Genomic DNA, 144,179 nt, shown 5'->3' on the forward strand with positions numbered 1-144,179 from the left:
AATTCCTTTTAATTTGCATTACTGAAATAAATGGACTTTTGCACGATATTCTAATTTTTTGAGTTTCACCTGTATATAGTGGCTGATAACAGAGAACAGCAGTGATGTGACTAGGATAATAATACAGCCTGACTTTGAGTGTCGGTATACTAATGACTAAAGAGGAGTGTTAGGCCTGGAGCAACACTGCTGGGAGTTGCAAGGGGGGGGATGCTGAGAAGAGCAGCCTACGTCACTAGTAACACTACCACAACCAGGAAGTGTAGAAGCTGGAAGACATTAGACTGCTTCCAAACATCGATCAAGGTACTCATTTAGCTTTAGTCTATCATATAATAAGCAACTGCATTGTGTGTTTTTTAATTTTCATAGACTCGGAAAACCGCTTTAAGAGGACTTTGGTGGCTGGTGCTGTTATTACGGATGATCCTAGATCTGAAGTCACTTAGGCTACTTTCACACTAGCGTTCGGGTGTCCGCTCGTGCGCTCCGTTTGAAGGGGCTCACGAGCGGCCCCGAACGCATCCGTCTGGCCCTAATGCATTCTCAGTGGAGGCGGATCCACTGAGAATGCATCCGCCTGCCAGCGCTCAGCCTCCGCTCCGCTCAGTGAGCGGACACCTGAACGCTGCTTGCAGCGTTCGGGTGTCGGCCTGGCCGTGCGGAGGCGAGCGGATCCGTCCAGACTTATAATGGAAGTCAATGGGGACGGATCTGCTTGAAGATGACACTATATGGCTCAATCTTCAAGCGGATCCGTTCCCCATTGACTTTCAATGTAAAGTCTGAACGGATCCGCTCAGGCTACTTTCAGACTTAGAAAATTTTCTAAGTAATAATGCAGACGGATCCGTTCTGAACGGATGCAAACGTCTGCATTATCGGAGCGGATCCGTCTGATGAAACATCAGACGGATCCGCTCCGAACGCTAGTGTGAAAGTAGCCTAAGCTCAAAACTTAGTTTTAATTTAATGCTGTACGAAGATCTGTCTCTGTACAGTATTAAAATGTATGTGCCAGCTGAAATGCGTTATCACCGTAGTTTCGCAAAACTTCGGTAAATAACTTCGGGATTTGATTATTAAACTTGAAAAACATTTTAAAACAGGTATCCAAAGTCGGATTTGGTTCCGACTATTACCTCGGTACCAAAGCGGACTTCGGAATCAAGTTTTAAAATGGTTTTCAAGTTGAAAAATCAAATTCTGAAGTTATTCACTGAAGTCTTGTGAGACTTCGGTGATAATGAATTTTCCTCGCCGGAGCTCATACATTGTAATGCTGTACAGAGACGGATCTCCATACAGCATTAAAACGAAGTTTAGAGTGAAGCGACTTCGGATCTAGCTGTTATGATGGGGCTTTATACAGTAGTTGGTATAGCAGCCATCAGGGCAGTACTGTCACCTGGGGCATGGTGGGCAGGTTCATCTGGGGGGTCCGGCACATATCCTCTTCTGCTGCTATTTGGTGCTGGGGCCCGGCGGAGTCGCTGTTCTTTATCACAGCGGGCCCCAGTCAGAGCATCATGTCTGGAACATCTCAAGGCTATTTAATTCAGGCCCCAGCTGGTAGCCGCCCTGGCAGTGGAGCTGCTTCACTAAAAACTAACCAATAGCAGTATTCACTATCGAAGCAGCTGGCCAGCGGGGTCTGATTGATGTCATTTAGTCACACTCCTCCCACATGTCAGTCAGATGCTGCTGGCCAGGTCCACTGCTTCCACAGTGAATACAGAATGGCATCCATTTGATGGCTGTTAAAATAGGCGCCTGGGCGATCATATGACCATCATGTGGGTGTTTTCAGGGGATTGGGGAAAAAAAGCCAATGAAATTTATCACTGTTATTTAACGGCCGTTAAAACGGATAGTGAACAACCATTAAAAAATGATTCGATGGCTGGGAAATGGCTACAAAAAATTGTGACACATGGATGGAAAAATAACCATGAAAAAGTGATATTTTAACAGGCAATTTTTTTTCTTCACTGTTGTGTGAATGTAGCTTAACCACCTCCCGACCGCCTAACGCACGGATGCGTCCTGGAGGCGGTCGATTCATTCCTCCTGGACGCATCCGTGCGTCATCTCACGAGACGCGAGATTTCCTGTGAACGCGCGCACACAGGCGCGCACGTTCACAGGATCGGAAGGTAAGCAAGTGGATCTGCAGCCTGCCAGCGGCGATCGTTCGCTGGCAGGCTGGAGATGCGATTTTTTTAACCCCTAACAGGTATATTAGACGCTGTTTTGATAACAGCGTCTAATATACCTGCTACCTGGTCCTCTGGTGGTCCCTTTTGCTTGGATCGACCACCAGAGGACACAGGCAGCTCAGTAATAAGTAGCACCAAACACCACTACACTACACCCCCCCTGTCACTTATTTAACCCCTTATTAACCCCTGATCACCCCATATAGACTCCCTGATCACTCCCCTGTCATTGATCACCCCCCTGTCAATGATCACCCCCCTGTAAGGCTCCATTCAGACATCCGTATGTTTTTTATGGATCCACGGATACATGGATCGGATCCGCAAAACACATACAGACGTCTGAATGGAGCCTTACAGGGGGGTGATCAATGACAGGGGGGTGATCACCCCATATAGACTCCCTGATCACCCCCCTGTCATTGATCACCCCCCTGTAAGGCTCCATTCAGACGTCCGTATGTTTTTTACAGATCCACGGATACATGGATCGGATCCGCAAAACACATACGGACATCTGAATGGAGCCTTACAGGGGACGAATCACCCCATATAGACTCCCTGATCACCCCCCTGTCATTGATCACCCCCCTGTCATTTATCACCCCCCTGTAAGGCTCCATTCAGACATTTTTTTGGCCCAAGTTAGCGGAATTTTTTTTTGCTTTTTTTTTTCTTACAAAGTCTCATATTCCACTAACTTGTGTCAAAAAATAAAATCTCACATGAACTCACCATACCTCTCACGGAATCCAAATGCGGATTTTTTTTTTGACATTTATATTCCAGACTTCTTCTCACTCTTTAGGGCCCCTAAAATGCCAGGGCAGTATAAATACCCCACATGTGACCCCATTTCAGAAAGTAGACACCCCAAGGTATTCGCTGAGGGGCATATTGAGTCCATGAAAGATTGAAATTTTTGTCCCAAGTTAGCGGAAAGGGAGACTTTGTGAGAAAAAAAATAAATAAATCAATTTCCGCTAACTTGTGCCAAATTTTTTTTTTTTCTATGAACTCGCCATGCCTCTCATTGAATACCTTGGGGTGTCTTCTTTCCAAAATGGGGTCACATGTGGGGTATTTATACTGCTCCGGCATTTTAGGGGCCCTAAAGCGTGAGAAGAAGTCTGGGATCCAAATGTCTAAAAATGCCCTCATAAAAGGAATTTGGGCCCCTTTGCGCATCTAGGCTGCAAAAAAGTGTCACACATCTGGTATCGCCGTACTCAGGAGAAGTTGGGCAATGTGTTTTGGGGTGTCATTTTACATATACCCATGCTGGGTGAGAGAAATATCTTGGTCAAATGCCAACTTTGTATAAAAAAATGGGAAAAGTTGTCTTTTGCCGAGATATTTCTCTCACCCAGCATGGGTATATGTAAAAAGACACCCCAAAACACATTGCCCTACTTCTTCTGAGTACAGCGATACCAGATATGTGACACTTTTCTGCAGTCTAGGTGGGCAAAGGGGCCCACATTCCAAAGAGCACCTTTTGGATTTCACAGGGCATTTTTTACAGATTTTGATTTCAAACTACTTACCATACATTAGGGCCCCTAAAATGCCGGGGCAGTATAAATACCCCAAAAGTGACCCAATTTTGGAAAGAAGACACCCCAAGGTATTTTGTGATGGGCATAGTGAGTTCATGGAAGTTTTTATTTTTTGTCACAAGTTAGTGGAATATGAGACTTTGTAAGAAAAAATAAATTAAAAAAATCACCATTTTCCGCTAACTTGTGCCAAAAAATAAAAAATTCTAGGAACTCGCCATGCCCCTCACGGAATACCTTGGGGTGTCTTCTTTCCAAAATGGGGTCACTTGTGGGGTAGTTATACTGCCCTGGCAATTTAGGGGCCCTAATGTGTGGGAAGTATTTTGAAATCAAAATGTGTAAAAAAATGACCTGTGAAATCCTAAAGGTGCTCTTTGGAATGTGGGCCCCTTTGCCCACCTAGGCTGCAAAAAAGTGTCACACATCTGGTATCACCGTACTCAGGAGAAGTTGGGCAATGTGTTTTGGGGTGTCATTTTACATATACCCATGCTGGGTGAGAGAAATATCTCGGTCAAATGCCAACTTTGTATAAAAAAATGGGAAAAGTTGTCTTTTGCCGAGATATTTCTCTCACCCAGCATGGGTATATGTAAAATGACACCCCAAAACACATTGCCCAACTTCTCCTGAGTATGGCGATACCAGATGTGTGACACTTTTTTGCAGCCTAGGTGGGCAAAGGGGCCCACATTCCAAAGAGCACCTTTAGGATTTCACAGGTCATTTTTTACACATTTTGATTTCAAACTACTTACCACACATTAGGGCCCCTAGAATGCCAGGGCAGTATAACTACCCCAAAAGTGACCCCATTTTGGAAAGAAGACACCCCAAGGTATTTCGTGATGGGCATAGTGAGTTCATGAAAGTTTTTATTTTTTGTCACAAGTTAGTGGAATATGAGACTTTGTAAGGAAAAAATAAATAAAAAAAAAATCATAATTTTCCGCTAACTTGTGACAAAAAATAAAAAGTTCTATGAACTCACTATGCCCATCAGCGAATACCTTAGGGTGTCTACTTTCCATTGTAGAACCTCAGGAAACATGACAGGTGCTCAGAAAGTCAGAGCTGCTTCAAAAAGCGGAAATTCACATTTTTGTACCATAGTTTGTAAACGCTATAACTTTTACCCAAACATTTTTTTTTTATCAAAGACATGTAGAACAATAAATTTAGAGCTAAATTTATATACGGATGTCGTTTTTTAAAAAAAAATTTACAACTGAAAGTGAAAAATGTCATTTTTTTGCAAAAATTTAGTTAAATTTCGATTAATAACAAAAAATGTCAGCAGCAATGAAATACCACCAAATGAAAGCTCTATTAGTGAGAAGAAAAGGAGGTAAAATTCATTTGGGTGGTAAGTTGCATGACCGAGCAATAAACGGTGAAAGTAGTGTAGTGCAGAAGTGTAAAAAATGGCCTGGTCATTAAGGGGGTTTAAGCTAGGGGAGCTGAGGTGGTTAAAGGCTATGTACACCTTTGGAGTCAATTTTTTTTTATGATTGCATTTAACTTATTTTTGGCTAAAAATCATATTTTCAATTGGCCTTTATTAAAAATATTGAGCTGTTTAGTCACAAAGAGTTAACTGTTTTTCTAAGGGCTCATTTACGCATTTCGCATCACGGATGTGGACCCATTCACTTGAATGGGTCCGGAGATGCGGTAATTAACGGAAGCATGGAACGGAACCCTACGGAAGCACTACGGAGTGCTTCTGTGGGGTTCCGTTTCGTGCCTCTGCACCGCAAAAAGATAGAACTTTCTCTATCTTTTTGCGGAACGGACGGATCGCAGACCCCATTCAAGTGAATGGGTCCGCAATCCGCATGCGGCTGGCCCACAGTCGGTGCCCGTGCAAATTGCGGTCCACAGCACGGGCACAGAGCCCTTACGTTCGTGTGAACAAGGCCTAACTGTGTGACTGGTACTGTCACTTTCACTTTGTGCCAGTCATCTAATTACCCTTATTTCTAAACTACTGAGAGGTCATAAACACTTACTTAAGCTACATTCTTATCAGTAAGATAAGGATTGAGCTTTAATGAGTGTTTATGATGTGAGAGAGCACAGATAAGGAGTCCATCTGCTCCTCAGATGACGGAAAGGACAAAGGATACACAGGCAGCTAGTAGAGCATGTCAGCTTTGTACAGAAAAAAGGATTCCATATTGTTAAGGCTAGTTTTACACTAGCGGCAGGGGAGTCCAACAGGCTGTTTCGGCAGGTGAACAGCCTGTCAAATCCGTCCTGCCGCTAGTTCACGTGTGCCCCCAGACTGACTCTCCGCCCCCATTGACTATAATAGGGTCGGAGTTGCGGCGGTAGCATGGCAGCGCACGGTGAGAGGCAGCCGGACTAAAAGTACGACATGCAGTACTTTTAGTCCGGCTGCCTCTCGCCGTGCGCTGCCATGCTGCCGCCGGAACTCCGCTCCCGCCCCTATTATAGTCAATGGGGATGGAGTGGCAGTCCGGGGGCACACGTGAACTAGCGGCAGGACGGATCCAACAGGCTGTTCACCCGCCGGAACAGCCTGCCGGACTCCCCTGCTGCTAATGTGAAAGTTCCCTAATAAAGACCAATTGCAAAAATTATTTTTAGCTCAAAATAAGTAATAAAAAAAATTGCCCCCAAAGGTGTACATACAATAAGGCTACAGTACATTCACATGACAGTGGAGAAAAACTGCCATTAAAAAGGCCAAGCGGTTCATTTTTAACATTTTTAACCTCAGTTTTTTCGCTGATGCCTTTCTGAAAAACGTCCCCCTTCAAATGTATGGGGGCTGTAAAAACGGACAAAATGGGAAATGTCCTATTTTTTGACTTGCATTATTCACTGGCCGTTAAAAAAACGGCCATGTAAATACAACCCTAAACAGCAATGATTCTTTAAAAAAAGTTAATGTTTTTCACCGTCGTGTGGATGTGGCCTTATGCTTTAAACTTGATAAAGAAGAAAGGACAGAACTCTGGACTTCCAAACGACATGATGATAACATAGATTGGATTCACTTTAAGGATATTAGAAGTCACCTCGAAATTCCCTTGAAGTTGTTGGGGCACTTTATTCCATATAGGATTAGTATCATGTGATCACTTTCTCTCCGTTATACTAAATATATACCATGGAGCAGCAGAACCCGGAGATTCGGTTCATCATGCAGAATTACTACAAACCCTGCAATTTAGGGATCAGCTTTTTAGTGTAACTGCAGTTTCCTGCTTTCAAGCGTGAAAAAGCTGGGATGTGACGCTCCACCTCCAGCCTTTATATCCAGCCCCGGTCCTATTGCCTTTTGCATCTGCTGCCATTCACTTCCCTGTAGACAAACAGCATCCCAAACAGGTTTGTATTCTAAGGGGAGCATCTTGCGGTAGGTAAAAATCTTTGAGTAACGTCTCCTTTTAATGTGGCCACCATTGATAACATAACTTTACAAGATGCTGCAGTCTCTGCCGACAGTGGCACATCAAGCTTTCTCTCTCTAACCTGCACTGCCACCCACTGCTAGGCTGGTGCTATCGTGGTGGGCAGACAGGCCAAGCTGACCTTTATGAGGATGCAAAGTGTATGGAGATGTAGCAGAGCTGAGTTTGTCACTCGGTACATGGCATCCTCATACCACAATGTGTCATCTGTGGTCCTACATAGTAAAACTAGCATACCAAAATCAGACTGCTACATCTGTGTGTTACTCACACCTCATCCTGAGTTTTTAGTGTACTGGCAGAGCTCTTACATAGGACTGCAGGAGCTACACCCACTGTATTATATTAATGTGGATACATTTCATGCTGATGGCTCCAAAACGTTACCTTAACCAATTCAGTCCTGCTACATTTGCATATTACTGCCTTATCTCATCCTGATATTGAAATAGGTTGTCTGTAGCCTTACATAGGACTGCAGGAGAGGAGCCTACTATACTACAATAACTTTGATAAATGGCAAAATGCTAACACAATGTAGATCCGAATGACTCATGTAAATGACTCATTCAGTTCTGCTATATTTCTATGTTACTGCCATATCTTAGTAATACAGTTTATTAACTTTTATCTTACACAGGACTGCCGGAGGTAAATCTACTGTGTTATATTAACTTATAGATATGATGCAAAAACAATGCGACTGAAAAATTCAGTTCTGCTACATCTGCTGTATATATTATTAGCATACACCATCCAAATATTGCAATGTCTTACCAATGGTCTTATTTTAAAGAAGTTTTCTGGGACTTACTGTAGACATTGATGTCTTATGCAAACAGTATCATCAATATGCAAGACAAATTCAGATCTGCATTTACAGGCACATCATACAGATATATCAGTATTGCTATAGGACTGCAGGTTATTCTGTTGCATTATATTAACTTGGAAACACCAAATTCCAAAACAAAGATTTACGTGACATATTCAGCTCTGCTACATTTCAGTCAAGCAATAGGGGAGGGAAGGAATGCCAATGAGCTCTTAACAAGCTCTGCCTCTAATGCCACCAGATGTAAGGCAGCTATCCTATAAGTCAATGTTTGACCCTTTATATAGGCCTTGAGACATGACTTGGATATTAAATAAGCCAGCACCTCATCTGCAGACAGCTGTTTCGGGGTGACTGCCCCTCACAATTGTAGAGCAGAGAGTACTGGCTTAGCTGGGTGAGAGGCCTGTGTCCGGGTCAGGGGGAAGTCAAGCATTATTCACATGATACTGTATGTTGGCATTGCTCACAGCATCTCTATTTTCTCCTCCTTGTCATCTGACTTACTGATTATCATACAGTTTTACTTTACTATGCTGGTTTGTGTGTTTGGTTCTCCCAGACATACACTTGCACAGTGCTACTGCTTTTCTTCTACCCATTTTAGTAATCTGATACGATTTTTGTCATCTGCTTGTAATTTTTTGCATTCATGTGCATTGAACTGCATGATCACTAGATGCTGTGTCTGGTATTGTAGTTCAGCTTCAGCTTCGCAATAACTTCGGCGCATCGGAGCTAATACATTCTAATACTGTACGGAGCTCCTGCTCTGTACGGTATTGGAACAAAGTTTTATGCTTATCTCTATTTATAACTGATGACCTATCCTCACGATAGGTCATCAGTAGAGATGAGCGAATCGAAGCTGACGAAGTGGAATTCGTTCCGAATTTCAGGAAAAATTTGGTTCGCAACGAATGCGAATTTTCCTCGCGCTTCGTGCTGACGAATAGCATTTTTCCTAAAATGGCAGCTACACATGTAAGGACTGAGGACATGGGGAAAGGAACTCTGGGAAGGTGGGACCCCAGATTGACATGCATGCATGCAGCCAATCAGCAGCCAGCCAGCCCTGTGATGTCACAGCCCTGTAAATACTGCGGCCATCTTGGATTCAGACATTTTCCAGCGTTCAGAATGCAGGGACAGACGTGAGAAGGCGCTAGGGACAGCAATTGGAAAAACCTTATAGTGGAAAAAAAGACAGAAAAAACTATTTATAAGTGCAGGGAAAGGATAGGGAGGAATCATTTCACAGCATCTTAGTGCAGGGAGAGACGTCAGAAGGCGCTAGGGACAGTGATAGGAAAACGATTTGCAAGTGCAGGGAAAGATTATTTGGGGATCCAAATAGCTATTAGACAGCTCTGTCCTTCCAGCTATTTGTTGTTAGGGTGCAAGTGCTATGTTGAAAAGCCTTTAGTGGCTTGTATCTGTGGAAAAACTAAAATATACACGCACTTGACTGCTGCAGGTTTTTCTGGTGAAAGCGTATATGGGTGTATTTCAGTAAAAAAAGATAAAAATATATGCACTGCACTGTTGCAGTGATTTCTGTTGAAAGCGCATAGGGGCGTATTTCAGTCCTACAAGAAAAATATATACGCACTGCACTGTTGCAGGTCTTTCTGGTGAAAGCACATAGGGGCATATTTCAGTCCTAAAAGAAAACTATATACGCACTGTACTGTTGCAGGTCTTTCTGGTGAAATGGTAAAGGGTCATATTTCATTAACCACAAGAAAAATATATCCGCTCCTCACTGCTTAATTTTTACCTGGTGAAAGCGTTTGCTGCCCTATTCAGTAACAGAAAGAAAAATCTATACGCAGTTCACTGCTTAATTTTTACCTGCTAAAAGCGTATAGGGGCATTTTTCAGTAACAAAAAGATAAATCTATACACACACTTCACTGCTTAATTTTTCCTGGTGAAATCATATAGGGGCATGTTTCATTAACCACAAGAAAAATATATACGCACCTCAGTGCTACATTTAAACGTGTTGAAAGCGTTTGCTGGCCTATTTCACTAACAGAAAGAAAAATCTATACACACTTCACTGCTTAATTTTTCCTGGAGAAATCGTATGAGGGCATTTTTCTTTAACCAAACAAAAGATCTATACACACTTCACTGCTTAATTTTTTCCTGGTGAAAGCTTATAGGGGCCTATTTCATTAAAGGGAACCTGTCACCTCCTAAAAACATCCCAAGCTGGCAGCAGTACCTTAGAGTAGCCAGCAGCATGTTTGTAACGATCCTTTTCTTCCTGCAGGCAGATGAAGCAAAAGCTGTAAAAACGATCTTTAATCCCCTGCCGGCGCGCTTCTCTAGTCAAACCTCCTTGCTTCAAGTCACAGTAACCACACCCCCTTGCCTGCCCCTTCGCTGTGATTGACAGTGCTTTGCTGAACTGCCGGCTGTCAGTCACAGCGAAGGGGCAGGAAAGGGGGTGTGGTTACCGTGACTTGAAGCAAGGAGGTCTGACTAGAGAAGCGCGCCGGCAGGGGATTAAAGATCGTTTTTACAGCTTCTGCTTCTCTGCCTGCAAGAAGAAAATGATCGTTACAAACGTGCTGCTAGCTACTCGAAGGTACTGCTGCCAGCTTGGGATGTTTTTTGGAGGTATCAGGTTCCCTTTAACAACAAGAAAAATATATTCTAAGTTCTGTTCTGCAATTATTTTTGGGTGAAAGTGTATAGTGCCCTATTTCAGTACAACAAGAAAAATATATTCGTCACTTTTAGGGGTGTTTTGTGGTTAATTTATTTAGTTCAGCTAAAAGTATGTCAGGCAGAGAAGTGCCAGGCCATGCACAGAGTGGCAGAGGCCTAAATGTTTCTGGCGCAGGCAGAGGTGGCAGCAGAGTAAGGGGTCGTGGCAGCAGGAGTCGCAGCGAGAGGCCTGAGCCCCCGGTGTCATCTAGCGGGCGTGTCTTAACCAGCGGCCCAGCGGTTCTTGATTGGTTAACTCAGTCATCCACGTCATCCCAAGTGACACCCCCAGCCAACAGTCGGTGGGTTTGTCAGACACAACCCTTAGTTGGCATGGCGTGGGAGCAGGCCCTGTGCCTATCACCTATCCTCAACCTGCCTCTGTCCTTTTCTGTTCCCTCAGCCAGAGAAGTATTATATGTTGTTGGCTCAGCTCCACTATACAGCGAGGACGAGCTAATAGAGGGCGGTCAGCAGCTACTGCCCAGCCAAGATCTGGAGGAGACATCCGCCGCTTCCTCCGCTAGGCGGGCAAGTAGTGATGAGGAGAGTGGCGTGGGAGGTGGTGTTGAGATCATTGAGGAGGACATCAGTGATGTGCAGACACTACTCGACGATGATGAAGCTGATCGCACTTGGGAGCCGGGTGCAGAAGGGGCTTCATCATCATCAGGAGAAGAGGGTGGCAGCTTGCCTGTGAGCCAGCGGCGGAGACAGCAAGTCGATAGGGTGGCCGGGAGTCACCAGGGTGGCAGCCAGGGGCGGACATACCGCATGGGCAGCCGGTTCGGTTGCACAGGGGACCAGAGCAGGAGGGGGCCCCTTCTTACCGGTGGCAGGGGGAGATGTTCGCTTACATTGTGGAAGCGCTCATCTCTATTCATCTGTATCGCTGTCCTTAGGACGGCGATACAGATGGATGCTGCGGCGGGGCAGGGGAGAGGTGTCTCCCTTCCCCAGTCCTCTCATAGGTTGCAGGCCTAGTGCCTATAGCCTATCAGAGGCCAGCGCAGGCGGCGCAATGACATCATCGCGCTGTCTGAGCCGTACAGCGCGGGACACAGGCCAGAAGAGGCCTGCATTGCATCCCTGAAAGGAGCAAGGAGGTAAGTAATAAGTATACAGGTAAAACTCGAAAAATTAGAATATTGTGCAAAAGTCCATTTATTTCAGTAATGCAAATTAAAAGGAATTGCATTAATGCAACTTAAAATTAGAATTTTGTGAAAAGGTTCAATATTCTACGCTCAAAGTGTCACACTCTAGTCAGCTAATTAATCCATACCCCCTGAGCAAAGGGTACCTCAAAATTGTGACTTTGGGGTTTCATAAGCTATAAGCCATAATCATCCAAATAAAGGCTTGAAATATCTCACTTTGCATGTAATGAGTCTATCTCATATATTAGTTTCACCTTTTAAGTTGCATTACTGAAATAAATGAACTTTGTACGATATTCTAGTTTTTTGAGTTTCACCTGTATGTGTTTATTTATTTATTTATTTATTTATTTATTTACGCTTTGCTAGGGACCCTATCTGGCACTCATGGAGCATCTACTGGGGCCCTATCGTATGTACTGGCACACATGGGGGGCACTATGGAGGAGGAGGAGCACTATGGGAGCCCTATTTTAAATACTGACACACATGGGGGGCACCATGGAGGGGGGAGTACTATTGGGGCCCTATTTTATATACTGTTAAATTTGGAGTACCGCACACCGTTATTGCTGGTGCCAGCAAGGACTTGTTAGTCGTAATCAAGTAATAGAAAATTGCAGCACACAGTATTTTTCTTTGCCGTTAGGTTATGTTTTAATCTTGTATCATCATCATATGATCATCATGATCCAGTGCAGTTACAAGGTATATAAGGCAGGCATAAGGCAGGCATATACAAATCAATATGGCGACCGGACGTTTCGGCCTGTCAGGGCCTTCTTCAGCGGTCTATAATCTGTAGCTGGCTCCCTGTAGTAAGTAGCGCTGGATGCTGGCTTATATACCCTGTAACTGCACTGGATCATGATGATCATATGATGATACAAGATTAAAACATAACCTAACGGCAAAGAAAAATACTGTGTGCTGCAATTTTCTACTACTATTTTATATACTGGCACACATGGGGGGCACTATGGAGGGGAGGAGCACTATGGGGGGCCCTATCTTATTTACTGGCACACATGGGGGGCACTATGGAGGGGGAGGAGCAATATGGGGTCTCTATCTTATATACTGGCATACAAAGGGGCACTATATAGGGGGGGAGGAGCAATATGGGGTCTCTATCTTATATACTGGCACACATGGGGGCCACTATGGAGAATGGAGGAAAAGGAGAACTATTGGGGGTCATTATATAGGGGCATTATACTGGCACATTGTCAGTCACCATAGGGACAAGGGGAGGTGCACTTTTGGTGCACAATATAGGAGTATTTTATACTGGCGCAAATTATAGGGCACTATGGGGACTTTGGCTCAACTGGGGGCACTAAGAGAGTTTTTAGGCACACAGTAGGGGGCATTGGCACACATTATGAGGGTTCTATGGGGACATTGGCTCTACAGGGGCACTAAGAGGAGGTATATTTTATACTGCCACACAGGGCACTTTTATGTACTGGCGCACATTATAAGGGGGCATTTTTCTACTGTTACACAAAGAGTTATAAAGAGAATTATTACTACCGGGGGCATTATGGTGGGCTTTATTACAGTTGAGGGACTATGAGGAACTTGAATACTAGTATGAGCAATATAGGAGAATTATTACTTCTGGGAAACAGTGGGGACATTATTACTGTAGGGGCACTATTACTACTAAGTGTTGCCTGGTAGATAATTATTTCTATTGGTGGGATTTTAGGGAGCATTGTTACTTTGGTGGGCACCCTGGCACGGTATCAGCTTAGCACAATTATTTTTGGGGAACATTATGTTTACACTATTAGTGTCAGGGACACTGTTTCCTGGGTGCAGTTATTTTTTAGGACACTGTGTGCCAATAATTATTGAAGGGGAACTATCTGTGTGTAACTATTATATGGAGCACAGCAGGCACAATATTAGAGGGGTGTTGATTACTGTAGGTGGGAGGATGATGGAAAACTAGGAAACTAAGATGTCTGTCTGTCAAACCCTGCAGAGAGAGGAGATGACTGAAAAAAAATCATTATGGCGGTGTGGTCTGAAAGGAGAAGATGAGGACAGAGAACATCTACATCAAAGAAGACGTCACTGGATGTAAGAGGTATGTGGACCTGTATTAGACTACCTTCACATCTGAGTTAGTGATTCTGGAATTCTCCAGCACTGCTGAATGCAGACTATAATGGGGTCTGGCAGAGATCCGGCTACAATCTGGCAAAAATGCAGAGAATCAGCGGGACACAAACTGCTGCATGCCTGAGTTTGTGTCCGGCCAATTCCTTGCATTCTTTGTCGGATCAGGTGGCCGGAGCGTAGTGCTGCAGGTGTTAAAGTAACCTTAACCTGTATGTTTTGTATTGCTATAAGTAATGTTAGGACGGAATTGGTTATATTGAGAACTTGGCTTGGAGGGGAGGGGGCCCAGGCACATTCTTTGCACAGGAGCCCTCTGCTGTCTGTGTCCGCCCCTGCAGCAGTGTGAGGTTGGGCGCCAAATGGGCACGGGGTAGACCACCTGATTTGCAGCAGCCTACCTGCCCAGGAAGTAGTGGTGTAGGGGTTCATGTTGGCAGCGTCTGTAGCAGTCGATCAGTGAGGACTGTTGGGGGAAAAAATCACCTACTCGGCGGTGTGGCAGTTTTTTATGAAGCCGCTGGAGGAGGTGAACGTGGCCATATGTAGAATCTGTGGGCAGAAAGTGAAGCACGGCCAGGGGACCAATGTTGGCACTATGGCCCTGCGTCAACATATGCAACATTGCTATACTGTGGCCTGGGAGAACCGTGGCTCCGATGTGGTGGTCCAGTCTGCCGCAGCAACCGCTGCATCACCCACTAGCACGCACCTGGTTTCAGCCAGTCAAGGCTTCACCACCTCAGCCGAAGGGAGATGTCTGTCATTCCCATCTTCTGCTGGTTCAGATGCTCCTGCTCCTCTTACTCCTCGTAACGCATTCTGTCAGCAATCGATGACCGACGCGATTGCCAAGAGACAGCAGTATGCGCAGGGCCGGCCTTAGGTGTTCAGGCGCCCTGTGCGAGCTAATCTCGTGGCGCCCCCCCCCCCCCCCCCCCCCGTTCACCTAAACATACACAAAGAGGAAAACAATCTTTGTAACAAACAGTTTTCTTTAATTACAGATAATTTAAGTGCAAGTACAAACAAGTACAATCATACCCAATGTCGCCCATAGCCAGTCTCCTGCCCCCCTTAATCATACCCTGTCACCTTTGCCCAGTCCCCTGCCCCCCTTAATCATACCCAGTGTCACCCAGAGCCAGTCCCCTGCCCCCCTTAATCATACCCTGTCACCTTTACCCAGTCCCCTGCCCTTCTTAATCATACCCAGTGTCACCCTTACCCAGTCCCCTGCCCCCTTAATTAGACCCTGTCCCCCTTAAATTAAGGGTGACAGACACTGGGTATGATTAAGGGGGAAGGGCACTGGATAAGGGTGACACTGGGTATGACAAAGGGGCAGGGGACTGGCTTTAGTTGACACTGGGTATGATTAAGGGGGGCAGGGGACTGGGTAAAGGTGAAAGTGTATGATTAAGGGGGGCAGGGGACTGGCTATGGGTGACACTGGGTATGATTAAGGGGGGCAGGGTCTAATTGAGGGGGCAGGAGACTGGGCAAAGGTGACACTGGGTGTGATTAAAAAGGGCAGGGGACTGTGTAAAGGTGACAGGGTATGATTAAGGGGGGCAGGGGACTGGGTAAGGGTGACAGGGTATGATTAAAGGGGGCAGTGGACTGGGTAAGGGTGACAGGGTATGATTAAGGGGGGCAGTGGACTGGCTCTGGGTGACACTGGGTATGATTAAGGGCCTTAATCATACCTAGTGTCACCCATAGCCAGTCCCCTGCCCCCCTTAATCATACCCTGTAACCTTTACCCAGTCCCCTGCCCTTCTTAATCATACCCAGTGTCACCCTTACACAGTCCGCTGCCCCCCTTAATCATACCCAGTGACTGTCATGGTGTCACCCACCTTATCCAGTCCTCTGCCCCCTTAATCATACCCAGTGTCTGTCACCCTTATCCTTATCCAGTCCCCTGCCCCCAGGCCCCATTTAAAGAAAGATATTTGGTAAAAAAAAAAAAAAAAAAAAAGAGTACCGCACCATACCTGTTACATCCAGTGACCTCTCCTGTGATGTAGACTTTCCTCAGCGTCTTCATTCGGAGATAGGACCGTCATGATAACTTCTTTCAGCCGCGTCTCATCTCTGTAGAGTTTCACAGAAAATTTTGGGGATTTCTCACTTTACTATCATCCTCAGATAACAGACCTCCCCTCCCCCGTAGTGCCCATAACTATAATGCCCTCTGTATAATTATAATATATACTGGCCCCTCTGTATTATTATTATTATTATTATTATTATTATTATTATTATTAATATTATAATGGCCCCCTCTGTAGTATTATAGTAATAATTATGCCCCCCCCCCCCTCAGCCCCTCCAGCATACAGTCCCATGTAAGATACAACCTTCCCCCCTGCCTTCAGCCCCTCTAGCATACAGTCCCATGTAAGACACATTACTTCCCTGCCTTCAGCCCCTCCAGCATACAGTCCCAAGTAAGGTACATCACTCTCCTGCCTTCAGCCCCTCCAGCATACAGTCTCATGTAAAATACATCACTCCCCGCCTTCAGCCCCTCCAACATACAGTCCTATGTAAATAATATCACACTCCCTCTCTTCGCTGCCTGCCTTCAGCCCCTCCAGCATACAGTCCCATGTAAGATACATCACACCCCTGCCTTCCAGTCCTTCTTGCACAGTCCCATGTAAAATACATCACTCATCCTGCCTTCAGCCCCTCCAGCATACAGTCCAATGTAAAATATATCACTCCCCCTGCCTTCAGCTCCTCCAGCATACAGTCCCATGTAAGATACAAGGCCCCTCCAGCATACAGTCCCATCTAAGACACATCACTTCCCTGCCTTAGCCCCTCCAGCATACAGCCCTATGTAAAATAATATCACCCCCTTGCCTTCAGCCTCTCCAGCAGACAGTCCCATGTAAATAATATCACCCCAACTACCCTCTCTTCAGACCCCTCTAACATACAGTCTCCAGTACAAAGATGATTCCTTCTCCCTTCAGCCCCTGCAAAAAGCCCCCCAAGTAAAAATAACAGTCACTATTCTCCTCCACATACTTACCTGCAGACTTTGCTCCTGCTCTGTAGAATCTCCTGCACATCGTTAGGCCCCGCCCCCTGGATGACGAGACTCCGCCTCTTTCTCTGACATCATACCTCCTAGGATCAACTACATTCTAGACACTACGCTCGCTCTACTGCCTCATAGGCTTCAGGCGCTGAAGCCTATGAGGAAGAACGGAGGGGACTGGAGCCATAGGCTCCCATGATCCTCATTTTAGTGTTTGCTGCCTGGCGCCCCCTGCAATTTTGCGCCCAATCTCGGCTCAGGTCGGGCCGGCTGCTGTAGCCTGTAGAGACCGACTGCGAGCTGTGTTGGCCGCCGGGCGCCCCTGTTGCCATGGCGCCCTGTGCGGCCGCACAGCTCGCACACCCCAAAGGCCGGCCCTGAGTATGCGTGCACTCATCCAAAGGCGCAGAAGCTGAACATGCCCCTGTCCAAGTTGCTGGTGCTGCAGTCTGTCGCTTTCCAAGTGGTGGACTCTGCACCTTTCAGAGAACTGATGGCTTGTGCCGAGCTGAGGTGGAGAGTCCCAAGCCGTCATTTCTTTGCCAAAAGGCAGTTTCAGCCCTGCACAAACATGTAGAACAGAAGGTGGGCCAGTCCTTGACCCTGTCGGTGTCTGCCAAAGTGCATGGCAGCGCCGACGTGTGGATCTGTAACTACGGTCAGGGACAGTACATGTCCTTTACGGTCCACTGGGTGAATGTGGCTACTGCACAGCCACACCACTAACTTGGACAGGTCACGCCGCTGCTGCCTCCATGTTCTCATGCCTTTGGTCCTGTGACAATGTCCGCCTCTGCCTCCTCATCCTCCACCATGTCCTCAGCCTCCACTGCCGGGACAAGTCACAGTGCCCGACCAGCATACCACATGTGCAGGGCACGACCGTGTCACGCTGTTCTGCACCTGGTTTGCCTTGCCGAAGGGAGTCACACAGGGCTCCATGTTTTTCATCAAGAAATCGAGTTTTGGCTTTCTCTGCGACAACTTAAAATCGGAACCATGTAGACCATCAATGGGAAGAACATGGTGTCGGCGCTGTGTCAAGGAAGGCTGAGCCATGCGCCCTGCAAGACATCCTAAAAATGGCTTGGAAACTTTGCAGGCACTTCAGTCACTTCAGTCACTGCAGAACAGCATCCCCCAACATAGGCTGATATGCGACGTTTCCCCCATTGGAATTCCACCCTCCATATGTTGGACCGACTGTACGAACAGAGAAAGGCCATCAACGATTTCTTGATGATCCTAGTGGATAGAAGTACTCCCCTGTGTAACTTCAATGTTAGCCAGTGGCAGCTTATGCGTGACACCTGCCGTTTGCTCTGGCCCTTCGAGGACGCTACGTTATTTGTCAGTCGTCAGGACTACAGGATGAACAATGCTATTCCACTGCTTCATGTTTTGGAACAGATGCTGGTAATAATGGCTGGTCAGGGGACTGGAGATGTGGCGCCTAGATCTCACTCCACATGAGCCCTGTGGGGGCTAAACTGGAAGAGGAGGAGGAGGAGGAAGACATTGAAGCACATGCAATGTTTAGCGAAATGGGTGTTTTTTCTACTCAGGTGACAGGAGAGGAGGAGCAGGAGCAGCCAGAGGAGCTACAGGGCAATGAGGAAGACGAGACAGAGGACCCAGACACACTGTGGCAGTATGCAGTGGAGATGGAGGCAGGGAGTCCCCCCGAGTTACTAGCACAAATGGCCCGATGCATGCTCACTTGCTTGCGTAGTGACAGCCGAATTGTCACCATTCGGCAGAGGGATGACTTCTGACTCTCCACCTTGCTGGACCCTCACTACTGGTCCAGAATGGGTGCCTTTTTTACACCCACTGAGAGAGAGAACAAACTAAACTACTACAGAGACATCCATCCTATGTAATCAGTTGGCCGCTGCCTATCTGCGCCATCGTCCATCCTCTCGCAGGTCTGACCGGGGGGGGCCCCTCTGCGCTCAAGTTTCACTGCCATGGCTGCTGGGGAGTGTTGTGGTGGAAGGAGCAGTACCAGCTCCATCAGCAGCAGCCTGAGTCTACAGTCGCTGATGAGTAGCTTTCTTCACCCGCATAGTGAGGAAACTACTCACCAGCAGCAGCAGGTAGACCTGGAGCAGGACCTGAACCAGCAGGTGGTGGCATACTTGGACAGCACCCTGCTAACGCACATTGAAGATCAGCTGGACTACTGGGCAGCCAAACTGGATTTGTGGCCGCAACTAGCAGAGTTTGCCCTTGAAAAGACTTGGTCATTGGGCCACTCTGTGGTCTCATTATTCTGCTACCACCTTCATACTCTGTCATTGTGCCACTCGGTAGCCTTCTCCTGATGCTGCTGCCACCTCCGGACTCGGTCATTATGCCACTCTGTGGTCTAATCATGCTGCTACCAACTCCGTACTCGGTCATTGTGCCACTCGGCCTCATACTGCTGCCAACTCCATACTCTGTCGTTGTGCCACTTGGTGGCCTTCTGCTGATGCTGCTGCTGCCGCCGCCACCTCCGAACTTGGTCATTGTGCCTAATGGTGGCCTCCTCATACTGCTGACCAAGTGAAGGCGTATGCTCCACAGACAGGATCTTTTTTTTGTGGGTTATTGTTCTGACGGATCAGAGGAAGAGCAAATTAATCAGTGACATCAACACAAACTTACTGCTGACATCCTCTCCACTATGTCAGGGGGGCTCTACTTGTATAAGCGTGTAATAGAACAGGTTCTGTAGACATCTATGTGGAATCAGCTGACGAGGGTGTAAAAGGATTGCGTTTCTTCTTTACGATAACAACTACCTGTAAGGCCTCATGCACACGGCCGTTGGGCACCACGCATCACGGATGCGGACCAATTCACTTGAATGGGTCTGCAATTCCGGAGATGCGGAATGGAGTCACTGAACGGAACACCAGAAGCACTATGGAGTGCTTCCGTGGTGTTTCTTTCCGTTGTTCCGCGCCGCAAATAAATATGACATGTCATATTTTTTTGCGGTGCGGACAGACCACGGACCCATTCAAGTTGAATGGGTCCGGCCCGCTGCACGGATGTTGCCTGTGCATTGGGGACCGCAGTTGGGGCCCCCAATGCACGGAACAGCCGCACAACAGCCGTGTGCATGAGGCCTAAGGCTGAGTTGATACTTCCGTTTTTTGGTCAGTTTTGGCCCTGTGACTAGCCAAATAAGTGATGTGTGCAGTGATTCTAAGAGCGACGCCTGTCATCTGCATGTCATACTGACTCACAGTATTGTTTCACTACCACAGCAGACTCTCTATGCATGTTACTGCAAGGCACAGTGTTCTACACCATTATAAAGGCTCTCTGCAGCCCGGAAATAGCATTTTTTAACAAAATTCACCGCGAATAAATTCGTATCAAAGAAATTTTTCTGAAATATTCGGCTAACCGGCCGAATCGAATTTTTTAAAAATTCACTCATCTCTAGTCATCAGTATCTGATCGGTAGGGGTTCAACACCTGGGACCCCAGCTGTGTGAGAATGCACCTGCGCCACAGCCTTCTGACCAGCGACAACATGTTCATCGGTCACATGCCCTAGGAGCAGCTGAACTCCATAAGAGTGAATGGGGCTGAACTGCGATACCAAGTACAGACGCTATACAATGTATGGCACTGTGCTTGGTAATCAGGGAGAAGGCCGCAGCACTCACGGGAGCACCGGTGTCTTCTCAAACAGCTGATCAGCAGAGGTCCCGGGTGTTGGACCCCCCACTGATCAGACACTGATAACCTATCTAGAGTCATGGAAACCCTTTTAAACTGATCATTTATGAGCAGCTCAGTGACACAGACAAAGAATAAGGAACAGAACAAACAGCAGGTGGCGATATACACATCCATTTTATTGAATAACTCACTGGCTGTACTACATTTTTAGTTGCAAGCAATTATAAAAGAATTCAGATCTAGGTGCTGATTTAAAAAAGTAGAATATGTTTTGTGACACAATTCCTTTAAATGATTTAGAATTAAGTGAAAATTAAAGGCTGGCTGGACAGTGTTTCAAAAACAGCATTCACCTTTTTGCAGTCCCGCCGTTCCAGCATGGCAGATCCCTTATTTTTTATTTTATTTTATTTTTTAAACATCATCCAGCCGACCTCTAATTTTTAACTGCTGTTAAACAACCCCTTTAAAACTCATCCTCCATTCTTTGTAAAACTAATCCTGATTCTGTCTCTCAGCATAGCTAAAGATACTCGCAAGGATGAAGGGGGATCATGTGTGATACAATTTGACCACATACACTGTGGATCAAAGTGATCGGACATTGATCGTTTAACCTACTGATATCCAATCCATTCATTAAATGAGGGAAAACCCTTTTCGACCATGAGACACAGCCAGCCACTTACATACCGTAACTTTATAACATGCTCAGGAAGATGGTAGATTATAACATTATTTTGATATCTGTAAAGAATAAATCGAGGCAACTGGACTTACTGTAGATTTCTTGAAAACGTTTCACTCGTTCTTCCAACAAGCTTTCTCAATTCTGAGTGACTGTACAAGAATTGTCTGGGAATAAATATGTAACTGAATCAATAACTGGTAATTATACCCAGCATGGGGTCAGAGGTCATTATACCCAGCATGGGGTCAAAGGTGTTGATTCCATTATCCTAATTGGAGTCAGTAGGTGATAATGACCTCCCAGAAAAAGGTGTCAAGACAGCATTGTATGTGGCAGACAATAGATGTCTAACCCCCCCCCCCCCCCCCGCCTCTATTCAAGCTTGGCTTCTCCATTTTTTTTTTACATAGATGGCCTCCTTCACACCTCGTTTGTACCAATCGGCCTCCTTATCCAAAACACGTACTTGACTGTCTTCAAAGGTGTGACCTGTTTCTTTTAGGTGTAAGTACACGGCTGAATCTTGACCAGATGTTTTGGCTCTTCTATGCTGAGCCATACGCTGATGTAGTTGTTGTTTTGTTTTGCCGATATACAGTTCTACAATTCCTCATTGCACTGGACTGCGTACACAATGTTGTCCACCTTGTGTTTAGGCGTTGGGTCTTTTGGGTGTTTTTGGTTAGACATCTATTGTCTGCCACATACAATGCTGTCTTGACACCTTTTTCTGGGAGGTCATTATCACCTACTGACTCCAATTAGGATAATGGAATCAACACCTTTGACCCCATGCTGGGTATAATGACCTCTGACCCCATGCTGGGTATAATTTCCAGATGTTGATTCAGTTACATATTTATTCCAAGAGAATTCTTGTACAGTCACTCAGAATTTAGAAAGCTTGTTGGAAGAACGAGTGAAACGTTTTCAAGAATTCTACAGTAAGTCCAGTTGCCTTGATTTATTCTTTACAGATATAACATGACCTGGATAAATGAGAACCTTCACAGACATTATTTTGATAATTTTTGTAACTTTATTGCTCTTCCAGTTTCTGCAAAGTTCTATTGCTTCCTACAATTAAGGGCTCATTCAGACGGCCGTATGCTGTCCGCAAAAATACTGAATGCTATCCGTTTTTTTGCGGATCCGCAAAAAAAATGAAACATGTCCTATACTTGTCCGTGAAAATCAGGACATGGCCCCATTGAAGTCTATGGGTCCGCAAAAATACTGAATGCTATCCGTTTTTTTGCAGATCCGTTTTTTTGCGGATCTGCAAAAAAACGGATAGCATTCAGTATTTTTGCGGACAGCATACGGCCGTCTGAATGAGCCCTAACTCTTTGCTTCCCTCTTCTGACCGATACTACAACTACATTGGTCACTTAACCCCCGGATGCTATTTCCAGACAAACTGGGTATAAGATGTGCCACCCACATTCACCCTGGTAGACAGTTTGGTGTCCTTAAAGGGGTTGTCTGTTTTCCCATATTGACAAACTATCCTCAGGATAGGTCATCAATATCAAATCGGTGAGGGTCCTACTCCCGGCACCCCTGCTGATCAACTGTTTGTTGGTCTCTTCAAACAGCTGATCGTAGGGGGTAATGGGAGTCAGATCCCCAGCAATCTAATATTGATGAACGATCCTGAGTACAACCCCTTTAATTTTCCTTAAATTTCTTTGATTGGACCTTTGCTCATATGGTCGTCAAGGACAGTCATTAGCTTTATCCCCAAAAAAGTTCTAGTGGTCTGTATGTTTGGGTGACCACCTATATCCTTAGTTGGGGTGTAACACCATTATTACCTGCTGTACTGTTAACATGTCCAATTAATTTATTTAACCTTTAGTCTAAAATTCCTCAATGTGTGTCTATTCAGTTCTCAGTATGTCTGAAGGAAATTCACAGATAATCTCGAAGCCGATAAAGCTGATTGCTGCTGCTTGTAACAATATGGGAATCGGATGGAAAGGCAACTTACCGTGGAATTTACCGTAAGTACTATTTTACATATCCAAAAATGTCCCTTTTGTTACAGACTAGTGATGATCGAGCACCCCGTTGCTCGGGTGCTCTGCCCGAACACACCGGGATGCTCGGTTGCTCTACCGAGCACCCGAGCCCTATAGAAGTCAATAGGAGGACCTGAGCATTAAACCAGGCACCCCCTTCTCTGAAGAGGGGAGGGTGCCTGGTTCATAGGAAAAGGTCAGAAATTGATGGAAACACCACCGAAATGGGTCGGGGACAGCATGGGGAGGATGTCTGGATGCATTGTGGACTACAATGTCGCTGCTGTACTCGGTGCCCGAGTTGTACGCCACTTTTACAGACTGACCATAAAACTCACAAAACCGAAGATAAAAGCGATTTTAGATAGAAGCATTCTTTCCTGTATATTTACTTTTATATAAAGATCAAGTTCAGACGAAAATTTGCATGATTTTCGGAACTGGGGCCATGACTAAGAGGGACGGCCGGTGGTTTCGATTGTGTTGACCGGACTCTTGGTTGATCAAACTGTACTCATTGGAAGAGGGACGGCCGGTGGCATCCGTATTGTACCTGTAGAGGTGAAATTCTTGTACCGGCGCAAGCCGAACCACAGCCGAAACCTTTGTTGCCACGAACGTTTTCATTAATCAACAACTTAAGTTGGAGATTCGAAGACGATCCCCGGCAGCGTTATTCCCATTTCCCGCCGAGCATTTTCTGGGAAACTAAAGTCTTTGGGTTCCGGGGGGAGTATGGTTGCAAAGCTGAAACTTAAACTAATTGATGGAAGGGCACCAGCAGGAGTGGAGCCTGCCACCTTATTTGACTACACACGGGAAGCCTCACCCGGCCCGGACACAGAAAGGATTGACAGATTGATACCTATTTCGCGATTCTGTGGGTGGTGGTGCATAGCCGTTTTGAGCGTGTGGATCGAGTCGATTTGTGTGGTTCATTCCGATAACCAAAGACACTCCTCCGTGCTAATTGGTTACGTGACCCACGGTGATTACGATTGTGTTGACCAGACTATCATCTGATGATAATGAACTTGGAAGAGGAACGGACGTTGAGCTGACGTGTAAAAAATTGGAGGTGAGGGCCTGCTGCCGCTTTGTTAACTCTAGATAACTTCTAAGCTGATCGCATGTCCCCGTGATGTTGACGATCTATTCGGATGTCTGCTCTAACTATCAACTTTCTATGTTTTTTTTTGTGCCTACCATGGTGACCACGGGTAATGGGGAATCAGGGTTCGCTTCCGGAGAGGGAGCCTGAGGGATGGCCACGGCTACCACTTCCAAGAAAGGCAGGCGGGGGCGCGCCAATTTCCTAGTACCGACTCAGGGAGGTAGTGACGATAAATAACAATACAGGACTAGTGTTGAGCAAACTTCTGTTTTAAGTTCTGCGTCCAAAGTTCGGCTTCCGGTTAGCGGAGAATCCCGATATGGATTCCGAATTCCGTTGTGGTCCGTGGTAGCGGAATCAATAATCGGCCATTATTGATTCCGCTTCCACGGACCACAACGGAATTCGGAATCCATATCGGGATTCTTCGCTAACCGGAAGCCGAACTTTAGACACCGAACTTAAAACAGAAGTTCGCTCAACACTATACAGGACTCTTAAGAGAGCCTGTCATTGGAATGAGTACAAAAAAATTACAGGGAATGTCATAGGTATTTAGGATGAGGAAACGTTATACAGGAGAGGTAAAGTATGATTGATGGCCTGCTGGTGACCCACTAAAACATTAGGGGTGAGGGTCTTCAGCTGAGCTGACCATCTAAAACATTATGGGTGAGGGCCTGCTGGTGAGCTGACCATCTAAAACATTATGGGTGAGGGCCTGCTGGTGAGCTGACCCACTAAAACATTAGGGGTGAGGGTATTCAGCTGAGCTGACCATCTAAAACATTACGGGTGAGGGCCTGCTGGTGAGCTGACCATCTAAAACATTATGGGTGAGGGCCTGCTGGTGAGCTGACCATCTAAAACATTATAGGTGAGGGCCTGCTGGTGAGCTGACCATCTAAAACATTATGGGCGAGGGGTTGCTGGTGAGCTGACCATCTAAAACATTATGGGTGAGGGCCTGCTGGTGAGCTGACCATCTAAAACATTATGGGTGAGGGCCTGCTGGTGAGCTGACCATCTAAAACATTATGGGTGAGGGCCTGCTGGTGAGCTGACCATCCGAAAAATTATATGAGAAGGCATATACGTGATGACGAGGAGGAGGAGGATGAGAAAAGAAAGATTCAACCATATATTCTTTTTTGTGGCGGACGGGGTGCATGGAAATACAGAGTATTCAGTACATTCTAAACAACACATTTAAAGTGCCTTTATGTTCAGTCGTGGCTTTCCTCTGGTGGAGTGGAGAAGTCAGGGGCAATCCAGGCCTTGTTCATTTTTATAAGAGTCAACCTGTCAGCATTTTCAGTTGACAGCCGGATACGCTTATCTGTTATAATGCCACCAGCAGCACTAAATACCCGCTCAGACAAAACGCTGGTGGCAGGGTAGGCCAGCACCTCCTAGGTGTAGAGCGCCAGTTCATGCCACGTGTCCAGCTTGGACACCCAGTAGTTGTAAGGCACTGAGGGATCACTGAGGATGCTGACACGGTCTGCTACGTACTCCTTTACATCTTCCAAAACTTTTCCCTCCTTGTGACACCAGGACGTGCATCATGTTGAGGGTGCTGGCGGGGTGTCATAAAACTGTCCCAGGCCTTGGAGAGTGTTGCCTTGCCTTTGCTGGAAGTGCTGTGTGTTCCCCTTGTCTCCCCACCTCGGTTGCCCAAGGAAGTACAGACTCTGCTGCCAGCGCTGTCAGATGGAAATTTTTGCAGCAATCTGTCAACAAGGAACTTCTGGTATAGCACCATTTTGCTCGTCCTCTCCACCGGAGGAATGAGAGATGAGAAGTTCTCTTTGTAGCGGGGGTCCAGAAGGGTGAACACCCAGTAATCCCTGTTATCTAAAATGCGTATAACACGGGGGTCACGGGAAAGGCAGCCTAACATGAAGTCAGCCATGTGTGCCAGAGTACCAGTAGGCAAGACTTCGCTGTCGTCATCAGGAGGATGACTGTCCATCTCCTCATCCTCTTCCTCCTCTTCTGTCCACCCACGCTGAACAGATGGAATTAAAGTTCCATGGCTACTACCCTATGTAGCGGAGGCAACCGTCTTCTGCTCCTCCTCCTCCTCCTCCAATACGCGCTGAGAAGACAAACTGAGGGTGTTCTGGCTATCTCCCAGGGTCATGTCTTCTTCCCCCATTTCCAACTCTTCCCCACGAACAGCGTCGGCCTTAATTGTGAGCAGCGAGCGTTTGAGTAGACACAGAAGTGGGATGGTTACACTGACAATAGCGTTATCGCCGCTCACCATCTGTGTCGATTCCTCAAAGTTTCTTAACACCTCACAGAGGTCAGACATCCATGCCCACTCCTCGCTTGTGAAGAGCGGAAGCTGACTGGAAAGGCGACGACCGTGCTGCAGCTGGTATTCCATTACTGCCCTTTGCTGCTCACAAAGCCTGTCCAACATGTGTAACGTGGAGTTCCAGCACATGCTCACGTCGCACAACAGCCGGTGGGCTGGCAATTTCAAGCACTGCTGCAGCGTCAACAGACCGGCTGAAGCTGTTGATGACTTGGGGAAATGTGCACACACGCGGTGCATATTCGCCAGTAGCTCGGGCAAATTGGGGTAGGTTTTCAGAAACCGCTGAACCACAGTCTGGTCTCTTATCCCCTGCCACAGCTCTGCGGCGGTGTGCTGTTTATCCCCTAAGCATATCATCTTCAGCACGGCCTGTTGACGCATCCCCACAGCAGTGCTACACTGCTTTCAGCTACCTGCTGGTGGCTGACTGGTGCTGCACGCGGAGAATTCGGAGGTGAAAGTGGAGGAGGAGCCACTTACATAGGTGCTGGCGGTAACCCTGAAGTAGGTCCCGCAATCCTGGGCGTCGGTAGCACCTGTGCCATCCCAGGGTACAAGTCGCTCCCAGCCTCCACTACGTTCACCCAGTGTGCCGTCAGGGAAATCTAGTCCATGTGTCAGTCGTTAGGTGGACCTTAGCAGTAACTGCGTTGGTCAGGGCACAGGTGATACTAGCAGACACATGCTGGTGTAAGGCGGGGACGGCACACCGGGAAAAATAGTGGCGGCTGGGGACTGAGTACCGAGGAACAGCCGCCGACATCAGGCCTCGGTGTCCACAAGCCTAAATGGCAACATTTCAACCGCCAGTAACTTAGAAAGTTGGGCGGTTAGTGCCATGGCCTGTGGGTGGGTGGGTGGCTGGCTGGGTATTTGCGCTTGCGTTCAAATGCCTGGGGTAAAGACATTTGGACGCTGCGCTGGGACAGGGAAGTGGATGTGGTCGCTGATAGTGCTTGCGACGGTACAGGTGCAGCGTGGGAGGCATCCGGGCCTGCGCCTTCGACAGACGATTGGTCGTCACCCAACATAGGGGAAGAGGAGGCAGTGGTGTGACCCGCGGACACAGATTGTGGACCCAGGCGTTCCTCCCACTTATTGTGGTACTTGGCTGCCATGTGGCGGATCAGGCTGGTGGTGGTGAGGTTGCTACTGTTCATACCTCGGCTCATTTTGGTGTGGCACAGGTTGCAAACTACTATTCTTTTGTCGTCTGCACTTTTCCTCATTTGCTGACGCCAACACAACTTCAGTGATTGACAACGGTATATCATCCTCTTCATCAACCTCTGCAGACAGTAATTGTGGTTGACTTGATGGCAACTGTGTCTCGTCATCATCCACCTCCTTAAACACATCATTTTGTGAGTGTGATGGCTCTAGAGGTTGAGAATCAGGGCACAAGATCTCATGTCCCTCTTCAAGAGTGCTTGGGGGGAGGGCCAAATTAAGTGATGGGGGTGAAAATAGCTCCTCAGAACATCCAAGTACCGGATCGCTTGTTTGGCCAGACTCTACATGGTGGGAGGAAGGATGATCAGGGTGAGAATTGTGTTGTTGACCAGACTGTTGGCTACTGAGACTGGACTTGGTGGAAGACAGGGTGGTGCTTAACCCAGTAGAAGCATTATCTGCTGCAATCCAACCACCACCTGGTCACACTGGTCTGACTTCAAGAGTGTTGTCTTGTGACGCCCTGCAAACTGGGACATGAAGCTAGGTATCGTGGATGACTGTTTTCCTTGTGCTCTGGCAGCAGGCACAGTTGCAACGCGCCCTGAGCCACTTCCACTTCCCCGTCCCTTAATACTCGCCTTCTTCATATTGACACTGGATGTCACTGATATTTGGATTAAATATAGGCGTCACACACGGCCTACAAATCAGTGCTGATTTGCTTCTCACTGGTCACAGCAAGCAGAGTTTGTATAATACAGAAACTGACTGTAACTGCAATTTGGATTAAATATAGGCGTCACACACGGCCTAGATATCAGTGCTGATTTGCTTCTCACTGGTCACAGCAAGCAGAGTTTGTTAAATACAGAAACTGACTGTAACTGCAATTTGGATTAAATATAGGCGTCACACACGGCCTAGGTATCAGTGCTGATTTGCTTCTCACTGGTCACAGCAAGCAGAGTTTGTTAAATACAGAAACTGACTGTAACTGCAATTTGGATTAAATATAGGCGTCACACACGGCCTAGGTATCAGTGCTGATTTGCTTCTCACTGGTCACAGCAAGCAGAGTTTGAACAATACAGAAACTGACTGTAACTGCAATTTGGATTAAATATAGGCGTAAACACAGAAATATAGTGGAAATTCTGGGGGAGCTGCTCAACCCCTAACACTGTAGCGTGTTTTACATTGGGGGAGCAGCCCCACCGCATGTGGACCGCAGCAAACGACTATCCCCACCAAAAAATGCATACAATGGAGGATGTCGGTGCGGTCCACATGCACCACAAAGGCATCCTACACAAAACGGAGCATTGTGCGGATGAAAAAATGCACCAAACGGATATGCCACTGACTATACTGGCTAGTCATAAATGCAGATATTAAAAGCTGAGACTTTTGCCAATATATTCCTGTCAGGAACATATCGGAGCCCATCATGCACCACGTCACGGTCTCTCAGCATGGCAAGGGGTCATACCACTACTCTAACTATGGTGTGAACAAGGTCTGAAGGTGATGAAATCCAGCTCCCAGCCAGGCTTCCACACAAACGCCTAGCAGGACAACTAGTGCAATGTGAACAAAGCCAGACTGTAAGCCACACCAATATCAGACCGTGTGATGGAGGTTACCAGGTGCACAAGAGTGTTAGAATGCCAGGTAAAGGCACATACACTACATATAAAACAAGACAAAAACACAGAAATATAGTGGCAATTCTGGGGGAGCTGCTCAACCCCTAACACTGTAGCGTGTTTTTCATCGGGGGAGCAGCCCCACCGCATGTGGACCGCAGCAAACGACTATCCCCAGCAAAAAATGCGTACAATGGAGGATGTCGGCGCGGTCCACATGCACCACAAAGGCATCCTACACAAAACGGAGCATTGTGCGGATGTAAATACAATCATATAAATCACAGAAAAAATGCACCAAACGGATATGCCACTGACTATACTGGCTAGTCAGAAATATAGGCGTCACACACGGCCTAGATATCAGTGCTGATTTGCTTCTCACTGGTCACAGCAAGCAGAGTTTGTATAATACAGAAACTGACTGTAACTGCAATTTGGATTAAATATAGGCGTCACACACGGCCTAGGTATCAGTGCCGATTTGCTTCTCACTGGTCACAGCAAGCAGCATTTGTAGAATGCAGAAAATGAATGTCACTAACGGTCGTCCTGACACAAAAAGATTATTCCCCCAAAATAAATTTTGCTGCCACCTCTAACAATAGTCCTTAAAAGGACTTTTGGGTCTCTGAAAGGTTCAAATTCGCTCTACACTCGCTCTGTCCCTTCCTAAAAGCAGCTCTCCCTGACTCGCAATGAGCCGAACCCGCGTGACCGGGTGCTATATAGCACCCGATGACGTGTCCGGCCAGCCAATCACTGTAATGCCAATAGAAAACATGTCTAATGGCATTACAGTGATGCCAATACTTACCAGCATGTTTATTGGCTGCTTAGAAGGCGCCAAATGTCCGGGGAGGAGACTCGAGCATGGCGCTCGAGCACATGTGGTACTCGGCAGAGCGCTCGGATCTGCCGAGCATAGCAATGCTCGAGCCAAACCGGTACTCGGCCGAGCATGCTCGATCATCACTAATACAGACCTAAGCCTTAGGGCAGTAATCTCCAAACTGTATCCAGATGTTGAAAACTACAACATCCAGTGCAGCTCAAATATGCAAACCAGAAAATTTTAAGGGGTATTCCCATCTTAGACAATGGGGGCATATCGCTAGGATATGCCCCCATTGTCTGGTAGGTGTGGGTCCCACCGCTGGGACCCACACCTATATCGAGAACGGAGAGTGCTTTGGCTGGAGGATCCCAGATTTCCCGGGGTCTGTCCACCACCAAGCGCTAATCCCCACCTCTCCCATAGAAGTGAATGGGAGCGTGCCGCGCATGGGCGGCCCATGCTCCTATTCATTTCTATGGGCCAGTTGGCAATAGCCGAGCCAGCGCTCGGCTATTTTCAGCGGCCCCATAGAAATGAATGGAGGGCGGCTGCTCGTGCGCAGTGCGCTCTCCTTCTCTTTTGGGGCTCCGTTCTCAATAACGGTGGGACCCACACCTATAAGACAATGGGGGCATATGCTAGCGATATGCCCCCATTGTCTGAGATGAGAAAACCCCTTTAGGCTACTTTCACACTAGCGTTCTGCTGTCCGCTCGTGAGCTGGACGCTTCCGTCCAGCCCTGATGCAGTCTGAATGGATGCGGATCCGCTCAGACTGCATCAGTTTGGCGGCGTTCAGCCTCCGCTCCGCTCGCCTCCGCACGGCCAGGCGGACAGCTGAACGCTGCTTGCAGCGTTCGGGTGTCCGCCTGGCCGTGCGGAGGCGTGCGGATCCGTCCAGACTTACAATGTAAGTCAATGGGAACGGATCCGCTTGAAGATGACACCATATGGCTCAATCTTCAAGCGGATCCGTCCCCCATTGACTTTACATTGAAAGTCTGAACGGATCCGCTCAGGCTACTTTCGCACTTAGAAATTTTTCTAAGTTATTAATGCAGACGGATCCGTACTGAACGGAGCCTCCGTCTGCATTAATATGATCGGATCCGTTCAGAACGGATCCGATCAAGCGCAAGTGTGAAAGTAGCCTTAAATGGTTATAAAACTGGCTGTTTTGGGTAATAACACCTCTGCTTATTTCTGCACTCGTTTTCATAACTAAGATCATTGTTTTACTGTTCTCTCACTTTTGCATTCCATTAGCATTTTAGCTCAGCAGTTGTGCAGTATTTCATAATGGACAAAAACGAGATGTTGATGATGCTGCTGCCACCTGCTGGCTGTAATAATTATGTCCCCTGCAACATTACTGATTTCAGCAGTGCCAACTGTTAGGTCAGCTGTCTATGCTCTCCTTGGTGGGCATGATACCTGCACTACTCACCTTGCTGATGCCTCCATGCTTCTGCTTTGTGCTCCAGCGTCTGTCTACTTAGGGCTCTTTCACACTTGCGTTCTTGTCTTCCGGCATAGAGTTCCGTCGTCGGGGCTCTATGCCGGAAGAATCCTGATCAGGATTATCCTAATGCATTCTGAATGGAGAGAAATCCGTTCAGGATGCATCAGGATGTCTTCAGTTCCGGAACGGAACTTTTTTGGCCGGAGAAAATACCGCAGCATGCTGCGCTTTTTGCTCCGGCCAAAAATCCGGAACACTTGCCGCAAGGCGGGATCCGGAATTAATGCCCATTGAAAGGCATTGATCCGGATCCGGCCTTAAGCTAAACGTCGTTTCGGCGCATTGCCGGAGCCGACATTTAGCTTTTTCAGAGTGGTTACCATGGCTGCCGGGACGCTAAATTCCTGGCAGCCATGGTAAAGTGTAGCGGGGAGCGGGGGAGCAGTGTACTTACCGTCCGTGCGGCTCCCCGGGCGCTCCAGAGTGACGTCAGGGCGCCCCAAGCGCATGGATCATGTGATCACATGGATCACGTCATCCATGCGCATGGGGCGCTCTGACGTCATTCTGGAGCGCCCCGGGAGCCGCACGGACTGTAAGTATACCGCTCCCCCGCTCCCCGCTCCTACTATGGCAACCAGGACTTTAATAGCGTCCTGGGTGCCATAGTAACACTGAACGCATTTGGAAGACGGTTCCATCTTCAAATGCTTTCAGTACACTTGCGTTTTTCCGGATCCGGCGTGTAATTCCGGCAAGTGGAGTACACGCCGGATCCGGACAACGCAAGTGTGAAAGAGGCCTAAGTTATTTGGAAGCGTGTGCACTGACCCTTTAAGAGGACGGAAGTGAGCACACGTGTATCCAAATCCTTAACCAGTCAATGGTACCTGAGCTTTAGGTTCCCTGGTGACCATCAAAGATGTTCATGTACTATTGTTATTTGTCCTGCATTATTTCCTGTCTGTTCTCCAGCTTGTACCTGCCCTGCCTGTGTGTTCCAGCACTTCCAGTTTCAGTTCTGTCTGTGTTTTAAGTTAACCCTGTCCGTCTGCCTCATTTGTACCTTCACTATCACCTTGCCTGCTTGTCTACCCTGTGCCTCCCACCATGTACACTTCAAGTGTGCTATCTGGATATCAGAAACCTGCATTCAAGTCGTACTGACTTTTCAGAATATACCTGCAGTTTTCCTGCGTGTTTGGTGTCCTGACCCCTGTGGTTCAGTTGCCAATAACATGGGGACTATCCCAGGAGGTAGCAGTGTGCTTGCCTCCTTGCAGCGAAGGCCAGATCCCTGGATAGAGGTTAAAGGGTGAATACTAGGGAATCACCAGAAAAATGCCTTTAGGGTTTAGCCCAAAGCCAAACTGGTTAATTGGCATAGTGGGTCCAAACCCGCAGATAAATTAATAGTATGCTCAGGCTTATAAACTGAAAAGTCTCCAATACGTTGCCTGTCAATTTTGCGATGTAGGTCCTGTAGTGAAGTGGGTACAGTTCAGACAACAAGTCTTCGTAAGTATCAGACCGCATTTAGTTTAGATAACACGTCTCAGAAAAAATGTGTGTTAACTCTACTACATCTGTATATGCACTTATTCATCCTTGTGATTTGATTCCTGGTCCCATTTGCAAATAGTCCTAGATTTTTATTCGGAAAGAAGAAGAACATTAAAGTCGATGTCCTATGAAGAGCCTTTTATTTTTCTGTCCAGGAGAAGAAACCTCAATAGGCCAGTGATCCTGCCAAAATGGTGACTGTGGCTCCAGTCAGTTCTAAGCATGCCTGTGAGGTCCAGAGTGTTCCTGGTGTGAAGAGAGTACACTCTTGGGTACCAAAGGAGAACTTCTTATAAAGAAATTTCTGCTTAGAGCCAGCCGGAAGAAGATTGGGCATAAGCCAGGGGGAACTACTGTCTATGTCTGCCACTGCCCTTCTCTCCCCTGGGGGCATGATACGTACGCTACTCACCATGCTGCTACCTCCATGCTTCTAGCTTGTGCGCCAGCCTCTGTCTCCTTAGGGCCTGCACCCACTCACTTTTGGCCTCTTAAAAGGCCAGTGCACATGCTTCCAAATCCTTCCCCAACCAATAGCTGGGGGTCCTAGGTATGTAAGACATCCTCTCCAGTCAGAGGATGCCTTAGCTGTAGATTCCCTGATTATAAGCAAAGGTGTTCTGATAGTCTTGTGCTACTGCAATTTACTTGCATTTATCCTGGGTCACTCTTAGGGTAAGGCCAAAAGGGTCAGCACTAATGCAGTTGTGGTGTGGCAGAAACTGCAGTGGCATGTGGCTGCTGCGGTTTTGAAGTTGCTTTTGTTTTCTGGAAAACAGAAGATTGTAATGGGCACATGGTTTAGCGGGTAAGAAACCTGTTTCGTGGCTGAGGCATCTACCGTATTTTTCGCCCCATAAGACACACTTTTTATGCATCTTATGGGGCGAATACTAATGAGCGCTTCCATTATTGAAGCGCTCATTAGTACAGGAGGACGGGGAAGCGGTGAAGGCTCTGTACTCACTGTTTCCTGGTCCTCGGCTGTTGGCTGTGCGCACCAGTTCACAGCACAGCTGATGGCAGGATGAATTGGATCGCAATGTAGATGAGGAGCCGCGGCGTCTGGAGCACGAGAGGTAAATGTTTTTTTTTATTTTGTGATCTGAGGGTGGGGTCTGCTGAATTATGGTTGGGGGCTGATCACATATGGCTGGGGGTTGCTGAATTATGGCTGGGGGCTGAGTACATATGGTTGGGGCGGAGTACATATGGCTGGGGGCTGATTACATATGGCTGGGGGCTGATTACATATGGCTGGGGGCTGATTACATATGGCTGGGGGCTGATTACATATGGCTGGGGGCTGATTACATATGGCTGGGGGCTGATTACATATGGCTGGGGGCTGATCACATATGGATGGGGGCTGATATAAGGCATGGGGTCTCATATGAGGTCTGATTAGGGGTCTTCTTTTTATTGGGCTTTGATCTGAGGTCTGATTGGGGGTCATTCACATTGGGGTCTGAGCTGAGGTCTGATCTGAGCTCTTATTAACATTGGGGATCTGATTGGGGCTGTGAGCTGAGGTCTGATCTGATCTGAGGTCTAATGAAAAATATTTTTTTGTTATTGTCCTCCTCTAAAACCTAGGTTCCTCTTATGGGCCAGTGCGTCTTATAGGGCAAAAAATACGGTACTTAACATTCAATTTGTAAACCTTAGCACCGTGGTCAAATCATGGCTTTATCAGCACTGCTCCATTTGGCCTTACATTTATTTTATAATAGCAGAGTGATGGAGCCGATGGACCCTACGACAGATATTTGGTAGGGTGGTCATTTGGCCTTGCATTTAGAACTGCACACATGTAGAGAGGATGTGGAGTGTATAACATTAATAAAAATGCTAAGGATTGTGGAGAAGTCAGGAGAAAGGGAAAGAGGGGGCAATTAAATGAATGACTGTCAGGTCCAGAGCTATCATGCTAAAATTCAAGAATCAAGGGACTATGATGCATACTGAAAGAGCTTCTCTCAACCTTGTGTACTTGTAGAACCACTGTTGTCCCTATAACTTCTATCAGAACAAGTATTTATAAAGTAATCTGTTTAACCAGAATAATCTTTTCTGTTTTTATTAATGCAGAAAGGAATTCCAGTATTTTTTAGACACGATAACGACAGTAAAACAGCCAGGTAAGTTGTACAACCATGTACTTATAGTGATGAGGTTATCAAAACTAGGATCCTCCCAGTAGTTCTGGTATTTCTAGAGTACCTTATTTCTGGGCTCTCAGTAGGAAGAAATATGGCACATTGTGGGACTTAGCTCCGTTCTCGTTTTATACTTGGTAATAGTAAGATGTATGTTTGTTTGTAGTACATAGAAAACTTAAAGGGGTTGTCTCATGTCAACAAATGGCATTTATCATGTAGTGAAAGGTTATACAAGGCATTTACTAATGTATTGTGAGTCTCTATATTGCCTCCTTTGCTGGCTTGATTGATTTTTTGCATTACACACTGCTCGAATCCAGGGGTTACGACCTCCCTGCAATCCAACAGTGGTGGTCGTGCTTGCACACTATAGGAAAAGGCTTTTTCCTACAGTGTGCAAACACTGCCACCGATGCTGGATTGCAGGATGGTCGTAACCTATGGATTCGAGCAGTCTATAATGTGATGGAAAAATGACTCAAGCCAACAAAGGAGGCAATATGGACAATCACAATACATTAGTAAATGTCTTGTATTAACTTTATGTCCATGATAAATAGAGAAGGTGAGGCAACCCGTTTAAGCTGTCCATAGTTAGCAATCTATTGTTTAAGGGCTCATTCAGACGGTTGTATGAATGAGTCTCCATCCGTTCCGCAATTTTGCAGAACGGGTGCGGACCCATTCATTTCAATGGGGCCGCAAAAGATGCGGACAGCACACAGTGTGCTGTCCACATCCGTGATTCCATTCCGCGGCTCCGCAGAAAAGATAGAACATGTCCTGTTCTTGTCCACAATCGCTGACAAGAATAGGCATTTTCTATTATGGTTGCGGCCATGTGCGGTCTGCAAATTGCGGAACGCACACAGCCGGTATCCACGTTTTGAGGATCCGCAAAGCACTACGTCTGTCTGAATGGGTCCTAAGGAGATTAGACAACCTTCATCCAAATGCTACCATCCAGGCCATGACATTCACAGAAGAGAGGAGATGCCATATCAAATATATAACTAGGGCCCTGTTATGTTGCCATGTTGCGCTTCTAATAGCAGATGTGCTGGTGTTTGTACTCATACTTTCCTTCACTCCCCAATACCACAAGCCATTGCTAACAAGTCACTTGCTCTGGAGAAGGGAGTCCTACACAGGTTCCCAACACCGAGCAGCAAAAGGAATGGGAGAAACTAGAGCTAGGCCTAGTCTCCAAGAGCCCCACATAGTTATATAGTTGTATAGTCTGCTTGTACAACATGTACATTGTGGAATCTTGGGTAGGATATATTGGACTTTACCTTTAGTTTTTGGAAGAAAGGCAAGAAAGAATATTGCCATAACATCCATTTAGTATATTATATAGTGTTAAATAATACTACCATATAATGCCCAATACTACCAGCAATATGACATTGCATTATACCGTATTTTGGTATGTAATAGAGGTAAACTGAATGTCCCATTTGCAGCTAATGAACTGCTCATGAATCCTTTGTAAATACAGTAGTTGTCTGTTTCAAATGTACTTCTTTTTTGTGTATATGTATTTCTCTTTTGTATATACCGTATATAGTGGTTATTGTAAGTTTATGAACCCTTCAGAATTTTCTGTATTTCTGCATAAATAGGATCTAAAACTACATCAGACTTTTATACAAATTCTAAAGTAGATAAAGATAACCAAATCAAACCAAGTCAAAAATATTGGACTTGGTCATTTATTTATTGAGGAAAATGATCCAATATAACTGGTCTGTGAGTGGCAAAAGTATGTGAACCTCTGCTTTCAGTATCTCGTGTTATCCCCTTGATGGTAGCAGTAGGAACGCCTGGAGTAGGGTTCTCAGAGTGATTAGTCATCTGGAACACTGCCGCTCAAACAGTATCATCAGCTTGTTTGGTTAGCTCCTGGGGAATCCACAGGGGTTGTGGGAATAGTCATTCCAGTAAGGGGCCAGTGTTAGAGGCAAGTGGTATTGTGCTCAAATCAGGTGGCAGCTATGATCAGAAAATTGGGATTTGGATGGATCCCTGTTAGTGAATTTATGAATATACTGCAGGCCTGAGATGTGGTCTGGTGGTGTAGGCTTGGACTAGACTGGTCTGGGTGGACTTGACAGTGGAAGCTGTGGTGTAATGGGAGTCTCTGAATAAGTCAGAACTTATTTAAGCAGCTCCATTGCCTTTGTCAAAGTGAGCGTGATCAAGGTGGAGACCTTAAGTGTGGTCTTGAGTTCTACTGGGGTGACATGGCCTACTGGACGTGATTGAGCAGGAGGGTATGGAAGACAGAACCCTTGAGACATAGAGAACTTTGAGCAGGAGCCAGGGCCCATGAGAGTCAGGCCTGACAGAGAGAGTGATTGACACCTGACATTTTGGGGGTTGTGATGTAACAGTCTGGTCATGGTCTCTGTGAGACAGAGACCTGACAAAAGTTCTGATGCTGTTGTACTGTATGCTCAATTCTTTAGTTTGAAGCATTTAAGAAATTGAGCCACCTTGTGTTCTGTAACCACCAAGAAGTATTGTGCCTCTCAAACATGTAACCAACATGCTTGTGTGCTTTTGTATTTTAAATTGCATTAGTAAAGATCAACAGTTACGATATTATTTGGTCTGCATGCAGTTGTCTTTTTTCTGAAAGAGGAACCTTGGAAGCGAAGATGCCATCGCTCATGTTACAGGAGCTTTATAAATAAAAGAAAAATAATAATAGGGAGCTTAGATATGCAGCTAGTCTACACAGTACTGATCCCACACTCGCCATCTCCTGTTGACTAGAAGTGCCCTCCTCCTTTGCTATGTGTCTGTCTTAAAGGGGTTGTTTTGGCTTTTAATATTGATAACCTATCCACAGAGGTCATGAATATCAGATCGGCGGGGGTCCTACACCCGACACGCCCACCGATCAGCTGTTTGAGGAGAAGGCGCGTGCAGTGTGCATGTGAAGTCTCCCTTCTCTCTTCCTGTCTGCTTCTGCTGTCCCATAGAAATACAGCAGCAAGCAGGAAGAGAGAAGGAAGATGGCACGCGTCGTCGCCTCCAACAGCTGATCAGATCGACGGGGGTCCGACACCTGGCACCCCCGCCGATCTGATATTGATTACCTATCCTGTGGATAGGTCATCAATATTAAATATTATAATAATATTTGTTAAAAAATAAATAAAAATAATAATATTAAGTCCCATTCTGTGTCTAGGGGGGGGGGGGGGAATTGCTCATGAAAGGTCTATGGGTCTGGAGCCATTTTAATTTCTCCTTGTGGTCTATGCCCTTAAATCTGGATAGTTGTCTAGAAAATCTATGCTGACAGGGTAGTGGAAAAACCCTTCAGCCCCTCCTATAACTAGAGGTCATTTTAAAAGTTTGGTCCCAGTTGAAGGGAATGTGTCATCAACAAATGACCTATTGTTTTTATGTTTAACTTATTTTTAAAGAACTGATGATGTTATTTTTAAAATTTTATGTCAATATCTATATTTAAACAAAACCCCCTTTAAGGGGATTTTCAAAGAGGTTACTATTGATGACCTAACGTCACGGCTTCAGGCTGATCAGCTGGTTTTAGGAGCTACTGTGGCCAGAACTGTGTGTATGCCTGGCTACTGCAGCGCTGCTCTCATTCACTGCTGCTTCTGCCCCCACCAATCTGATATTGATGACCTATCCTAAAGATCAATATCTATAATCCTGAAAGCCCTTTTAATACCTGTTAACTATGGTAGAATTTGCGACATCCACAACTCATCTTTCTCATGACCTACTTTTTTTTTTCTTTTTTTTTACAGGAAAGAAAAATCTTATTATTTGGGGGCGACGGTCATTTGAGACATTCGATGAAAAACTATTACCTCTGGCAAACACTATTATTGTGATTCTTACCAGGCAGCTGAGGTATGTGGAGGTCTATGATCACATGAAGCTGAGGAGCTGCCTTCTCAGACTGTCTGCTTTGCAAAAATAATAAGATTTTCTGCATGAATGTAGTAAAAATGAATTTACTTAAAGAGGACCTGTCACCTTTCCTGACATGTCTGTTTCAGTGGCTGCTTGAATCCCCCATACAATTATGATTCTGGAGAATTGTTTCCTATGACTCTATATTGTTCCGCTCTTCTCCTATTTCTGCTATGAATTTACAGATAAAGGTACAAATGGGTGTTACCAGTTGGGGGGGGGGGGGGGTGTCCCTGCACAGCATTGATTGGGCAATGACAGTCTGTGCAGGGACACATCCCCAACTGGTAACACCTATCTGTGTCTTTATCCATAAATTTCGAGCAAGAATAGAAGAAGAATGGCAAAAAATAGTCATAAGATTAAATCTTCCAGAATTGTAATTTCATGTGTAATACAATTATTTACTAAAACACGTCAGGAGTGGTGACAGGTCCTCTTTAAACTGGGCAATTGCATTGGCATAATACATCCAAATGTAATAGTGTAATAGGCCTAGAATCTACAGTTGGGAAAATTCACACAACCGTATGCTTTTTCCGTCTGAAAATTACGGATCTGCAAAACACTACGCATTTTGCCGACCAGCACTTCCTGCCCTTTCTTAGAAATGCCTATTCTTGTCTGAAAAAGGCACAAGAATAGGACACGTTCTATATTTTTGCAGGTCCGCGGTACAGATTTACGGATGTGGACAGCACACAGTTGTGCTGTCTGCATGTTTTGTGACCTCATTGAAAAGAATGGGTTTGCATCAGATCTGCAAAAAAAGCAGAATGGATACAGACCGAAACTGTGGTCGTGTGAATGCCCCCGAAGGGTACCTGCAAATATGTGGATTGGTATGCAGAAAATTAGCAACATGAAAAATTTGATAAAAAACACACAAAATCACACTATTTTATTTATTTTTTTCTCCAGATTTTCTGAGTATTTAAACAACCTTATTGAAGTGTGTGGTTAAAACCCCAATATATCAGTCCACACATACAAAATACACACCATGTACATAAGATTTGGAAAATCTCTGTAACTTTGCTGGTACCATATTACGGAAACAATGTGTGTAAGCCGCACCGTTTGCAGGTACCCTATTAGTTGTGACTAAATACTATGCAACTTTTATTTCTTATATCCTCATGTTCTCTGTAACTGTGCAATTTACATGCTTATATGTGAATGACCTATTCATGTGGCAGTCATGTTTTTCTTTTATATGTTTTATGTCTACTAGTGAATTGCCGAAATATGCTGATTACATTTGCTGTGATGAAGAAGAAGTTGTGAATCTTGCTTCAAGTTCAACTCTCTGTAATGAAATAGAAACTATATGGGTACTAGGAGGAGTGGAGAGTTATTCAGTAAGTGCAGTGAAACACTGATTGGAAATGGACACTAGGGGGCGCAGCTGTCTAATATAAAAATGGTGAATACATACAGTGGTCAGCAACCTTCGATGCTTTATAACCTGCGTAGAGCTAGAATAGGGGTCAGCATTGTCAGACAACAGGGTTGCTGTTTGACTCCTGGGTCCCGCCGCCTACTAGGGCAGTGACGCTTCGATACTCCAGCATTTTGAATGGGGTTCAGCAACCTTTGATTTTCCTGCATCTAGCATAAGGGTTAGTAACATTTGGTGCTCCAACTGTTTAAAAACTACAGTACAGACCAAAAGTTTGGACACACCTTCTCATTCAAAGAGTTTTCTTTATTTTCATGACTATGAAAATTGTAGATTCACACTGAAGGCATCAAAACTATGAATTAACACATGTGGAATTATATACCTAACAAGCAAGTGTGAAACAACTGAAAATATGTCATATTCTAGGTTCTTCAAAGTAGCCACCTTTTGCTTTGATTACTGCTTTGCACACTCTTGGCATTCTCTTGATGAGCTTCAAGAGGTAGTCCCCTGAAATTATTTTCACTTCATAGGTGTGCCCTGTCAGGTTTAATAAGTGGGATTTCTTGCCTTATAAATGGGGTTGGGACTATCAGTTGTGTTGAGGAGAAGTCAGGTGGATACACAGCTGATAGTCCTACTGAATAGACTGTTAGAATTTGTATTATGGCAAGAAAAAAGCAGTAAAGAAAAACGAGTGGCCATCATTACTTTAAGAAATGAAGGTCAGTCAGTCAGCCGAAAAATTGGGAAAACTTTGAAAGTAAGGGCTATTTGACCATGAAGGAGAGTGATGGGGTGCTGCGCCAGATGACCTGGCCTCCATAGTCACCGGACCTGAACACAATCGAGATGGTTTGGGGTGAGCTGGACTGCAGAGTGAAGGCAAAAGGGCCAACAAGTGCTAAGCATCTCTGGGAACTCCTTCAAGACTGTTGGAAGACCATTTTAGGGGACTACCTCTTGAAGCTCATCAAGAGAATGCCAAGAGTGTGCAAAGCAGTAATTAAAGCAAAAGGTGGCTACTTTGAAGAACCTAGAATATGACATATTTTCAGTTGTTTCACACTTGTTTGTTATGTATATAATTCCACATATGTTAATACATAGTTTTGATGCCTTCATAGTCATGAAAATAAAGAAAACTCTTTGAATGAGAAGGTGTGTCCAAACTTTTGGTCTGTACTGTATATCTCCCAGCATGCACTCTTGCTCTGCTATTTTCAGGACTCCCACAGAAGTGAATGGAGCATGCTAGGAGTTGTAGTTTTACAACACCTCTATTGCCAGAGGCTACTGACCCCTAATCTAGAATCTTTTCACTTTTGCTTAGAGTGGGGTTCTAAATGGAGACACCCACTATCATTGTTATACTTCGTAATAGACAGGACAATCTCTTTAATATAGTTCCTAGTATTCATTTCTTCTCTTTCCTTCATTTTTTTTAAAAATGTTTATTTAAGTAATAGCATGATATTAAAATAAGATTTATTTTATGTTTAATGGAAGCTTCTTCACCACATCATATATCATCATATATCATCATATACCATTACCACTTCTCTTTACAGAACATGATGAAACACCCTTGGTGTAACCATATCTACTTCACACACATTATGGCAGATTTTGAATGTGATACCTTCTTTCCAGAGTTTGACAAGAACATCTTCAAATTAAAAGAAGAGTAAGTAAAGGCATATTATGCCGTACTGTCTATGATTTACAACCTAAAAGTAGACGTGCCAAATGAAACGATCAATATCATCTGGGCCAGAAGGTCGCCTACTTTACACATATTAAACTGTCACCATTGCACTGTAGGTTCCCTTCTGTTTTCTGTGAATTTGATGTTGAAAAACTTTCAAAGTTTAATAATACACTGAGCAAAAATATAAACGCAACACTTTCGGTTTTGCTCCCTTTGCTGAACTCAAAGATCTGAAACATTTTCTACATACACAAAATACCCATTACTCTCAAATATTGTTCACAAATCTGTCTAAATCTGTGTTAGTGAGCACTTCTCCTTTGCCGAGATAATCCATCCCACCTCACAGCTGTGGCATATCAAGGTGCTGATTAGATAGCATGAATATTGCACAGATGTGCCTTAGACTGCCCACAATAAAAGGACACTCTGAAATGTGCAGTTTGATCACACAGCACAATGCCACAGATGTCGCAGCGTTTGAGGGAGCGTGCAATTGGCATGCTAACTGCAGGAATGTCTACCCGAGCTGTTGCCCATGCAATGAATGTTAATTTTTTTAAATCAGATAATTTTTATTGAAATAAAATCAAAAAACAAAAACAAATGTTTTCATTAAATACAATAACAAAATCCCCCATAACACAAACATTGAATGAGATGAGCAGCAAATATAACATATCATCCAGATACATTTAGAATATATGCAATACAAAGATTACAATAGTTTTTCTCCCATTTTGCATGAGCTGAACTCAAAAGATCTGAAACATTTTCTACATACACAAAAGACCCATTACTCTCAAATATTGATCACAAATCTGTCTTAATCTGTGTTAGTGAGCACTTCTCCTTTGCCGAGATAATCCATCCCACCTCACAGGTGTGGCATATCAAGGTACTGATTAGATAGCATGAATATTGCACAGGTGTGCCTTAGACTGCCCACAATAAAAGGACACTCTGAAATGTGCACAGTTTTGCCTTACTGGGGGGGGGGGGGGGGGGTTAGAAAACCAGTCAGTATCTGGATTGGCCACCATTTGCCTCACGCATTGCAACACATCTCCGTCGCATAGAGTTGATCAGGTTGTTGATTGTGTCCTGTGGAATGCTGGTCCACTCATCTTCAATAGCTGTGTGAAGTTGCAGAATATTGGCAGGAACTGGAACACGCTGTCGTATATGCCGATCCAGAGCATCCCAAACATGCTCAATAGGTTACATGTCCGGTGAGTATGCTGGCCATGCAAGAACTGGGATGTTTTCAGCTTCCAGGAATTGTGTACAGATCCTTGCAATATGGGGCCTGCATTATCATGCTGCAGCATGAGGTGATTGTCGTGGATGAATGGCACAACAATGGGCCTCAGGATCTCATCACGGTATTTCTGTGCATTCAAAATGCCATCAATAAAATGCACCTGTGTTCGTTGTCCATAACATATGCCTGCCCATACCATAACCCCACCGCCACCATGGGCCACTCGATCCACAGCGTTGACGCCAGCAAACCGCTCACCCAGACGACGCCACACATGCTGTCTGCCATCTGCCATGAACTGTGAACACCGTGACTCATCCGTGAACAGAACGCCTCTCCAACGTGCCAGACGCCATCGAATGTGAGCATTTTCCCACTCAATTCGGTTACGACTAAGAACTGCAGTCAGGTCCAGACCCCAATGAGGACAACGATGCAGATGAGCTTCCCTGAGACGGTTTCTGACAGTTTGTGCAGAAATTCTTTGGTTATGCAAACCAATTGTTGCTGCAGCTGTCCGGGTGGCTGGTCTCAGATGATCATGGAGGTGAACATGCTGGATGTGGAGGTCCTGGGCTGGTGTGGTTACACGTGGTCTGCGGTTGTGAGGCCGGTTGGATGTACTGCCACATTCTCTGAAGCGCCTTTGGAGACGGCTTATGGTAGATAAATGAACATTCATTGCTGAAGATGATAGGGTGTCGCCCTGACTCCTTATGTCCGAAATGCAGGACAGATGACGCCGGGTTGTTCCACATGATCTGGCAATGCAGCACTCTGCATAGGTATTGGTCTAAGATAATAACCCTGATTAATAAAATATACTGTGCTAAATATACATTAGACGCAAAAATGTGCATACTCGGATTGTTCGACTCTGAGTCCCTGCAACCTCCCATTAAGACAGGTATTAATAGAATCTTATATTAGGCTAGAAAAACCATTGCTGCTAAATGGATTGAGCCGACTCCTCCTAGCTTTGCTGAATTTGTGGCTAGGATGAATGTGGTCATAAGGCTGGAGAGGGGAACGAACTTGAAGCGAAACTGTTTATCGAAATTTGATTCCGTATGGGGAACGTGGATAGATAGATCTGGGGTGTGCAGCCAGTGGCTGTCCTTGCACCATGGTAGCTGGATTATTCCAGGTCGTCCTTAGTGCAATGGTGGCGCATGTGCGATTGCAACTGACAATGTATGACTATTAGCCAAAGGAATGTGTACTGGGGGTGTGCCACTGTCTCCTTATCCCTGAATACAGGGGTTATATTTACCATCCTTACCTGTCAGTCAGCGTAATTGGTGGGGGGAGTCTGCCGTTGTCTCCCTTACCTTCGCTATTGAAACCATACTTACCATCTTTGCTCGTTGACCCATGGAATTGGTATCACGGGTCTGCCGATGTCTCCATTGTCTCCATTGTTGAGTTCACTATTGTAATCTTTGTATTGCATATATTCTAAATGTATCTGGATGATATGTTATATTTGCTGCTCATCTCATTCAATGTTTGTGTTATGGGGGATTTTGTTATTGTATTTAATGAAAACATTTGTTTTTGTTTTTTGATTTTATTTCAATAAAAATTATCTGATTTAAAAAAATTAACATTCATTGCATGGGCAACAGCTCGGGTAGACATTCCTGCAGTTAGCATGCCAATTGCACGCTCCCTCAAACGCTGCGACATCTGTGGCATTGTGCTGTGTGATCAAACTGCACATTTCAGAGTGTCCTTTTATTGTGGGCAGTCTAAGGCACATCTGTGCAATATTCATGCTATCTAATCAGCACCTTGATATGCCACACCTGTGAGGTGGGATGGATTATCTCGGCAAAGGAGAAGTGCTCACTAACACAGATTAAGACAGATTTGTGATCAATATTTGAGAGTAATGGGTCTTTTGTGTATGTAGAAAATGTTTCAGATCTTTTGAGTTCAGCTCATGCAAAATGGGAGAAAAACTGAAAGTGTTGCGTTTATATTTTTGCTCAGTGTATATACTAGTGACTGGTAAGTGCTCGGGGGATTCCACACTAATGCAAGTGCCCATGCCCTTTGGAGACTGCTGTTGATCTCTCCTCCCATGTTTCACTGTAAGCCCAGTGTCCTTACCTCACTGTTTCTGCTCACTTCACTGCCGGGCCCAGGCATGCGCTGTACACTGCCCACTGTGGGCAACTGCATCAGTGAACTGACTGCGTATGCCTGGGCCCGGCAGTGAGGCGAGCTGGCGAGGGATTTCAGGGAGCAGAGTCAGTGATGTAAGGACACTGAGCTGTCAAGGCTACTTTCACACTTGCGTTCAGAGCGGATCCGTCTGGTGTCTGCACAGACGGATCCACTTCTATAATGCAGACGTTTGTATCCGTTCAGAACGGATCCGTCTGCATTATAGTTTAGAAAAAATTCTAAGTGTGAAAGTTGTTCAGACGGATCCGTCCAGACTTTACATTGAAAGTCAATGGGGGACGGATCCGTTTGAAAATTTAGCCATATTGTGTCAACTTCAAACGGATCCGTCCCCATTGACTTACATTGTAAGTCTAGACAGATCCGTTTGCCTCCGCACGGCCAGGCGGACACCCGAACGCTGCAAGCAGCGTTCGGGTGTCCGCCTGCTGAGCGGAGGCTGAACGCTGCCTGACTGATGCATTCTGAGCGGATCCGCATCCACTCAGAATGCATTGGGGCATTACGGATGCGTTCGGGGCCGCTTGTGAGAGCCTTCAAACGGAGCTCACAAGCGGAGCCCTGAAACATGGGATGAGAGATTATTGGCATTCTCTGGAGGCCATGGGCACTTGCATCAGTTGGGGAATGCCCCTGGGTACTTGCAAGTAATTAGCATATATCATCAAATACAAAGAAAACATAAAGAAAGGTACAATCTATTAACTGTTTACCGTATATCACCTAAAGGGCAATGATGACAGTTAAATACACTGCGTGCAGAATTATTAGGCAAATTAGTATTTTGACCACATCATCCTCTTTATGCATGTTGTATTACTCCAAGCTGTATAGGCTCGTAAGCCTACTACCAATTAAGCATATTAGGTGATGTGCATCTCTGTAATGAGAAGGGGTGTGGTCTAATGACATCAACACCCTATATTAGGTGTGCATAATTATTAGGCAACTTCCTTTCCTTTGGCAAAATAGGTCAAAAGAAGGACTTGACAGGCTCAGAAAAGTAAAAAATAGTGAGATATCTTGCAGAGGGATGCAGCACTCTTAAAATTGCAAAGCTTCTGAAGCGTGATCATCGAACAATCAAGCGTTTCATTCAAAATAGTCAACAGGGTCGCAAGAAGCGTGTGGAAAAACCAAGGCGCAAAATAACTGCCCATGAACTGAGAAAAGTCAAGCGTGCAGCTGCCAAGATGCCACTTGCCACCAGTTTGGCCATATTTCAGAGCTGCAACATCACTGGAGTGCCCAAAAGCACAAGGTGTGCAATACTCAGAGACATGGCCAAGGTAAGAAAGGCTGAAAGACGACCACCACTGAACAAGACACACAAGCTGAAACGTCAAGACTGATTTTTCTAAGGTTTTATGGACTGATGAAATGAGAGTGAGTCTTGATGGGCCAGATGGATGGGCCCGTGGCTGGATTGGTAAAGGGCAGAGAGCTCCAGTCCGACTCAGACGCCAGCAAGGGGGAGGTGGAGTACTGGTTTGGGCTGGTATCATCAAAGATGAGCTTGTGGGGCCTTTTCGGGTTGAGGATGGAGTCAAGCTCAACTCCCAGTCCTACTGCCAGTTTCTGGAAGACACCTTCTTCAAGCAGTGGTACAGGAAGAAGTCTGCATCCTTCAAGAAAAACATGATTTTCATGCAGGACAATGCTCCATCACACGCGTCCAAGTAGAGTTGTTGCGATACCAAATTTTTGATTCGGTTTCGATACCATGAAAAAGTATTGCGATACTCGATACCATTCGATACCACGCGAAAAAAATAAACAAAAAAAGCCACGTGCATTCCTCATTTTTAAAAATGGCGAATCGCGCAGTTTTTATTTTATTTTTTCTGTTCCGGCATTCACCACCTAGATTTTTTTTTTATATTTTAATAGTTTGGACTTTTCTGACGTGGCGATGTAATATGTTTATTTATATATTTTATATGTGAAATTGGGAAAAGGGGGGTGATTTATACTTCATATTTTAGTGTTTTTTTTTTTTTCACTTTTTATTTAATAACTATTTCCCCCCTTAGGGGCTAGAACCTGGGATCTTTCATCCCTTTTCCTATTTACCCTGATAGATCTCTATCAGGGTGAATAGGACTCCACACTGTCCCTGCTGCTCTGTGCTTTGTGCACACAGCATCAGGGATGTTACCATGGCAACCAGGGCTTCCTGGCTGCCATGGTAACCGATCGGAGCCCCAGGCTTACACAGCTGGGGCTCCGATCAGAAGCTGCCACTGCACCACCAATGAGGGGGAGTGGAGAGGTCCCTGTGGCCACTGCCACCAATGATTTTAATACTGGAGGGTTGAGAGGGGCCGGCGCACTGTGCCACCAATGATTTTAATGGGATGGGGGGATTGAGGGGGGGGGGGGGCACACTGCACCACCAATGATTTTACCCCTTTATACAGGAGGCGGGTACTAGCAGATCAGCGGCAGTTAACTGCCGCTGATCGCAGCTCCCTGTCAGGGGCAGGGTGCCGGCAATGCGATTCTGCTGCCGGCACCCGCCTCCTGTATGTGTTAAAGACTGACTACTGTATGAGTCCAGACTTTCACTATTAGGCCACACAGAGCGGCGCCCAGCGATGTCTCAGCACTCACCATTTAGTCCTGGGCGCCGCTCCGTTCGCCCGCAGTGCCCCATTACTGTCTCCTCTCCTGCTCCACATGCTGCTGATTACTATCGGAGCGATGGGAGGAGACATCAGCTTCACTAGTGGGCGTTCCTTCTCCCTGGCTGTAGCGCTGTCCAATCGCAGCGCAGGGAAAAGGAACGCCCACTAGTGAAGCTGATGTCTCCTCCCATCGCTCCGATAGTAATCCTATCATTGGGGGCGCAGTGCGCCCGCCCCTCCTCCGCCCCTCTCTTCTCATTGCCGCCCCTCCTCCACCCCCTCTCTTCTCATTGCCGCCCCTCCTCCGCCCCTCTCTTCTCATTGCCGCCCCTCCTCCGCCCCTCTCTTCTCATTGGTGGCAGCGGCAGCAGCACAGGGGGAGGGAGGACAGCTTCCTTCTCCCCGTGCTGCTGAGAGAGAACATGAGCGCGCCGATAGCAGCGCGCTCATGTTCAGAGATACTAGACTGCGCAGAAGCGCAGCCCAGTATCGAAAAAACGGAAATCCCGGTATCGTATCGATACCGGGACAAAAGTATCGATTGGGTATCGAAATTTCGATACCCGCAACAACCCTACGTCCAAGTACTCCACAGCGTGGCTGGCAAGAAAGGGTATAAAAGAAGAAAATCTAATGACATGGCCTCCTTGTTCACCTGATCTGAACCCCATTGAGAACCTGTGGTCCATCATCAAATGTGAGATTTACAAGGAGGGAAAACAGTACACCTCTCTGAACAGTGTCTGGGAGGCTGTGGTTGCTGCTGCACGCAATGTTGATGGTGAACAGATCAAAACACTGACAGAATCCATGGATGGCAGGCTTTTGAGTGTCCTTGCAAAGAAAGGTGGCTATATTGGTCACTGATTTGTTTTTGTTTTGTTTTTAAATGTCAGAAATGTATATTTGTGAATGTTGAGATGTTATATTGGTTTCACTGGTAAAAATAAATAATTGAAATGGGTATATATTTGTTTTTTGTTAAGTTGCCTAATAATTATGCACAGTAATAGTCACCTGCACACACAGATATCCCCCTAAAATAGCTAAAACTAAAAACAAACTAAAAACTACTTCCAAAAATATTCAGCTTTGATATTAATGAGTTTTTTGGGTTCATTGAGAACATGGTTGTTGTTCAATTTCATTTCATTTCATTTTCTGAAGTTCTGCCTGTGCATAATGTTCAGAATGATAGGCAGAGGCGCATAAAGGAGTTCAACATATGGCTTGGTAAATGGTGTCAAGAGCAAGGATTTGGCTTTGTTTCTCATGATAGCTCTACTTGGAATAGAAAGGAACTGTACAAAAAAGATGGTTTGCATCTTTCTCTCAAAGGAACAAATGTACTTAGTGAACAGCTCCAAGAATTTGCGAAAGAGTATTTAAACTAGGAAGGGGGGGCAAAAGAGTGAAAATAAAAGAGTCCAATTGCCCCCCGAAACAATGCCAGAACAGGTCAGAAGCACAGAGGTTAAGAAATGATAAGCTCAGAGTCCTGTCTACAAATGCTCGCAGTTTAGGTAAAAAAATCAATGAACTTGGGTCAATAATGGCATCTGAGAATGTAGATTTAGTGGCTGTTACGGAGACATGGTTTAATGAAAGAAATGACTGGGACATAACCATACCAGGGTACTCTTTATACAGAAGAGACAGAGAAGGCAAGAAAGGAGGAGGAGTGGCCCTGTATGTGAAAGATAGCATTAAATCTAACCTAATACAAGTTGGTGAGGCCAACATAGAGTCAGTTTGGGTTACGTTGCAGTTTGCTAACCATGCAGTAACTCGTGTAGGTGTGATATATAGACCACCTGGTCAAGTTAAAGAACTAGATGATCTACTAGTTGAAGAAATAGCTAAAATGACAATGAAAGGAGAAGTTATCATTATGGGAGATTTCAATCTTCCAGATATAAACTGGAAAACCAAAATAGCAAGTTCTACCAGGAGTACAGATATTCTAAATTCCCTACTGGGGTTATCTCTACAACAAGTGGTTGAGGAGCCAACCCGGAGGGAGGCCATTTTGGATTTGGTATTCACAAACGGGGATTCGGTATATGATGTCATTGTAGGCGAAACCTTGGGATCTAGTGATCACCAGTCAGTGTGGTTTAATATAAGAACTGTGAAAGAGTCCCACCACACAAAAACAAAAGTTTTAGATTTTAGAAAAACAGACTTTTCAAAAATGAAATTAGTCATAAATGAGTCCTTATCAGACTGGAACGGATTACATGGAGTCCAGGAGAATCGGGACTACTTAAAAGGTGCATTATTGAAGGCAACAGAAAATTGCATTAGACTCGTCAGTAAAAGCAAAAAAAGGAGGAGACCAATGTGGTACTCAGCAGAAGTGGCCCAAATTATTAAAAATAAAAAGCTAGCATTTTGTAATTATAAAAAAACCCAGAGCAATGAAGATAAGGAAATCTACAAGATTAGGCAGAGAGAGGCCAAGCAAGTTATAAGAACTTCTAAAGCGCAGGCAGAAGAAAAACTAGCTCAGTCTATGAAAAAAGGGGATAAGACATTCTTCAGATATATAAATGAAAAAAGGAAATTAAAACAAGGAATAACTAAATTAAAAACAAAGGACGGAAGGTATGTAGAAGAGAATAAAGGGCTAGCCGACTGCCTTAATGAATACTTCTGTTCAGTTTTTACAAAAGAAAAAGGAGAAGGACCTCCACTAGAAAGAATGACTATTAAATCGTTTGATGCATGTATCTTTACAGAGGAAGATGTTCTAAGTTTGCTGTCTAAGGTGAAGACAGATAAGTCACAGGGGCCTGATGAGATACACCCGAAATTATTAAAAGAGCTTAGTGGTGAGCTGGCAAAACCGTTAACAGATTTATTTAACCAATCATTAGTAACAGGAGTCGTCCCGGAAGATTGGAAATTGGCAAATGTCGTGCCCATTCACAAGAAAGGTAGTAGGGAGGAATCGAGCAACTATAGACCAGTGAGTCTGACATCAATAGTAGGCAAATTAATGGAAACCCTATTAAAGGATAGGATTGTGGAACATCTAAAATCCCATGGATTGCAAGATGAAAAACAACATGGGTTTACTTCAGGGAGATCATGTCAAACAAATCTTATAGATTTTTTTGACTGGGTGAATAAAATAATAGACGGTGGAGGTGCAGTAGACATCGCATATCTAGATTTTAGTAAGGCTTTTGACACTGTCCCACATAGAAGACTTATCAATAAACTGCAGTCATTGAGCATGGACTCCCATATTGTTGAGTGGATTAGGCAGTGGCTGAGTGACAGACAACAGAGGGTTGTAGTCAATGGAGAACATTCAAAACAAGGTAATGTTACCAGTGGGGTTCCACAGGGATCTGTACTGGGACCGATTTTGTTTAATATCTTCATAAGTGATATTGCAAAAGGCCTCGCTGGTAAGGTTTGTCTTTTTGCTGATGACACAAAGATATGTAACAGGGTTGATGTTCCTGGAGGGAAACGCCAAATGGAAAAGGATTTAGGAAAACTAGAAGAATGGTCAGAACTCTGGAAACTGAAATTTAATGTGGATAAGTGCAAGATAATGCACCTGGGGCGTAAAAACCCAAGGGCAGAATATAGAATATTTGACACAGTCCTGACCTCAGTATCTGAGGAAAGGGATTTAGGAGTAATTATTTCAGAAGACTTAAAGGTGGGAAGACAATGTAATAGAGCAGCACGAAATGCCAGCAGAATGCTTGGATGTATAGGGAGAGGTATAAGCAGTAGAAAGAGTGAAGTGCTTATGCCGCTGTACAGAACACTGGTGAGACCTCACTTGGAGTATTGTGCGCAGTACTGGAGGCCATATCTCCAGAAGGATATAGATACTCTAGAGAGAGTTCAGAGAAGAGCTACTAAACTAGTACATGGATTGCAGGATAAAACTTACCAGGAAAGGTTAAAGGACCTTAATATGTATAGCTTGGAAGAAAGAAGAGACAGAGGGGATATGATAGAAACTTTTAAATACATAAAGGGAATCAACTCGGTAAAGGAAGAGAGCATATTTAAAAGAAGAAAAACTACCACAAGAGGACACAGTTTTAAATTAGAGGGGCAAAGGTTTAAAAGTAATATAAGGAAGTATTACTTTACTGAGAGAGTAGTGGATGCATGGAATAGCCTTCCTGCAGAAGTGGTAGCTGCAAATACAGTGAAGGGGTTTAAGCATGCATGGGATAGGCATAAGGCCATCCTTCATATAAGATAGGGCCGGGGGCTATCCATAGTATTCAGTATATTGGGCAGACTAGATGGGCCAAATGGTTCTTATCTGCCGACACATTCTATGTTTCTATGTTTCAATAATAAAATTAATCCTCAAAAATACAACTTGCCTAATAATTCTGCACTTCCTGTATGTGTAAAGTAAGTGGCAGACGCCCTTTAAATGATTCTAACCATCATGTAAAACATGGATAGAAAATAATGTATTATTAGAAATGAATCTATTTTCATTTATTGATTATTTTTAGTTATGTATCTTTATAGCAGTTAGAGCTCCATTTTCCCCAGCAGGGCTCCCGTTGAGCTGTATATCTGTAAGGTAAAACCTAGCTGCCAGACCGTAAATGTTGGCACCCCTGAAATTTTTCAAGAAAATGAAGTATTTCTCACAGAAAAGTATTGCAGTAACACATGTTTTGCTATACACATGTTTATTCCCTTTGTGTGTATTGGAACAAAACCAAAAAAGGAGGAAAAAAAGCAAATTGGACATAATGTCACACCAAACTCCAAAAATGGGCTGGACAAAATTATTGGCACCCTTAACTTAAAGGATAACTGTCACATTTAGACTCTAATTTCAATTTTCAAATATGTAGTTACTAATAACATGATATTCCAGAATCAGTTACTATTAGACTGACTTACCCCATATTTAATAACATTCAACCCTTAGCAACCAGTCTACACAAAAATGCAATTTCACTATTCAGTTAAGATGGCCGCCACTGCCCTCACCCTGAGGCTAATCCCGCCTGCCCTCACTAGCCAGTAACAATAGCCCCCCAAAAGTCAGTAACCAGAGCCCTCCCCCTAAAGGGTTAATCTCCTGCAGCACAAAGGGGTCCTCTTACCACATGTTGCTTTCATTTATACACTGAGCAGATGGCAGATCTCCCTTCCCTAGTCTGCGCTGCTTCAACTCTGCATTCTCCAAGTCTGCTGAGTGAGGGAGTGTTTGCCAAGTGCAGGGACAAGGAGAAGTGCACATAGCCCAGGCACTGTTATCAGCTGCTGGGGAGGACCTGGCTTTAATCATTTACTTACAGTCCCTGGCTGTCAGTAATGTGACCCTGCACTCTGCGTGCTCCATCCTTCAACAGATAGACGGACCATGCCTAGCAACCCTATTTTAAGCACAAGTAAAAGTAGGCAGTACAGCGAACAAAAATGTGGAATTAAGGGGTAATTGAATACACAGTGAAAAGTTGAAATAGGGCCACCAAGGTGATATTAATCACCACAATCCAATACTCCAAAAAAAATATATACGACAGTTATACTTTAATATTTGGTTGCACACCCTTTGGAAAAAAATAACTGAAATCAGTCGCTTCCTATAACCATCAATAAGCTTCTGACACCTCTCACCCAGAATTTTGGACAACTCTTTCTTAGCAAACTGCTCCAGGTCTCTCTTATTGGAAGGGCTCCTTTTCCCAACAGCAATTTTAAGATCTCTCTACAGGTGTTCCATGGGATTTAGATCTGGACTCATTGCTGGCCACTTCAGAAGTCTCCAGTCTTTGTTGCCATCCATTTCTGGGTGCTTTTTGACATATGTTTGGGGTCATTGTCCTGCTGGAAGACCCAAGATCTCGGACGCAAACCTAGCTTTCTGACACTGGGCTCTACAGTGCGACCCAAAATCCGTTGGTAATCCTCAGATTTCATGATATCTTGCACACTATCAAGGCACCCAGTGCCAGAGGCAGCAAAACAACCCCAAAACATCAATGAACCTCCACCATATTTCACTATAGGTACTGTGTTCTTTTCTTTGTAGGCCTCATTCCATTTTCGGTAAACAGTAGAATGATGTGCTTTACTAAAAAGCTCTATCTTGGTCTCATCTGTCCACAAGATGTTTTCCCAGAAGGATTTTGGCTTACTCAAGTTAATTTTTACAAAATTTAGCTTTGCTTTTTTATGTCTCTGTGTCAGCAGTGGGGTCCTCCTGGGTCTCCTGCCATAGCGTTTCATTTCATTTAAATGTCGACGGATAGTTCGCGCTGACACTGATGCTCCCTGAGCCTGCAGGACAGCTTGAATATCTTTGGAACTTGTTTGGGGCTGCTTATCCACCATCCAGACTATCCGTCCACGCCCAGGAAGATTAGCTACAGTGCCATGAGTTGCAAACTTCTTGATAATGTTGCACACTGTGGATAAAGGCAAATCTAGATCTCTGGAGATGGACTTGTAATCTTGAGATTGTTGATATTTTTCTACAATTTTGGTTCTCAAGTCCTCAGACAGTTCTCTTCTCCTCTTTCTGGTGTCCATGCTTAGTGTGGCGCACGCAGACACACAATGCAAAAACCAAGTGAACTCCTCTCCTTTTTATCTGCTTTCATGTGTGATTTTTATATTGCCCACACCTGTTACTTGCCCCAGGTGAGTTTAAAGGAGCATCACATGCTTGAAACAATCTTATTTATCCCCAGTTTTGAAAGGGTGCCAATAATTTTGTCCAGCCCATTTTTGGAGTTTGGTGTGACATGTTCAATTTGCTTTTTTCCCCTCCCTTTTTAGGTTTTGTTTCAATACACACAAAGGGTATAAACATGTGTATAGCAAAACATGTGTTACTGCAATACATTTCTGTGAGAAATACTTCATTTTCTTGAAAAATTTCAGGGGTGCCAACATTTACGGCCATGACTGAAATTAATGTCATTTTATTACATGATTACACATATTATACAAACATGATTAAAAAAGAGTATAGTGCAGGGAAAGAAACAACATCATGTGGAGAATAAACACAGTGGATACTACGTCCATAAATCAGTCCATCTATGTCATATGATGGAGGATAAAGTGCAAATGCAAAGACATGTTAATACACAATCAAAGGACATAGAACGGTTACCCATGCTGTGTCTCCTCCAGCGTTTCGGCGAACCTTATAAGCGGTCTGGCAGTCATTTGTAGGTTTTGTATTATGGTGTTTTGCCATAGGCTTATGCTAGTTATCTACTCCTTGAGTAGCAATAGATTCCCTGGTTGGGGTACATATTGGTTTTTATATCTGTAAGGTAGTTGGTCTTCTGTATAAGCTATATATATATATATCTTTTCATAGAATGTTGAACCTAAGGATGACATGGTTCCCACTTTAAACTCGTGTTCCCAGGAGCCACCATCTGCATAGCATTGTTCTTCTTCCCCATCTACTACATATTATACTGAATTAAAGAAGGGCAGCATGTATAGCATTATCTTACCGCACCGTATGGCGTAATGTACTGAATTACAGTGAGCAAATCGGTATTGAGGCTATGTCTGTATCTAATTAACATTTCCTGTACCATGTGCATAAGGCCGATATGGTAGCCATAGAGAAGGTGGCTCTATTTCAGTTTCAGCACGTTCTCTTTTCCAAATGTACAAATAAAGAATTAGATAGGTGTCTTCTGCTTGCTGAGCAGCTAATATAAAGCTAGGTCTCTAATGGGAACCATAGGTAAAATGTTTGCAGGTAGAGTGCTGACATATACGATAATGATTTTACTTTTCATTTCAGATATCCAGGCATTCCAGCTGGAATTCAGGAAGAAAAAGGAGTAAAATACATATTTCAAGTCTATAAAAAAGATCAACCCCTAAACAGTGAATGATTTCTATACTGAAATAGCTCACAAAGTAAAAGTCATCTCACTTCCTAGAATATTAAAGTACCAAAATTGTTTTACCGTCAAGCTCATTTTTGCAACGCTAAAAAACTAAAATACAAACCGGATTCCAAAAAAGTTGGGACACTATACAAATCGTGAATAAAAACTGAATGCAATGATGTGGAGGTGCCAACTTCTAATATTTTATTCAGAATAGAACATAAATCATGGAACAAAAGTTTAAACTGAGAAAATGTACCATTTTAAGGGAAAAATATGTTGAATCAGAATTTCATGGTGTCAACAAATCCCCAAAAAAGTTGGGACAAGGCCATTTTCACCACTGTGTGGCATCTCCCCTTCTTCTTACAACACTCAACAGACGTCTGGGGACCGAGGAGACCAGTTTCTCAAGTTTAGAAATAGGAATGCTCTCCCATTCTTGTCTAATACAGGCCTCTAACTGTTCAATCGTCTTGGGCCTTCTTTGTTGCAACTTCCTCTTTATGATGCGCCAAATGTTCTCTATAGGTGAAAGATATGGACTGCAAACTGGCCATTTCAGTACCCGGATCCTTCTCCTACGCAGCCATGATGTTGTGATTGATGCAGAATGTGGTCTGGCATTATCTTGTTGAAAAATGCAGGGTCTTCCCTGACAGAGATGAAGTCTGGATGTGAGCATATGTTGTTCTAGAACCTGAATATATTTTTCTGCATTGATGGTGCCTTTCCAGACATGCAAGCTGCCCATGCCACACGCACTCATGCAACCCCATACCATCAGAGATGCAGGCTTCTGAACTGAGCGTTGATAACAACTTGGGTTGTCCTTGTCCTCTTTGGTCCGGATGAGATGGCGTCCCAGATTTCCAAAAAGAACTTCGAATCGTGACTCGTCTGACCACAGAACAGTCTTCCATTTTGCCACACTCCATTTTAAATGATCCCTGGCCCAGTGAAAACGCCTGAGCTTGTGGATCTTGCTTAGAAATGGCTTCTTCTTTGCACTGTAGAGTTTCAGCTGGCAACGGCGGATGGCACGGTGGATTGTGTTCACTGACAATGGTTTCTGGAAGTATTCCTGAGCCCATTCTGTGATTTCCTTTACAGTAGCATTCCTGTTTGTGGTGCAGTGTCGTTTAAGGGCACGGGCATCTAGTATGGTTTACGGCCTTGACCCTTACACACAGAGATTGTTCCAGATTCTCTGAATCTTCGGATGATGTTATGCACAGTTGATGATGATAGATGCAAAGTCTTTGCAATTTTTCGCTGGGTAACACCTTTCTGATATTGCTCCACTATCTTTCTGCGCAACATTGTGGGAATTGGTGATCCTCTACCCATCTTGGCTTCTGAGAGACACTGCCACTCTGAGAAGCTCTTTTTATACCCAATCATGTTGCCAATTGACCTAATTAGTGTTAATTGGTCTTCAAGCTCTTCGTTATGCTCAAATTTACTTTTTCCAGCCTCTTATTGCTACTTGCCCCAACTTTTTGGGGATTTGTTGACACCGTGAAAATTGGAATCAATGTATTTTTCCTTTAAAATTATACATTTACTCGGATTAAACGTTTGATCTGTCATCTACGTTCTATTACAAATAAAATATTGACATTTGCCATCTCCACATCATTGCATTCAGTTTTTATTCACAATTTGTTTAGTGTCCCAACTTTTCTGGAATCCGGTTTGTACAATCTTTTTGACATTCAGTCAGTCCAAGATGTAGTTTTCTATGGGCGGCAAGCCTACCTCCTGTTTTAGGGAAGACAGTGCAGTGGGGAAGGGCTTCTACTGCAGCCAAGTGCCTTACAGCCAGAGACAGGCAAGGTTAGAGGTTTGTGAGAAAGAAGAGTCAGTGGGCCAGATTTATCATTACTCTGACAGCTTACTCCACTTTCACATATGGCTAAAGTCAGTTTTAGCCAAGTCAGATTTATGATCGGCCCTTTAAGACTGTAATAAATGTGGTTTGACGGTAGCAATTTATCTGTCAGTAAGCAGCTTTACAAAAGTCACACATCTTTATGAAAAAGTTGCACGTTTTTATGAAAAAGTCGCATGTTCAATTAAAAAGTCTCATAAGATAAGCATGGTCCTCACTGGAGTGAAATTGCGCATTTTTTTGCGACTTTTTTGCTACTTTTTAAATAGTCCCAATAGTAAATCTGTTTAGAGATTAATTTACATAAGAAAACACGCCCACTTTCAGAAAACTGGCGAGCATAGTGCAGAGCAGAAAAAAGTCGCAAATTTGTGCGCAGTTTTAGCGTTTGCGCATTTTTTTTCGACTTTTTCACTCCATTATTCTGACTTGTGCTAATGATAAATCTTGCCCAGTAGTGTGTCTGTCTTGGCTGCTTGTCTAAGAGGGGTCACATGGCTTGCCCAACCCTGAGCAAAAGGTTTTATTACACAGATCCTCTTTAATATTTTTTTTGTAATTCACAGAAAACAGCACTAAGTTTTTTTTGTTGTTCAAAATCCACAGAAAAATCTGGACAGCTTGTGATTAAATTTATGTGAAAGCAATGGATTTTCTGTTGTGAAGGGTACAGGCAGAAATAAAATGATCTGTTAGAGAACCAAAATTGCGATAGGAAATAAATCTCTTAACTAAATGGTGGACAAAGTTCAAAACTCATTGAATTGCCCCTAGTAACCAATCATGTCACTGACTTGATTTCCCCAAAAAATCTATTAAAAATGAGAGCCGAATCCTGACTGGTAGGTATGAGTAATTACGTAATGATCACCCTGTAGTATCACGTTACAGGGGGAATGCCTTGGCTGGCCCTGGGTTACCCATCAAGATCTGCTGTTTGCTAGGGGTGCTGGAACCAGTCTCATCAACTGAATGGCGTTGTCTGTGATGAAACCTCTTTAAGGCTACTTTCACACTAGCGTTTTTATGGATCCTGCAGGGTTCAGCAAAAACGCTTCCGTTACTGATAATACAACCATCAACATCGGTTCTGAACGGATCCCTTTCTACTGTATTATCTTTAACATGGCCAAGACAGATTCGTCATGATCTCCACTGAATGTCAATGAGGGACAGATCCGTTTTCTATTGTGTCAGATTGTGTCAGAGAAAACTGATCCGTACCCATTGACATGCATTGTGGGTCATGACGGATCTGTTTTGCTCCGCATTCCAGGATGGAAAGCAAACCGCAGCATGCTGCGGTTTGCTCTCCGGTTTGAGAACAGAACGGAATGCATTTTGGAGAATTCCATTCTGTTCAGTTACGTTTTGTCCCCATTGACAATGAATGGGGACAAACAGAAGCGTTTTTCCGGTATTGAGACCCTATGACGGATCTCAATACCGGAAAGTATTAACACTAGTGTGAAAGTAGCCTAAGCCAAAAAATTTCTATAGTATTTGCACCAAACCATATCTAAATAGAAGAAAGTTCATAGCAAAGATACCAATGGGACTGAGGCTACCAATATAGTAAAAGTGCCTCAGCTGTTACATCAGCTTGAAATGACAAATAGTGGATCATCGTACATGAGTAATGTTCCATTCTGATTACAGATTTATTTTCTGATCAATCATTAGTTAGATGGCCTATTACACACACAGATCTTTTCTTATACACACCAACTATTGGTCTGATTGGACAGATATTCGTTAGATAATCTGTTGGTGTAATACAGCCCTTAGGTTGGATTTATATCTGAGACATCACCACCGGAGTCCCACTCACAATAATGGGATCTAGCAGGAGTCTGGCCACTTTCTGGCATATATGACAACTTTCAGCCAGACAAAAAACGTTGCGTGTAGCATTTTTCGTCTGGCTGAAAGGCAGCATGCACACCAGATACAGTGAGCGGATTACCGCCGGATCCCATTACTGGAACAGAATGCCGGAGTTCACAGCACAGATATGAACCCATCCTTATCTATACACAAAGGGGATATCTCCTTAACATTACAGGCAGGTTTAGAATAATATATAACTGCCGTAAAGTGATGTGTACAGACCAAGAAGGGGCGCCAATTAGGCTTAGTGGCTAGTGCGAAAACTGCAGGATTTTATGGTTTTTGTTTAGATATAGACAGTGACACGGAAAATTAAAAATAACAATAATAAATTCTTTAAAAATGTGTTTGCTCCTGCTGATCATTACAGTTTGCTTAGAGCATGGACACCACTGTTCAAAACCCTCCCAGCGTCACCGAATTATACTAAGAGCGTGAGCGCAAGGATCAGATCTTAGCTTATGTGCGCAATGTGAATGTGCACCTAAATGATCTGACATCCACCAACCCTGCTCCACCAACTCCCGCTGCTGCGGCTAACCCGGATCCCGCTCTGCCATCTTTCTATGTGCCAGGATCTAGACCTCGCCTATCAACCCTTCGATGCTTCAGTGGTGACCCTAAACAATGTCAGGGGTTCATAAATCAATGCACCCTACATTTCGAACTTTTGCTCAGACCGAGCCAAAGTGGCGTTCCTTATGTCACACCTCACTGGAGAGGCACTGGCCTGGATCAACCTACTCTGGGAGAGGAATCACCCAGTCATCATGGATCGCCAGGCTTTCCTGGAGGCCTTCCGCAGGGTGTTCGATGAGCAGGGACGCACCACCTCAGCCGCGTCTTCGGGGCCGTCTTTAATATTGATTGGACCCTGGGCAAGAATTTACTTTGGCCCCCTGGATCCCGCCTTCACACACCCTAGCATGCAATCACGCCCTCCACCACAACACACACAAAGAATAATAATCCACACACCTCGTAGAGTAAACCGCGGATCTGCAAAAAACGGAAGCCGCCCGTGTGCCTTCCGCAATTTGCATAACGGAACGGGCCCATTGTAGACATGCCTATTCCAGTCCGCAAAACGGACAAGAATAGGACATGTTCTATTTTTTTGGCGGGGCCACGGAACGGAGCAACGGATGTGGACCCAAACAACGGCCGTGTGCATGAGGCCTAAGCAGAATGCAGTCTCATGAGTGGTCACACCACACCCCTGCCTTGCAGCCTCACAGGAGTACAGGACCAGTATCTGCACACGTATGTATGGCATAATTGGGATGCACATCACACATGACATGACACAGGTCTTTACCAGGCTGCAGCCCAGCAGACACAGTATTATTGCCGCATGTGTCACATGCCACTACTGACTGTACAGCCATTCAGAGTTCAGACAGTTCACAGTTCCACTTCCTTCAGAAAAGCGAGCCTGCCGTGCACTCCAGCGACTTACAGATAGAGGCAGTGGCATTGCTATGGCTGGTGTCACCCTTTGCTCAGGGGGGCCCTCATGGTGTGGTGTGGAGTGGTCATTTTTTACTAAGGAATATAGTTTAACCGTTTATGTGCAAAAGAGAAAAAAAGAAGTCACTAAGTAAGCTCCAATCAAATATCTGCACATAGACCAAGACTCTTGGTCTATGTGCAGATATCTGATTGGAGCTGACTTAGTGACTTCTTTTTTTCTCTTTTGCACATAAACGGTTAAACTATATTCCTTAGTAAAAATGACCAGTCCACACCACACCATGAGGGCCCCCCTGAGCAAAGGTTAGTAAATGTGCCCGGCTGGGTGGCCCCAGGCCACAGTTCAGCAGACAGAGAGAACCCAACCCCTTATTTCTCCCGTCTCTATAATAATCCCCCACTAATGGGGTTATTTAAATTACTGGTGGATTATTAGAGAGACGAGAGACATAAGTGGTTCTCTCTGTCTGCCTAATTGTGGGCTGGGGCCACATTTACTAATCTTTGCTCAGGGAGGCCCTCATGGTGTGGTGTGGACTGGTCATTTTTACTAAGGAATATAGTTTAACCGTTTATGTGCAAAAGAGAAAAAAATGAGTCACTAAGTCAGCTCCAATCAGATATCTGCAGCACATAGACCAAGACTCTTGGTCTATGTGCAGATTGATATCTGATTGGAGCTGACTTCTTATTTTCTCTTTTGCACATAAATGGTTAAACTATTCTTCCTTAGTGAAAATGACCAGTCCAGTCCACACCATGAGGGCCCCCTGACCCTGAGCAAAGATTAGTAAATGTGGCCTGGTGGTGGGGCCCCAGGCCACAGTTCAGCAGCAGACTGCAGACAAAGAGAACTGAACCCAACCCCTTATGTCTCCTGGGGCCGTCTGTCTCTATCCCCCACTAATTTATGAATGGATCTGATCATCTGGGGTTAATTATTAATTCGGGGTGACCTGACCGACTGACCGGCCTAAATTTCTAATATAAAATAAAATCAATATGCGCGCTGCTTTTTGCTTTACCTACCTCCTCCCGTCCTGGCGCGGCAGTGGCAGGTCTCAGGTCTGGCTGTGTAAGGTAGGTACTAGGTGAGTGAGTCACTGGTGCCTTGGTCTGGTCACGTGAGGCCGTGAGTGACTCACCACCCAATCCCTTTAGCTCCGGACCGGAGGCGGAGACTTAGTCCCTGGACTCCCTGCTGCTGGCCTGGCTGCTCCGCCGTGGCGCCACTCACCAGGCTGCGGTGAGTGAGTCACACACACACACCCTTTTACCACATGACGGCGGGACGCCGACGTGCTTGCTAAGCAGCGCTTGTAAGTTGTTTTGAAGACTGCTGCTGGCGCTGCGCATAGTGGGAATCAGAATGGGATGGGACTGGGAGTCGGGAAACGGAGCTCCCTTGGGCCCCCAGGAGCAACTGGGCCCGGGGCAGCTGCCCCTTTTGCTCTGCGGCAAAGACGGCCCTGTGTGTCTTCTATAATGCAGTTGCATCAAATGATCCAGTTCAAATATCAGTATGCAGGCCAGTTCCATACACTGGCCTCTCAACTGTACTGGAAAACTCGTCGCCGCCTTCTGGGAGGGTCTCTATGGGAGAATTGAGGACAAGCTGGCCGGACAGGATGTTCCTTCCACCCTAGATGACCTCATCTCCCTGGCCACTCAGATCTATTTGCAGTTTCAGGAACGTGCCAGAGAAGCAGCATGAGAAAGAAGAACTTTTCATTCTGCATCTTCTTCCCAGCGAGCTCAAATCCTTCAGCCTTCCACGTCGGGCTGACTGAACAGGAATGTGACCACAGCTGTACAAGAGGACTTTGCGCCAGTCATCTGCACCGTTCTTGTTTCCTAAAGCTAGGAAACCCCTGAGCCTAAGGTCTGTTGGAGAGGCGACCCTAGGAGAAGATAATTTTTCTTTACCCCTGACTCTGCCGGCAACATTGTCGTTTGGAGATAATCGATTCACTGAGAAGGCACTTATGGATTCCAGATCGGCAGGAAACTTCCTGCAGCAAGCCATAGTGGATCGATATTGTATTCCAGTCCGACGCCTGCAGACTATTGATGGTGTCATCCGTCGATGGGAGGGCTCAATCTGAGTTTGTACAATTTATAATAAATCTTTTTATTTAAAGTTTAGTCAGAATGAACATAGGGTACATCTTCAGACATTCAATTACTGTCAATTATTTAGCAAGTCAGATTTTACAATAAGGTAGACATATAGCTCAACATACACAATCAATTTAACAGACTGCATTTCGCACATGGATGTAAGAGACCAGTCCTGGGAACTGCAATAAAAGAATGAATAAGGTCCATTTCTTGTACCCAGAACCCGCAGCTGCATAACAATGTGATAGGGAAGACTGATACCCCTAGGGTTACCACCCGGTCAGGAGGACCACCCAGTCTCCATCCACACAGCCCCACAAGGGTGAGGCGGCGTGGGGAGGAAGTGAGTGGCCTAGTTGTACGTTTTCCAATTCCAATTTTTGGCCCTCTGGGCTTTCAAATATTGTTTCCAGGGTAACCATAGCTTGAGAAAGAGGTCGTGTCTCCTAGCTGCCCAACCCACCAACTCCTCCAGCCTATAAATTTGGTTTACTTTGTCAAGCCATTGCTCTTTAGACGGGATAACTGTACTGAGCCAGGTTAGAGGAATAAGCAAACGAGCTGCTTGCACAAGAAGAGTGGGTAAATTGGACTTGGCCGGAAACCACGACTCATTGGGTAGCCACAGCCTGACCGATTCTGGGGTCAACTTGATATGCGTCGCGCACAATTGATTGACCTCGCCTTCCACCATTTTCCAAAACCCCTGGACGATAGGGCATTCCCAGAAGATATGCAGGAGGGAACCAGGTCCTTGCCCGCATCTCCAACAATTGTTGCTTTTAGCTAGGCCCGCTATAAATAATTTTTTCGGGTAGTTATACCACCTGGTTAACACTTTGAAGGAATGTTCCTGTATGCGCACACATTTGGAAAACCCATGTGATTTGTGCCTTATTGTGACCAATTCTGCATCCGTAAAGGACCTTTTTAGCTCTTTCTCCCAACTCCTAATATACGCAGGTCGTTTCGGCAGAATTTCTGATAGCAGAGAGTGATAAAGGAAGGAGATCCACCTAGGGCGCTTAGCTTGAGGATTTATGACACTTTCCAACCATGTGGGGTCTTTGGGCACCTTGCTCTGGGGCATGATCCTCTTCAGAGAGAGCGTTAATTCATGAACATCCAGGAAATTTCCTGTGGGCAATGCCCCAGAGCAATAGAACGGGATATTGCCCCTCGAACCCACCTCCAAGAGGAGGTCTTTAAGGGATTTACCCCTAAAAATGGACCAAAAGTCGGGAACACTAACCCTGGATGGTAAAACATAATAAGGGATCAGGTGAGCTGGTAAGTAGATAGGTGGATCTGACAGGACCCGGGTCCCTCCCTGTAAGGAACACATTACTGAGTATATGCCTTTCGTAAGACCAGTAAATGCTGAGTGTGACGGTGAAATTCCCCACAATCCCGCCCACTGCTGGTCATTCAACGAGACCTTTTCAATGTCATAACCCAACGGTGGATGGCCCTCCATACACAGTGAGATCCACATCCTCAATTGAATCGCCTTGTAGTACATCTGGGCACCCGGCATCCCAAAGCCTCCAAGAGAGTGAGGGAGGGTCAGATGTGTGTAGGATATTCGAGGTCTCTTTGCTTGCCATAGGAAAGAAGAGAAGATGGATCTCACCATACGGAAGAACTTTTGAGTTAGAAAAATAGGAACCATTTGCATGAGGTACAGAAGTTTGGGCATCACATAAGAGTTCAGCAGATTCTTTCTACCCATCCAGGAGACATATGGGATGGAGAGGGAGGACAGCATCTTCTTGATGTCGCCAATCAAAGGGGTATAGTTAGCTCCATAGAGATCTGAAATGTCCCTGGTCAAGTATATGCCTAGGTATTTCAGTGTGGACGATTGCCACTGGAAAGGCAGCGTCCTCTTCAGTTTACTGACTAAGTCTGGGGGCGCAGAAATATTGAAGGCCTCTGATTTAGAGTAGTTCACCTTAAAATTAGATGCAAACCCAAATTCTCTGAATAAATCTAATACATGAGGGAATGCTGTATCCGGGTTGGTGATCAGGATCAGCAGGTCATCCGCAAATGCTGCATTTTGATGACAAACTCCTCCCACTTGTAAACCTTGGATTTGTTTGTGCTCTCCATAATTAGTCTAAACAATGTAGGGGAGAGGGGGGACCCCTGCCTAGTCCCATTCGAAATCTCAAAAGGGGCAGACAGTGTACCATTAACCCTAATCCTGGCACTGGGGTGTTTGTAAAGGGACATGATTGCTTGCGTAAATTGGCTTGGTATACCAAACTGGCTTAGGACAGACTAAAGATAGGCCCAGTCTACTAGCTAACACTTTTGCCCATATCTTAACGTCCACGTTTATCAGGGAAATAGGGCGGTATGAGGCACATAGGCTGGGGTCTTTCCCGTCCTTAGGTAAGATGGTGATTGTGGCATTGAGAGCCTGTTTAGGGAGCATCTCGCCTAAAAGGAGTGCGTTACACCAGGCTGTCAATCTGGAGATCATGATTGGGAAGTATTTTTTGTAGTAACCTATAGGGAGGCCATCTGGGCCTGGGGCCTTCCCCAAAGGCATAGACTTCAGGGTTCCCCAAATTTCTTCCTCCAAGATTGGTGACATTAATTGAGCTTTAGCTTCCTCAGAGAGAGTAGGTAGTTTAAGTTTGGACAGAAATCTATCTATTGCGGTCGACTTAGGTGATTCTCCCCCAGCTACTGTATTATCGGGTAAGTTATATAGTTGGCTGTAAAAGGACACAAACTCACGTGCAATTTCTTTAGTTTCCGCAGTCTTTTGGCCCGAGCTGGTTGTAATGGAGTGAATATACCCTGAATCTCTCTGTTTTTTAATAAGGTGAGACATCATTTTGTTGCCCCTATCCCCATAAGCATAAAAATTGTATTTGGCGTATTGGTATTGTTTGGCATATTGGACATTTAACCCCTTAAGGATGTATCGGTACGGCATGGGTCCCGAGTCCTTAAGGACCCATGACGTACCAGTACGTCATGAGTTTAAAATAAGATTGCGGCGCCCCGGGGGTTAATCCGAATGGGATGCCGGCTGAAATCATTCAGCCGGCATCCTGTCACAACGCCGGGGGGTGTCATGTGACCCCCACGTATCGGCGATCGCAGCAAACTGCATGATATTATGTGGGCGGGTGGTGCAGGGGGGTGTTGCAGGCGGTGCGGAAATGCGGGAGGCGGGCGGTGCGGCAGGTGGGATCGCGATCCCCCGCCCGCCTCCCCTTGAATAATCGTTGGTGGACAGTGGTTATACCAGGGTGTCAGCACATTGCCGACACCCTGGTATAAACGGCTGACATCGGTGATGCGATGTCAGCCGTTTAACCCTTTCCATACAGCGGTCCATACGGACCGCTGTATGGAAAAGGTTAACAGCTCAGGGAGCACCCTCCCTCTCCCATCAGGGGGCTGCTGTGCCTTTGCAGCCCCCGATGGGAGAGGGAGAGAGCCCCCAGATAGCCCCCCGACAGCCCCGTCCTTCCCCTTCCCCGTCTGCGCAGTTGTGGCTACAACTGAGCAGACGAGGAAGGTTCCCATGGCAACAGGACGCCTTCTCAGGCATCCTGCTGTCCATGGTGCTGAACAGATCTATGCTAAAGGAATAGATCTGTTCAGACAAAGTGTAAGTAAAATACAGTACAGTACCCTATATAGAGTACTGTACTGTATTATACAGACATCAGACCCACTGGATCTTCAAGAACCAAGTGGGTCTGGGTCAAAAAAATGTAAAAAAAAGTGAAAAAAGTTAAGATAAAAACACATTTATCACTGAATAATTATTTTTTTTTTTTAAATACACTACACATATTAGGTATCGCCACGTCCGTAACGACCTGATCTATAAAATGGTCATGTTACTTTCCCCGCACGGTGAACGCCATAAAAATAAAAAAATAAAAACTATGAGAAAATTGAAATTTTGCCCACCTTACTTCCCAAAAAAGGTAATAAAAGTGATCAAAAAAGTCGCATGTACGCCAAAATAGTACCAATCAAACCGTCATCTCATCCCGCAAAAATCATACCCTACCCAAGATAATCGCCAAAAAACTGAAAAAACTATGGCTCTTAGACTATGGAAACACTAAAACATGATTTTTTTTTGTTTCAAAAATGAAATCATTGTGTAAAACTTAAATAAATAAAAAAAAGTATACATATTAGGTATCGAGGTGTCCGTAAATAAAAACGGTGTAAAAAAAGCCATTTTTTGTCATCTTACGTCACAAAAAGTGTTATAGCAAGCGATCAAAAATTCATATGCACCCCAAAATAGTGCCAATCCAGCCGTCATCTCCTCCCGCAAAAAATGAGACCCTACTTAAGATAATCGCCCAAAAACTGAAAAAACTATGGCTCTTAGACTTTGGAGACACTAAAACATTTCTTTTGTTTTAAAAATGAAATCATTGTGTAAAACTTACATAAATAAAAAAAATTGAATACATATTAGGTATCGCCACGTCCGTGACAACCTGCTCTATAAAATTACCACATGATCTAACCTGTCAGATGAATGTTGTAAATGACAAAAAATAAAAACGTGCCAAAAAATCTATTTCTTGTTACCTTGCCGCACAAAAAAGTGTAATATAGAGCAACCAAAAATCATATGTACCCTAAACTAGTACCAACAAAACTGCCACCCTATCCCGTAGTTTCTAAAATGGGGTAACTTTTTTGGAGTTTCTACTCTAGGGGTGCATCAGGGGGGCTTCAAATGGGACATGGTGTCAAAAAAAACAGTCCAGCAAAATCTGCCTTCCAAAAACCGTATGGCATTCCTTTCCTTCTGCGCCCTGCCGTGTGCCCGTACAGTGGTTTACGACCACTTATGGGGTGTTTCTGTAAACTACAGAATCAGGGCCATAAATAATGAGTTTTGTTTGGCTGTTAACCCTTGCTTTGTAACAGGAAAAAAAATATTAAAATGGAAAATCTGCCAAAAAAGTGAAATTTTGAAATTGTATCTCTATTTTCCATTAAATCTTGTGTAACACCTAAAGGGTTAACAAAGTTTGTAAAATCAGTTTTGAATACCTTGAGGGGTGTAGTTTCTTAGATGGGGTCACTTTTATGGAGTTTCTACTCTAGGGGTGCATCAGGGGGGCTTCAAATGGGACATGGTGTCAAAAAACCAGTCCAGCAAAATCTGGCTTCCAAAAACCATACGGCGCACCTTTCCCTCTACGCCCTACTGTGTGCCCGTACAGTAGTTTACGGCCACATATGGGGTGTTTCTATAAACGGCAGAGTCAGGGCAATAAAGATACAGTCTTGTTTGGCTGTTAACCCTTGCTTTGTTAGTGGAAAAAATGGGTTAAAATGGAAAATTAGGCAAAAAAATGAAATTCTCAAATTTCATCCCCATTTGCCAATAACTCTTGTGCAACACCTAAAGGGTTAACAAAGTTTGTAAAATCAGTTTTGAATACCTTGAGGGGTGTAGTTTATAGAATGGGGTAATTTTTGGGCGGTTTCTATTATGTAAGCCTCGCAAAGTGACTTCAGACCTGTAGTGGTCCCTAAAAATTGGGTTTTTGTAAATTTCTGAAAAATTTCAAGATTTGCTTCTAAACTTCTAAGCCTTGTAACATCCCCAAAAAATAAAATATCATTCCCAAAATGCTACAAACATGAAGTAGACATATGGGGAATGTAAAGTCATCACAATTTTTTGGGGTATTACTATGTATTACAGAAGTAGAGAAACTGAAACTTTGAAATTTGCAAATTTTTCAGAATTTTTGGTAAATATGGTATTATTTTATGCAAAAAAAATTTACTTTTTTGACCCAATTTTAGCATTGTCATGAAGTACAATATGTGACGAAAAAACATTCTCAGAACGGCCTGGATAAGTCAAAGCGTTTTACAGTTATCAGCACTTAAAGTGACACTGGTCAGATTTGCAAAAAATGGCCAAGTCCTTAAGGTGAAATAGGGCCAAGTCCTTAAGGGGTTAAAGGATCATTGAGTTGTTGGCGCAGGGACATCAGATCTGCATGTGCCTGTTTATACTGGGACCTTTTTTGGATCTTCTCAATATTGAAAATTTTCACTAAGAGTGAGTCTAATATTTTTTGTCCCTCTCTTTTCAATCTAGCTCCAAGGCTAATAAATTCACCTCGTATGAAGGCCTTATGGGCCTCCCAAGTGTTTGAGACCGATGTATCCCCTGGAGGGTTTTCTATAAAATAATTGGTTAGTTTTTTGGAAATAGCTGAAACATCTGCTGGTCTGTCTAGCAATGTTTCATTAAGTCTCCAGACCCACTCCCGCTCAGGTAACTCTTTGAAGGAGATTGTAGCAGAAATCGGTGCATGATCTGACACTGTTATAGCACCTATATCTACACTCTTAAGTGCACATGCTAGATTGGTCGGAATTAGTATGTAGTCTAATCTCTGAAACGAGGAGTGGGCCAGAGACTGGAATGAGTAGTCCTTTGAGGATGGGTTGAGGAGTCTCCATGAGTCTAACAAGCGCATGTCACTAAGAGACTTATGAATGTTGCTCAGGGATTTCTGGGAATGAACTGAGCTACCAGTGGACAAATCCAGGAGAGGATTGATGGCAATGTTTAGGTCGCCTCCCACCAGAACGACACCTTCTGCTAGTTGTTTAAGTTTGTTAAGGGTGTTCGCAATCCACTTAGCTTGGCCTTTATTAGGGGCATAGAGGCAGGCTAGGGTGAGTTTAAGGTTTCCCAGTGTACCCTTAACAAATAGGTATCTCCCTTCTGCATCAGGTATAGCAACTGTAGGTGTGAACGGGATGTTTTTGCCTATACCAATACTTACTCCTCTGGAGGAGGATATATAAGTGCTATGGAACCATTGTTTATATTGCCTTTGGGGGAATCTAGGGATTCTATTGTCCCGCAAGTGTGTTTCTTGCAGGAAGCATATGTCCGCTCTTGCCTTCTTTGGCATTGTGAGGATTTGTGCTCTTTTCTGGGCGGTGTTCATTCCCTTCACATTGAATGAGGTGAACGTGATATCAGCCATAGTCAAACTGTGTATCTAGTCTCATTGCGTCTAAAGATCTCTGATATCTGACTGTGTCTGTATGAAGTGACCCAAACCAATGAATACACATAATAAACTTGTAAAATACCGATGTAAACTTGAACACTAATAAAGCTCCCAGCTGTCCTTGTCAGGGGGAGAGAAAGTGGGAGCAGGAGGACTTGAACAAGTCATTCCTAACCTGGGACCACAGGCCAGCCCCCAGACATAACAGATTATGGATAGAGAATCCATTTATGCTAACAAACCCCAGATATGCCATAAGACTTTAACATGGCGCCGCTGGGCAGATGATGAAACTGATACTTATCTGGGTGCTGTTAATGCCCCTCACAATGACCCAAACATAGGGAACAACACAATTTAACTGAAGGGCATTGCGGCAGATAGTGCGGCCCAGACCACCAAGCTATAAAGATGTGGATCGAGAATCCAGTGAGATGGATGCGCGTGATTCCACCATGTGAGATCTGGAGATCAACCTAGTGGTTTCCTCTGTCCATGTTGCTTGAATCTTCTGACCTCAGACCAAGCGGTTGTTTTACGCAGAGGAGGTGGTTGAGATAGTTGAAGGGCTTGAGGTAGCCACGATGGAATGTGCAATGGATCCACGTTTAGCAGTGGCCAAATTCTGTCGAGATCCGCTGGGGATTTGATGATGCATCTTTGTCAAGGGAATGAGTGGAATACCGACTTCAACATTCATGATGGTCACTATTGGAGATGAGCGAATTTTTCAAAAATTCGATTCGCCAGTTCGCTGAATTTTTGGGATAAATTTGGTTCGATCCGAATTGATTTGCGGCGAATTACATAAAAAAACGGCTATTTCCTGGCTGCAGAGAGCCTTTATAGTGGTGTAGAACGCATGGTTTCCAGGTATGCACTTTGGAAAAGGATATACCTGTTTTTGCTATCGATTCCGCTCCACTTTCTCAAAGACCGTTAAAGGGCCTAGTTCACAATATCCGTTTGACTGTGGGTGATGCTCATGTTGAGGATATGTCATGTTTCGTCTTAAGCGGATTACCTACTCCTCTAGTGTTGGGGCTACCCTGGCTCACTAAACATAACCCCACCATTGATTGGCAAGCAAGGCAAATAAATGGTTGGAGTGAGTTTTGCAGAGAGAATTGCCTCACGGCGTCTCTTTCAGAGATTTCTACCAAGACTGTGCCATCTTTTCTCTCTGAATTTTCGGATGTGTTTTCCGAGAGTGGTGTCCTGGAGTTGCCCCGCACCGGGAATACGACTGCCCTATTAATCTCATACCAGGCGCCAAACTGCCAAAATCACGTTTATACAATCTCTCCCAACCTGAAAGAGTTGCTATGCGTACTTATATTTCTGAGAGCCTGAGAAAGGGACACATCCGACCCTCGAAGTCACCTGTTGCCACTGGGGTTTTTTTTGTTAAGAAAAAAGATGGTTCTTTAAGACCTTGTCTGGATTTCAGGGAGCTGAACCGTATCACGGTTCGTGACCCATATCTGCTTCCTCTGATCCCGGACCTGTTTAACCAGATTGTTGGGGCTAAGTTTTTTTTTTCTAAGTTGGATTTAAGAGGGGCATACAACCTAGTCAGGGTCAGGGAAGGGGACAAATGGAAGACGGCCTTCAATACCCCTGAGGGTCATTTCGAGAATTTGGTTATGCCCTTTGGTTTGATGAATGCTCCGGCCGTCTTCCAACATTTTGTGAACAGCATTTTTCATCATTTAATGGGGAAATTTGTACTGGTGAATCTGGATGACATTTTGATTTTTTCTCTTGATTTCAAGTCTCATCGAGACCACCTACGTCAGGTCTTGCTGATTCTGCGGGATAATAAATTGCACGTTAAACTGGAAAAATGTGTGTTTGCGGCTCCGGAGATTCAATTTCTTGGTTTTCTTCTCTCTGCTTCTGGTTTTCGCATGGACCCTGAGAAGGTCCGCGCTGTGCTTGATTGGGAGCTTCCTGAGAATCAGAAGGCGCTGATGCGGTTTTTGGGTTTTGCCAATTATTACAGAAAGTTCATTTTGAATTATTCCTCTGTTGTTCAGCCACTCACTGATATGACTAAAAAGGGGGTAGATTTTTCTTCGTGGTCGGTAGATGCGCTTAAAGCCTTTTCTAGTATCAAAGAGAGTTTTGCTTCCGCTCCCATTTTGGTACAACCTGATGTCTCTCTACCTTTTATTGTTGAGGTGGATGCTTCTGAGGTGGGTGTGGGTGCGGTCTTATCTCAGGGTCCCTCTCCTGCCAAATGGCGACCGTGTGCCTTTTTCTCAAGGAAACTCTCCTCTGCAGAGAGAAATTATGATGTGGGAGATAGGGAATTGTTGGCCATCAAATTAGCTTTTGAGGAATGGCGCCATTGGTTAGAGGGAGCTAGACACCCTATTACTGTGTTTACAGACCATAAGAATCTGGCCTACTTGGAATTGGCCAAGCGTCTGAACCCGAGACAGGCCAGATGGTCTTTGTTCTTTTCTAGGTTTGATTTTGTTGTTACGTTCCACCCTGGGGTTAAAAATGTGAAGGCAGATGCCCTGTCACATTGTTTTCCGGGAGGGGGGATCTTTGAAGACCCGGGTCCCATTTTGGCTGAAGGGGTGGTCGTCTCTGCTCTTTATCCTGATTTGGAGGCAGAGGTTCAGGCAGCCCAGGCAGAGGCTCCTGATCTTTGTCCCCCTGGGAGGTTGTTTGTGCCTCTTGCTTTACGACACAAGGTTTTTAAGGAGCACCACGATACTGTCCTTGCTGGGCACCCGGGGAGCAGAGCCACAGTGGGTCTCATTGCTCGGAGATTCTGGTGGCCGGCTCTTCGTAAGACGGTGGAGGGTTTTGTGGCAGCCTGCGAGACCTGTGCTTGTGCCAAGCTCCCTCATTCACGGCCATCGGGTTCTCTCCTCCCGTTACCCATTCCTTTCTGTCCTTGGACGCATCTGTCCATGGACTTCATTACGGACCTGCCTCATTCCTCGGGGAAGACTGTGATTCTGGTAGTAGTGGACCGTTTTAACAAAATGGCGCATTTCATTCCCTTTCCTGGGTTACCCAATGCTAAGACACTGGCGCAAGCGTTTGTTGATCACATTGTTAAATTGCATGGCATTCCTTCAGACATCGTTTCTGATAGGGGCACGCAATTTGTTTCCAGATTCTGGAAGGCCTTCTGTTCTCGCTTGGGGGTTCGGTTGTCGTTCTCTTCTGCTTTTCACCCGCAGTCGAATGGTCAGACCGAACGCGTCAATCAGAAGCTTGAGACATATCTGCGCTGTTTTGTGGCGGAGAATCAGGAGGATTGGTGTTCTTTTTTGTCCCTTGCTGAGTTTGCTTTAAATAACCGTCGCCAGGAGTCCTCTGATAAGTCACCTTTTTTTGGTGCACATGGGTTTCATCCGCAGTTTGGGACATTCTCTGGAGAGGGGTCTTCTAGTTTACCTGATGAGGAGAGATTTTCCTCGTCTTTGTCATTTATTTGGCAAAAGCTTCAGGGTAATCTGAAGAGGATGAGTGAGAGATATAAGCGTGTGGCGGATAAGAGACGTGTGCCTGGTCCGGACCTGAATGTGGGGGATCTGGTGTGGTTGTCTACAAAGAATATCAAACTGAAGGTTCCCTCCTGGAAGTTGGGTCCTAGGTTTATTGGGCCTTACAAGATCTTGTCCGTCATCAATCCCGTTGCCTTCCGTCTTGATCTTCCTCAGACTTGGAAGATCCATAATGTTTTTCACAGGTCCCTATTAAAACCTTATGTCCAACCCACTGTACCCTCCTCTTTGCCTCCTCCTCCGATTGTTGTTGATGGTAATGTTGAATTTCAGGTCTCTAGGATTGTGGATTCTCGCATTATCCGCGGTTCTCTCCAGTACCTCATTCATTGGGAGGGTTATGGTCCTGAGGAAAGGATGTGGGTCCCAGTGGCGGACATTAAGGCCACTCGTCTCATCAGGGCTTTCCATAGGTCTCATCCTGAGAAGGTGGGCTCTGAGTCTCCGGAGTCCACCCCTAGAGGGAGGGGTACTGTCACTGCCAGCTCTGTAAGAAGATCTGGCAGACGTTCTTCTCTACCTGTTGTATGATGTTCTTTGTTTTGGTTTCACTTTCTCATCTCCTTTTCTTCTCCCAGCTGTCACCTATTTGCCCTGATTGTCTCCCTTTATATTTCCTCCCATACTGCCTCACTTTGCGGTTTATACTTCTTCCTGGATTGTGTTCACTGCTGGAGCCTGCTTCTCCTGATTCCTCAGATAAGTCTGTTTACTTTATTTGTGTTTCTTGCTGGCTTGATTGTAGGTGACCCTGACTCCGTCCGTATTAAGTGCAGGGAGCCGGTGGTCGTGTCCCCTCACTATTATAGGGATTTCAGGTGTCACATAGTATAAGGTACGAGGACATGCAATCGTCTACCACAAAGATCTTTGCATGGGCATAGCAGTCAGGGAGAGCTCTAGGGGTTTTATAGGGCTCACCCATATGCTCCTTAGTTTGGGATCAAGCCAGTCGGATGTTTATTTATAAGTTCCAGCTTTCTGCAACACCATCCGTGACATAAATTTTTCCAAAGAAAGCCTGTATCACATAAAGAATTTCACCACTAAGTAGTTTGTTCCATACCGCAAATGGAGGTGTACAATCACGCATACATTTTCCGGAAAAAAAGCCAGTGTCACATAAAAAAAATTCACGAATAAGTAATTCGGTCCATAGTGCAAAAGGAGGTGTACAATCACCCATAAATTTGCCCTACAATGAGCCTGTGTCACATGAAAAATTTCACCATAAAAAGGGCTTTACCACATATAACTGCACTGCTGAATTTCAACTTTTACACTACACAAGGCTTTTCAACATATAAGTGCAACGTTGAACGACGAATCTATTTTTCTTTTGCCAACGGAGTCCTTTTGTTATGGCTTTGCACAGGGAGCAAGAATGTTACGCACAATTCTGATGGAACTCCTGATCTTAAGAAACTGGACGTGGACTCCAAAGCAGAGGCTCTCCTGTCATGTCTTATGTGCTGTGGAGTCTGCTGGTGTGTTGTCATCAGCGTCTTCATTATGTTTAGTGCTGGACCCATGACGACGTAATTCGGTTCATACCGCAAAAAGAGTTCTACAATCACTCATCAATTTTCAGAAGAAAACATGGTTGAAATAAAAAATTTCACCAATGAAATGGAATTCGGTTCATACAGAAAAAATTCTACAATCACCCATCAATTTCTCCAAAAAAAGCCTGTTTCACATAAGAAATTTCACCACTACGTAATTTGGTCCATACCGCAAAAAGGGCTTTACCCCATATAACTGCACCGCTGAAAGGCAATTAGGCCCTAATTTTTTCTACTTTTACACAACACAAAGGGCTTTTAAACAGATAAGTGCAATGCTGGACGGCGAATATATATTTTTTTTTGCCACTAATACACGGCAAACTGGGCTTTAGAGTATATCACTGCACTGCACAAGGGCAATTAGGCCCTAATTTTTTCTACTTTTACACAACAGAAAAGTCTTTTTAACAGATGAGTGCAACGCTGGATGGCGAATATATTTTCATTTTGCCACTAATTCACAGCAAAAAGGGCTTAACATATAACTGCAGCGCACAAGGGCAAATAAGACGTACCGTAGAAATATTTCCTTGTAATAAACCCTGTTAATAGCTGTAAAAAAAACAGCACTTGCACCCCAATAAAAAGAACGGTTTGCTGGAGTTGTATAATGGCAATTTGGATCCCCAGTCAGTGCAGTAAGGGATAACAGGATTGTTCCTATTACCCAGTCAGTAACCTCACCTACTAAACCCACTTCTACATAAATGCTGTGGAATGATTCCTCCCAATCCCTATCCTTTCCCTGCACTTATAAATCATTTTTTCACCACAATAAAGTCTTTAATGGCTGTATCAAACAGCACTTGCACTCCAATAACAAGAACGGTTTGCTGAAATGACAGAGCTGTATAATGGCAATTTGGATCCCCAGTCAGTGCACCAAGGTGTAATAGGATTGTTTACCCAGTCAACCTCCCCTACTCTACACAAATGCTGTGGAACGATTCCTCCCTATCCTTTCATTGCACTTTTAAATAGTTTTTTCAACACATTCAAGTCTTTCCTATGACTGTCCCTAGTGCCTGCAGACGTCTCTCTCTGCACTAAGTACACTGGTAAATGGCAGAATCTAAGATAGCTGCCGCTATTTATAGGGCTATGACATCACAGGGCTGGCTGGCTGCTGATTGGCTGCATGCATGGCATTATGGGTGATGCCGCCTTCCCTTAGGTCCTTTCTCCATGTCCTCACACGTGCAGCAGCCATTTAGGGAAAAATGCGATTCGTTACCACGAAGCTCTAGGAAATTCGCATTCGCTCATTTCTAGTCACTATGACTGAGTCGCTCATCTCTAGTCACTATGACTGTCTGGTGATGCCCCACGGACTAAGCAATGCCCTGGCAGTAGTTCAAGAATTCGTCAAGAGATTTGCTTTATCCCTTTGTTGTGGTCTATGTTGACAACATTCTAATCTTCTCAGATTTGGTCTCCCACCGGAAACATTTCTGCCTGGTCCTATAAATGCTTTGTGAAAATAATTTGTACATCAAACTAGAGAAATGCATAGTGTTGATCGAGCATGCTCGGCCGAACACCAGTTCGGCTAGAGCATCTCAATGCTCGGCACATGGCGGTACTCGGCCGAGCCTCCTGCTACCCAGCCAATAAACGTGCAGGGGGTACTGGCATGCACCGTAATGCCGTAGCCATGTTGGCAACTGACATTACAGTGATTGGCTGGCCGGAACGCGTCATCGGGTGCTATAAAGTACCCGATGACACATGTTCGGCTCAGTATTAGTCAGGGAGAGCTGAGCATAAGAAGGGACAGCCACATCTCCTGTGTAAAGTGTGCGCATCCCTAAAATATCAGTAACATCCAGTGTACTTTTTCCGTAGACGGTGTCTGCTGCGGACAGGTAAATTATCCGCGCCACATCTCCTGTGTAAAGTGTGCGTATCTCTAAAATATCAGTGACATCAAGTGTACTTTTTCCGTAGATGGTGTCCGCTGCGGACAGGTAAATTATCCGCGTCACATCTCCTGTGTAAAGTGTGCGTATCTCTAAAATATCAGTGACATCCAGTGTACTTTTTCCGTAGACGGTGTCCGCTGCGGACAGGTAAATTATCCGTGCCACATCTCCAGTGTAAAGTGTGCGCTTCAAAAATGTATCTGTGACATACAGTGTACTTTTTCCATATACGGTGTCTGCTGCGGACAGGGCATTAGCTGCGCCACATCTCCAGTGTAAAGTGTGCGCATCCCTAAAATATCAGTGTCATCCAGTGTACTTTTTTCCGTAGACGGTGTCCGCTGCGGACAGTTAAATTATCCGCTCCACATCTCCTGTGTAAAGTGTGCGCATCCAAAAATTATCTGTGACATCCAGTGTACTTTTTACGTAGACGGTGTCCGCTGCGGACAGTGACATTAGCTGCGCCACATCTCCAGTGTAAAGTAAGATAGTAACATAGTAACATAGTACATAAGGCCGAAAAAAGACATTTGTCCATCCAGTTCGGCCTGTTATCCTGCAAGTTAACAATCAAGAGAAGACTTCACCAGAGTGAATACAGAGGGTTCACCACAAGATTTAAACCATTGGTGAGCCTCAAAAACAGGAAGGCCAGATTAGAGATTGCCAAATGACATCTAAAAAAGCCTTTACAGTTCTGTAACAACATCCTATAGACAGATGAGACCAAGATCAACTTGTACCAGAGTAATGGGAAGAGAAGAGTATGGAGAAGGAAAGGAACTGCTCATGATTCTAAGCATATCACCTCATTAAACAGTAATTGCCGCTCCCCACCATCATCTTCTTGTGATTGTGGATGCTCAAGAGTTTGGCAATCAGGTCACAAGATCTGTCCCTCTTGTCGATGTCCCAATATTTATGGACCTGACTGTATATGCACAACTGCATGTGGGTTTGAGCACTTCCTGCTTGTTTAATACCACGCCATTTCTTTTCAGTTTGTATATACTGACCTGTTAGGTTTTAAGAAACTTTGAGGAATCAACACAAATGGTGAGCGGGCGATAACGCTATTATCAGCGTAACCATCCCACTTCTGTGTCTTCTCAAACACTCGCTGTTCACAAATAAGGATGACGCTTTGCATGTGGAAGAGGTGGAAATGGGGGAAGACATTACACAGGGTGATAGCCAGACCACCCTCAGTTCGCCTCCTCAGAGCAAAGTGGACGAAGAGGAGGAGGAGATACAGGGGACGGTTGCCTCCGCTACAGAGGGTAGTGCCCATGAAAGTTTAATTCTTTCTGTTCAGCGTGGATGGGCAGAAGAAAAGGAAGAGGATGAGGAGATTGAGAGTCATCCTCCTGATGACAACAGCGAAGTATTGCCTGTTGGGACTCTGGCACACATGGCTGACTTCATGTTAGGCTGTCTTTCCAGCGACCTGCGCGTTATATGCATTTTAGACAACACGGATTACTGGTTGTTCACCCTTCTCGACCCCTGCTATAAAGAGAACTTCTCATCTCTCATACCTTTGGTGGAGAGGATGAGTAAAACGGTGCAATACCAGAAGATCCTTGTTGAAACATTGCTCCAAAAATTTCCATCTGACAACGCTGGCGGCAGAGTCCGTAGTTCCTTGGCCAAACGAGGAGGGGTGACAAGGGGAACACACAGCAGTTCCAACAGAGGCAGGGCAACACTCTCCAAAGCCTGCGACAGTTTCATGACACCCCACCAGCACCCTCACCCTGATGCGCGGCCTACTGTCACAAGGAGGGAAAATTTTGGAAGATGGTGAATGAGTACATAGCAGACCGTGTCAGCGTCCTCAATGATCCCTCAGTGCCTTACAACTGCTGGGTGTTCAAGCTGGACACATGGCATGAACTGGCACTCTACGCATTGGAGGCGTCTGCGCTCCTGAAAATAGAAGCCTAATGGCTTAGGTAGGTTTAGCATAGGACCCGCCTGACCTGAGACCACCTTGGCGCTTGGTAGGTGGGCTCAGATGTGTTTTGATCAAAATATATTGGCTAAGTGTCTCAGATATTATCATATCAGAGTGAGGACTTTGTCCATATATAATGCTTGCAACTACTTTACTAAGTGCATTATTATCTTGTTTCTGTGATTTTTTTTTTGTCTAATAGTTGTAATTTTTTTCTCATCTGAAGTTCAGATTGAAAAAAAATTACAACTATTAAAAAAAAAAGATTATAGCACTATATTAGCTAAATTGCTCTACATTTGTTTGTTTTTTCGAATATTCACTATATATTGCTATATCTTCTTCTTACGAATATTCGAAAAACTAATATATTCGATATAGTGCTATATATTAGTTTTTTTGAATATTCGTAATTTTTCCCCATCTAAACTCATGATTCCTCCCTGCTTTAGTTGTTTGTGGGCCAATGACTCATTGGCCCACAAGCAAGAAGCAGGGAGGAATCATGATTTAACTTGGCAATTTAAAAATTTGCATTCCGAAAATTCGCATCATGAAAATTCGCATATTCGCATATTACGCGATCATTACCTTGCCGATTTTTAGAGTTAAAAAATTGTAGAATATAACGAATATTCGACGAATATTCTACAAAATATTTGCAAAGTATTGCGATTTCGAATATGACCCCTGCCGCTCATCACTAAATGTGAATGAGGCCCTCCTTTATGTGATATACAAGTTGTATTGGAGTGCCTCTTCCTTGTAATTTTTGGCAGCACTTGCACTTTATATACAAGTAAATATACAGAAAATAATGTTTTCAATCAATTTTTCCTATAAAATCAATTTTTTACTTTGGTTCTGTGCGTAAAACCTTAATTAGATTGTTGGCCTGGTAATCAGTTTAAGGCTTTTTAAGCAGCATCAGCAGCAGCATGGTGATAAAAATTAGTGGCAAGGTGACATACTGTGGAGATGGCAGCATGAGGAGACCACATAGTGGCACAATGACTGAGTCTGGATAAAAGACTAAGGCCACAGATTGTTTAGAAAGATGCAGATGGAAAGAAATCTGTGGAACTGGGGCATAGCTATAGGGGAAACGGGGGAAGCTGCAGCTTTGGGGCCCTGACCCAGAAGGTGCCCATCCAGGAGGAGGAGGACTAAAGGATTTAGTCAGGGCCCCCTCAACAGTATTACACAATGAAATTATATACAGTTACAGAATATACAGTGTATAAAACGGATGGAACAGCTGCCAGCCCTGGTCTGAGAGAGCGTTCTTTACTAGCCACAGGAATGGGGGCGGCATGAAAGGAAGGGGTCGCTAAAAAATTACTGTGGGATGGAGCCCCATTCAAAAATTTGCTGTGGGGCCCAGTCATTTCTAGCTACACCACTGATGCAGCCCACAAAACAAGTTGGGTTTATTGATTCCAAAACCTTAATTAAATTGTGGGTCTGGTGATCAGTTTAAGGTCTTTTAAGCAGCATCAGCAGCAGCATGGTGATAAAAATGAGGGGCAAGGTGACATGGTGTGGAGATGGCAGCATGAGGAGGCCACATAGTGGCACAATGATCGAGTCTGAATAAAAGAGTAAGGCCACAGATTGTTGAGAAAGATGCAGATGGAAACAAATCTGTAGAGCTGTATGACGGTCACCTGCAGATTAATGCAGCCATCAAACTGAAGTTGGGTTTGTCGGTTCCACCTCAGCTCACCAGCAGGCCTGCACCTAAAATCTTTTATTGGGTCATCTCACCTGCAGGCCCGCAACTCAAATCTTTTACAGGGTCAGCTCAGCTGCAGGCCCGCAACTCAAATCTTTTACTGGGTTAGCTCATATGCAGGCCCGCAATTCAAATCTTTTACAGGGTCAGCTCACATGCAGGCCCTCAAATAGATTTTTTTAGAGGGTCAGCTCAGCTGCAGGCCCTCGCATATAATGTTTTACAGGGTCAGCTCACCCGCAGGCACTCGCACATAATGTTTTACAGGGTCAGCTCACCAGCAGGCCCGCACCTAATATCTTTTACAGGGTCAGCTCACCTGCAGGCCCGCAACTCAAATCTTTTACAGGGTCAGCTCACCTGCAGGACCGCAACTCATGCTTCCTTGCTTTGAAGTAGTAGCCGTAGCTGTTTATCAGGCTCCCTCTCTGAAATCGAACAATGATTCCCCGTTACCGGTGGTTAGAGTTGAGCGGACACCTGGATGTTCGGGTTCGACGAGTTGAACTTGACCCAAACTTGACCCCGAACCCCATTGAAGTTAATGGGGACCCAAACTTTTGGGCACTAAAATGGCTCTAAAATAGTCCTGGAAAGGGCTAGAGGGCTGCAAAGGGCATCAAAATGTGCTTAAAGGGTTTCTACCACTTCGTTTCACATAATTAGCTGTCAGACACTAGCGATCCGCTAGTGTCTGCTCTGCCAAACCATCCTAATATAATTGCTTTTGGGGCAGCCGTTTCGCTAAAAAAAGAACTTTTATTGATATGCTAATGAGCCTCTAGGTGCTATGGGGGCGTCATTAGCACCTAGAGGCTCGGTCTACCTTCACAAACTGCCGCCGCCCAGCGCGTCCCTCCAGCCCGCCCATCTCCTCCGGAATGCGATCCTCCCTGTGAGCGTATGTATTCTGCGCATGCGCAGTGAATGTCTGACCGCTTCCCTGCACAGACATCTCCACTGCGCCTGTTCGTCGGAGCACTATGACGTCATCGGTGCAGGCGCAGTGGAGATGTCTGAGTGGCGGCTGGGTGGCGGCAGTTTGTGAAGGTAGACCGAGCCTCTAGGTGCTAATGACGCCCCCATAGAACCTAGAGGCTCATTAGCATATCAATAAAAGTTCTTTTTTTAGCGAAACGGCTGCCCCAAAAGCAATTATATTAGGATGGTTTGGCAGAGCAGACACTAGCGGATCGCTAGTGTCTGACAGCTAATTATGTGAAACGAAGTGGTAGAAACCCTTTAAGAGCATGGCAACTGTTCTGCAAACAAATGTGGATAGGGAAATGACTTAAAATAACATAAAATACTGAAAAATTAAAAATAACAATCTGGATCTAGGAGTAGGAGGTTGAGGAGGCGGTGGATGTGTAGTGTACGGGAACTGTAATACCCGTCACTACCAAAGGTCACTTGGTGTGCTGTCGTCCCTCCTTAGTTATGGAGAAGTTGGTATATGTCAGTTTTATAAAATGTCATGTAATGCAATGCTATGTGTTTCCCTGTTGCTGTGAAACTTGCATGTACAGGCCTGCAGGGGTGTCATTCCAGCTTCTAGTCGCTAGAGGGAGCTAGGGAGCCCTAGTTTATATAAGGCCAGTCAGGGAAGTGCAAGGCAGACGGAGTCTAGTGTCTGTAATCTACAGTTGGAGATTAGACAATGTCTGAGACAAGTCCAGGCCTGAAGCCTGCTGTTCAGGAGAAGATTCCCTCCTGAATTCCCATATGCAGAAGCAGGAATATCTTAGACTAAGAGCCTGAGGAACCATTCAGAAGCTGAGAGAGACAGAGGTAAAGATCAGAAGAGTCAGAGGTACTAAGAAAGACAGAGGAGGTACTTATTTAAGTCATAATCAAGGATGTAAAGCCAGACTTAGGTTAATGGGCCTTGGTGAAGATATGCTATGTTTCCAGGATCAGACAGAATTAGAGTGCAAGCTCCTGTGCTGCAAGTCCTGTGTTCAACACTCTGTAATTACCCTGCTGTACTGAATTGCCTGCATCGACCGAATTGCAAAATCGACTGTATGCTGAGGAACTGCATTTCCTCTATTGTCTCTGCTTGGAAAACCTACTAAAGTTTGAGTTCTGTTTAAATCCTACGTTTCCTCAAATTATTCCTGCATCCGCAAACGGCGTGCCACCGTTTACTTGGCACTGGCGTCACGAACTATTCCTTACCTATACCTGCCCTTGCAGAGAGTCAGCTGTACCAGGTTAGTGTATATTGCACTACATCACCCAGAAACACCTACTACACACAACTTGAGTACGCTGCAGATGGGTGGATGTGGCGGTGTAGGTTGACGTGGCGGTGTAGGTGGAAGCGGCGGTGAAGGAGGAATAGGTAGCCAACACTGATTTGTGTTATTTTTATTTTTAAATTGGGGTATCCCCCAAAATATTGGGACATATAACATAGTACAAGAATGGATGGTTGAGGCTAGTATAAATGTCTATTCTACACAAGGTACGGACAAGTCCTGTGGGATCCATGCCTGCTTGTTCATTTTAATAAACGTAAGGCTACTTTCACACTGCCGTTTCTGGGTCCACCTGTGAGATCCGTTTCAAGGCTCTCACAAGCGGCCCAAAACGGATCAGTTCAGCCCCAATGCATTCTAAATGGATAAGGATCCGTTCAGAATGCATCAGTTTGCCTCCGTTCAGCCTCCATTCTGCTCTGGAGGCGGACACCAAAACGCTGATTGCAGCGTTTTGATGTCCGTCTGACGAAACTGAGCCAAACGGATCCGTCCTGATTTACAATGTAAGTCAATGGGGACGGATCTGTTTTTACTGACACAATATGGTGCAATTGAAAACGGATCCGCCTCCCATTGACTTTCAATGTAAGTCTAAACGGATCCGTTTGCATTATCATGAACAAACAAAAAAATTTCATGGTAATGCAAACGGATCCATTCTGAACGGATACAAGCGTTTGCATTATAGGTGCGGATCCATCTGTGCAGATACCAGACGGATCCGCACCTAAACGCAGGTGTGAAAGTAGCCTAAGCTTGTCCACATTGGCTGCGGCCTGTGATAATGCTCTCTGCCGTGCTAAACACACGTTCACACTATACACTGGCTGCAGGGCAGGTCAGCACCTCCAAGGCTGACAAAGCTTTTCCACATTTGGGCCATGCTAACCCTGACTTCTCAGGTGCTGGCGATGCCCCAGCTGCGTTGGCGACCTCTTCCTCCTCCTCTGCCTTCGCCTTGTGCTTCCACTGTGCCCCCGCTGTCAGGTGGGAATGCCATCATCAGCAAGCGCTTGTAGTCGCGCATCTTCCGATCAGTAACATATGTTTTCACTAAATTTAGTTCCCTGTCAGCAATGCAGAGCAGGGGTTCATTCACGGCAAAAGGGGGTTCATGTCACCCAGCAATAGAACAGAGGATTTTGAGAGATTTAGGCCCCTGTCACCCAGGCACAGCAGGGGTTCATTCACAGCAAAAGGGGGTTCATGTCACCCAGCAAAAGAACAGAGGATTTTGAGAGATTTAGGCCCCTGTCACCCAGGCACAGCAGGGGTTCATTCACGGCAAAAGGGGGCTCTTGTCACCCAGGCACAGCAGGGGTTCATTCAGGTCAAAAGTGGGTTCTTGTCACCCAGCAATAGAACAGACGATTTTGAGAGATTTAGGCCCCTGTCACCCAGGCACAGCAGGGGTTCATTCACGGCAAAAGGGGGTTCATGTCACCCAGCAATAGAACAGACGATTTTGAGAGATTTAGGCCCCTGTCACCCAGGCACAGCAGGGGATAATTCATGGCAAAAGGGGGGTTCATGTCACCCAGCAATAGAACAGAGGATTTTAAGAGATTTAGGCTCCTGTCACCCAGGCATAGCAGGGGTTCATTCACGGCAAAAGGTGGTTCATGTCACCCAGCAATAGAACAGAGGATTTTGAGAGATTTAGGCCCCTGTCACCCAGGCACAGCAGGGGTTAATTCACGGCAAAAGGGGGATCTTGTCACCCAGGCACAGCAGGGGTTCATTCAGGGCAAAAGTGGGTTCATGTCACCCAGCAATAGAACAGAGGATTTTGAGAGATTTAGGCCCCTGTCACCCAGGCACAGCAGGGGTTCATTCACGGCAAAAGGTGGTTCATGTCACCCAGCAATAGAACAGACGATTTTGAGAGATTTAGGCCCCTGTCACCCAGGCACAGCAGGGGTTCATTCAGGGCAAAAGTGGGTTCTTGTCACCCAGCAATAGAACAGCCGATTTTGAGAGATTTAGGCCCCGGTCACCCAGGCACAGTAGGGGTTCATTCACGGCAAAAGGTGGTTTATGTCACCCAGCAATAGAACAGACGATTTTGAGAGATTTAGGCCCCTGTCACCCAGGCACAGCAAGGGTTCATTCACGGCAAAAGTGGGTTCTTGTCACCCAGCAATAGAACAGAGGATTTTGAGAGATTTAGGCCCATGTCACCCAGGCACAGCAGGGGTTCATTCACGGCAAAAGGGGGTTCATGTCACCCAGCAATAGAACAGACGATTTTGAGAGATTTAGGCCCCTGTCACCCAGACCCAGCAGGGGTTCATTCACGGCAAAAGGGGGTTCATGTCACCCAGCAATAGAACAGAGGATTTTGAGAGATTTAGGCCCATGTCACCCAGGCACAGCAGGGGATCATTCACGGCAAAAGTGGGTTCTTGTCACCCAGCAATAGAACAGAGGATTTTGAGAGATTTAGGCCCCTGTCACCCAGGCACAGCAGGGTTCATTCACGGCAAAAGGGGGTTCATATCACCCAGCAATAGAACAGAGGATTTTGAGAGATTTAGGCCCATGTCACCCAGGCACAGCAGGGGTTCATTCACGGCAAAAGTGGGTTCTTGTCACCAAGCAATAGAACAGAGGATTTTGAGAGATTTTGGCCCCTGTCACCCAGGCACAGCAGGGGTTCATTCACGGCAAAAGGTGGTTCATGTCACCCAGCAATAGAACAGACGATTTTGAGAGATTTAGGCCCCTGTCACCCAGGCACAGCAGGGGTTCATTTAGGGCAAAAGTGGGTTCTTGTCACCCAGCAATAGAACAGATGATTTTGAGAGATTTAGGCCCCTGTCACCCAGGCACAGTAGGGGTTCATTCACGGCAAAAGGTGGTTTATGTCACCCAGCAATAGAACAGACGATTTTGAGAGATGTAGGCCCCTGTCACCCAGGCACAGCAAGGGTTCATTCACGGCAAAAGTGGGTTCTTGTCACCCAGCAATAGAACAAAGGATTTTGAGAGATTTAGGCCCATGTCACCCAGGCACAGCAGGGGTTCATTCACGGCAAAAGGGGGTTCATGTCACCCAGCAATAGAACAGAGGATTTTGAGAGATTTAGGCCCCTGTCACCCAGACCCAGCAGGGGTTCATTCACGGCAAAAGGGGGTTCATGTCACCTGTTAGGAAAATTTACTCTCTTTTACCTAACTTGTCCCTGTCTTCAGATTTCGGCTATCAGCTTGAATTAAGTCTAACCGGTACCGGGAGAATGAACTAGATTGACCAGATGAACACATGTCTATTTCCAATCCATTCTGGTTTATTCACAGCTGGCAAACAGTTTTAATAGAGGGGGTTGAGCTTCCTTTACATCCAATCATATGTTAGCATTAGTATTTGACCAATAGTATGGTCACACATAAGCTCTGCATTAACATAATAGCTGACTCATAGTAACAGCATTTGACCAATCAGGTATATACACATAAGCTAGCAGACACTTGAGCCAGATGACCTTATATGGCTTGGACTGTTCATACTTTCAAACTAAGGCATGTATGGATTTCTTGAAACAGTTTAAGGAAGTGTCTCACATTCCATAGGGGGGAGGGAGGTTTTGTAGTGCACTAACCAAATGTAATACCCGTGGCTAAATGAGACAAAATGGAGTCACATATATCCCATCAAATCCCCTCTTAGAACCTTATATATATATATATATACTATATGGTTCTTTCTCTGCTCTTCCTTGGTTTGCTTATAAGCCTTTAGGTTTTCCATGTACCCTTCAGGAGTATAATCCTCAGGCTTTGTTGAGGTTGGGTTTACCTCTTCTACCTCTACCGGAGTTTAGAGGAATGTCGAGTGTACCCCTCTTTCGGCCACCTTTTTGACATATGGCTAGAAGGGAGGGCACACACTGCAGACAACAGCAGAGACCCACTATTGCAGCGACCACGGCAAATGCCACTCCTAAAACATACCTTATTTGACCAAAGTCAGGTATTCAGCCAAAAAGCCAGTCCCACCAACCTTGGTCAACATCCTGTTTTATATGTTTTCTCATCTCCTCTAATTGGCCTATTTTATCTTTTATTCCACGGGAGTGATCTAATAAATTGAAACAACACATCCCTGCGAACGCTGAGCATCCTACACCATGTTGGAACAATAAATAGTCAATAGTTGCCCTATTCTGCAAGATAGCCTTTCCTTACGATTGTATATCCAGCAGCATATCTTGCAGAACTGTACTAGTGATATTTATCTGTTTTACCATAAAACAGGCAAGTTTTGATATTGTCCTGTGGTTATATATGGCCAAACCTGGTACTCCTATCAAAGATACCCCTAAACTCATATATTCTGATCTAGAGAGGAGATTCACATTATAATCACAATTTTCTGGTAACTGTAGGGAAGTGTCTCTCGTGTGTCGTGTCTGCATTGCTGGGAATAGTGGTATCATTGTTAATGTCAACCTAGCTATTGTACAGGGTCCCTCTGTAATATTGGCCGGTATATATGTGTAACTAGTATTCCCACAGGCCAATACCCATCCTGCTGGTAGAGGTACATGTTTGTCTAGGGATGGTACTGTTTTTTTTTTAATATTACATTGCATATTCTTTCCTGATATTATCTTTTTACAACTACCTAAATCTCTATCACAAATATTTGGTTTAGTCTTATTCTGCATTTTTGCTTGTATGCAGGGAGGCAATAGTGTCTCATCACAGGTGAAGTTATAACATATTTCTGCTGCTGTGACAAGACCTGTAATTACTTCTATCATATTACTCTGCAGAGTCTCATATGTAGGACAGTCATAACAAGCATGATAAGGATTTACATATCCATATTTAACATCATGATCCTCCATATCTGCGTCATTCCATTGGGAACGTAGGAGCTCCGTCAATACATCTACTGGGGTGGGGACCGCTACCAGACATGTCTCCAAAATGTTAGATGCCGATAAAGTGGTTTGGAGACAAAAGTCAGTTAAGTTCAGAGTTTTGGCCAGGTACAGCCATAAGTTCTCCTTTGTCTTGCATAGACTGTCTTCCCCTCTGCATTCTGTTTCCAGGTATATCTGTCTGTTCCACAGCCATGGGACAGTAAGTAGGAGACACAAAATTACAATTATTAAGGCACTACATCTCAGCCATCTCGAGGAATTTCCCGACTGCGTCATCTTGTTGGGGGTCAAGGCTGTCTGCCTCCGTTAGTACCCCTTCTGTATCTTCTTCGAGGTCAAGGCTGTCTGCCTCCATTAGTACCTCTGGGCCTCGTTGGAGGTCATGGCTATCTGCCCCCGTTAGTACCTCTCTTTTCTTCACCAACTTAATCCTTGTGGCGTGGATCCACGTGGGCGATTGTTCAGTGAGGACTGCTGTTCTAGTGATCACGACTACCTCGGTGGGTTGTCCGTAGGTGAAACTTCCTGGTTCCTTTCCCTTCTTTAAGATCTTGATCATCACCTGGTCGCCTATACGGAATGGACGGGTTGATTCCTGTGAAAGAGAAGGAGACTTACAAGCCACTTTTTCTTCAGTTTTACTGAGGACTTTGATCAGATTAATACTTCTCTCTGATCAGGTCCAAGTCCCCTTCCTGCACCACCAGGGGGCGTCTTGCCCATGGTGTGGGGAAAGGCCTACCCATGAGTATCTCAATGCTGTTTATGTCCTACTCTGTGGAAATGTGCTACTTAAGATGGAAGCACTGTATTGGGGGAATGCATAACTTTCCCTCTTTGCAGACTAATTCTAATCCTGTTTTAGGATTTTTCTGCAATACTGGATAACACCAGTCTTGCTGTTCCTGTTCAGTGGCATACCACTGAAGATCAGTAAGCATTTGCAACATCTCAGGGGTTGGAGGTGCCAAACATGGCATCTCCCAATGGTTATACAAACCTGTGAGGTTGCTTTTCGCCACCTTAACTGCCAGCGCATTGCCCTGTGAGACATGATCCTTACCATCTGCTGCCGTAAATCCTCTCCTCTGCCAGATCATACCATGGTCCCACACTACCCCATGTGTGTACCTACTTCTCAGTATAAATGGTGACAGGTCTATCAGCATGTAGAATACATGTCCTAGTGAGTGCAATGAGCTCAGCTGCCTGCTGTGTTGAGTGCGGATGTCCTTGAGTAGGCCTACAACATCATGAGTGGTGTGCAAAATGGTGTAATGTCACATTGTGAAAGAATTTGTCAACTCTACCATCATAGCACAGGCTGCAAGAGAACACAGACATGCCGGCATCCCCTGGACAGAGGTGGGCATTACCTTTGAGAAAAACACACAAGGACGCAACTTGCCTCCGTTTTCTTGTGTCAGTACACCCGCCATGGTTTTACAATTTTGGCGTGCAAACATGTGGAAGGGCATATTATAGTCAGGGAGGCCCAGCCCTGGGCTCGACATGAGTAAACATTTCAAATAATCAAATGCATTGTACATTTCAGAAAACCATTTAATCAAATCTGGATTTCCATCCAGAGTGGCTTGCCTCAAAACATTGTCAATAGTGGGAGCAATCAGTAATCCATTGTCTACTGTTTATCATACCAAGGAAAGATAACATTTCCTTCTTGGTGTGCGGGGCGACCAAACCCGCTATAGACTGGACTCTTTCTGCGCTGATTCTCCGTTCACCTTTTGTGAGGACAAAGCCCAAGTATTCAACCTGCATTTTACACCATTGCATTTTTTTAAGTGTCACTTAGTGACCATATCCTGACAATCATTATAACAGTGATAAACCATCCTGAATGCTGGCCTCCGCTGACATGCTACACAGTAACAAATCATCGACATATTGCAGCAGCACAGAACCTTGGGGGGATGTACCATGATTCTAACATCGCTTGGAGGACTATGCTGTACACTACAGGTGAATCAGCATATCCCTGGGGCATTTCTGCAGCAGGTCAGTTGGCGTCTGTCAAAGGAAAAAGCAAAAAGTAGTCTGGTTATCTTATCAACTGGGATAGAAAAGAAAGCATTTTTCAGATCTATCACACTGAACCAAACAGCGTCTGCTGGAATGGCAGATAATGATTAAGTGACATCAGGTACAACAGGGGCTATAGGCACAATGATGTTGTTGATGGCCCTTAAATCCTGTACAAAGCGGGTAGTACCATCTGCCTTTGTCACTGGATTCACGGGCGTGCTGTAGGGTGAAATCACCTCTTCCAGGATTCCCTTTTGTAGGAATTCCTTTATCATTGGCCTAAGCCCATCAAGTTTCTCTTTTTACAGCAGGTATTGTTTCTGGAACACTGAGATGACACCTGGTTTCACAGTAGCTGTGTAATGTGTGCAATCTATGAATCCTGTGTCATATTCATTTGAGGACCATAATGCAGGGTTAATGTTATTCTGGGTGGTCCTGTATGTTTGCAAGAATCAGTGGCACTGGTGTAGAGACTGGAATGAGACCTGAGTGTACTCTTATGTCCTGATTCTTTGCTGATACCTGCAAGTCAAGCTTAATGAACAAATCTCTCCCTAATAGGCTGACTGGGCAATCTAGTATAATGCTAAATACATGACATGATGTATTCCCTGTCCATGGTTTCTACTGGTAAGGAATCTGTTCTGTATGTCCTTGTCAGTACCCCATTTATTCCCATAGAGGGCTCACATTTCCTTCCTGACACTCTGAGTCACCTAAGTCCACCCCTTTTGGTGGACGCTTTGGTCTGTCCTCTGTTCTGCCATTAGTATCTTAGCTGTCCATACGAGCAGAGCTCTGATGTTAAGCACAACACTGAACATGTAACATGTAACTGCAAACATTGAAACAAACAGATCTGACAATACAGACATGAACACACAAAGGGCCCATAAAAACTTTTTATTGAAATAAAAATGTACAGCTTGATCAATGCTGTTGGTACCAATAAAAAACCAAAAAACTTCAAAGAAAATAAAATAAAATTCTTAATGCGCATATTTAAAAACAAATACCGTATTCCATACGCATTCATATACATTTTCATGTACTCATCTTCACAAACCAGCTCATAACCACGCCCTTACACATAAAATATGAATTGCACACACACAGCTCTGCTACGTACATACAACTCAGAGCCACACCCATTCACATTCCACTGAATCATGTATCTTTCACCCAATCACACAATCTCTTTGTTACATTCCAAAATTTGCAGCACAGACAAACACAGCTTTCCGGGAAGCAGATATTCATACCACACCCAGAATTGCTGATGGTCTGTCACTGTAAAACAATATACATGTTAATCATACAGTCATTTTGTTAAAATTAACAAATCATCTTATATGCCATGTAGTTTTTTTGTTTAGTGTTATACACATGCCCCTTATTCTATATAACTACGCCTTCTACTTCCTCTTGTCTTGCGTCTCTTATTTCAGGAGTGTTCAAACAGGGGAAGTAAAGCAATACATCAAGACGTTCAGCTGTACCACATGTTCCTCAAACTTTTACTCATATCTGAATAAGGACTTAGCAACCTTAGATTGATACGAGTGGACACTTCCAATTAGCATCATCACTGCAGGCACATTTTAAACCATCGGAACATACAATTGGGAAAGATCTAATCCAATACTGGAGCCCTGTCTGGAATATCTTAGAAATAACACAGGTTAGTATCTTCACATTCTGCTGATGCATTTACCAATTAGCAGCCCCCCTCCCCCCTCAACCCCCATATGAAATTCCTGAGCAGAGGAGGGGGGTGAGATGGGAGGGGGCTCTCTCTGAAAACACATCTCAGACAGAACAAGAAGAAGTTCTTGTAGGACTACAAGTGACATTTTGGAATGTGGTGGGGGGGAGGGATGCCTCATGGCAACCTTTGTTCTCTATAGGATTCAAAATCCTCCATCTTGAAATAAGAAATGCTGCTCATTTCATTTCTCTAACTTCAATTATCAATACACTTATGCATTAACTGTCCATCTTTTAGTGCTGTAATCTCTAATTCCAGGGCTATAAATCGTCACTATTTAAACACACACAGATCATTAGGGCAACAAAACTTAACCAGTTCATTTCTGAACGTTTAACACAAGCCCTTTCTAATTGCAAACACTGAAACACTTTTTCCCTTGCCATGAATTAACTTCCTGACTCTGCTGTGTCTTGTCACTCACTATAGCCCCCCTTCACAATCACGGGAGTTCTGATGTAACCAGTCTGTAAGCTTCTAACAGATTTTTACAGATTTTCATCCCTGTTGCCAGCCGGGCATAACATTCTGTTTCACATTTTAACTGTCAATTCTCACATCCTGCCCAATTGTCTACTCATGTGTTAACTAGGAAATAATTTGTGGGACTAGACCGTGCAACAAAGTATACATGTTGGCAGTGATAGAAACAGAATGATTTCAAAGCGGGATGCGACCGTAAACTTACCACCCGGCCAACATCTCACACAGACAGATAATCTTAATACTTCTAAAATACTTATACTATATATACATAAGAGTTAATTCAAGCTTGTATCCTTCTGTTCCCGGAACAGATTATTCTTATATATAGTGCACTATCTCTTAACGATATGGACTTACTAAGCCTCTTATAATCAACATTTTTACCTAACGATATGGACCCTATGATATGAGCCGCTTAAAATCAACATTTGCGTGTCCCAGACATCGCAATCCCCTGAAATCATAAATAGATGGTTCGACTTACTTGAATGGGATTTTTGGTCATTACTCCAGGTCCAAGAGGACAAAAATTGATGTCCTTCACTGTAGACCTGAAGAGGACCCTCCCAATCCCGGAAACCGAGCCCCCAGAACTGTTAGGAAAATTTTCTCTCTTTTACCTAACTTGTCCCTGTCTTCAGATTTCGGCGATCAGCTTGAATTAAGTCTAACCGGTACCGGGAGAATGAACTAGATTGACCAGATGAACACATGTCTATTTCCAATCCATTCTGGTTTATTCACAGCTGGCAAACAGTTTTAATAGAGGGGGTTGAGCTTCCTTTACATCCAATCATATGTTAGCATTAGTATTTGACCAATAGTATGGTCACACATAAGCTCTGCATTAACATAATAGCTGACTCATAGTAACAGCATTTGACCAATCAGGTATATACACATAAGCTAGCAGACACTTGAGCCAGATGACCTTATATGGCTTGGACTGTTCATACTTTCAAACTAAGGCATGTATGGATTTCTTGAAACAGTTTAAGGAAGTGTCTCACATTCCATAGGGGGAAGGGAGGTTTTGTAGTGCACTAAACAAATGTAATACACGTGGCTAAATGAGACAAAATGGAGTCACATATATCCCATCATCACCCAGCAATAGAACAGAGGATTTTGAGAGATTTAGGCCCATGTCACCCAGGCACAGCAGGGGATCATTCACGGCAAAAGTGGGTTCTTGTCACCCAGCAATAGAACAGAGGATTTTGAGAGATTTAGGCCCCTGTCACCCAGGCACAGCAAGGGTTCATTCACGGCAAAAGGTGGTTCATGTCACCAAGCAATAGAACAGAGGATTTTGAGAGATTTAGGCCCCTGTCACCCAGGCACAGCAAGGGTTCATTCACGGCAAAAGGGGGTTCATGTCACCCAGCAATAGAACAGAGGATTTTGAGAGATTTAGGCCCCTGTCACCCAGGCACAGCAGGGGTTCATTCAGGGCAAAAGTGGGTTCTTGTCACCCTGCAATAGAACAGAGGATTTTGAGAGATTTAGGCCCCTGTCACCCAGGCACAGCAGGGGTTCATTCACGGCAAAAGGTGGTTCATGTCACCCAGCAATAGAACAGACGATTTTGAGAGATTTAGGCCCCTGTCACCCAGGCACAGCAAGGGTTCATTCACGGCAAAAGTGGGTTCTTGTCACCCAGCAATAGAACAGAGGATTTTGAGAGATTTAGGCCCCTGTCACCCAGGCACAGCAGGGGTTCATTCAGGGCAAAAGTGGGTTCTTGTCACCCTGCAATAGAACAGAGGATTTTGAGAGATTTAGGCCCCTGTCACCCAGGCACAGCAGGGGTTCATTCACGGCAAAAGGTGGTTCATGTCATCCAGCAATAGAACAGACGATTTTGAGAGATTTAGGCCCCTGTCACCCAGGCACAGCAAGGGTTCATTCACGGCAAAAGTGGGTTCTTGTCACCCAGCAATAGAACAGAGGATTTTGAGAGATTTAGGCCCCTGTCAGCCAGGCACAGCAGGGGTTCATTCAGGGCAAAAGTGGGTTCTTTTCACCCTGCAATAGAACAGAGGATTTTGAGAGATTTAGGCCCCTGTCACCCAGGCACAGCAGGGGTTCATTCAGGGCAAAAGTGGGTTCTTGTCACCCTGCAATAGAACAGAGGATTTTGAGAGATTTAGGCCCCTGTCACCCAGGCACAGCAGGGGTTCATTCACGTCAAAAGGTGGTTCATGTCACCCAGCAATAGAACAGACGATTTTGAGAGAGTTAGGCCCCTGTCACCCAGGCACAGCAAGGGTTCATTCACGGCAAAAGTGGGTTCTTGTCACCCAGCAATAGAACAGAGGATTTTGAGAGATTTAGGCCCCTGTCACCCAGGCACAGCAGGGGTTCATTCACGGCAAAAGGGGGTTCATGTCACCGAGTAATACAACAGAGGATTTTGAGAGATTTAGGCCCCTGTCACCCAGGCACAGCAGGGTTCATTCACGGCAAAAGGGGGTTCATGTCACCCAGCAATAGAACAGACGATTTTGAGAGATTTAGGCCTCTGTCACCCAGACCCAGCAGGGGTTCATTCACGGCAAAAGGAGGTTCATGTCACCCAGCAATAGAACAGAGGATTTTGAGAGATTTAGGCCCCTGTCACCCAGGCACAGCAGGGTTCATTCACGGCAAAAGGGGGTTCATGTCACCCTGCAATAGAACAGAGGATTTTGAGAGATTTAGGCCCATGTCACCCAGGCACAGCAGGGGTTCATTCACGGCAAAAGTTGGTTCTTGTCACCAAGCAATAGAACAGAGGATTTTGAGAGATTTTGGCCCCTGTCACCCAGGCAAAGCAGGGGTTCATTCACGGCAAAAGGGGGTTCATGTCACCCAGCAATAGAACAGAGGATTTTGAGAGATTTAGGCCCCTGTCACCCAGGCACAGCAAGGGTTCATTCACGGCAAAAGTGGGTTCATGTCACCCAGCAATAGAACAGAGGATTTTGAGAGATTTAGGCCCCTGTCACCCAGGCACAGCAAGGGTTCATTCACGGCAAAAGGGGGTTCATGTCACCCAGCAATAGAACAGAGGATTTTGAGAGATTTAGGCCCCTGTCACCCAGGCACAGCAGGGGTTTATTCACGGCAAAAGTGGGTTCTTGTCACCCAGCAATAGAACAGAGGATTTTGAGAGATTTAGGCCCCTGTCACCCAGGCACAGCAGGGGTTCATTCACGGCAAAAGGGGGTTCATGTCACCCAGCAATAGAACAGAGGATTTTGAGAGATTTTGGCCCCTGTCACCCAGGCACAGCAAGGGTTCATTCACGGCAAAAGTGGGTTCTTGTCACCCAGCAATAGAACAGAGGATTTTGAGAGATTTAGGCCCCTGTCACCCAGGCACAGCAGGGGTTCATTCAGGGCAAAAGTGGGTTCTTTTCACCCTGCAATAGAACAGAGGATTTTGAGAGATTTAGGCCCCTGTCACCCAGGCACAGCAGGGGTTCATTCAGGGCAAAAGTGGGTTCTTGTCACCCTGCAATAGAACAGAGGATTTTGAGAGATTTAGGCCCCTGTCACCCAGGCACAGCAGGGGTTCATTCACGGCAAAAGGGGGTTCATGTCACCCAGCAATAGAACAGACGATTTTGAGAGATTTAGGTTCCTGTCACCCAGGCACAGCAGGGGTTCATTCACGGCAAAAGGGGGTTCATGTCACCGAGTAATACAACAGAGGATTTTGAGAGATTTAGGCCCCTGTCACCCAGGCACAGCAGGGTTCATTCACGGCAAAAGGGGGTTCATGTCACCCAGCAATAGAACAGACGATTTTGAGAGATTTAGGCCTCTGTCACCCAGACCCAGCAGGGGTTCATTCACGGCAAAAGGAGGTTCATGTCACCCAGCAATAGAACAGAGGATTTTGAGAGATTTAGGCCCCTGTCACCCAGGCACAGCAGGGTTCATTCACGGCAAAAGGGGGTTCATGTCACCCTGCAATAGAACAGAGGATTTTGAGAGATTTAGCCCCATGTCACCCAGGCACAGCAGGGGTTCATTCACGGCAAAAGTTGGTTCTTGTCACCAAGCAATAGAACAGAGGATTTTGAGAGATTTTGGCCCCTGTCACCCAGGCACAGCAGGGGTTCATTCAGGGCAAAAGTGGGTTCTTGTCACCCAGCAATAGAACAGAGGATTTTGAGAGATTTAGGCCCCTGTCACCCAGGCACAGCAGGGGTTCATTCAGGGCAAAAGTGGGTTCTTTTCACCCTGCAATAGAACAGAGGATTTTGAGAGATTTAGGCCCCTGTCACCCAGGCACAGCAGGGGTTCATTCAGGGCAAAAGTGGGTTCTTGTCACCCTGCAATAGAACAGAGGATTTTGAGAGATTTAGGCCCCTGTCACCCAGGCACAGCAGGGGTTCATTCACGGCAAAAGGGGGTTCATGTCACCCAGCAATAGAACAGACGATTTTGAGAGATTTAGGTTCCTGTCACCCAGGCACAGCAAGGGTTCATTCACGGCAAAAGTGGGTTCTTGTCACCCAGCAATAGAACAGAGGATTTTGAGAGATTTAGGCCCCTGTCACCCAGGCACAGCAGGGGTTCATTCACGGCAAAAGTGGGTTCTTGTCACCCAGCAATAGAACAGAGGATTTTGAGAGATTTAGGCCCCTGTCACCCAGGCACAGCAGGGGTTCATTCAGGGCAAAAGTGGGTTCTTTTCACCCTGCAATAGAACAGAGGATTTTGAGAGATTTAGGCCCCTGTCACCCAGGCACAGCAGGGGTTCATTCAGGGCAAAAGTGGGTTCTTGTCACCCTGCAATAGAACAGAGGATTTTGAGAGATTTAGGCCCCTGTCACCCAGGCACAGCAGGGGTTCATTCACGGCAAAAGGGGGTTCATGTCACCCAGCAATAGAACAGACGATTTTGAGAGATTTAGGTTCCTGTCACCCAGGCACAGCAAGGGTTCATTCACGACAAAAGTGGGTTCTTGTCACCCAGCAATAGAACAGAGGATTTTGAGAGATTTAGGCCCCTGTCACCCAGGCACAGCAGGGGTTCATTCACGGCAAAAGGGGGTTCATGTCACCGAGTAATACAACAGAGGATTTTGAGAGATTTAGGCCCCTGTCACCCAGGCACAGCAGGGTTCATTCACGGCAAAAGGGGGTTCATGTCACCCAGCAATAGAACAGACGATTTTGAGAGATTTAGGCCTCTGTCACCCAGACCCAGCAGGGGTTCATTCACGGCAAAAGGAGGTTCATGTCACCCAGCAATAGAACAGAGGATTTTGAGAGATTTAGGCCCCTGTCACCCAGGCACAGCAGGGTTCATTCACGGCAAAAGGGGGTTCATGTCACCCTGCAATAGAACAGAGGATTTTGAGAGATTTAGCCCCATGTCACCCAGGCACAGCAGGGGTTCATTCACGGCAAAAGTTGGTTCTTGTCACCAAGCAATAGAACAGAGGATTTTGAGAGATTTTGGCCCCTGTCACCCAGGCAAAGCAGGGGTTCATTCACGGCAAAAGGGGGTTCATGTCACCCAGCAATAGAACAGAGGATTTTGAGAGATTTAGGCCCCTGTCACCCAGGCACAGCAAGGGTTCATTCACGGCAAAAGTGGGTTCATGTCACCCAGCAATAGAACAGAGGATTTTGAGAGATTTAGGCCCCTGTCACCCAGGCACAGCAAGGGTTCATTCACGGCAAAAGGGGGTTCATGTCACCCAGCAATAGAACAGAGGATTTTGAGAGATTTAGGCCCCTGTCACCCAGGCACAGCAGGGGTTTATTCACGGCAAAAGTGGGTTCTTGTCACCCAGCAATAGAACAGAGGATTTTGAGAGATTTAGGCCCCTGTCACCCAGGCACAGCAGGGGTTCATTCACGGCAAAAGGGGGTTCATGTCACCCAGCAATAGAACAGAGGATTTTGAGAGATTTTGGCCCCTGTCACCCAGGCACAGCAGGGGTTCATTCACGGCAAAAGGGGGTTCATGTCACCCAGCAATAGAACAGAGGATTTTGAGAGATTTAGGCCCCTGTCACCCAGGCACAGCAGGGGTTCATTCATGGCAAAAGGGGGTTCATGTCACCCAGCAATAGAACAGGATTTTGAGAGATTTAGGCCCATGTCACCCAGGCACAGCAGGGGTTCATTCACGGCAAAAGGGGGTTCTTGTCACCCAGCAAAAGAACAGAGGATTTTGAGAGATTTAGGCCCCTTTCACCCAGGCACAGCAGGGGTTCATTCACGGCAAAAGGGGGTTCATGTCACCCAGCAAGAGAACAGAGGATTTTTAGAGATTAAGGCCCATGTCACCCAGGCACAGCAGGGGTTCATTCACGGCAAAAATGGTCTCTTGTCACTCAGCAATAGAACAGAGGATTTTGAGAGATTTAGGCCCCTGTCACCCAGGCACAGCAGGGGTTTGTATATGCCAAAAATGGTAAAATGCCACCCGACAATTGAAAATAAGATTTTTTTCAATTTAGGGCACTAGAATTGGCACTTTTTTGCATTAAAATGGCTCTAAAATAGTCCTTGAAAAGGCTAGAGGGATGTAAAAGGCAGTAAAATGTGCTTAAGAGCATGGCAACTGCTCTACAAACAAATGTGGATAGGGAAATAACTTAAAATAAAATAACTAAAAATTACAAATTATTAACCTGCAATTTAGAGAAGGAGGTGGATATGGAGTCGGAGGTTGAGGAGGCGGTGAATGTGGTGGAGGCAGCAATGGAGGAGGAGGAGGTAGCCATCAATGTTTTTTTAATTTTTTTTTATTGGGGTAGGTAGCCCCCAAAATATTGGGACAATTAAAAAAAAAAGAAAACAAAGAATCATTGCACTTGACTTGAGTACAAGAATGTATTGTCACGGCGGACAGGATATAAGATACACAAATAACAAAATAAACAAGTTTCTAGGCGAGAAGCTGGGGATAAGGTCACCTCCTAGCAAATCCCTAACAGCTCTCCCTATTCTGCTAAGCCCACATTCAGACCCTGAAGGTGGTAATAATGTGTCCTCGTGCCTGGGTTGAAAATACCCTAGAATCCCTGAGATGGTGAAAGGGGAAAAGGGGCAGCCTGCTCCCTCGGAACCTGGAGGGGAGAGACGACACTCAAACAGCCTAGACAGCAAACCAAAGAAATCAGAAACCAACTTATCTTATCAGAGCAGGAACAGCCAATTCCTCCTTGCTTGCTTCCACAGCCTGACAGAAGCTATAACCCGCACGGTACACTGGGAGTGAGAGTAATTTAAACCCACGACCCCACCCAGTGCACCTGAAGGGAGGCGGATCTAGCACGACTCCAAAACAAAACAAATGACTAGAAACGTGCTGCTAATCTGGCAGACCTCCGCACATAGTCTGAGCAGGGCATGACATGTATGTTTGATGGTGGTATAAATGTCTATTCTGCACAAGGTACAGACAAGTCTTGTGGGATCCAAGCCTGTTTCATTTTAATGAACGTGAGCTTGTCCACGTTGGCTGTGGACTGGCGGCTGCGCTGGTCTGTGATGACGCCCCCTGCCATGCTAAACACACGTTCAGATAATACACTGGCTGCAGGGCAGGCCAGTACCTCCAAGGCGTAAAGGGTAAGCTCAGGCCATGTGCCCAATTTGGAGACCCAGAAGTTGAAGGGGGCAGACCCGGCATTCAGTACGTGAAGGCGTGTGCACACATACTGCTCCACCATGTTGGTGAAATGCTGCCTCCTGCTAAGACATTCGATATCAGCTGGTGGTGCTGGTTGTTGTGGCGTGCTGACAAAGCTTTTCCACATTTCGGCCATGCTAACTCTGCCTTCTGAGGTGCTGGCAGTGCCCCAGCTGCGTTGGTGACCTCTTCCTCGTCCTCTGCCTTCGCCTTGTGCTTCCACTGTGCCCCCGCTGTCAGGTGGGAATGCCACCAGCAGCGCGTCTAACGGCGTGCGCTTGTACTCGCGCATCTTACGATCACGCTCCAGTGACGGAATTAAGGACGGTACGTTGTCCTTGTAACGGGGATCCAGCAGCGTGACCACCCAGTAATCAGCACAAGTTAGAATGTGGGCAACTCAGCGGTCGTTGTGGAGACAATGCAGCACGTAATCGCTCATGTGTGCCAGGCTGCCCAGAGGCAACGAAAAGCTGTCCTCTGTGGGAGGTGTATCATCTGTGTCCTCTGTATCCCCCCATCCATGCACCAGTGATGGCCATGAGCTGGTCTGGGTGCCACCCTGCTGTGAACATGGTTCCTCCTCCTGCATCTCCTCCTCCTCCTCCACCTCCTCATCCTCCAGAACTGTGCCCTGGCTGGACAATTGTGTACCTTGGGTTTGTGGGTGCAGGAACCCACCCTTGGAGCCACTTGGGAATGACTGGCCAGAAACCCTACGAAATGATCCCTCTTCCTCCTCCTCCTCCTGTGTCACATCCTCTTCCATCATCGCCAGGAGCGTTTTTTCAAGGAGGCATAGAAGTGGGATAGTAACGCTGAGAACGGCGTTATTGGCACTGGCCATTTTGGTGGAGTACTCGAAACAGCGCAACAAGGAACACAGGTCTTGCATGGAGGCCCAGTCATTGGTGGTGAAGTGGTGCTGTTCCGCTGAGCGAATCACCCGTGCGAGCTGCAGCTGAAACTCCACTATCGCCTGCTGCTGCTCGCACAGTCTGGCCAGCATGTGCAAGGTGGAGTTCCACCTTGTGGGCACGTCGCATATGAGGTGGTGAGCGGGAAGGCCGAAGTTACGCTGCAGCGCTGACAGGCGAGCAGCAGCAGGGTGAGAACGCTGAAAGTGCGCACAGATGGCCTGCACTTTATGTAGCAGCTCTGACATGTCGGGGTAATTTTTAAGGAATCTCTGGACCACCAAATTCAGCACATGAGCCAGGCAAGGGATGTGCGTCAAACCGGCTAGTCCCAGAGCTGCTACGAGATTTCGCCCATTATCGCACACCACCAGGCCGGGCTTGAGGCTGACTGGCACAAACCTCTCATCGGTCTGTTGTTCAAGGCCTGTCCACAGCTCCTGAGCGGTGTGGGGTTTGTCCCCCAAACAGATACATTTTAAAACTGCTTGCTGTTGTTTACCCCTGGCTGTGCTGAAGTTGGTGGTGAAGGTGTTACGCTGACCGGATAAGGAGCTGGTAGATGATGAGGAAGCAGAGTAGGAGGAGGAAGCAACAGGAGGCAAACTGAAGCACCCTGCAATCCTCCGTGATAGAAGTGCAATGAGCAGGACACTGTTACGGTGGCCAATTATGCAGTGGGTCAGGATAGGTGCATAAAAGTCTATGAGTAGTTCGTGACGCCAATTGCAGCTTGCACAGGTACTGTAACAGGGCCCTTTAAGATGTTATAACTCACATACCAGGTGAGGAATGCCAGAGGGGGATAATGTCTCTGTGTAGTAGGTATTGTGTCAACGGTGTCTCCTACCTTGGTACGGCGATCCTGGCTCACTTGCAATAAATTGAGTGTTGTTAGTAGGAGTAACTGAGGAACTTTGGTAGTAAGGAATGAGATCCAGACTGGTGATATAATCCAACTTGTCTTTACTTAATGCAGCTTGAATCCATATGATATACAGCATAAGTCTTAGGTCCCAGCAGGTATTGGCAATATGTGGCAGGAATCAATATATCTATTCTGCTTCTTAACATATGCCTAGTAAATCTGGCAGGTATCTATCTTCTGCTCTGTCTGTCTTCTGCTTGGTGTGGGCCTGACTAGCTGAGGAGGTATTTGGCTTCTCCTGGACTCTGGATAAACACTCAGAGGACTGCTCGCAGGGAATGGCTTCTTCCTGGAGATCTGTAGTTCTGGCGGTGCTGCTTGCTTTGTCACCAGCTGAGGTAGAAGACTCAGGCTGGGAAGAGTGATCCTTGGCCTCAGCCAAGGCTGGATCCTAGGTTGGGATCCCTGTTTCTGGGAGCTCCTACCAACACAGCCTTCCCCTTGCAGGGAGAGCTGGAACACACACTTCACTAACTTCCTCTCCTCCCCATGAGGTAGGATTTGGGAACATTCCACTCCTCCTCAGAGAGGGGGGAGCTAGACTGGAATGTACTATTCCAGTCTAGATATACTAAACTGGCTATGGTCTGCTGAACATATTGCTGCCACCTGCTGGTGCACATGGAAATTACAGCATAATATATCAAACAGGCCTGGAAAATACATATAATAAAAAATGCATTGTTAGATCACACAAGATGACAATACATATGCACCTGACATGCTGCAGCAGGGAGACAGAGGTTAGTGACATACTCTGGGATGTTACAGAAGGACATGCGACAAACTGCTATCCGCCTCAGGCCCAGCCGCCACTGCATTTACCCAGTGTGCTGTTATGGAGATATAACGGCCTTGACCGTGCTTACTGGTCCACGTATCCGTAGTCTGGTGCACCTTGCCACAGATGGCGTTGCGCAGTGCACACCTGATTTTGTCCCCTACTTGGTTGTGAAGGGAAGCGATGGCTTGCCTTGAAAAGTAGTGGCGGCTGGGCATGACGTACTGTGGGACAGCCACCGCCATAAGGCCTTTAAAACTATCCGTCTCCACCAGACGGAATGACAGCATTTCAAAGGCAAGTAATTTAGAAATGCTGGCATTCAGGGCTAGGGATCGCGGGTGGCTATGGGGGTACTTCCTCTTACTCTCCAGCGTTTGGGATATGGAGAGCTTAACGCTTCCATGTGACATTGTGGAGATGCTTGGTGACCCAGGTTTTGCTGGCAGATCCTCTGTTTGTGGGGTGCCAGATGGCACTGTCACTCCAGAGGTGGATGAAGAGGCTGCGACTGCAGCAGAAGAGGAAGCAGGAGGAGCCAGAGACCTTTCTTGGTTTTTGAGGTGTCTACTCCACTGCAGCTCGTGCTTTGCACTTAAATGCCTGGTCATGCAGGTTGTGCTCAGGTTGAGAACGTTTATGCCTCGCTTCAGGCTCTGATTGCACAGCACATGTCGTGTCTTGTCATCAGCACATTGTCTGAAGAACTGCCATGCCAGGGAACTCCTTGGAGCTGGCTTTGGTGTGCTCGGTCCCTTGCTGCGGTGGGCAGTAGGAGGCGTACTGTCTAGAGGACAGCCGCTCCGCTTTTGCACCCTGCTCCCTGCTCCCTCTTCTGCTCAGCTGGTGGCTCTGTGCGACCACTCCTCTTCCTCCGAACTACATCGGTCACTCGCATGACCTTGATTCCATGTGGGGTCGAGGACCTCATTGTCCTCCACATCATCTTCCACCCAGTCTTTACCCCTGACTTCCTTGTCGGTCGCACACTTTCGAAAGCCCCAACAGTTGGCACCTGTGTTTCGTCATCATTCGAGACGTGCTGCGATGGTCCTCCCATGTACTCATCTTGAAAAATAAGTTGTTGGGCATCGGTGCACTCAATCTCTTCCACTTCTGGGGCAGGGCTAGGTGGATGGCCCTGGGAAACCCTGCTAACAGAGTCATCAAAAAGCAGAAGAGATTGCTGCATGACTTGGGGCTCAGACTGCTTGGCTGATTTGCAAGGGGGTGAGGTGAAAGACTGATGGACATCGGCTGCAGGTGCCAACTGTGGTCTTTCAGCAGGAGACTGGGTGGGAGACAATGTGAAGGAACTGGATCCACTGTCAGCAACCCAATCTACTATCGTCTGTACTTGTTCAGGCCTCACCATTCGTAGAGCAGCATTAGGCACAACCAAATACCGTTGCAGGTTTTGTCGCCTACTCGCACCTGAGGAAGGGGTTTCACTTGTTTGTGTAGCTGGCACAGATCGACCACGTCCTCTCCCTGCAACAGAAGCTCCACCAGCAGCACCACGACCTGGGCCACGTCCCTTATTTGACGCTCTCCTCATATTTTTTAAATTTAGGATCTTGTCTTAAATGGGTGTTTAATTAATAGTAGAATAGAACGACAGTATGTAAAGGGTGTATCCCACACGGCCTGAACCAGAGTAGGCTTCAATAAAATATTTTTTTGCCCAAAATTGCTGTATTTCAAATGCCAAATTCAAAGCCATGTATGTAGAGGTAGTATCTCAGAGGGCCTGAACCTCTGTAGGCCTGCAAGAGATAAGATAAGATGCCTTTATTTTCACTGTACAATACAATGTAAGCCAATGTACAATACAATGAAATGTTGTTTGGAGCAATCCTAGATGCCATGGACAGAGGAACAAGAACTGACATTTAAACTAAAGCATTACACTAGAAAAAAAAAACAAAAAACATTGCACTAGAAAGTATTACTATTCACAGTTCACAGCATATATATAGCAAGAGCAAAGTAGGAAGTGCTTATGAGTATATATACACACTGATTCAGACACCACTGCAGACAAGAGATCATCATGGGGTCACGAATGCAGCAGTCACTTTCAGTCTGTGGTAGTTGCTATCCTAGGAAGGGGCAATAATCTCCGAGCATTTAGGAGACTGATTGTTTTGGAGTAAAAGCTGTTCTTCAGCCTAGTGGTGCGGGCGTGTAGGGCTCTAAGACGCCTACCAGAGGGTAGGGGAGTGAAAAGACTGTGGCCGCGGTGAGTTGCATGCCCGCAGATAATTTTTGCCCTGTTGCTGCAGCGAGCAGTGAAGATGTCATCCAGTGATGGTAACTGAGTACCAGTGATTCTGCCAGCCATTCTGATGATGCGCTTAGGGCTCTTTCACACTTGCATTGTTGTGTTCCGGCATAGAGTTCCGTCGTCGGGGCTCTATGCCGGAAGAATCCTGATCAGGATTATCCCCATGCATTCTGAATGGAGAGAAATCCATTCAGGATGCATCAGGATGCCTTCAATTCCGGAACGGAACGTTTTTTGGCCGGAGAAAATACCGCAGCATGCTGCGCTTTTTGCTCCGGCCAAAAATCCTGAACACTTGCCGCAAGGCCGAATCCGGAATTAATGCCCATTGAAAGGCATTAATCCGGATCCGGCCTTAAGCTAAACGTTGTTTCGGCGCATTACCGGATCCGACGTTTAGCTTTTTCTGAATGGTTACCATGGCTGCCAGGACGCTAAAGTCCTGGTTCCCATGGTAAAGTGTAGTGGGGAGCGGGGGAGCAGTATACTTACCGTCCGTGCGGCTCCCGGGGCGCTTCAGAGTGACGTCAGGGCGCCCCACGCGCATGGATGACGTGATCGCATGGATCACGTCATCCATGCACATGGGGCGCTCTGACGTCATTCTGGAGCGCCCCCCGGAGCCGCACGGACTGTAAGTATACTGCTCCCCCGCTCCCCACTACTACTATGGCAGCCAGGACTTTAATAGCGTCCTGGGTGCCATAGTAACACTGAACGCATTTTGAAGACGGATCCGTCTTCAAATGCTTTCAGTTCACTTGCGTTGTTACGGATCCGGCGGGCACCTCCGGCAAATGGAGTGCACGACGGATCCGGACAACGCAAGTGTGAAAGAGGCCTTAAGGGTCTTCTTGTCCTCAGAAGAGCAGCCGGAGTACCACACTGTAATGCAGTATGTGATAACAGATTCTATGGTGCACCTGTAAAAATTGACTAGCAGCTGTTTTGGGAGTTGTGCTTTCTTCAGACTCCTCAGAAAATAAAGCCTCTGAAGGCCTTTAAAGTGGCCTTTAAAGGACTTTGCAGTAAATATATCTTTGCACAAAATGGCTGTATTTCAAATGGCTGTATTTCAAATGGCTGTATTTCAAATGCCTAATTCAAACCCCTGTATGTATAGGGGGGATCACACACGCCCTGAATCAGTGTAGGCCTGAAGTAAAGATTTCTTTGTACAAAATGGCTGTATTTCAAATAGCTGTATTTCAAATGGCTGAATCAAGCCCCTGTATGTATAGGGGGATCACACACGCCCTGAATCAGTGTAGGCCTGAAGTAAATATATCTTTTCACAAAAAGGCTGTATTTCAAAAAGCTGTATTTCAAATGCCTAATTCAAACCCCTGTATGTATAGAGGGTATCTCACACGGTCTGAACCTGTGTAGGCCTGAAGTAAATATATCTTTGCACAAAAAGGCTGTATTTCAAATGGCTGTATTTCAAATGCCTAATTCAAACCCCTGTATGTAGGGGGGTATCTCATAGGGCCTGAACCTCTGTAGGCCTGAATTCAATATTGGTGCACCAAATGGCGGTATTTAAAATCTCTGAATGTAACCCAAATGTATTAAGGGTGTATCTCACAATGACATCTGCATCAAAGGCTGCCAACTAAATTTTTTGTGCCCAAACGACTGCTTGTTTAACAACTCGATTTGACAGCAGTATATACTGTAAGCCTGTAATTTCACACGTGCTGATGCTGCAAGGCCTGAAGATAGTGGTTTTTGGCAAAAAAAAGTGTGTTTTTCAAACCCCAGAATATGAATGCTGTATATATTAAACTTAAATTTAACACTTGCAGATCTGGAAAATACTGTTTTTTGAAGAAAAAAAAAAGTGTTTTTCAAACCCCAGAAAATGATAGGTGTATTTCTAGCTTAAATTGCACATTGACTAATACAGATGTTGTAGATTGCCCAAAAAGTCTTTTTTTGCTAACAGAATATGAATGCTGTATATATTAAACTTGAATTTAACACTTGCAGATCTGGAAAATACAGTTTTTTTTAACAAAAAAAGTGTGTTTTTCAAACCCCAGAAAATGATGGATGTATTTCTACCTTAAATTGCACACTGACTAATCCAGATGTTGTAGTTTGCCCCAAAAAAATGGATTTGCAATGTCCCAAAAGCTCAGATGCAGTGCTGGTGCACTGAGCATGCATAAAATGGCCGCCAGCACCGCCACCCACCCAACTAACAGAATTATAAAAGTTTGTTTTTTTTGGTCAATGGCCTCAGGGCAGGGTAAAACGATTGTGTCCTGCACCCACACAACTATTTCTAGGTAGATCGCTGAGTTAGATTCTCTCCTATTCTCTCCCTGAAATCACAAGTCCAGCAGCATCCTCTCCCTACACTTGTAACAGCAGAGTGACGTACAGCGCTATGTGACTCAAGCTTATATAGAGCCTGGATCACATGCTTCTCTGACCAATCACAGCCATGCCATTAGTAGGCATGGCTGTGATGGCCTCTTGGGACAAGTAGTATGACGCTTGTTGATTGGCTGCTGTGCAGCCTTTCAAAAAGCGCCAAGAAAGCGCCGAACACCGAACCCGAACTTTTACGGAAATGTTCGGGTCCGGGGTCCAAAAATCCTAAAGTTCGGTATGAACCCGAACTTTACAGTTTGGGTTTGCTCAACCCTACTGGTGGTCACCATGTTAGGCGAATAAAAGAATATCGAAAGTTGATAGGGAAGATATCCAAATGGATCGTGGACATCACGGGGATGTGCGATCAGGCAGAAGTTATCTAGAGTCAACAAAGCGGCAGCAGGGAATCTCCTATATAACGTTTCCTCATCCAAAATACCGAAGTGACATTCTCTGTAATTTTTTATTATTCATTCCAATACCAGGGCATCTTAAGAGTCCTGTATTGTTATTTATCGTCACTACCTCCACAAGTCGGGAGTGTATGATTTGCGCGCCTCCTGCTTGCCTTCCTTGGACGTGGTAGCCGTTTCTCAGGCTCCCTCTCCGGAATCAAACACTGATTCCCCATTACCTGTAGTTTACAATGGCTTTGAGCTGACAATTACATCAAAAGTTGATAGGCCAGACATCCGAATGGATTGTCGCTGTCACGGGGACGTGCCATCGGCCCCAGGTTAACTAAAGTCACCCAAGCGGCAGCAGGCCACCGCCCATAATGTTTTAGATGGTCAGATCAGCAGGCCCTTCCTGCTAATGTTTTTAAGGGTCACCAGCAGGCCATCAATCATAATTTTTAAAGGGTGTGTATGATGCACCCCTTTATGTGTAACTAAGGGTGTATCGGAGTGCCTCTTCCTTGTAATTTTTAGCAGCACTTTACTTTATATACAAGTAATTATTCAGGAAAGAATGTTTTCTATCAATTTTTCCTCTAAAATCGATTTTTTTCCCCTTGGTTTTGTGCATATTATTGTCATTATGTAAAAGTGGCGTACTATTTGGATAACATAGTCCCCAGCAGTGACCAGCGAGTCCAAAATGCATCCATACATCCTCCCCATGCTGTTACAGAACTATTTCGGTGGTGTTACCAAGAATTTCTGACATTTTCTTATGAACCAGGCAGGGGGTACCTGGTTTAATGCTCGGGTTCTCCCATTGACTTCCATTATACTCGGGTGCTCACAATGTGTTCAGCCCAAGCCCCCGAGCACTACGGTGCTCGATCAACACTAGTGTGGACCTTACCTGTGTTCCTGCTCATCCATTTTCAATAAGATAAGCTGCACTGCTCTTTGTATTTGGTTGTTCCCCTGTGCTTGTTGTTACTAAGACTCAGGGAGACGCTGGTTCGTTCACCTGGGAAGGAACCAGTAGTCTCATTCCCTGCCACTACACGGCATTTCAGGGCTCCTAGGGTCTAGGTTCCGGCGTATGTATTTTCCCACCTTCGGGGTCTATACATACTGACAGGAGTCAGGGCCAGGTTTAGGGGCTTCCTAGGAGGTGACCTTTTCCCTCTCCCTAGCCTTGAGGCCCAGTTCTGTGTCCCTCCCCTCCTCTGTATTCGTGACAGTCGGATTCAAACCTAGGACCCCAGTGCTGCAAGCACCAGTGCTAATCACTGAGCCACCGTGCTTATGATATTACATTGTTACAAGTTGTCCTTCCCTATCCTTAGGATAGACCATCACTACCCCACCAACCAGCAGCCTGAAGACATCCCCTTCATTTTTGATGAGGCACATTATTTACAACTTCCATTGATCATAAATTTGACAGAAATCTGGTGAGTCACCCTTTGCATTTCACATTTGCAAGGATTGTTTTACACAAGCATACTAAGTAACTAGGCGAGGTGGGGAGTCCTCATACTAAGTTTTGAAGTAGCCCTGTGAGATCTGTGTATGGCCCCAGGTAGCAACTGTGCCTAGTACTACAGCTCAGTCTGATTTGTCGGCAATACACTGTAACTGCATACTTCCCAACTTTTGAAAATCGTAAAGAGGGACAATATATGCCGGCATGCATCACGTCAATTTTATACTAGGTCACGCCTAACTCCACCCAAAGCATAATTACTGACCCCCATCACAACTGTAGCAGCTGGGGATCGGTTAGGTGGGTGTAAGTTCCTTTATTTTTTTACAGCATGTGGAGCCCCTGAGACATTTTTTTTTCTTGCGCTTCAATATCCATTTAAATATTAGCACATAAATTATCAGATTATAGATATTTTAAGGTAGAAATTGCACCAAATAGAGAAATTATGGTCTAATATACAGGTAGAAACCATACAGATAGTTTAGTAAGGAACAATTTAGTAAATTTATTAATGGCACATTTATGCATTAATTCCCCAGGTCAAAAAGAGGGACATTTAAGGATCAAAGAGGGACAGAGGGACTTGGGTCAAAAAGAGGGACTGCCCCTCCAAAAGAGGGACACTTGGGAGGCATGCAACTGTACCTTTCATCTTAAATTCCCTGGTATTTACATGATTGTAGTTGTTGTGCATTTTCATAAGTGTACAATGTATCTGATGATACTATATTCAAAATGGATGATCATTGCCTTTAACAGCATGTGATCAGCATGAACCTGGAAAAAACCAAGATGGGTTCATAGCAAGTTCAATGTGTTAAAAGTGAATATATAGAGAAGACTATACTTGGATGGATTTACGTGGATTTATCTACACTGGTTTCTCTAAACTTGTCTGTCTGAGGAACAATGGGTGTTTCATGGCTAAACCATGATCTGATAAGAGACGTCCATAAAACACATCTGGTGTGGAACAGATATCTATTCATATATTCACATATATATATATATATATATATATATATATATATATATTCCTGTGTGCATTCATTTAGTGTTTGAACTTATTAATGATTCATATATACTATGCAATATTGATGTATTATAACCAAATATTATTAATGTATCTTTATGTGTCTGTATCTCAATGAGAGGGTATATTCTAGGGGATATAGAGTGTTTAAGTTACATTTCTTAAATAGGGTTTACTTTGGAGGAGCTGATGTTATTTCAAACATCATTACTCAATAGCTGAAGACAGTAAAGATACACAAACCAGAAGAACCCTTATCTGCCACATAAATTCAGGGATTAGAAAAACTTCTGATACCGCCAGTCAGTCTGAGCAAAGTGTCAGAAAGAGTCCCTCCTAATTGATTTAAGGTGGGAAAGATCAGAGTTTAAGTAGTAATAAAACAATCTATATATATGTATATAATATAAAATATTCAAAATTGTTATATGATACAACAGTGCCATCAAGTGGTAGATGGGCAAAAGTTTTTGAGGAATGTCAATTAAATGACATCATCCCCATGTTTAACATACGTCACACCCACCTTATCTAATTGGTAATCCCTAATCCAAGAGGGGATGGGCATAGATAAGGATCGGGATAGCTGATCCAGTTTTTGGGAGATCAGGACACTTCTTCACACTACTTCACAAACTTCACAAAACAAGAACTTCACAAGGACTTCCCAAAGGGGATCAGTTCACAAAGATTCATTCATCAGCATCATTTCACATGTCAGGAACGTACCGCAGGATGGGACATATCTAAATCTTGGAAAGCTGGGTCCATTCTAAAAGCTCTTTATCCCAAAGCCAGGGGTAATGTATGATCTATTTCATTTGCAGTAATTATAAATCGCTCCAATTGGCATATAGTTGAGACCCCATTATTAGTGGGTCAATAGTGTTAAAACAATAATTTTATGGGAAATTTTTATGAACGTGCACATCATTAGAATTCCTGTAATATTACTATCAGAGTGGAATCTCTGATCGGATTTTATTATCCGTAGTTAGGCCAACGGGCGTATTTATAAGGTGTCTCTTACTGCCATATTCTTTGATTGAGCATAAGGGATTTTCCACAGATTCATTTCTATTGTTTTTGTTGTTGTTACATTATAATATTTTGATAATCAGTATACTAATTGGTAATAATTTTATAATAATTTGAATAACATTATATTGTACTTGGTGTACTAAATTAAGTGAGCCCGGCGTAAACGGCGGAGCATCATCTTGTGGTCAATTTTGATATTATCCTTGTATTCATTTGTATGCCATTTTTACTGCATGTATTTATTTGTAATAAATTATATTTTATATAATTACTTGCACCCTGTTTCATTATCTGCACAAATTAACTTTAGATCTCATCAATAAAAGAACTGGCGTTTATATGTCCGCCAATTAAATTTTTAATTTTTCATATTTCATAAAAATATGAAATCATTATTTTTATGATTTCATATCTTATATGAAATAAATACCTGACATAGTCAAAGCAGACATACACTATATGGCATAACTTATATACATGCCAAAAAAACTGTTATACTGGCCCACCAATGTACCAGATGAACCTCTAGTAGGCCCAGGCTCAGATGCAATAAAGATCCAGCAGAAGACAACCCCATTTGGAGCCATACACTTTCTAGTAAGACATTTGTCTCCAACTCGTGGCCTTTTAGATGTTACAAACTACGTGCCAGCATGCCAGGGCATCCTGAAACTGTCTGGACATTCCGGGAGTTGTAGTTTGTCAATAACTGAAGAGTCACCAGTTGGAGATGAATGCATTAGGTGTATTTCTTATAATGTGGTTCACAAATAGCTTATAAGAGCATATACATGATAAAATATATCATGTGTACAAAGATAACCGTTCTGTATAGATGGAGGATGGACTGGCTCTCAGAATTATTTCCAATGGTCAGCCCAAGAAACGTTTTGGAACACACCTTTAAGAGGGGCACTTACGTTACGTACACATAAAATGTGATCCACTGAATCAATCCAAATCAAAGTAACTTCCTTTAACTTTCTTATGAGTTTCTTCAGTATCACATCCTGTGAGTTATAATGAATTGAGACAGGAAGGTGACTGAAACTTCTAGAGGTACGTTGACAACCAATGGCCCAACAAGGGGCAGATTAATGAAGACTCTGCAGGCCTTAGTTTGTTTCCCTCTTGGAATTAATAGTGTAATTAGGGTTTGGTGAAATTCTCTATAGAAGAGATTGAAGCATTCTTCCATGTCAAGGACTACAGAAATTAAAAGTGCTGGGTAGTTAAATAAAGGCTAAATAAATCTCATGAACGCGTTGGGCCATACAAGGAGTTTGATGGGGAATTTCATGTGAAATGTAAATGTAATTTGGTGTAATCTATTACAATTAGGCATTGGTTCTAAATATAACCATTAAGGGGGAGTGAGAGTGATTGAAGATGAGGTTTCATTAGAACTGAAAATCTTATGATTAAAAACAAAACTATACAAATCTCAAGGTGAATTGTATTTGATGTGTAAATGAGCATATAACAAAATTTTACAGTTTACTAAAAAGTGATTGGGGCTTAAAGGAAAGTTACTTTTTACTACCTTATTGTAGTAAAGAGATCTCACTAAAATGTATATGTACAAATTATGGTTGATGAACACTTTTTTTTATTAGAATATTTTGGCTGGAAATAATAATATGACCCCTCTAACTACTTTAAAGAGAGCCTGTCAGTAGGATATTAAACCAGGCATTTTGCCTGTTAGGGTGAACGCTGCTGGTTAAAATGATACCTGTCTTGTGAAAATTGGTTGCAGCATTCCTGAGAGAAATTACTTGTATTCCTCATGAAAATTAGGGCTTCAGTGCACTGAGGCGGATGGCCAACACTGGAAAGCTGAGAAGCTGAGGTGTGCAGAGAACCTAGACCCCATAGCTCAGTGCACTGGAGTCGCTATTTGCATAAATAAAAAAAGTTTTTTTTTCTAGGGAACGCTGTAACCAATTTTCACAAGACATATATCATTTTAATCACCAGGATCAACCCAAACAGGCTGCATGCCTTGTTTAATATGGTTGATTCTGTTGCCTGGTACTCTTTAACCACCTCCGGACCGCTGTACGCAGATTCGCGTTCCGGAGGTGGCAGCGCTGCGCACAATCACGCATATACGCGTCATCTCGCGAGACGCGAGATTTCGCTCAAAGCCGGCCCGCGCATGCGCATCGCGGGCCGGCAAAATTCAAAGAACAAGTTCGTCACCAGCCTGCCAGCAACGATCATTGGCTGGCAGGCTGGCGATTTTCAAAAAATCCAATCAAAAGTCATATAACAGATCATATTAGTAAATATGATCTGTTATATGGCTTGTCTGCTCCTGTGCTGGTCCTTTTCGTCGGTTGGATCCAGCACAGGAGCAGACTGAACTGTGAGTACACCAAACACTACACCTTAGCCCCAGATCACCCCCCTGCACCCCAATTAACCCTTTGATCACCCCTTTGATCGCCCCTGTCAATCACTAGTGAAAGGAAAAAAAGTGATCAGTGTAAACTGTCACTTTTTTTTTTCCACTGGTATTGGCTGTTAGGTTTTAGGGATAGTTTAGGCCCCTTGGTTAGGTAGTTAGCGTCAGTTAGCGCCCACCCCACCGCACCGCAGTCACTTTTATTCGCTGAATAGCGTATCGCTAATCAGCATTTGTACTTTTATAGTATCTGTAAGTGATCAAAACTGATCACGGTCAGATCTATAATAGTATTAGTGTCACTTTAGTTCGCCCTCCACCCAAAACGCAGTGTTTGCCCGATCAGGCCTGATCGGTCGCCCACACGTGCGTTCACCCACGCCCGCCCCACCGCAGTGACAAAAAATATATATTTTTTGATCACTGCACATTCATTTTACACGCACTGCGGCGATAAAAAAATCAGTTTTGATATTTTTTATCAACCGCAGCGGCCTCCGGAACTTCGCTAGCCTCCCCTTTGTAAGACAGGCTTGCTTTTTTTCTTGGGTAGTCTCAGGGAATACCCCTAAATTTAGTAGTCCAAATGTCAAACAGGGGGTATTCTTCTGAAGAGGCCTACAGGATTCTGACCCAGTCGGATGAGGAGTGGGAACCCTCATCTGACGAATCTAGCGGGTCAGAATATGAACCTGTGGAAAGCAGTGGCTCTCTGACCCAAAGTTCGGACGAGGAGGTGGAGGTCCCTGGCAGCACCAGGCGTACCCGGCCCCGTGTCGCTAGACCACAGGTTATGCAGGATCCGCTTCAAGAGCAGCAGAGTGGGGCTGTCGCTGCCGGATCACGTGGTGAGGCATACACCAGCAGCGCAGCCCTCCCTGGACCTAGTACCAGCACTACCGTACAACATGGTGACGTGGCGAGCACCAGAAGGGCAGTTGAAGCTGGTACGGTGGCACGTGCACTAGTTACCACGTCGCAGCCACCGCACAGACAGGCCCGTAGAGCCCCTAGAATCCCTGAGGTGCTGGCAAACCCTGATTGGCAGTCACCAACTTCAGCCGCACCTGTAGTTCCCCCTTTCACCGCCCAGTCTGGAGTTCGGGTTGAGACAGCTCAAATCGGTTCGGCCCTGGGATTTTTTGAGCTGTTCTTGACTGCGGAGCTCTTGGACTTAGTCGTGGCAGAGACAAACCGGTATGCCACACAATTTATATCCGCCAACCCGGGAAGCTTTTATGCCCAGCCTTTCCGGTGGAAACCAGTCCAGGTTTCCGAACTTAAAATTTTTTTGGGCCTTCTCCTCAACATGGGCCTGACAAAAAAGCATGAATTGCGGTTATATTGGTCCACGCACCCGATTCATCACATGCCCATGTTCTCTGCTGCTATGTCCAGGGCACGATTTGAGGCCATCCTCCGTTTCCTGCATTTTAGCGACAACACCCAGCTTTTGACCGGCTCCACAAAATTTGGCCCCTCATAGACCATTTCAACCAGAAATTTGCAGATTTGTATACCCACGAGCAAAACATCTGCGTAGACGAGTCCCTAATACATTTTACCGGGCGCCTTGGCTTCAAACAGTACATCCCAAGCAAGCGTGCCCGGTATGGGGTCAAATTGTATAAGCTCTGTGAAAGGGCCACAGGCTATACCCACAAATTTCGGATCTATGAGGGAAAAGATCAGACCCTGGAGCCGGTCGGTTGCCCTGACTACCTGGGGAGCAGTGGGAAGACAGTCTGGGACTTGGTGTCACCCTTATTCGGCAAGGGGTACCATCTTTATGTGGACAATTTTTACACAAGTGTGGCCCTCTTTAGGCATTTGTTTCTAGAACGGATTTGCGCCTGTGGCACCGCGCGAACTAGTCGCGTGGGCTTCCCCCAACGGCTTGTAACCACCCGTCTTGCAAGGGGGGAGAGGGCTGCCTTGTGTAACGAAGAACTGCTCGCGGTGAAATGGAGAGACAAGCGTGACGTTTACATGCTCTCCTCCATTCACGCAGACACGACAATCCAAATTGAGCGAGCAACCCGTGTCATTGAAAAGCCCCTCTGTGTCCACGACTATAATGCGCTCATGGGAGGGGTGGACTTCAATGACCAGATGTTGTCTCCGTATTTAGTTTCCCGCAGAACCAGACGCTGGTATAAGAAGGTGTCTGTATATTTAATTCAATTGGCGCTGTACAATAGTTTTATTCTCTACAGTAAGGCTGGGAGAACACGATCTTTCCTCAAATTCCAGGAAGAGATCATCGAGAACCTCCTTTACCCAGGAGGTTCCGTGGCCCCATCCACCAGTGTAGTTAGCCGTCTACACGAGCGACATTTCCCCAGTGTCGTTCCTGGTACCTCAACCCAACCGTCACCCCGAAAAAGATGTTGTGTCTGTAGCAGGAGTGGAATAAGGCGTGACACCCGCTATTTCTGTCCTGACTGTCCTGACCACCCTGCCCTATGCTTTGGTGAGTGTTTCCGGAAGTACCACACACAGGTACACCTAGCATAGGGATTGCATCTCACAGGACAGGCACACAGGGCTATTAGGGCCCTTTTACTCTCAGCTGCTGCAAACCTCTCCTTTCACCTGGGATAAAGTGCATAACGTACTTCGCCACATCTTTGGGCGATTTGCGCTTTGCACATTGTCCCATGGGGAAGGAGAGGTTTGTTCTATAAAGGTAAAAAAAACTAAACAAAAAAAAAATTACCGGTAAGTAAAAAAGTTTAAAAAGTTTAAAAAAAGTTAATATGTTCTGTTCTAAAGTTAATAAAGTTATTGCTTTGCGGCCTGGTTTTTTCTTTTTTGTTTTGTATTTTTTACCTTCCAGGTGGACCAACCGATCGACCAGCTGCAGCATTCGGACAGAAGCATTGCGCTGCTGTCAGATTACACGCAAGTCGGTGTATGCGGCGCTGCAAGACGAGATTTCTCCTCTGCAGTAAAAGATATGCTTGCCGAGGCATATGAGCTGAGGAGGTGGCGGTGTTCATATACTTTGGCAAACACTTTGTATATATTAAAAAAAAAATCCCGGCAATGATTTATTCATCCACATCGATTGATGTGAATGGAGAAATCTGGTTTGCAAGGGCATACGAGCTGAAGTGGGTATGGATGTTGGGCGGAGCTCCTATGTCCTGGCAGACGCCTTTCCCCTCCTTTTTCTTTTTTTGGCAGAGATTTTTTCATCCACATTGATCGATGCGAATGAAGAAATCTGTGCCGTTCATTTTTTTCTTTCAGCCCAGAGGCTGAACGAAAAAAAAAATCTCATTACCTGTATGCTCAATATAAGGAGAATAGCAGAAACTCCTAATGCTGGGCATACATGTAATGATTGCGGAGACCCTCAAATGCCAGGGCAGTACAAACACCCCACAAATAACACCATTTTGGAAAGAAGACACCCCAAGGTATTCGCTGAGGGGCATATTGAGTCCATGAAAGATTGAAATTTTTGTCCCAAGTTAGCAGAAAGGGAGACTTTGTGAGAACAAAATCAAAAAAATCAATTTCCGCTAACTTGTGCCAATTTTTTTTTTTTTCAATGAACTCGCCATGCCCCTCATTGAATACCTTGGGGTGTCTTCTTTCCAAAATGGGGTCACATGTGGGGTATTTATACTGCCCTGGCATTTTAGGGGCACCAAAGCGTGAGAAGAAGTCTGGTATCCAAATGTCTAAAAATGCCCTCCTAAAAGGAATTTGGGCACCTTTGCCCACCTAGGCTGCAAAAAAGTGTCACACATCTGGTATCTCCGTACTCAGGAGAAGGTGGGGAATGTGTTTTGGGGTGTCATTTTACATATACCCATGCTGGGTGAGAGAAATATCTTGGCAAAAGACAACTTTTCCCATTTTTTTATACAAAGTTGGCATTTGACCAAGATATTTATCTCACCCAGCAAGGGTATATGTGAAAAGACACCCCAAAACACATTCCTCAACTTCTCCTGAATACAGAGATACCAGATGTGTGACACTTTTTTGCAGCCTAGGTGGGCAAAGGGGCCCATATTCCAAAGAGCACCTTTCGGATTTCACAGGTCATTTTTTACAGAATTTGATTTCAAACTCCTTACCACACATTTGGGCCCCTAGAATGCCAGGGCAGTATAACTACCCCACAAGTGACCCCATTTTGGAAAGAAGAGACCCCAAGGTATACGCTGATGGGCATAGTGAGTTCATGGAAGTTTTTATTTTTTGTCACAAGTTAGTGGAATATGAGACTTTGTATGAAAAAAAAAAAAAAAAAAATCATCATTTTCCACTAACTTGTGACAAAAAATAAAAAATTCTAGGAACTCGCCATGCCCCTCACGGAATACCTTGGGGTGTCTTATTTCCAAAATGGGGTCACTTGTGGGGTAGTTATACTGCCCTGGCATTCTAGGGGCCCAAATGTGTGGTAAGGAGTTTGAAATCAAATTCTGTAAAAAATGACGAGTGAAATCCGAAAGGTGCTCTTTGGAATGTGGGCCCCTTTGCCCACCTAGGCTGCAAAAAAGTGTCACACATCTGGTATCTCCGTACTCAGGAGAAGGTGGGGAATGTGTTTTGGGGTGTCATTTTACATATACCCATGCTGGGTGAGAGAAATATCTTGGCAAAAGACAACTTTTCCCATTTTTTTATACAAAGTTGGCATTTGACCAAGATATTTATCTCACCCAGCATGGGTATATGTAAAAAGACACCCCAAAACACATTCCTCAACTTCTCCTGAATACAGAGATACCAGATGTGTGACACTTTTTTGCAGCCTAGGTGGGCAAATGGGCCCATATTCCAAAGAGCACCTTTCGGATTTCACAGGTCATTTTTTACAGAATTTGATTTCAAACTCCTTACCACACATTTGGGCCCCTAGAATGCCAGGGCAGTATAACTACCCCACAAGTGACCCCATTTTGGAAAGAAGAGACCCCAAGGTATTCGCTGATGGGCATAGTGAGTTCATGGAAGTTTTTATTTTTTGTCACAAGTTAGTGGAATATGAGACTTTGTATGAAAAAAAAAAAAATCATCATTTTCCACTAACTTGTGACAAAAAATAAAAAATTCTAGGAACTCGCCATGCCCCTCACGGAATACCTTGGGGTGTCTTCTTTCCAAAATGGGGTCACTTGTGGGGTAGTTATACTGCCCTGGCATTCTAGGGGCCCAAATGTGTGGTAAGGAGTTTGAAATCAAATTCTGTAAAAAATGACCTGTGAAATCCGAAAGGTGCTCTTTGGAATATGGGCCCCTTTGCCCACCTAGGCTGCAAAAAAGTGTCACACATCTGGTATCTCCGTACTCAGGAGAAGGTGGGGAATGTGTTTTGGGGTGTCATTTTACATATACCCATGCTGGGTGAGAGAAATATCTTGGCAAAAGACAACTTTTCCCATTTTTTTATACAAAGTTGGCATTTGACCAAGATATTTATCTCACCCAGCATGGGTATATGTAAAAAGACACCCCAAAACACATTCCTCAACTTCTCCTGAATACAGAGATACCAGATGTGTGACACTTTTTTGCAGCCTAGGTGGGCAAAGGGGCCCATATTCCAAAGAGCACCTTTCGGATTTCACTTGTCATTTTTTACAGAATTTGATTTCAAACTCCTTACCACACATTTGGGCCCCTAGAATGCCAGGGCAGTATAACTACCCCACAAGTGACCCCATTTTGGAAAGAAGAGACCCCAAGGTATTTCGTGATGGGCATAGTGAGTTCATGGAAGTTTTTATTTTTTGTCACAAGTTAGTGGAATATGAGACTTTGTATGAAAAAAAAATAAATAAAAAATCATCATTTTCCACTAACTTGTGACAAAAAATAAAAAATTCTAGGAACTCGCCATGCCCCTCACGGAATACCTTGGGGTGTCTTATTTCCAAAATGGGGTCACTTGTGGGGTAGTTATACTGCCCTGGCATTCTAGGGGCCCAAATGTGTGGTAAGGAGTTTGAAATCAAATTCTGTAAAAAATGACGAGTGAAATCCGAAAGGTGCTCTTTGGAATGTGGGCCCCTTTGCCCACCTAGGCTGCAAAAAAGTGTCACACATCTGGTATCTCCGTACTCAGGAGAAGGTGGGGAATGTGTTTTGGGGTGTCATTTTACATATACCCATGCTGGGTGAGAGAAATATCTTGGCAAAAGACAACTTTTCCCATTTTTTTATACAAAGTTGGCATTTGACCAAGATATTTATCTCACCCAGCATGGGTATATGTAAAAAGACACCCCAAAACACATTCCTCAACTTCTCCTGAATACAGAGATACCAGATGTGTGACACTTTTTTGCAGCCTAGGTGGGCAAATGGGCCCATATTCCAAAGAGCACCTTTCGGATTTCACAGGTCATTTTTTACAGAATTTGATTTCAAACTCCTTACCACACATTTGGGCCCCTAGAATGCCAGGGCAGTATAACTACCCCACAAGTGACCCCATTTTGGAAAGAAGAGACCCCAAGGTATTCGCTGATGGGCATAGTGAGTTCATGGAAGTTTTTATTTTTTGTCACAAGTTAGTGGAATATGAGACTTTGTATGAAAAAAAAAAAAAAAAAAATCATCATTTTCCACTAACTTGTGACAAAAAATAAAAAATTCTAGGAACTCGCCATGCCCCTCACGGAATACCTTGGGGTGTCTTCTTTACAAAATGGGGTCACTTGTGGGGTAGTTATACTGCCCTGGCATTCTAGGGGCCCAAATGTGTGGTAAGGAGTTTGAAATCAAATTCTGTAAAAAATGACCTGTGAAATCCGAAAGGTGCTCTTTGGAATATGGGCCCCTTTGCCCACCTAGGCTGCAAAAAAGTGTCACACATCTGGTATCTCCGTACTCAGGAGAAGGTGGGGAATGTGTTTTGGGGTGTCATTTTACATATACCCATGCTGGGTGAGAGAAATATCTTGGCAAAAGACAACTTTTCCCATTTTTTTATACAAAGTTGGCATTTGACCAAGATATTTATCTCACCCAGCATGGGTATATGTAAAAAGACACCCCAAAACACATTCCTCAACTTCTCCTGAATACAGAGATACCAGATGTGTGACACTTTTTTGCAGCCTAGGTGGGCAAAGGGGCCCATATTCCAAAGAGCACCTTTCGGATTTCACTCGTCATTTTTTACAGAATTTGATTTCAAACTCCTTACCACACATTTGGGCCCCTAGAATGCCAGGGCAGTATAACTACCCCACAAGTGACCCCATTTTGGAAAGAAGAGACCCCAAGGTATTTCGTGATGGGCATAGTGAGTTCATAGAACTTTTTATTTTTTGTCACAAGTTAGTGGAATATGAGACTTTGTAAGAAAAAAAATAAATAAAAAATTTCCGCTAACTTGTGACAAAAAATAAAAAGTTCTATGAACTCACTATGCCCATCAGCGAATACCTTAGGGTGTGTACTTTCCGAAATGGGGTCATTTGTGGGGTGTTTGTACTGTCTGGGCATTGTAGAACCTCAGCAAACATGACAGGTGCTCAGAAAGTCAGAGCTGCTTCAAAAAGCGGAAATTCACATTTTTGTACCATAGTTTGTAAACGCTATAACTTTTACCCAAACCATTTTTTTTTTACCCAAACATTTTTTTTTTATCAAAGACATGTAGAACAATAAATTTAGAGCAAAATTTATATATGGATCTCGTTTTTTCTGCAAAATTTGACAACTGAAAGTGAAAAATGTCATTTTTTTGCAAAAAAAATCGTTAAATTTCGATTAATAACAAAAAAAGTAAAAATGTCAGCAGCAATGAAATACCACCAAATGAAAGCTCTATTAGTGAGAAGAAAAGGAGGTAAAATTCATTTGGGTGGTAAGTTGCATGACCGAGCAATAAACGGTGAAAGTAGTGTAGGTCAGAAGTGTAAAAAGTGGCCTGGTCTTTCAGGGTGTTTAAGCACTGGGGGCTGAGGTGGTTAAAAGGATTCTGTCACCAGGTTTCACCCCCTCCAGATAAAAATATGGTTATGTTCGGGGAGCTTTCACGATTCCTAATGTGGTCTTATAAATGTAATCTGTAGGCTCATTTTGCTAAAAAAAAACGCTATTACTAACCTGTCATTCAACAAAATAAGGTGCCCAAGGGGATGTAAATGGATCCAAGCTGCCGCCCACACCTGCGCCGTTTGTGCCCAGCTCCGCCTTTCCCGACCTCAGCGCCGCCTCATAATCCTGTGTGATGCCTCCGGCTCTCCCTCCCCCTCCTTCTGCTCTAACATCTCGCGAGTGCGCACAGGGCTCTGCCAGTGTGCAGGTCATCAAGAGGTTGAGCGAAGTGCCAGCGCATGCGCACTTCGCTCTATGAAGCCGAACGGAGAAGTCCGCACGGGCGCATCAGGCAGAGCCCTGTGCGCACGCGCGAGATGTTAGAGCAGAAGGAGGGGGGAGGGAGGGAGAGCCGGAGGAGTCACACAGGATTATGAGGCGGCGCTGAGGTCGGGAAAGGCGGAGCTGGGCACGAACGGCGGCGGGTGCGGGCGGCAGCTTGGATCCATTTACATCCCCTTGGGCACCTTATTTTGTTGAATGACAGGTTAGTAATAGCGTTTTTTTTTAGCAAAATGAGCCTACAGATTACATTTATAAGACCACATTAGGAATCGTGAAAGCTCCCTGAACATAACCATATTTTTATCTGGAGGGGGTGAAACCTGGTGACAGAATCCCTTTAAGACATTCTTCAGATAAGAAGATTAATAAGAATAAATAGTAAAGGGACAAGATGACTATTAGTGATGTGCGGCAGGGGTAAAATTAGAATTTGCGATATTTCGCGAATATTTTGTAGAATATTCGTTGAATATTCGCAAATTCAAATATTCATTAGGAGTAGTGTTGATTGCGAATTTTCGTATTGAGAATTTTCGTAATGAGAATTTTCGTGACGCTAATTTTTGTAGTGAGGATCAATGACATCATGAAAACTCAGATCCGATGGTATATTCTAACCCCCAGGCGTTCGCATGGTGATGGGGATGCTTGTCGGGGAGGAGTATGCCAAAGTGGAACAACTGTACAGATTTAAAAAAAAAAGGCGAATATTCTAGAAAACGAATATATTAGTTTTTTTGAAAATTCGTAATATTCAAAAACAAGAATATATAGCAACATAGCGAATATTCGGAAAAAAAACCGAATATAGAGCAATTTAGATAATATAGTGCTATAATCTTATTTGTCTAATCGTTGTAATTTTTTTCTCATCTGAAGTTCAGATTGGAAAAAAATTACAACTATTAAAAAAATAAGATTATAGCACTATATTAGCTAAATTGTTCTGTTTAAGCAGGGAGGAGTCATGACTTCAGATGGAAAAAAAGATGAATATTCTAAAAAAACTAATATATTCGATATAGTGCTATGTATTTGTTTTTCGAATATTCGTAATATTCTAAAACAAGAATATATAGTAATATAGCGAATATTCTAATAAAACTAATGTAAAACAATTTAGCTAATATAGTGCTATAATCTTTTTTTTAATAGTTGTAATTTTTTTACAATCTGAACTTCAGATGAGAAAAAAATTACAACTATTAGACAAAGAAGTTTTTAGCACTATATTCGTTTTTTTTCGAATATTCGCTATATTGCTATATATTCTTGTTTTTGAATATTACGAGTATTCTAAAAAACAAATATATTCGAGTCCCCGTCACCATGGGAATGCCTGGGGGTTAGAATATACCATCGGATCTGAGTTTTCACGATCTCATTGATTCTCATTACGAAAATTCTCATTACGAAAATTCTCATTACGAAAATTCGCAATCAACACTACTCTTAAAGTCAAAGATATTGCAGCCTTCTCATTGGCCCACAAGCTAGAAGCAGGGAGGGATCATATGTACTGATTAAAAAAAATCCCGAATATTCAAAAATTAAATATATATCACTATATTCTAAATATTCGCAAATTTTTGAAGTGCCTATATTCGAGATAAAAATTTGCAATTCGAATATTCGTGATCAACACTACTCATCAGACCAGACTGAGAAATTCGCACCTTTCTTAGTCTATATCATATCTGTTAATGGTTTAACAACAGTTGAGTAATTGAGGATAAATTTACAGTAGTAGTTGGTGAACCCCAAAAATCGCATGAGCGCTTTCAGATTTTCGGGTCGATCCCAGTCCAACACAGCACAGACTTTTTCCAGATCCATACGAAACCCCGAAGATGAGAGTAGGTAACACAGGAATTGCACTTCCGGAACTGCAAATACACACTTCTCCATCTTAGCATATAATTTATTCTCCCTTAGGATCTATAAGACCTGACTCACGTGATCCTGATGCTTCTCCATGTCGGGGGAATAAATGAAAATATCATCCAGATACACCACCACAAACCTGCCTACCAGATGATGAAAGATGTCATTGATGAAATGTTGAAAAACAACAGGAGCATTGGTCAACCCAAAAGGCATGACCAAATGCTCCTTGACACTTACCAGATTATATGCCCCCCTCAAATCCAATTTAGAGAACACCTTGGCACCGACAATCTGATCGAACAAATCTGGGATCAAAGGAAAGGGGATAGGGATCATGGACAGTAATGCGATTAAGCTCACGGAAATCCAGACATGGCCTAAGAGTTCCGTCCTTTTTCTTAACAAAGAAAAACCCTGCATCAACTGGGGATTTGGATGGTCTAATATGTCCCTTAGCCAAACTCTCGGTGATATACTCTCTGCTCTTTTGGGTTCAGAAAGATTATACAACCGAGATTTGGGTAATTTAGCTCCGGGAATAAGGTTGATAGGGAAATCATACTCTCGATGTGGGGGTAACTCCTGGTCTCCACTTTGAGAGAATACATCAGCAAAATCTGAAATAAAGGAAGGTACAGCTTTAGTGGTTACAACAGAAAGTGATGTGCTAAGACAGTTATCTAAGCAATAATCACTCCAATCAAGAATCTGTCTCGCTTGCCAACCAATGGTAGGATTATGTTTACTTAACCATGGTAAACCTAGCACCACCGGAGCAGGCAGACCCTCCAGCACAAAACACGAGATGGATTCTTGATGAAAATCACCCACCTTTAAACTGATGTCCTGCACAATTTGTGATAAACCTTTTTTGAGTGAGTGGAGCGGAATCAATTGCAAACATCGAAATATTTTTGTCTAATGCATTGGTTGTCAACCAATGCATACGAACAAACATACCATCAACTAGGTTAACCCCTGCCCCACTGTCAATAAACACCTCAATTCCCACAGTTTGAGTCTAGCGCCACCTCGGCCGACAGGAGAAATCGGGTACTGCCAGTAAATGAAAAAAGTAAGTTTTCTAGCTCCCCACCCACACCACCAATAGTAAGTTGGGGATTAAACTTATATATTTTTTGTTCACCTTGATGCTGAACGTACGGACATATATTCACAAAATGTCCCTTCTTTCCACAACAAAAACAGACTCCCTTCATATGACTAAAGCTCTTGCCATCAGTTCCAGGAGTAGCTCTTCCTAACTGCATAGGCTCGTCACAAGGCGTAACCACAGGTGTCTCTCCACCGTGAGTGTCAAAGGAAGCCACCACATTATTTGACAGTTCGTCCTCAGGGTGAGGAACTCTAGATCTCTCTTTTAGGCATCTATCAAGACGTACAGCAAGGGACATACATAGCTGCTTCCAATGACTCAGGATTTTCATGAAAATCCTAACATGTCCTTCAGCCTCGGATAGCCCCTGACAGAATTGGCTACGGAGAGCAGGATCATTCCACTCCGTATCCATAGACCATCTCCTAAATTCAGAGCAATAAGTCTCACAGAGCGCTCTCCCTGCCGTAAACCACGTAATTTGGTCTCGGCCTGAGAGATCCGATCCGGGTCATCGTAAATAAGACCTAAGGCTTTAAAAAATTTATCAACCGACTGGAGGGACTGTGATCCGGTTGGCAGAGAAAAAGACCAAGACTGGGTGTCACCTTTAAGCAATGAAATGATTATACCCACACGTTGACTCTCATCCTCAAAAGAGTACGGACGCAGCTTAAAGTACAATTTACACGACTACCTGAACCTAATGAAATTGTCGCTACCCCCGGAAAATCTGTCCGGGAGGGCAACCTTAGGTTCAGGGCAGGCCTGGAAACCACCACCGGAACCAACCGCCTGTGGTCTTTGGATCTACATGACGGTCGTGCGGAGTTCAGCTACCTCCAAAGAAAGACCCTGCAGCTGTCCAACCAGTGCAGACATAGGATCCATATCTGCACTGATCCGAACAAAATGGCATTCTTTGGCGGTTGATAATGTCAAGAATACAGGGGAGGGGAGGGACACAGAACTAGGCCTCAAGGCTAGGGAGAGGGAAAATGTCACCTCTTAGGAATTAAACTTAGAGTAAATAGGACCCTTAAAATATAACTTTTATTATTGATCAAGCTAAAAAAATGTGTGCCCCAGTATCGGTGACAGATAACAACAAAAACATGGGCGAGCGGATACAGCCCACCTATTACTGCATATATAACATCCACCACAGGTAAAAGTAACGAATGTGGATATACTACAACAACGGGGAGGAAAGAGGATCATTGACCAGATGTTGAGGTAAAGATGCTGATGTCTTACTATCAGGGGAATCTTTCCCTAGTCAGATCCTGGTCTAACCTCAGCCCAGGGACCACCCCTAATGGTGGGGTTTCCCTGTCCTCGTACCTCCCCTAAATTGTCCTATACAGCCCTAAAAAATTATGAAAAATATATAAATTAGCAATAATAATGCCCCAACAAAAATGAAAGTTGGTAACAAATATTTCAACGCGTTTCGCCCTGACGGGCTCCTCAGGGGGTCAATGAAAAAATAATTAGAAAAACATGGACATTAGGGAAAAATGATGTTTCCTTATAAGTAGTAACCATAAAATACATTACATTGTTGTAAATGAATTATTGTCCTGGATGATATTATAAACATCACAAAAAGAGACATAATGAGACAGACCTTACAAAGGGGGATATGGATACATCACTAGTTCCTGCTGAATAGAGGAGATGCTGCTAGTGAGAAATCGCCATTCTGAACAAGACTGCCTCCTCCCAGGTGCTAGATATTATGTGATGTTTATAATATCATCCAGGACAATAATTAATTTACAACAATGTAATGTATTTTACGGTTACTACTTATAAGGAAACATCCTTTTTCCCTAATGTCCGTGTTTTTTCTAATTATTTTTTCATCGACATCCTGAGGAGCCCGCCAGGGCGAAACGCTTTGGGCTATTTGTTACCAACTTTATACACCAACTTTCATTTTTGTTGGGGCATTATTATTGCTAATTTATATATTTTTCATCATTTTTAGGGCTGTATAAGGCAATTTAGAGGAGGTATGAGGACAGGGAAACCCCACCATTAGGGGTGGTCCCTGGGCTGAGGTTAGACCAGGATCTGACTAGGGAAAGATTCCCCTGATAGTAAGACATCAGCATCTTTACCTCAACATCTGGTCAATGATCCTCTTTCCTCCCCGTTGTTGTAGTATATCGTGCTAGAAAGACATACGGTGTCGGTCACAGCGGTGTCCAAAATCCATAGATTAGTGCAAATTGCTAAGCGCCACTCCACAGAACCAGAAGGAACTGACATACACAAAATGAGTATACAATAATAAAATCAGAAGAACGTATGTAATAACGGGTACGATATCACCAGTGCAATGGTAGGAAATTAATGCAACACATTCAGCAAATAGTCAAAGTGCATAGGAAGCATAAGGCCATGCAGATAAAGGTCATATAAGACATAAAATCGCCATAAAAAAGCCATAAAATATAATAAGCACTCACTTCACTGGGGGGTAGTCACCAGGATAAACTCATAACACCTGTGACTTTAAACCCCCCGGCCAGGGTCGCATGTAGAGTGGCAGAGATTGATGGCAACAAAGACAAGCAAGCTTCTGATCAATCACTTTCATTCCAGGGTACCAAGGCTCAACGCGTTTCGGGGAACAATCCTCCCCTTCTTCAGGAACAGGTGCCAAAAAAAAAAGCATGTACTGCACTGAACTGATATCTGTCACTACACACTATTCAGATGGTTGACTGTTGTCAAACACCCGCTATAGCTGCCTATCCATAACCTTTACCTTTTTTCCACCTCATTATCCCCTTCCTGTCGGCGCCTATCCTTCATTTTCCTTTGGGACTCTTCGTGATCCCATTGGATTGGAGTAACTTCCCCTTTTTCTGTTTTCATTTGTTGTAGTATATCCACATTCGTTACTTCCCCTGATAGTAAGACATCAGCATCTTTACCTCAACATCTGGTCAATGATCCTCTTTCCTCCCCGTTGTTGTAGTATATCCACATTCGTTACTTTTACCTGTGGTGGATGTTATATATGCAGTTATAGGTGAGCAGTATCCACTCGCCCATGTTTTAGTTGTTATCTGTCACCAATACTGGAGCACACATTTTTTTAGGTTGATCAATAATAAAAGTTATATTTTAAGGGTCCTATTTCCTCTAAGTTTAATGCACGTCAATTAAAAGGACTTGTTTACTATCTCACAGTATTGTTTGGAAAGTGTTCACCTCCTAGGAAGCACCTAAACATCGCCTTGACTCCTGTCAGTATGTATAGACCCTGAAGGTGGGAAAATACATACGCTGAAACTTAGACCCTAGGATCCCTGAAATGCCCTAGGTAGTGGCAGGGAATGAGACTACTGCTTCCTTCCCAGGTGAACGAACTAGCGTCTCCCTGAGGCCTAGTAACAACACAGGTAAGGTCCACACACCAATTCTTCCAAATCCAAGCAGAGAATATCAACCACATGGTGTGAAGTGTGAGACCAAAGTAAGTTGGGAATGCAGTAATGACCATGGGCTACACCTGACAAGAGGTGTGGTCATTAACAAACCACAACACTGAGAATCAAGAGACTGTCAGTTAACCTCACGTGCAGTCAGTCTCTCCGATCTTCTAACCTCTGTCACAGAAGGTACCGTGACACCGACCAAGGATAACATCTGCATGGAGTTTGTATGTTCTCGTGTGTTTGTGTGAGTTTCCTTTGAGTACTCTGGTTTCCTCCCACACTTCAAAGACAAGGGGAGTGTAGATTGTGAGCTCCACTGGGGACAGCAAAGTGATGATAATGTCAGTAAAGCGCTGCAGAATATGTCAGTGCTATGTAAGTGAGCAAAATAAATAATATAATATAATAAGTAATATAAAAAGATAATGCATTAACCCCTAGACTCGGGGCAGTGACTTGACGTATATTGTATGGTACATTGACTGAGAGGCCACAAAAACTTGCTTGCCCAATCAGAGGCAGGGGCCCTGCTGTGATCTCTGAAATTGTTAAAAACCCTGGCAGATTAACCCCTTAGATGCCGGTCAATTAAAATATAAGCGTATTGATCCCATACAGTGAACACCAAAAATTAAAATGGATGATTCGCCATTGTTGTTTTTTTTTTTGCATTACCTCCCAAAAAAATTGAAATAAAAAGTGATCAAAAGTCATATGCACTCCAAAATGAAAAAATTTATAAATAAAAAACTACACATTGCCTTGCAAAAAATGAGCCCTCACACGGCTCTGTAGACATAGCCATACAAAAGTTATGGGGGTTAGAATATGGCAATGCAAAGATTATTTTTTATTTTTTATAGTTTGTCTTTTTTTCAGTATTAAAACATGAGAAAAACTATAAATGTGGTATTGCCGTAATCGTACTGACCCATAGAATGAAGGTAACAGTTCAGTTTTACAACATAGGGAATGCCATAAAAACAAAACCCATAAAACTGTGGCAGAATTGAATGTTTTTTCAGTTTCATCTTATTATGATTTTTTTTCCCATCTTCCCACTAAATGGTGCCATTTGAAACTGCAACTTGTCCCTCAGAAAAAAAAAAAACATCCACATGGCTATGTGAGTGGAAAAATAAAAAAGTTATGGTTCTGGGTAGGCAGGGAGTTAAAAAAATGAAAACACAAAACTGAAAAATCACAAGGTCCTTAAGGGGTTAAGCTGAAAGTACCAATAAAACTACTACTTTGTTCACGCTTTCAGCTGGCAGTCTGATATGCTAAATTACCACAGTTACACAAGACCGCTATGCCATAGTCTTACCACTAGGTGGAGCAGTAATGCTGTGATTCTGTGTGAATCTCTATTTCTAAATTTAAGCTTGCTTCTTTGGCTTTATTCAAGCTCTGCCATTAAAAGAAATATACAGTAACTGAAAAACAGACACATAATACGCAGATTTTATCTGAATAAATTGGGTCTGGAGTGAAGTGAGAAAGAGACAACTGATGCCTTGACCACAAAACATACTCAGAACCATTGTTGGTCCTTTACTAACACAGTATAACGGTCCTAAACACTGAGACTAAAGGTAATCAATTTAGGTTGGGGGATTTATTGGAAAAAATAAGTTTGTGGCTTAGGATAGAAAATCATTGTGTGATTGTGGTCGTGGGGCTCCCAGGGCCTCCTGACCACCCATCCAGGGAATGGCAGAACCGTACTGCTCTGCACAGCTATTTTTACCTGATGTATTGTGCTGGTGATTCCTGAAAGCTTCAATAACAGTCAAGCACCTTTTTTCCACTGCTACAGGCTGGTATTGGGGAGATTGGGTCTTACTATTTTATGGGGTGTACGTAGGAGGTGAAGGACAACCTGTTTCATCTAGTAGTATATGTGGGAACAATAGGCTATCACTGTATTAATTGCACATTTACACAAGCCGTATCTGTGTGCTATTAGAGTGCTATTCGTGTCAGTGGTCGTTCATTAATATTTTGTAACTGTCACAACCACACAATGGGCAGTAAATAGCCATGCGCCCTTAATTACACCCTAATTTTCCAACAGTAGCGTTCTGACCTATGAGGCAGGGTATGACTGATATAGCTTTGAAGGTGGCAGAAGGCAAGTCTCTGAAACGACTGTGCTTGTACAACATGGCCATACCGGCTACCAAAAGCCACCACTGCATTTAGATTCACGCAACTCTCATTGAGTTCACTGTCAACTCTAGAAATCCATATGCAGCTAGCTCCTCCTAGTGAAGCTGAACACAATCATATCATTTATCAAGTCCCAACATTTTTTTTCTGAGCACTGATAAGTTGCAGAAGATTAGTAAGTCAACTTCCTGTTGCATTCATGTGAATGAGGTGTAGATTTCTGAACTGACAAGGATTATTATTACAATAACTCATTATCCACAGGTGTATGCCTGAGCAAGCAGAGCACTACCATTTGTCTTTAGATTTCGCAACTTATTTTCTAATGTCCCAATGTTGGTTCATGTCAACTTGTCACAAGGAAGCTGAGAAAAACGCTAATTTAGAATTTATTGTTAATCACTGCCCTTTTATATTTGTACCTAAGACTGTAACATGAAAAGGGTGAGAACTTCCTTTCTGATTGCTCACTTCACGCCTTGTTAGTATTGTCCTCTGCTTTGTGAACAGCTGTTGTGGAGACAGATGCCATAATTTAAAGAGACCTATCAGCTGCCCCAGTACTGCCAATCTAGAGTCTTTCATTAGTAAAAAGGCACATGAAGTCCCGACCACTTTCATACAGAGAGCAGTATAACTATCCCATTAGGGTTCCGGGGGTACTATCTCCTTATTAGTGTTGATTGAGTAACAAAGTGCTCTACCGAGCACCCGAGCACAATGGAAGTCAATGGGAGAACCCGAGCATTAAACCAGGCACCCCCTGCTCTGAAGAGGGTAGGGTGTCTGGTTCATAGGAAAAGGTCAGAAACTGATGGAAACACCACCGAAATGGTTCGGGAACAGCATGGGGAGGATGTCTGGATGCATATTGGACTCCCAGGTCGCTGCTGGGAACCATGTTGTCCGAGTAGTACAACATTTTTACAGACTGACACTAATATGCAAAAAAATGAAGAGAAAATCGATTTTAGAGGATAAAACATTCTTTCCTGTATATTTACTTGTATATAAAGTGCAAGTGCTGCCAAAAATTACAAGGAAGAGGCACTCTGATACAACCTGTATATCACATAATGGAGGGCCTCATTCACATTGTGGTACAATTGTTCAGTTAGTGGGACTCCTACACTCATAAAGCCTATGTACTAAGTGAAAGGGCCTCCAAAAATAACAAGGAACTGGCACTCAAATACACCTTTTATTACACATAAAGGAGGGCATCATACACCCTTGAAATATTACGATTCAAGGCCTGCTGGTGACCCTCAAAAACAATGCCCTGCGATTTGCGGGTTTGGAGCATGTTCCCCCATTGCCTCAGGGAGGCGACAGACACCGTATTCTGCTCCAGAAGGAAGCCCGGTTTATTATAAAAACGGATGCGACTGGGTGTTTGGGGCTTAATGAACGCAATGATTTTTCAGTGTTCATTGAATAGGATGCGTTATACATGCGTCTTTGTATCACTGACCATAGGGTTATAGCAACCATATACATATGTATATATATATATATATATACACTTTTTGTATTTTTGTATCTTGTTATATTTGTATTTTTCTATTTAGCTCATCTTCAGAGGATTTAAATGTCATTTCTGCTATTCATATTAACTTTGTGTCACCTTTTAAAATACTCTGCAATTGTTATAACTTGTATTTCACCTTTGTTACTTTTGTTTTTTAAAATTGCACTAATGGATTGATGCACCTGTGTTTCAGGTGTGCACTGCAGGTGTGACGTCAGGGTTTTTTGAGTGATGGGTCGGTTGAACCCTCCCCCTTATGAGGTTATAGGCCAGCGTGCACACGATCCACAGAGTGAATCAAACAGCCGGAGGAAGCGGTCACACCGCGAAACGGCCGTCGCTGTTAACTTATACTCCATGTGAGTCTGCCCCTGCATGTAACTCTGCAATTACTAATAAAGAAGCGTGAACATGAACATGGATGGTGAGTGCGATGCATCTTTTTGATCTTGCTTTCAATTATATTCTGCTTAATCTTCGCACCCCGTTTTCCTGGATGGTCGGAGGAGGCCAGGGCTGTGTTCCCTGATATCTCAGGTGCAGGACGGTGCCCTCAATACCTCTCGTTATATATATTATGATTGAAGGCCTGCTGGTGACCCTCAAAAACATTAGGAGCAAGAGCCAGCTGGTGACCCTCTAAAAGATTACGGGCAAGGGCCTGCTGCTAAGCTGACCATCTAAAACATTAGGGGTGAGGGTCTGCTGCAGAGCTGACTCTCTAGAACATTAGAGGCGAGTGCCTGCTGCTGATCTGAGCATCGAAAAAATTATGGGCGAGTGCCTGCTGCTGAGCTGACCATTGAAAAATGATGGGCGAGTGCCTGCTGCTGAGCTGACCCTGTAAAACATTATATGCGAGGGCCTGAAGGTGAGCTGACCCTCCAAATGATTGTAGGGGAAGGCCTGCTGGTGAGCTGCCCTCTAAAACATTATATGTGAGGGCCTGCAGGTGAGCTGACCCTCCAAAAGATTGTAGGTGAGGGCCTGCTGGGGAGCTGACCCTCTAAAAGATTGTAGGTGAGGGCCTGCTGTTGAGCTGACCCTGTAAAACATGATGGTTGATGGCCTGCTGGTGAGCTGACCCTCTAAAAGATTGTAGGTGAGGGCCTGCTGGTGAGCTGACCCTATAAAACATTATATACGAGGGCCTGCAGGTGAGCTGACCCTCTAAAACATTATATGCGAGGGCCTGCAGGTGAGCTGACCCTCTAAAAGATTGTAGGTGAGGGCCTGCTGGTGAGCTGACCCTCAAAAACATTATATGCGAGGGCCTGTGTCATGGTCTTACCTTCTTGCTGTTCTCCTTCGTTTGACATGTGCTGGCGGCCATCTTGGTTTCTGGGTTTCTTGTAGCCTTCCACCCTGCGGCTCCTCCTTCCCACTGGGAGGAGCTGGATGCCTAGCTCATATATATAGGAGGTCTGTGGCTTCAGTTCCTTGCTTGGTCCTCCTGTGTTCACATGCTTCTAAGACTGCTGCTGCTTCTGGTTCCTGATCCTGGCTTTGTCTGACTACCCTGCTGGTTCCTGATCCTGGCTTCGTCTGACTACCCTGCTGGTTCCTGATCCTGGCTTCGTCTGACTACCCTTCTGGTTCCTGACCCCTGGCCTCTCAAAGACTCTGCTTCGGTTTCACCATCCGTTTGGACTTTTGCTTTACAGCTTTATTTTCAATAAAGCCTTCTTATTTTCACTTATCTCTTGTTGTACGTCTGGTTCATGGTTCCGTGACATTAGGACCAAGCCATGAATTCTGACGGTACAGGGCCATCCTCGCTACCCATGCTGGTTGCCAGACTTGATCAGCAGGATCACCTGTTGGGTCGGTTCGCTGTGGCGTTGCTAACCCTGCTTGAACGCACGGCTCATTTCGCTCCCATTGCCGATGGGTCGGTTGTCGCTCCTACTGCCGCTCCGGTTGTTGCGCCAGAGTCTACCCCGACACCTGTTGTTGCGCCTGCGGTGTTTCGGGGTATGACCGGTTCTGCCCCTCTTCCACAGCGCTTTGGGGGAGAGCCAACTCAGTGCCGAGGTTTCCTTAACCAGGTGGGCATTTATTTCGAGTTGCTGCCACATGCCTTTCCTACTGAGAGATCAAAGGTGGGCTTCTTGATCTCGCTTCTCTCGGACAGGGCCTTGGCCTGGGCCAGCCCTTTATGGGAGAACAACAATCCGGTGGTTGCCGAGTTTTCCGGTTTTGTTGCTTCTCTTCGGAAGGTATTCGATGTGCCGGCTCGTGCTGCCTCTGCTGCGAAGCTCCTTATGTCCATCAGACAGGGTTCACGATCCGTAGCTGAATACGCCATTGAGTTTCGTACCCTGGCAGCAGAGGTGGGCTGGAATAATGAGGCTCTGGTCGCTGCTTTCTCTCATGGTCTCTCGGATGCCTTGAAGGATGAGGTTGCAGCTAAGGACCTACCAGTGGAGCTCGAGTCTCTTATTTCTTTCCTGATTTTGATTGACACCAGACTCAGGGAGAGACCTTCCTTTAAGGAGAGCCTGCGGAGGTCTTCTAACAGATTGGCGCCTACGTTTGCTGTCCCACCCGTGCCTCCCTCTCCTCCCACGCCTCCTGGGGATGACTTGTCTGGGGGTGAACCCATGCAGCTGGGGTTTGCTCGCCTGTCCGAGGGGGAGAGGGTACTCCGGAGACGCGAGGGCCGATGCATGTACTGTGGTCTCGGTGGGCATTTTCGGTTGGCATGTCCGAACCGTCCGGGAAAACGCTCGCACCTGAGATCCTGTCGGGGGCAGATCTTGGGTGGAGTCTCCTCGTCCCCGGTTTCCCGTGTTGACAAACCACTGATCACTGTTGTCCTCTCCTGGGTCGGGGGTTCGGTGACGACCCAGGCGTTGGTGGACTCTGGTGCTGGTGGTTTGTTCATTGATAGTGTGTTCGCTGCCGCCAATTCCATTCCTCTGCAGGCTCAAGGTTCCCCACTGGCTCTTGAGGCGATAGACGGCAGACCCCTTCTGCCGCCACACGTGACTCATGAGACCCTTCCAGTGGGGATAGCCATTGGTGCCGTTCACAGAGAGTCGGTCTGCCTCCAGGTTATTTCGTCTCCACACTACTCGGTGGTCTTGGGGTACCCCTGGCTCCAGAAGCATAATCCGACTTTCGATTGGAGATCGGCCGAGATCCTCTCGTGGTCACCGCAGTGTGGGGCTAGTTGCATCCATGGGTCTGTCAAGTTGCTGTGTACTTCCTCGGACTCTCTGTTGCCTCCTGAATACGAGGAGTACCGGGATGTATTCGATAAGGTGCGCGCGGTTGCCCTTCCTCCGCACCGCCCATACGATTGTGCCATAGAGTTACAACCTGGTGCCGTTCCTCCTCGTGGAAAAGTCTATCCACTGTCGGTAGCGGAGAATGAGGCCATGGAGGAGTACGTGAGGGAGGCGCTTTCACGCGGACACATTCGCAAATCCTCGTCCCCGGCAGGGGCTGGATTTTCTTTGTGAAAAAGAAGGGCGGTGAGTTGAGGCCTTGCATCGATTACAGGGGTCTCAATCGCATCACGATCAAGAACGCTTACCCGATACCCTTGATTTCCGAGCTGTTCGATCGCCTTAAAGGGGCCACGGTCTTTACCAAACTCGACCTGAGGGCGGCATATAACCTGGTAAGGATCAAGGCGGGCGATGAGTGGAAGACCGCGTTTAACACCAGGACCGGTCATTATGAATCCTTGGTTATGCCCTTTGGGTTGTGCAATGCGCCCGCAGTCTTTCAGGAATTCATCAACAATGTTTTCCGTGACCTGTTGCAGCAGTGTGTGGTGGTCTATTTGGATGACATCTTGGTATATTCTGAATCCATGGAGGCCCACATTCTGGATGTCAGACGAGTGTTGCAACGGTTACGAGAGAACAAGCTGTTCGGTAAGCTTGAGAAATGCGAATTTCACCGATCCCAGGTAACCTTCTTAGGTTACATCATTTCCGCTGAGGGGTTCTCCATGGATCCTGAGAAGGTTTCGGCTGTCTTACAGTGGCCCCAGCCCAGTGGTCTTCGTTCCCTGCAGCGCTTTTTGGGCTTCGCCAATTATTATCGGAAGTTCATCAGGGACTTTTCCATGCTGGCCAAGCCTCTCACGGATCTGACCAGGAAGGGCAGTAATTCCCAGGTCTGGCCGCTCGAGGCCATCCGAGCTTTTGAGGCCCTAAAGTCCGCTTTTGTGTCGGCTCCGATATTCTGTCGCATCCCAACCCTGGGTTGCCCTTTGTCCTCGAGGTGGACGCGTCTGAGACGGGAGTAGGCGCCCTTCTGTCTCAGCGTAGAACACCAGAGGGTCCTCTGCTTCCTTGTGGGTTTTACTCCCGGAAACTGTCTTCCGCGGAGTGCAACTATCAGATTGGTGACAGGGAGTTATTGGCCATCGTGCAGGCCCTTAAAGAATGGAGGCACTTGCTCGAGGGTTCGGTGGTTCCGGTTCTTATCCTGACGGACCATAAGAATCTGACCTACCTTTCTGAGGCCAAGAGATTGACACCACGTCAGGCCAGATGGGCTCTGTTCTTGTCACGTTTTAATTACGTGGTCTCCTACCTACCCGGTTCCAAGAACATCAGGGCGGATGCCCTATCACGGCAGTACTCCGAGCTGTCCAGGGAGGAGTCGATTCCGACTTCGGTCATACCTCCGAATCAGATCCTGGCCGCCATTCGCACCAGCCTGACCTCTCCCCTGGGTGAGCAGATTTTGGCGGCTCAATCTGGTGCTCCCTCTGGGAGACCCAACGGCAGATGTTTTGTGCCTGAGGAGTTGCGCACTCGGTTGTTGCGAACCTACCATAACTCCAAGACCGCGGGGCATCCTGGAAAGAATCAGCTGTCCTGGGCTGTTTCACGTCTGTTCTGGTGGCCTTCCCTACGTTCCGACATCGCCGCATATGTAGCGGCATGCTCCGTTTGTGCCCAGAGTAAGTCCCCTCGGCACCTTCCGTTGGGCCTTCTGCAACCCATAGCCACCGGGGAGCGCCCATGGTCACACCTGGGGATGGATTTCATTGTGGACCTCCCTGCATCCCGAGGCCATACGGTCATTCTCATGATTGTGGATCGGTTTTTTCAGAATGTGCCACTGTGTTCCTCTCAAGAAGTTACCCTCTGCACAAGAGTTGGCCACGATTTTTGCCAGGGAGGTCTTCCGGTTGCACGGTTTGCCCAAGGAGATTGTGTCGGATCGGGGGAGTCAGTTTGTGTCCAGGTTCTGGCGCGCCTTTTGCTCCCAGTTGGGGATTCATCTCTCCTTCTCCTCGGCCTACCACCCTCAGTCCAATGGGGACGCAGAACGATCCAATCAGGCCTTGGAGCAATTCCTTCGTTGCTATGTCTCCGATCACCAAGACAATTGGGTTGACCTCCTGCCTTGGGCTGAGTTTGCCAGGAACACGGCGGTGAACTCTTCCTCTGGGACGTCTCCCTTCATGGCCAATTATGGGTTCCAACCTGCCGTGTTACCGGAGGTATTCTCTCCCCAGGATATTCCGGCTGTGGAGGATCACCTTTCCGTCCTACGTGCTTCTTGGGTACAGATCCAGAAGTCCCTTGAGGCCTCTGCGCAGCGCCAGAGACTCCAGGCTGATCGCAGACGAGCGCCTGCTCCTTCCTACCAGGTCGGAGACCGTGTATGGTTGTCCACCCGCAACCTCAACCTTCGAGTGCCCACTCCCAAGCTGGCGCCTCGCTTTGTTGGTCCCTTCCGAGTGCTTCGCAGGGTAAACCCGGTAGCCTATGCCCTTGCGCTTCCTCCTGGCATGCGGATCTCTAACGTGTTTCATGTCTCCCTGTTGAAGCCACTGGTGTGTAATCGTTTCACTTCCTCGGTTCCTCGGCCTCGTCCGGTCCGAGTGGGCAATCGTGAGGAGTATGAGGTGAGCAATATCCTGGACTCACGCCTGGTCCGCGGTCGGGTGCAGTTTTTGGTCCATTGGCGTGGTTATGGTCCAGAGGAGCGTTCCTGGGTTCCCTCCGCAGATGTCCATGCTCCTGCCTTGCTCCGAGCCTTCCACGCACGCTTCCCTCAGAAACCGTTTTTTGCTCCGCGGAGGAGGGGCCCTTGAGGGGGAGGTACTGTCATGGTCTTACCTTCTTGCTGTTCTCCTTCGTTTGACATGTGCTGGCGGCCATCTTGGTTTCTGGGTTTCTTGTAGCCTTCCACCCTGCGGCTCCTCCTTCCCACTGGGAGGAGCTGGATGCCTAGCTCATATATATAGGAGGTCTGTGGCTTCAGTTCCTTGCTTGGTCCTCCTGTGTTCACATGCTTCTAAGACTGCTGCTGCTTCTGGTTCCTGATCCTGGCTTTGTCTGACTACCCTGCTGGTTCCTGATCCTGGCTTCGTCTGACTACCCTGCTGGTTCCTGATCCTGGCTTCGTCTGACTACCCTTCTGGTTCCTGACCCCTGGCCTCTCAAAGACTCTGCTTCGGTTTCACCATCCGTTTGGACTTTTGCTTTACAGCTTTATTTTCAATAAAGCCTTCTTATTTTCACTTATCTCTTGTTGTACGTCTGGTTCATGGTTCCGTGACAGCCTGCTGGTGAGCTGACCCTCTAAAATATTACATGCGAGGGCCTGCAGGTGAGCTGACTTTCTAAAAGATTGTAGGTGAGGGCCTGCTGATGAGCTGACCCTCTAAAACATTATATGTGAGGGCCTGCAGGTGAGCTTACCCTCTAAAAGATTGTAGGTGAGGGCCTGCTGGTGAGCTGACTCTTTAAAACATTATACGCGAGGGCCTTCAGGTGAGCTGACCCTTTAAAAGATTTTAGGTGTGGTCCTGCTGGTGAGCCGACCCTCTAAAACATTACATGCAAGGGCCAGGAGTTGAGCTGACCCTCTAAAAGTTTGTAGGTGAGGCCTGCTGGTGAGCTGACCCTCTAAAAGATTGTAGGTGTTGGCCTGCTGGTGAGCTGACCCTCTAAAACATTATATGTGAGGGCCTGCAGGTGAGCTGACCCTCTACAACATTAGGAGTGAGGGCAGACTAATAAGCATGTTAATATGATGGAAGAGGAGGAGAAGGAGGATGAGAAAAGGAAGACTGAACGAAATACCCTTTTTTGTGGTGGAAGGGGTGCATGGGAATACAGTGTATTCAGTACATTATAAAAAAAACACATTTAATGTGCCTTTATGTTCAGACCGCTTTTCTCTGGAGGAGTAGAGAAGTCAGGGCAATCCAGGCCTTGTTCATTTTATAACAGTCAAACTGTCTGAATTTTCAGTTGACAGGCGGATGCGCTTATCAGTTATTATGCCCCCAGCAGCACTAAATACCGGCTCTGACAAAACGCTGGCAGCAGGGCAGGCCAGCACCTCCAAGGCATAGAGCGCCAGTTCATGCCACGTGTCCATCTTGGACAACCAGTAGTTGTAAGGCACAGAGGCATCATTGAGGACGCTGACACGGTCTGCTACGTACTCCTTCACAATCTTCCAAAACTTTTCTCTCCTTGTGACACTAGGCCGCGCATCAGGGTGAGGGTGCTGGCGGGGTGTCATAAACCTGTCCCAGGCCTTGGAGAGTGTTGCCTTGCCTCTGTTTGAACTGCTATGTGTTCCCCTTGTCTCCCCTCCTCGAACTACGTACTCTGCTGTCAGAGTTGTCAGCTGGAAATTTTTGGAGCAATTGTTTCCACAAGGACCTTCTGGTATTGCACCATTTGCTCGTCCTCTCCACCACATGAATGAGAGATGAGAAGTTCTCTTCGTTAGCGGGGGTCGAGAAGGTAACAACCAGTAATTGGTGTTGTCCAAAATGCGTAAAACGCGTGGTCACGAGAAAGGCAACCGAACATAAAGTCAGCCATGTGTGCCAGAGTCCCAACAGGCAATACTTCGCTGTCGTCATCAGGAGGATGACTCTCAATCGCCTCATCCTCTTCCTCCTCTTCTGCCCATTCACGCTGAACAGATGGAATTAAACTTCCATGGGTACTACCCTCTGTAGTGGAGGCAACCATCTCCTGCTCCTCCTCCTCCTCCAAATTGCGATGAGAAGACGAACTGAGGGTGGTCTGGCTATCACCCTGTGTAATGTCTTCCTCCATTTCCACCTCTTCCACATGCAAAGCGTCGTCCTAAATTGTGAGCAGCGAGTGAGTAGACACAGAAGTGGGATGGTTACGCTGATAATAGCGTTATCGACGCTCACCATCTGTGTTGATTCATCAAAGTTTCTTAAAACCTCACAGAGGTCAGACATCCATGCCCACTCCTCGCTTGTGAAGAGCGGAAGCTGACTGGAAAGACGACAACCATGTTGCAGCTGTATTCTACTACTGCCCTCTGCTGCTCACAAAGCCTGGCCAAGATGTGGAACGTTGAGTTCCAGCGCGTGCTCAAGTCGCACAACAGTCTGTGAGCTGGCAATTGTAAGCGCTGCTGCTGCGTTGACAGACCCGGCGGAAGCTGTCGATGACTTGTGGAAATGGGCACACACGCGGCACACCTTCACCAGTAGCTCAGGCAAATTGGGGTAGGTTTTGAGAGACCGCTGAACCACTAAGTTTAAGACGTAGGCAAGGCATGGGATGTGTCTGAGCTTTCCGAGCTCCAAAGCTGTCACCAAGTATGGACATTATCAGACACAACCATGTCTGGTTCTAGGTTGAGTGGCAAGAGCCACAGCTCAGTCTGGTTCTCTTATCCCCTTCCACAGCTCTGCGGCGGTGTGCTGTTGTCACCTAAGCAGATCAGCTTAAGCACGGCCTGTTGACACTTCCCCATTGCAGTGCTACACTGCTTCCAGCTACCGACTGATGGCTGACTGGTGATACAAGTGGATAATTCTGAGGTGGAAGTGGAGGAGGAAGCAGGAGGAGGAGAAGTGGGGGTTGGAGCCACTAACGTAGATGGAAATAGGGCCCACAATCCTTGGCGTCGGTTAGCACCTGTGCCATCCAGGGTACGACTCGCTCCCGGCCTCCACAACGTTCCCCCAGTGTGCCGTCTGGAAATGTAGCGTCCCTGGCCGAAAGCACTTGTCCATGTGTCAGTGGTAAAGTGGACCTTCCCAGTAACTGCGTTGGTCAGGGAACGGTGATGTTACGGGACACCGTGAAAAATAGTGGTGGCTAGGGACTGCGTAACGAGGGACGGCCGCCGACATAAGGCTACGGAAGGCCTCAGTGTCCTAAATGACAACATTTCCAGGGCCAGTAATTTGGAAAGCATTCAAATGCCTGGAGTAAGGACAATTTTATGATGCGCTGGGACATGGAAGTGGATGTGGTTGCTGATGGTGCTTGCGAAGGTTCAGGTGCAGGGCGGGAGTCATCCGAGCCTGCGCCTTCGACAGGGATTGGCCAGCACGTAACAGAGGGAAAGAGGAGGCAGTGGTCTGACGCGCATGCACAGATTGTGGACCTAGGCGTTCGGCCTACCTATTACATTGCTTTGATGCCATGTGGCGGATCATGCTGTGGTGGTGAGGTTGCTAGTGTTCAAGCCTTGCTCATTTTTGTATGGCACAGGTTGTAAATTAAAATTGTTTTGTCTTCCGCACTTTCCTCAAAAAAGCGCCAGACTGCTGAACACCTACCCCTTGGCAAGGGATGATTTATACAAGGGTGTGCTCCAGCCTGTTTGGTGTGGCCCGCCTTCTCCCTTTTGCCACCCCCTTGCCTCTTCCAGCCCGTTTGCGGTGCTGCGGATCCCTCCCAGTCTGTACTGCTGTCCTCGCTCGACTTGCAACCTTCCCACGTTCGGTCAGTGACTTCATCGTCCACCACCTCCTCTTCCACTTCCTCATTCTGCTCATCCTCCTGACTTGTTGACCTAATGACAACCTCAGTTATTGACATCCTCATCATCAACCTCTTGAGACACTAATTGCTGTTGACTTATTGGCAACTGTGTCTCATTATCATCATCATCCCCCTCGTGAAACACTAATTGCCGTTTCCCACCGTCATCTTCTTGTGACTGTGGATGCTCAAGAGTTTGGGAATCAGGCACAAGATCTCATGTCCCTCCTCAAGCGGGCTATTCAAGAGGCCCAAATGATGGAATGGCGCTAAAAGAGCTCCTCGGAATATCCGAGTGTGGGATCACTTGTTTGGCAAGACACTCCATGGTTGGAGGAAAGAGGATCAGGGTGAGGATTGAGTTGAGCAGACTCTTGGCTACTGAGACTGGACTTAGTGGAATACAGGGTGGTGCCACATCTCTCAAGTGCCACTCTTAAGTGCACTGACTGTAATTATACCAGATGTAATATTATGGATATTGAATCCTCTTTGTCATCACTGCCTACTGACCATCACCCAACTCTCTCATCTCCAGGTATGTCTGCATTGAAGCTAACTGCTACACCCAGCTTTTCCACAGTCTGATCTTGTCCTCCCCTCTCATCTCTCCTTCTAAATCCTGGTATGTCTGCATTGAAGCTAACTGCTACACCCAGCTTTTCCACAGTCTGATCTTGTCCACCCCTCTCATCTCTCCTTCTAATCCTGGTATGTCTTTTCTGAAGCATTAATGTCTCTTTCCCTGCTAGATTTATTGAGTATTTGTTTGCATTGACTATTTCACCCCTGTACCTGGTGCCCCTTGATTAGGCCATATGTCCCTCCCCTCTTGGTCACTCCTGATTGAACACTGAGTGGTTATAATCTAAGTCCTTTGGTCTTCCAGACCTTGGTCTTTCCAAATGCCACATCTCTCAAGTGACACTCTTAAGTGCACTGACTGAATATATACCAGAATTGGACCAGAAGGAGATCACAGGTAATTACAGACATAGTTAATGCAAACAATGTTTCAATTTTTCCTCTTACTCTTCCCACTTTTCCAACACCTCCTGAATACCCACATCCATTCACCAGCAAGGAAACTATTATTCTTTTACATTTTACCTTCT

At 45.1% G+C, this 144,179-nt stretch overlaps 1 protein-coding gene across 1 annotated transcript; it reads left to right on the plus strand.

Annotated features, from left to right (window-relative positions):
• Positions 1-281: 281 nt before the first annotated feature.
• LOC121007535 (dihydrofolate reductase-like) lies at positions 282-59,429 on the plus strand. The gene is made up of 9 exons (XM_040439542.1): positions 282-306; positions 23,395-23,509; positions 35,747-35,796; positions 39,609-39,714; positions 41,012-41,138; positions 42,754-42,869; positions 56,764-56,968; positions 58,556-58,721; positions 59,204-59,429. The coding sequence occupies exons 2-7, from the start codon at positions 23,403-23,405 to the stop codon at positions 56,855-56,857; spliced, it is 600 nt and encodes a 199-aa protein (XP_040295476.1). The 5' UTR covers positions 282-306; positions 23,395-23,402; the 3' UTR covers positions 56,858-56,968; positions 58,556-58,721; positions 59,204-59,429.
• The last annotated feature ends 84,750 nt before the right edge of the window (positions 59,430-144,179 follow it).

The sequence above is a fragment of the Bufo bufo genome, chromosome 1, assembly GCF_905171765.1.
Source record: "Bufo bufo chromosome 1, aBufBuf1.1, whole genome shotgun sequence".
NCBI classification, from domain to species: domain Eukaryota; kingdom Metazoa; phylum Chordata; class Amphibia; order Anura; family Bufonidae; genus Bufo; species Bufo bufo.

Coding starts and splice junctions, on each gene's coding strand:
- LOC121007535 (XM_040439542.1), top strand. CDS start 23,403: ATGTCTGAAGGAAATTCACAGATAATCTCGAAGCCGATAAAGCTGATT. Junction 39,715..41,011: donor ATTCTTACCAGGCAGCTGAG/GTATGTGGAGGT, acceptor TATGTCTACTAG/TGAATTGCCGAAATATGCTG. Junction 42,870..56,763: donor ATCTTCAAATTAAAAGAAGA/GTAAGTAAAGGC, acceptor TTTTCATTTCAG/ATATCCAGGCATTCCAGCTG.